Genomic DNA, 134,718 nt, shown 5'->3' with positions numbered 1-134,718 from the left:
GTAGAAATTTTTGCAAATGTAATAACGTGCTGCAGAGATGGTTTTCCTTCTGGAAGGTTCACCCATCTCCACAGAGGAACTCTGGAGCGATAGAGTGACCATCGGGTTCTTGGTCACCTCGCTGACCAAGGCCCTTCTCCCCCGATTTCTCAATTTGGCCGGGCGGCCAGCTCTAGGAAGAGTCTTGGAGGTTCCAAAATTATTCCATTTAAGAATGATGGAGGCCACAGTGTTTTGGGGGACCTTCAATGCTGCAGAAATGTTTTGGAACCTCGACATAATCCTGTCTCAGAGCTCTGAGGACAATTCCTTCGACCTCGTGGCTTGGTTTTTGCTCTGACGTGCAATGTCAACTGTGAAACCTTATATAGACAGGTGTGTGCCTTTCCAAATCATATCCAATCAATTGAATTTACCACAGGTGGACTCCAATCAAGTTGTGGAAACATCTCAAGGATGATCAATGAAAACGGGATGCACCTGAGCTCAATTTCGATTTGCAAGGCAAAGTCTCTGAATACTTATGTAAGGTATTTCAGTAAAACAAATAGTTTATCAATTTTAGAATAAGTCTAACAAAATGTGGAAAAAGCAAGGGGTCTGAACACTTTCAGAATGCACTGTATGTATACTGTATCTAAGAAAGTAATGCTAAGTGTATGTTGTGTAGTAAGCTGTTAGTAGCCTATGTGCCTCACCCTAATAATTCGGTCCCTTTCCCCCTCATAACTTAGCCTACTGTTCTGACTGGTGGTGCACATGTAGCCTATAGCCTGTTTTAAAGAAATGTCATCATTGAATATTGTAAGAGCTTTCATTGTCTGCTTATTTGCCCCCTTTATTTATCCTACGTTTCTGACTTGGTGTACAGGGAGAATACTGTAAGAACGGCCCATGTTCTGAATTCTTTACGTGTACATTTCAAAAGTTCTGAACAAATAGTTATATTGACCATGTCCGTCTTAGCTCACTTATTGTCTTTAATTAGTGAGTTAAGTCAAAATGTCAAATTACGGATTGCCTCTTATGCGCTCATCATTCCCTTATGCCATAATTTGTACATCTCAATTGTCAGTAGAAACCACATTTGTTCAAGCAAGTCAGCCATATCAGCTATGTTTTTCTTAAAGGCAGTAAATGAGGCTGACTGAACTGTTTCTCTGCCAGACAAGACTACGCTGATAGCCAGGTGTAGCAGTGGTAAGGATTCATTCCATGGTGCTGAAAAGAAAGCTCTGCTGTTGGGACAGCTTTATGTAGGCCCTAATAGTTTGTGGACATCGTTTGTCAACGTTATAGTGCAATTAATGTATTGTTGTGTTGTGGCCTTGCTGGCATGCATAAAATTAAGCAAATTAAATCAGATGGCATCAACCGTGAATAACCGTTCATTGTTGAGTTTGATTTTCCCTTTCGTGATGGGAACTTTATGTTCAAAGTTCAAAACATTTTGATTGGAATGCCAATTTCAAGAATCAATCGGTGAACTTCAAAGACTACAACAGTTGATTCAATATGAATCATTCCAGCTGACTCATGATTGTGAATGCAAGGAAAGGCGCTCTCCATGATGCTGAAATGCACCACGAGCCTATCTGCATTGGTACTCCAATGTCCAATGCTCCACGCTGTCCTCTTGGCAATGTAGGGCTACTCGTCCACAAGATGGTGCTAGTGCCAATTATATTAACTTGGGGACAGGTCGAAAAGCATTAAACATTTATAGCAATTTAGCTAGCTAGCTTTCTGTTGCTAGCTCATTTCTACACTGACAATTAATCCACATATAAAACGGTAAACCAAATTAGTTTCTTGTCATCTCTCCTCCCTTCAGGCTTATTTTTCTTCTTTGGACTTTATATGGTGGTTGGCAACCAACTTTACGGTGCATCACTACAACCAACTGGAGTGTGGACGTCAGTTCATCTTTCAATCACCCATGTGGGTATATGCTCCCAAAAAAACTATGAGGATATGGCACGTGTATATGCTCCTAAAAACCAATGAGCAGATTTGAGAGGCAGGACATTCAGTGCGTTGAGCGACACAAATAGAACTAAGTTCTATTTTGCCGTCTGGCCACGCAGACGCTCGTGAGCGCAATGATTGAATAACATGTATGTGTACATTTATTTTGCAACGCTCACGCACTCGACGTGTCCGGTCTGGTCAGCATGTTATTCTAAAATTGATTACATTCGGTTTTTTCTCTCTCCATGCTACACACAACACCCCATAGTGACAAAGTGAAAACAGGGTTGTAGAAATTTTTGCAAATGTAATAACGTGCTGCAGAGATGGTTTTCCTTCTGGAAGGTTCACCCATCTCCACAGAGGAACTCTGGAGCGATAGAGTGACCATCGGGTTCTTGGTCACCTCGCTGACCAAGGCCCTTCTCCCCCGATTTCTCAATTTGGCCGGGCGGCCAGCTCTAGGAAGAGTCTTGGAGGTTCCAAAATTATTCCATTTAAGAATGATGGAGGCCACAGTGTTTTGGGGGACCTTCAATGCTGCAGAAATGTTTTGGAACCTCGACATAATCCTGTCTCAGAGCTCTGAGGACAATTCCTTCGACCTCGTGGCTTGGTTTTTGCTCTGACGTGCAATGTCAACTGTGAAACCTTATATAGACAGGTGTGTGCCTTTCCAAATCATATCCAATCAATTGAATTTACCACAGGTGGACTCCAATCAAGTTGTGGAAACATCTCAAGGATGATCAATGAAAACGGGATGCACCTGAGCTCAATTTCGATTTGCAAGGCAAAGTCTCTGAATACTTATGTAAGGTATTTCAGTAAAACAAATAGTTTATCAATTTTAGAATAAGTCTAACAAAATGTGGAAAAAGCAAGGGGTCTGAACACTTTCAGAATGCACTGTATGTATAGTGACACAAATGTTTAACTTGCGACTTTAATAAAACAATGAATTAATGTTTTTTGTCAAACAAGCATATTGTAATAAATCATATTTTAATAACACACAAAATAATTGGTTTGTCACAAGTCAGTCCTTCACACAGAATGCATTTAAACATGACTGACACAAGCAGGAATGGGCCTTTACAGATCTAGAACCTGCCGCAACAAACAACCAGGTAAGCAGTAGGCTATTAGGCAGCACACATACGGATAATGGTGAGAATTCAAGTGAATTCAAGTGAATCTGCGGAAGTTAGTTTTTTCTATAGACCAAAATCGTCATATGAACTAGGCTCCTCATCTGAACGAACGACGTAAAAAGCCACCCTATCTCTCTGATTGTCCCACTTCCAAGTTCTTCAACTCTGTCAGATTTCTTCCCATGAAACCTCCATATCGCTTTTGTAACTCCTCTCGACTACCTTGCTCACGTCTCATCGTCTTTGGACCAAATGTGCATAAAAACCCTCTGTAATGTTTGACCTTGTTTATTGCTTAGTCATCATTGTACACCCCCATCTTGCTTTCAGAATCAACATCTCCGCGCTCATCTTCCTCCAAAAACGCATAGGTCTTTCTCCATATCCTCGTATTTCTTAGGGAACGCCTTACGCTCCTTTATAAACACAATTTTCGAGCCACGGCGAGGTTAACCATTTGTTTTTGTCAATTTGTTTTAAATGAATCCACTGTAACGCTTGACCACGTTCACTGCACACGACTGTAGAGTCTTCCTGCATTTATTTAACTCAGCGGTGGTCAGTAGAGTTCCCTTACATTCCAAGGCACAAGTCTGGAAGGGAGATGCAAATATGAGTGAGGAAAAATCAGCCAGTTAACTAACCACATTATGAGAAGCCAAGAAAAGAGAAGGGAGAAAAAAAGTTGCATATATTTACACACACTCAGTTGTATAGTTTTGTTTATTACAGAACATATTTAATTTCAGTTTAAATTATATTAATTTGTTTCCCAGGCTTCTGTCGAGCACATAGGGAAATTGGCAAGTTTATCTTTAGACTAGTCCCACTGGGCACACACTGGTTGAATTAATGTTGTTTGAACGTAATTTGTCAATGCATTGTGATGTGGAATCAACTTGGAAAATACTGGAAATGGATATGAAAAATGTAATCAACCAGAATGTAATTCATCTAATATCCACCAGTGTTGAAAACATTGAAATTAGGGTAAAACTTACATTTTTCTTACCAAAGCCCCATATACTACCCACCACGGCGACCTGTATGCTCTCATTGGTTGGCCCTCACTACATAATCGTCGCCAAACCCACTGGCTCCAGGTCATCTATAGGTCTTTGCTAGGTAAAGCCCCGTCTTATCTCAGGTCACTAGTCACCACACCCACCCGCAACACCCACCCGTTGCAAGTGCTCCAGCGGATATATTTCACTGGTCATTCCCAAAGCCAACACTTCCTTTGGCCGCCTTTCCTTCCAGTTCTCTGCTGCAAATGACTGGAATGAATTGCAAAAATCACTGAAGCTGGAGTCTTATATCTCCCTCTCTAACTTTAAGCATCAGCTGTCAGAACAGCTTACTGATCACTGTACCTGGACACCGCCAATCTGTAAATAGCACACCTCATCTCCATATTATTACTTACCCTCTTGCTCTTTTTCACCTCAGTATCTCTACTTGCACATCATCATCTGCACATCTATCACTCCAGTGTTAATGCTAAATTGTAATTATTTTGATTCTATGGAATATTTATTGCCTACTTCCCTACTCTTCTACATTTGCACACACTGTACATAGATTTTTTCAATTATGTTATTGACTGTACGTTTGTTTATGTGTAACACTGTGTTGTTTTTGTCGCACTGCTTTGCTTCATCTTGGCCAGGTCGCAGTTGTAAATGAGAACTTGTTCTCAACTGGCCTACCTGGTTAAATAAAGGTGAAATAAAAATAAATAAATACATTGACTTAACCTGACTAATAGGTTGTTACATCAATTTAAACATAATCATCAGAACTACATTGGGTATAGGTTCAACTGCATTGAAAATTCCACATAGAAAAGTAAAACATGTTTTCATCCTATATTCAATTGGTTGGTTGAAATTGTTGAATTGTAGATTTTATAAAAGTTGATAGTAAAATGTTATTTTTGAATCAACATCATGCTATCAGAAGCACTGCAACACAGTACAGAGGTGCCACTACAGCCTGGGGTTCGATCAAATTGGCCCAACACTGTGCGGGGTAGGGCAGGGTTTGGCCGGTAGTGCTTTCCTTGGCTTATTGTGCTCTAGCAACTCCTTGTGACATAGCCAGGCGCCTGCAAGCTGACGCCGGTCGTCAGTCGAACAGTGTTTCCTCCGACACATTGGTGCGGCTGACATCCGTGTTAAGCAAGCAGTGTGATAAGAAGTAAGCGGCCAAGTGGGTCACGTTTCAGAGGACACATGACTCAACCATTGCCTCTCCCGAGCCCATTAAGGTGTTACAAAGATGAGCCAAGGAACCAAATTTAGGGAGAAAACAGGGTAAAAAAAAATATATTTGTGGCCATACCACCCTGAACACGCCTGTTCAGCGTCCTGAAGTCGCCTCTTCACTGTTGACGTTGAGACTGGTGTTTTGCGTGTACTATTTAATGAAGCTGCCAGTTGAGGACTTGTGAGGCATCTGTTTCTCAAATTAGACACTCTAATGTACTTGTCCTCTTGCTCAGTTGTGCACCAGGGCCTCCCACTCCTCTTTCTATTCTGGTTAGGGCCAGTTTGTGCTGTTCTGTGAAGGGAGTAGTACACAGCGTTGTACGAGACCTTCAGTTTCTTGCAATTTCTTGCATGGAATAGCCTTCATTTTTTCAGAACAAGAATAGACTGACGAGTTTCAGAAGAAATTGCTTTGTTTCTGGCCATTTTGAGTCTGTAATCAAACCCACAAATGCTGATGCTCCAGATACTTAACTAGTCTAAAGAAGGACAGTTTTATTGCTTCTTTAATCAGCACTACAGTTTTCAGCTGTGCTAACATAATTACAAAAGGGTCCTCTAATGATCAATTAGTCTTTTAAAATCATAAACTTGGATTAGCTAACACAATGTGCCATTGGAACACAGGAGTGATGGTTGCTGATAATGGGCCTCTGTATACCTATGTAGATATTCCATTAAAAATCAACTGTTTCCAACTACAGTAGTCATTTACAACATTTACAATGTCTACACTGTATTTCTGATCAATTTAATGTTCTTTTAAATGGACAAAAAAAAATTGCTTTTCTTTCAAAAACAAGGACATTTCTAAGTGACCCCAAACTTTTCAACGGTAGTGTACACCAAGTTAATTTTTCATCATGCCTCATCTGAGCAAGATCAGATGGTGACAAGGGTCTCAGCAGGGTCAGGCAACCAGGGAAGACCAGTCTGTGACAACGACGAGGTGAACCTTTGCAGATACAACACTTTATTATCTCTGTGCAGCAAACACTGGATGAACCAGAAGCATCAAAGATTGAAACTGTTTTAAGGCAGTCTGACAAACCTAAAGTTGATTTCCAAACGGTATCAAGGGATGATAGAGGCTTTTCCCGATGACACAAAACATGTCAAACTAAAATGTGAGGAAGACCTGAGAAATGCTATTGATGATGATGAATGAGTACAGATATGTTTGAATGCCTAGTCATGTTCATATCATCTCAGACATAAATGACTGCAGTTTGAGACCATCCATAGAACATACTATATGCCAGTGAAACTGAATATCCTGCACTCAGAAATTGTATTATTCTACTGGAGGTGTAAAACACAAAAGGGGACATATTTACATATGTTATGGTCTTGTGAAGCCTGGCTGAATTCTGGCAAAGAGTATGTTCTTTTATCTCAGCGTGTCTACAGATTCTCCCTTCTCCCTGTTTTTGTTTGCTTGGAAATGTTGATACTGGAGACTGTTATCAGAAGAAACTGTGTAACCTAGGATTTATAGTGGCTAATAAATGCATTGCAATTAATTGGAAGGTTGGTTATCCTCCCACAATGTCACATTGGATGGCAGAAATGTCACGTTATGCATAACTAGATTTGATTTATTACAAGATTAAGGTCAACTGTGCAACTTTCATAAGGTCTGGATGCCTTATATAGAATACAGTACGACAAAAGGAGTCTGTATTGAAAAAATTCCCACGTCAGGAGAGATACCTATTTAGGCTATCTCTAGCTGCTGGGCTGTTCAGTACTGGCTCTGAGGATCTGCCGTACTGTTGGTTGTCACTCCGGTCTTGGACACACCTGAAACCAATAATGAATGTTTCACTAAGATCCTAAAGCTGACTGAAGTGTGTTGAGTTGGGGCACTGCAGGGCAGTGGACCCCTAGGGGCAGGATGGGACGATCCAGCTATATTGTGTGCAAGTAAAAGAGCTCTACAGTACTATTAGGCCTATTATATGAATTACAGTGCCCTCCGTAATTATTGGGACAGTATTATTTTGTCTCTATACTCCAACAGTTTGGGTTTGAAATCAAACAATGACTATGAATTTCAAGTGCAGACTCTCAACTTTAATTTGAGGGTATTTTCATCCATGTCGGCTGTGAAGTTTAGAAATTACAGCACTTTGTGTGTGTGTGTTTGTGAATGCATGTGTCTGTGCCAATGTTTGTGTTGCTTCACAGTCCCCGCTGTTCCATAAGGTGTTTTTTAAATCTAATTTTACTGCTTGCATCAGTTACTTGATGTGGAATAGAGTTCCATGTAGTCAAGGCTCTATGTAGCACTGTGTGCCTCCCATAGTCTATTCTAAACTTGGGGACTGTGAAGAGACCTCTTGTGGCATGTCTTGTGGAGTATGCATGGGTGTCGGAGCTGCCAGTAGTTTAGATGGACAGCTCGGTGCATTCAACATGTCAAAACCTCTCATAAATAAAAGTAGTGGTGATATCAATCTCTCCTCCACTTTCAGCCAGGAGAAATTGACATGCATATTATTAATATAAGCTCTCATGTACATCCAAGGGCCAGCCGAGCTGCCCTGTTCTGAGCCAATTGCAATTGGTCCTTTTTTGTGGCACCTGACCACACGATTGAACAGTAGTCAAGGTGTGACAAAACTAGGGCCTGTAGGACCTGCCTTGTTGATAGTGTTGTTAAGAAGACTGAGCATCGCTTTATTATAGACATACTTCTCCCCATTTTAGCTACAGTTGAAGTCGGAAGTTTACATACACTTAGGTTGGAGTCATTAAAACTCGTTTTCAACCACTCCACAAATTTCTTGTTGACAAACTATAGTTATGGCAAGTCGGTTAGGACATCTACTTTGTGCATGAAACAAATCGATTTTACAATAATTGTTTGCAGACAGATTATTTCACTTATAATTCAATGTATCCAGTGGGTCAGAAGTTTACAGTGGGTCAGAAGTTTACATACACTAAGTTGACTGTGCCTTTAAACAGCTTGAAAAATTCCAGGAAATGATGTCATGGCTTTAGAAGCTTCTGATAGGCTAATTGACATCATTTGAGTCAATTGGATGTTTCCCTGTGGCTGTATTTCAAGGCCTACCTTCACACGCAGTGACTCTTTGCTTGACATCATGGGAAAATCTAACGAAATCAGCCGAAACCTCAGAAAAAAATTGTAGACCTCCACAAGTCTGGTTCATCCTTGGGAGCAATTTCCAAATGCCTGAAGGTACCACGTTCATCTGTATAAACAATAGTACGCAAGTATAAACACCATGGGACCATGCAGCCATCAGGAAGGAGACACGTTCTGTCTCCTAGAGATGAACGTACTTTGGTGCGAAAAGTGCAAATCAATCCCAGAACAACAGCAAAGGACCTTGTGAAGATGCTGGAAGAAACAGGTACAAAAGTATCTATATCCACAGTAAAACGAGTGCTATATGAACATAACCTAAAAGGCCGCTCAGCAAGAAAGAAGCCACTGCTCCAAAACCACCCTAAAAAAGCCAGACTACGGTTTGCAACTGCACATGGGGACAAAGATGGTACTTTTTGGAGAAATGTCCTCTGGTCTGATGAAACAAATATAGAACTGTTTGGCCATAATGACCATTGATGTGTTTGGACATAAAAAGGGGGAGGCTTGCAAGCCGAAGAACACCATCCCAACCGTGAAGCACAGGGGTGGCAGCATCATGTTGTGGGGGGTGCTTTGCTGCAGGAGGGACTGGTGCACTTCACAAAATAGATGGCATCATGAGGACGGAAAATTAGGTGGATATATTGAAGCAACATCTCAAAACATCAGTCAGGAAGTTAAAGCTTAGTCGCAAATGGGTCTTCCAAATGGACAATGACCCCAAACATACTTCCAAAGTTGTGTCAAAATGACTTAAGGACAACAAAGTCAAGGTTTTGGAGTGGCCGTCACAAAGCCCTGACCTCAATCCCATAGACAATGTGTGGGCAGAACTGAAAAAGTGTGTGCGAGCAAAGAGGCCTACAAACCTGACGCGGTTACATCAGCTCTGTCAGGAGGAATGGGCCAAAATTAACCAAAATTATTGTGGGAAGCTTGTGGAAGGCTACCCGAAACGTTTGACCCAAGTTAAACAATTTAAAGGCAATGCTACCAAATACTAATTGAGTGTATGCAAACTTCTGACCCACTGGGAATGTGATGAAATAAATGATTCCCTCTACTATTATTTTGACATTTCACATTCTTAAAATAAATTGGTGATCCTAACTGACCTATGACAGGGAAATTTTACTAGGATTAAATGTCAGGAATTTTGAAAAACTGAGTTGAAATGTATTTGGCTAAGGTGTATGTAAACTTCCGACTTGAACTGTACTACTGCATCAATATGTTTTGACCATGACAGTTTACAATCTAGGATTACTCCAAGCAGTTTAGGCATCTCAACTTGCTCAATTTCCACGTTATGTATTACAAAATTTACAGTGGGGAGAACAAGTATTTGATACACTGACGATTTTGCAGGTTTTCCTACTTACAAAGCATGTAGAGGTCTGTAATTTTTATCATAGGTACACTTCAACTGTGAGAGACGGAATCTGAAACAAAAATCCAGAAAATCTCATTGTATGATTTTTTAGTAATTAATTTGCATTTTATTGCAAGACATAAGTATTTGATACATCAGAAAAGCATAGAAAAAGCAAAACTTAATATTTGGTACAGAGACCTTTGTTTGCAATTACAGAGATCATACTTTACCTGTAGTTCTTGACCAGGTTTGCACACACTGCAGCAGGGATTTTGGCCCGCTCCTCCATACAGACCTTCTCCAGATCCTTCAGGTTTTGGTTGCTGGGCAATACGGACTTTCAGCTCCCTCCAAAGATTTTCTATTGGGTTCAGGTCTGGAGACTGGCTAGGCCACTCCAGGACCTTGAGATGCTTCTTACGGAGCATTTGCTCCACATTTGACAGGTGTGCCTTGTTAAAAGTTTATTTCTGGAATTACTTTCCTTCTTAATGAGTTTGAGCCAATCACTTGGTGTTGTGACAAGGTAGGGGTGGTATACAGAAGAATGCCCTATTTGGTCTCATGAAACAAAAATATAACTGTTTGGCCCTAATGACCATTGTTATGTTTGGAGGAAAAATAAGTGTCGAGCGGCCTAGTGATGTAACTGCCTACCTCAACTCCTTCTACTCATGAGACCAAGCCCATGCATATACAGTTATAAAAACTTCAATGTGAAAACAATAGTCCAGTGTTTTCTAAGGGCTCAGCAGTAATTTTACATTTCTGTGTGGCTTACAGTGTGTCTGACTTGTCCCTTATCTATTTACTCCCCTGCAGGGGTCTGTGTCTATGTATCTCTTTTAGCCTTGAGGCGCTTTCTCACAGACACCCTGTTTTGACTGCAATAGCTCACACATCTCTCAGACTGTTTCTTATAAGAGGCAGAGGCTAGAAAATAACTGTGGAACAGTATTAAACCTTATAATGCATATATTGCTAATCTGTGGTCCAGGACCCTAGAAATGTAGTGGGGGGGGGGGGGGGGGGGGGGGGGTCTTATAGCCCTTCCCCTTCTATTAATACAACATAAGCATTATCAATTATTATAATACATCAAACCTTTGGTGCAGCCCCTATCATAACCCCAAGGTGACCCCCATCACAACACTGAACCATGCATAAGAGCATCAGCTGTTCCGGACAAGTGTGTGTGATCATGCTTTCTATAGCCGATGTGAATAAGACCTTTAAACAGGTTAAAACATTTCAGAAGACCACAGCGCATGCGCTGACCAGCTTTCAAGTGTATTCACTGATATTTTCAACCTCTCCCTAACCCAGTCTGTAATACCTACCTGTTTCAAGCAGACCACCATAATCCTGGTGCCCAAGAACGCCAAGGTAACCTGCCTAAATGACTACCGCCCTGTAGCGCTCACATCTGTAGCCATGAAATGCTTTGAAAGGCTGGTCATGGCTCACATCAACACCATCATCCAAGAAACCCTGGACCCACTCCAAATTGCATACCGCCCCAACAGATCCACAGATGATGCAATCTCTATTGCAGTCCACTCTGCCCTTTCCCACTTAGACAAACGGAACACCTACGTACGTGAGAATGCTGTTGATTGACTATTTCTCAGTGTTCAACACCATAGTGCCCTCCAAGCTCATCACTAAGCTAAGGACCATGGGACTGGACACCTTTCTCTGAAACTGGATCCTAGACTTCCTGATGGGCCACCCCCAGGTGGTAAGGGTAGGCAACAACACATCCGCCACACTGACCCTTAACACGGGGGCCCATCAGGGGTGCGTGCTAAGTCCCCTCCTGTACTCCCTATTCACACACACGACTGCATGGCCATGCACGACTACAACACCAAGTTTGCAGACGATACAATGGTGGTAGGCCTGATCACTGATGACGATGAGACAGCCTATAGGGAGGTCAGAGACCTGGAAGTGTGGTGCCAGGACAACAACCTCTCCCTCAACGTGAGCAAGACAAAGGAGCTGATCGTGGACTACAGGAAAAGGAGGGCTGAGCAAGCCCTCATTTACATCAACGGGCTGTAGTGGAGCGGGTAGAGGGCTTTAAGTTCCTTGGTGTCGTGATAACTATGGACCTACCATGGTCCAAACACACCAACACAATTGTGAAAAGGGCACGACAACACCTATTCCCCCTTAGGAGGCTGAAAAGATTTGCATGGGACCTCAGATCCTCAAAAAGTTCTACAGCTGTACAATCGAGAGCATCCTAACTGGTTGCATCACTGCTTTGTCCGACTACAAAGGGTAGTGCAGACGGCCCAGTGTATCCCTGGGGCAGAGCTTCCTGCCATCCAGTATCTCTATACGAGGTGGTGTCAGAGGAAGGCCCTGGAAGGCCTGGAAGACTCCAGCCACCCAAGTTATACACCGTTCTCTCTGCTACTGCACGGCATGCGGTACCGAAGCGCCAATTCTGGGATCAAAAGGCTCCATAACTGTTTGATACCCCCAAGCCATAAGACATCTGAACAGTTAATCGGACTATTTGCATTGACCCCCTTATTTTAATGTTATTTGTTATTATATTTTGCACTGACTCTCTTGCACAGGTTCGATGTACACTCACTGGACTCAAATGGTACATTTCAAACAGAAGCAGGGCCTATGCTTGACAACACTTCGCTTCAAAATATTGGCCGCTTTGTGGGCATAGGCGTGAACCTATTCAAGTAAGTAAATAGATTTGGAAAATGTAAAAAAAAAAGAAGTGTTAATAGCTAGCTAGCTACAGCAGGTCACTGTGTGTAGGCTAATGAGCTGCTTGTTAGCTAGCTAGCTAGCCAACTTTACATACTATAGATAAGTGAAATATCATCAGCTACTTCAAAGCAGCTTGTTATCTTGATGTAGGCCTATTTATCATTGTAAATTAAAAACTCATGCTCCAAATGCATTTGTAGATAACAGCATTGTAAAAGGTTGAAAGGATGTTCTGCTCCAACTGTCAGAAAGGGGAGTAGGTGTACTAGCTAGATAGGGTTGTGGGATGACATTATGAAAATATTCTCCAGTTTGAGACCCTAGAGAGGAAAACTATGAAGAAAAAAAACTATGGATGTTTAAAGCTTGGGAGATCTTTTTGTATACAAATCCGGCTTTAAACTTCTTCACAACAGTATCTCGGACCTGCCTGGTGTGTTCCTTGTTCTTCATGATGCTCTCTGCGCTTTTAACGGACCTCTGAGACTATCACAGTGCAGGTGCATTTATATGGAGACTTGATTACACACAGGTGGATTGTATTTATCATCATTAGTCATTTAGGTCAACATTGTATCATTCAGAGATCCTCACTGAACTTCTGGAAAGAGTTTTCTGCACTGAAAGTAAAGGGGCTGAATAATTTTGCACGCCCAATTTTTCAGTTTTTGATTTGTTAAAAAAGTTTTAAATATCCAATAAATGTCGTTCCATTTCATGATTGTGTCCCACTTGTTGTTGATTCTTCACAAAAAAATACAGTTTTATATCTTTATGTTTGAAGCCTGAAATGTGGCAAAAGGTCGCAAAGTTCAAGGGGGCCGAATACTTTCGCAAGGCCCTGTATATGAGGCTGACCATAAGTAAAATTTTCGACATTACCTTTCTGACATTAAATTGTTTAGGGCAAATCCAACCCTTGCATTCTAGGTACAGTACTGTACATGAAAATAAGGAGCTGGCAATTTGTAGGCTAATTAAAAATGTCAGAAAGGGAAAATAACATCACTACCCTGTTTATTTGCTGAGAATGATTTTAGAATAAAGAGAAAAAATCAAAAGGAAAGTGGCATGGAGGAGAATTGTAGAGATGTTGGTGTTGATGGTGGGTAAAGAGAGATTTGCACTTAAAATGTTTGCAAGTCAAAGCCACAATTCATGTCCATGTAGGCCTATGTATTTTACAGGAAGTGAGCTATAGTCATCAATGTCATCACACAAGCATAATGAAAGAGCCATAAGCTATAATATGTGAATCATAATGTTAAGTCATTTTGCCGCAACTTTGGAAGTATGCTTGGGGTCATTGTCCATTTGGAACACCCATTTGCAACCAAGATTTAACTTCCTGACTGATGTCTTGAGATGTTGCCTCAATATATCCACATAACTTTCCTTCCTCACGAAGGCATCTATTTTGTGACGTGTACCAGTCCCTCCTGCAGTAAAGCACCCCCACAACATGATACTGCCACCCCAGTGCTTCACGGTTGGGATGGTGTTCTTCGGCTTGCAAGCCTCCCTCTTTTTCCTCCAAACATGACAATGGTCATTATATCCAAACTGTTTTATTTTTGTTTCATCAGACCAGAGGACATTTCTCCAAAAAGTACCATCTTTGTCCCCATGTGCAGTTGCAAACCGTAGTCTGGCTTTTTCATGGCGTTTTGGAGCAGTGGCTCCTTCCTTGCTGAGCGGCCTTTCAGGTGATGTCGATATAGGACTCGTTTTACTGTGGATATCGATACTTTTGTACCTGTTTCCTCTAGCATCTTCACAAGGTATTTTGCTGTTGTTCTGGGATTGAGTTGCACTCTTCGTACGTTAATCTCTAGGATACAGAACGCGTCTCCTTCCTGAGCGGTATGATGGCTGCATGGTCCCATGGTGTTTATACTTGCGTACTATTGTTTGTATAGATGAACGGGGTACCTTCGGGTGTTTGGAAATTGCTCCCAAGGATGAACCAGACTTGTGGAGGTCTACAATTTTTTCTCTGAGGTCTTGGCTGATTTATTTACATTTTCCCATGATGTCAAGCAAAGAGGCACTGAGTTTGAAGGTAGGCCTTGAAATACATCCACAGGTACACCTCCAATTGACTCAAATGATGTCAATTAGCCTATCAGAAGCTGCTAAAGCCATGACATGAATTTCCCAAGCTGTTTAAAGGCACAGGCAACTTAGTGTATGTAAACTTCTGACCCACTGAAATAGTGATACCGTGAATTTTAAGTGAAATAATCTGTTTGTAAACAATTGTTGGAAAAATGACTTGTGCCATGCACAAAGTAGATATCCTAACCGACTTGCTGAAACTATAGTTTGTCAACAAGAAATTTGTGGAGTGTTTGAAAAACAAGTTTTAATGACTTCAACATAAGTGTATGTAAACTTCCGACTTCAACTGTACATTCCTCAAAGGGACATAACTAAACATAACATAATATAGGTAAAGGCCTTTTTCCTTCAATTGACTGAGCCAATATCATCTAATCTCAATCATTTACGGTGATGGTTCATCCATTGAGCTATAGGGGTCATCAGATGTAATGTAGACCTTTACTGCCACCTGTAACTGCTGTCTGGGAACTTGAATGACAATGAATATTGAAAGGAGAGAGCAATGAAATATTCCAATATTGCCCAAAGCTAAAAAATACATTTGAAACTTTTAGGCATCTTGTGTGTCAGGTGTGCCAACTTGACTTCAGTCATATTCTATTTTTAGATTTTAGTTTATATTTTACCTTAATTTACCACTCTCTGCTGGTCACCCTCTTCAGATTTCTACACACCATATCTCTTTCAACTATGCTGTGATGTTTAACATAGATTTAAATTCTATCTAATCTAATTTACTGATTGTGAGTTGTAGAAAAATAGTTTTGCTAAAAGTATTAATATATTATAGATTGACTGACAAGGTCTCTCGAAATCTCCCAACAATGCTATTTTATGGGTTCATTTTAAATTAATGTTATGCTTTTTTCAGCCATTCCTGAAGACCAGAAAGAAGCAGCCTACCTGAGGGCAATACCAAAACAAATGGTCTATTGATTCTGTATCCTCACAACAAAATCTGCAGAGCTGCGATGGCTGTATGCCCCAACTATTCAATATTCTGTTGGTGGCAATAATTCTGTCCAATAATTTGAGCTGAAAAGCACGAAGTGTTGAATATATCAGCTCACCCTATGCCATGGAATCGGTACATCAAAAACCTATTCCAGCTAGTTTGCAATCTGTATGGCACAGCTGTCAACATCCTGGTCCTAAAATTAAACTGGTATACTTTCCTATTTATACAACTCCGACAGATTTGATCCTTTATATTGGGCAGACAGACCAGTCCCCTGCCTCCTCCCACTTCCACTTGCCTCCTCCATTTTCGGGGCAGTGCTATAATCAATTGGTTGTAATCTTGGATTGAGCAGACCTCATACATTTCCGATAGCTCCATGTAAGACATAACTCCATTCAAATGTACAATATATTTTTTTTGTAATAACCTTCTCAAACATATTTCCCATAAAAACAGGTATTTTATCAACCACTACATTCGAATTCGACCAGAATATTGTAATATTTGTTCTGTCTTTTCTGGGGGATGACATTTCAATTATAACCAGCTCTGTATTGCCTGTTTGAGAAAGAGAGATACTTTGAACAAGGTTTAATTTCAATTGAACTAAAAATGAGAAGTTGCAATCTGCATAAAGGCAACAACAGATGGGCTTTTCTTAGTAATCTCCTTGAGAACAATTTTCCATTTAATTAACACTTTCGCAGAAGTGAAGCTTTTTGTGAGAGGCTTAGTGCTTTAATATTTAGTAATCTCAGCTCACCCAGTTCATATTCATTATATAGATAGGCACACTTTTTCTGGTCTGGCTTAGTGTCCCAGATAAAGTGAAATATTTTTTGCTCATATGATTTGAAAAACTAGTCATCAGGGGTAGGCAGCGCCATAAGTAAGTGAGTAAACTCAGATATTACTATTAGTTATCAGTGTTATCAGTTATCAGTGTATTTTTTTCCATAAATAGACAGGTATTTACCTCTCCATGGTTGCAGGATCTGGTATTTTTTGAATGTTCTATTGAAATTCATTTTGGAGAGCTCATTTATATATTTTGCGATATGAATACCAATACCATATGAATGTATGTCTACTTCACCATCAGCCCATTGTATAGGTAAACTGCAGGATAATGTACAAGTTCTGTCTTTTAAAGATCCAATACGTAATATTGTACACTAATTGGGTTTTAGTCCAGAGAGACCAGAAAAGTGATTTAGATCTTCAATGAGACATAATTGGTTGTCCAATTATATTCCTGCTGACCACAGTGGCCTCTCCTAAGCCCCACTGAATACCCCTTTTGATTGCAGTTGCAGAAAACCCTGCACTGACCAATAGGCGATGACAATGGCCCAGCTGCCAGACAACATGCCCAGTAAGCTCTTTGTTTATGTGCTTGGTATGCACTCTATGGCATGCCAGGAGGGTACAACGACACAGACTGAACACATTCTCCTGCCAGATCCATCAGTTTATCAGGCAAACCTGATAAAAAAACGTGTCTAGAATGTGGTTAAGTCACACTTTCAATGTCCATTTTAATGTTGTTAAAAGTTTAGAAGCTATTACTTGGTTACAGTTGATACTACAATAACAACATCAACAAAACATGACCACGATATTTTAACAATAATAGCAATAGTAATAATTATATGACTTGTGGATAGCTGAATTTAATTATTATTATTGTTAATTATTACCAACTAGATGATAACTTTACAAAGTAAAGTTGTGGGTCTTGCTAAAGCTCTTTAAAATAATTTTTGTGGTAGTGGAAAAAGTTTGGCTTTAATTATATTATTTGAATAGTTAAATCATTTAAAATGCCCATCCCTAGTTTGTAGTTTTGTTCAGTAGTAGTGGTCAGTAGTTGTGTGGTTGTGGTCAGTAGGTTAGGTCAGTAGTTGTGTGGTTGGTGGTTGTGGTTAGGAGTTATGTCGTTGTGGTCAGTAGTTGTGGTCAGTATTTGTGTGGTTGTAGTCATGAGTTGCGTGGTTCAGTAGTTGTGTGGTCAGTAGTTGTGGGTAGTAGTTGTGTGGTTGTGGTCAGTAGTTGTCAGAAGTTTTGTGGTCAGTTGTTGTGGTCAGTAGTTGTCTGGTTGTGGTCAGGAGTTGTGTTCAGTAGTTGGTCAATAGTTGTGTTTGTGGTCAGTGGTTGTGTTCAGTAGTTTTTTGGTCAGTAGTTGTGTGGTTGTAGTCAGGAGTTGTGTTCAGTAGTTGTGTTCAGTTGTGGTCAGTAGATATGGGGTCAGTAGTTGTGTGGTTGTGGTCAGTAGTTGTTTGGTTCAGTAGTTGTGTTGTTTTGGTCAGTAGGTGTGTGCACACTTAGAAAAAAAGTTTATATGCTTGCTTCATATATGGCACCCCTTAAGGTGAAATTGGTTCCACATAGAACTTGAGGTTCTGATCAAAGAACCATACAAAAGGCTTCTATATAGAACCTTTAGGGGTGCCATATATGAAGCAAGAAATATAACCCTTTTTGGTTCTATCCAGATTTGTGGTTGTGGTTAGAGTCTAAACTACAGTTGTTGTGTGTGAAAACTGAACGAAGTTCGATGAGAAGTTATCAGGTGAAATATGAAGCGAATGGATGGAGAACGTCAACTTCGCTCTATCCAATCAGGGCAGAAGGATCACGAACAGCCTGCCCTTCTCTTTACAGACAGTCAAACTAAGCAATGGAGTTAAATAATCTTCTCTGCATCATTCCAGGTCATCTAGACAGGGGAAACATTCAAAATTTTAGCGCTATCTGTTCGGTTCGAAACAGATTCACAAATCATTGGAATTAGTCGAGCTATAAAGATGTTGTCTTCCTCCGAAGCACTTGTTGCTAGGCAACAGTTGCTTTGGTAACCCTGCTCCCTCCATGGCTAAAGCCAATGTGAGAAACATGCTAACAAACAGTTGTGCTTTGAAACTAAATAAATACTGCACTCTAACCCAAAAAACTTATTTGCAAGATTCATGATGGTGTTGTTAGACAAAGAAAGGAAAGTGAACTTCAAAACGTGATGTAGTTTTATTGGAATTTGCAGCTGTTGTTGTTAAGTAATGAATCGGCTAGCTTCTGACAAGACTTAGTGCATCTATAAATAGGCTGGACAATAGAACAAGTCAAAATTCACCCAAGGCTGAAAAATGGCAAAAGAATGTAGGCTAAGCTGGAACCCTAGCGTGAGCCCATTGCAAATTAATGGAATCGAACGTTCGCAGAGCCTGTTTTGACTGGAGTGATGCTTAAAATTCCTAAATGGCACCAAAAATGGATCCCTTTTTATTTTACCACTATAAACTGTTCTTAGGACGAAACTGAAAAATAACAACTTGTGTAAAAAGTAAACATCCGCACCTCAATTGTGCCAAGTGTGCTTAGGTCTGCATAATGAGGAAGTAAGGAAGTTGGTGCCACGATGCTCAATAGAACTAAGAGGAGCTGGCAGGGTGAAAAATGCCCTACAATAAGGCCTGTTTTTTCGTGATTACTTCAAAACTATCGCAAGCAGCTGGGACATATGGTAATATTAGGAAACTGGGCTCCACGGCAGATGCAATGAACTAGTTTTTATCCGAAAAGGCTATGTTAAAAATGTAATGTGTCCAGGCTACTTGTTTCGGGTAAACAGTCAGTAGTTTATAAAAAGTTACGGAAAATGTTGTTGATGCAGTTACTAAAACAGCTGTAACTTTTTAGCAAAACAGTGCCTTCGGAAAGTATTCAGACCCATTGACTATTTCCAAATTTTGTTAGGTTACGGCCTAATTCTAAAATGGATTAAATCATTTTTTCCCTCATCAATCTACACACAATATCCCATAATGATAAAGCAAAAACAGGTTTTTAGAAATGTTTGCGAATGTATTAAAAATAGTTTTGGGGGAGTTTCTCATTCTTCTCTGCATATCCTCTGAAGCTCCGTCAGGTTGTATGGGGAGAGTCACTGCACAGCTATTTTCAGGTCTCTCCAGAGATGTTCGATCGGGTTCAAGTTCGGGCTCTGGCTGGGCCACTCAAGAACATTCAGAGACTTGTCCCGAAGCCACTCCTGTGTTGTCTTGGCTGTGTGCTCAGGGTCATTGTCCTGTTGGAAGGTGAACCTTCGCCCCAGTCTGAGGTCCTGAGCGCTCTGGAGCAGGTTTTTTTTTAATCAAGGTTCTCTGTACTTTGCGCTGTTCATCTTTCCCTCATACCTTGTCTCCCAGTCTTGTCTCCCAGTCCCTGTAAAACATACCCCCAGCATGATGCTGCCACCACCATGCATCACCGTAGGGATGGTGCCAGGTTTCCTCCAGACGTGACGCTTGGCATTCAGGCCAAAGTGTTCAATCTTGGTTTCATCAGACCAGTGAATCTTGTTTCTCATGGTCAGAGTTCTTTAGGTGCCTTTTGGCAAACTCGAAGCGGGCTGTCATGTGCCTTTTGCTGAGTAGTGGCTTTCGTCTGGTCACTCTACCATGAAGGCCTAATTGATGTGCTGCAGAGACGGTTGTCCTTCTGGTAGGTTCTCCAAAGAGGAACTCTGGGGCTCTGTCATGGTGACCATTGGGTTCTTGGTCTCTTCCCTGACCAAGGCCCTTCTCCCCCGATTGCTCAGTTTGGCCGAGTGGCCAGCTCTAGGAAGAGTCTTGGTGGTTTCCACTTCCATTTAAGAATGATGGAGGCCACTGTGTTCTTGGGGACCTTCAATGCTGCAGACATTTTTTGGTACCCTTCCCCAGATCTGAGCTTCGACACAATCCTGTCTCTGACATCTACGGACAATTCCTTCGACCTCATGGCTTGTTTTTTAGTTTTTTTTACATACACTGTCAATTGTGGGACCTTATATAAACAGGTGTGTGCCTTTCCAAATCATGTCTAATCAATTGAATTTACCACAGGTGGACTTCAATCAAGTCGTAGAAACATCTCAAGGATGATCAATGGAAACAGGATGCACCTGAGCTCAATGTTGAGTCTCATATTAAAGGGTCTGAATACTTGTAAATAAGGTATTTCTCTTTTTTATTTTTAATACATTTGCTAACATTTCTAAAAAAACTGTTTTTGATTTGTCATTATGGGGTATTGTGTGTAGATTGATGAGGAAAAAGTTTTATTTAATTCATTTTAGAATAAGGCGAAGCGGGCTGTCATGGACGTAACAAAATGTGGAAAAAGTCAAGGGGTCTGAATACTTTCTGAATGCACTGTACTGTATTTTTGTTCAGCAGTCAAATTTGAAAAGCAGAGAAGTAGAGGAAGATTTCGTACGCTCTAACTTTGTCTAAGTTGTTAACAATGTGGTCAAAGTATCTTATTTGTGTCAAAAGTAGAATTTTTGCGTTTACAATGATGATGGGGCCTTTAAGAATCTTGAGGAAATGTCATGAAAGTGAATGAACATGGACAAAAAGAAGCCCAAAAAGTTGAATAGTTTAAGAAGTATAAAATATATAAAAACGTTGAATACAAGCAACTCAATCCAGACCAGTCTACACGTTTTAAAGTTTGAATGGCATTTTTACCTTAAACGGTGTAATAGGAGTTGAGTGCTAAATAATAATAATAATAATAAGTACTTGGAAGATGTAGGTGGGGGCTCTTGCTTCACAAGCCCCACAATAAAAATAAGTAAATGAATCTATCCACATGCATTGTATTACGTCAGATAGCGCGTTGATTCCACCTGTACTGATCGGTCTCTTTTTGTTGGTGAGGAACCTTAGTCGCCCCATTTTATATGCACCTATAGCAAAGGATTATTGTGCTTCAATGAGCAGTCTTTCTGTAGATTGATTTTGGGCACAAAAGCTAACATACATTTGTCCAAGCTGAGCCTGTCACTGAAATCATCTTTGGATTAAAGGAAAGGTTCACATATTTTGAATGTTATATTGTTTTTGTGCATCTCTGAGTGATGTTCTATTGATTCCCTGGGTAATTCAATGTTTTCATGTGTTATTGGCGTTCAAGCAGGCAGAAATCTGGTCGGGTTGATTTAGTACCGTGAAAAGTCACTCTCTGTAAATTAATAGGATTACAACATTTAGATCCAGAAAACTTGTCAGATTTCACTACTGGACGATGTCATACCTCGGGATAATGTCTTCACTTGAATGAGTATATACTGTATATATTTTTTCATATTTCTACCTCGTGAAATGTATAATTTAACAGAGGGTCTAACACATTTTCCTATTTGTCTAACTCTTTAGTCCAGGGTGCATTGCATTGTGCCGTTGCCAGAGATATTATAGAAAGGAGATAGGTATCCAATGAATGAAGGAATTTAAAACGCTCCACCCAGCAAACTTTTGTATTTTATTTTAATTCAATCTTTAACTAGGCAAGTCAGTTAATAAGAACACATTCGTATTGACAATGGTGGCCTAGGAACAATGGGTAAACTGCCTTGTTGAAGGGCAGAATGACAGATTTTTACCTTGTCAGCTCAGGGATCCGATCCGATCCAGCAACCTATTTTCCTCGAAAGTGTGTAATGTCACGATTCCAAAGCTAAAAAATATATATAGATGTCTATATATACACAATACTACAGAGAGCAAGTTAATTATCTCACATCTCAGAAATGATTTGAATTGTTGTACATCTTGTTGACGAAATTCGTGCTCATGTTGGTGTATCATTCCCTCCTTGAAGGAGAGCACTCCTTGTCCCGAACAGCCCAGAATACACCGCGCGGCCCATTCAGTAGCATGGACAATGTTTCCCATCTCCTCAAAAGTATATCTGCCGTTACGAATGTAGATTATTATTTTGCAGGTTGAACATGGTGAGATTGTAGACTTCTAAATTGATAGTGCAGTTTGTTTAGGTGATTTTACAGCTAACTAGCTATGTTACAGGCTGATATTGTCTTTGGTATTACTGTGTGTAGCTACGTTTGCTAGCTAGCTACCTAGCCAGCCAGCCCATAGAGAGGGCATGGTATTGTGGATTTTGTAGTCTCCTTGAACTGCAACATTTCCAGAACGATTTTCCATGTTGCTTCCAACCTTATTATAATGCCAAAATTAAATATTTGTTCACAAAAAACATTGTTCTCAAATATTAGTCATTACTATTCAACACTGTAAATTACCGGAATGAGTGGTTTTGGGTAGATTTTCCCTTTAAACGATGCTGCTAACCAACAAGCTAGCTACTTAGTGCTGCACACACAATGTTGAATCTTCCAACAGAAGCAAGCTAATAGTGCTAATGTTTACATTATTATGAGTTTTCATGAAGCAGCTGTTCTGTGGTAGCCTCCCGAGTCAGCTGCTGTGCACAGCTGACCCAATGATACGGTTGCAGAGAAACAATCTGATCGACGGATTGATATGAGATAAATCAGTTCCTCTTAATTGTGGGGCTGCATGTCTACAACTTCAGGTTAATTTAAACAGAATAAGCTATATTTTTATGTCAGTGAAAGAAGATATATAGCCATCTGGCTATGTCAGTAAACTAGTTCGCTACACAGTTGATCAAATCACTGCACAGGCGACCAACGTCCTTGCACATCATTTGTGCAGGAGCTAGCCACCGGGTTGTGTTTATTTTCACACAATTGCAAACTATTATATAATTGTCACAACATTTGTAATAATTTAGCCTTCTAGTTATTCTGTCTCTTTCAAGAAAAATAATACGAGAGCGCAGTGATAACAAATGAGGAATTATGTTTTTAAATTTTTTGTTGAGGATGCTCAAAACAGACAGATCTGTTGAGGGAGAAGAGTCGCGGAGGAGTAACGCAATCTGACATGAAACATGATCCACATGTTTAAATAACAGCCTATAAATGTGTTATAAGTGTTATAATATATCAGGCATATATTAAGATGCTTATTCAATGGTTTAACTCTGAAATTGATTAATGAACTTGTTTTTATTATTTAATTATTGATTAGGTGCCACGCCCCTCCCAGTCCAATCACATGCTTTGTACAGATGCACTCAGTACCAGGCTTGAGCACACTTGAAAGTACATGCTCTACTGGATAAACCATGTTTACAATGAGCACAATTTGTATTTATTTACTTAACCTTTATTTAACTAGGCAAGTCAGTTAAGAACAAATTCTCATTTACAATGAGGCCTACCAAAAGGCAAAAGACCTCCTGCGGGGAGGGGGGCTGGGCACACATCACGACAAGAGAGACCTAAAGACAACAACATAGCAAGGCAATGGGATGGCGAGAAAGAATACACAAGATAAATGCAATTAGCACTATGATTTTATGACAACGTATTTTTAAACTTACAATTTGAATATAAAATCAGTTTTATTGTCGGAATATACGGACGTCCTCTAAAGTTCCTCCCTCATTTGCATATCAATGGGACCGCGCTAACTTCAATGTGTATTACTAATGTTATTGTATGTGTATGTTATTATTACATGACACATTTGACTTTAAAAGTTATTCTTAAAGTGTGATATAATGGCGAAATGATCATTGTTTACGTTAAATGTTGAGTAACAGCGGAGAATTGTAATTTAGTCGGGGTCATTTTACCTGCTTAATCTGTCAGATGGACCAATCGGAGCAAGCCACTCCCTCCCATCTCCTTTTACATTGGAGGCTATACAGACAGGTGTTAATGAATCACATTTCTTTTAGAGCGGCATCATGGCGTCATTAGCCAGCTAAACAGATTTACAGTATTTGAAGAAAGGGAGGGTTATCTGACGTTCATCTATAACAATTAAGCGTCATAAGTTTGATTGTCATTAGTTTAACTCAAGTAATGAAAAATACACATATTTTCGACAAAAAATAAGTTATGGATATATGCAACGGGAGGAGGCGAAAAATAAGAACCCCAAGAAGTCTGAGGGCTTACAAAAGGCTGGTTGAAGCACAGAACGCTACCGCCAACATGACGAAGCGGGAGATGAAACGAGAGGTGTGCAAAGTCCTGAGGTCGCTAGCGGTAGAGAACAACAACGTGGACATCGATGTCCCCATGGAGGAGCACTGTTTCTCTATGAACTTTAGTAAGAACGAGAACCTCGAGGAGCATGCCATGGTTATGGCACCACGTTACAGTCTGTTGCGAGAGGTCGGAAGGGGCAGCTATGGGGTAGTGTTCGAGGCAATTGCACGGAGGACAGGGGCAAGGGTAGCGGTTAAAAAACTCCAGTGTAACGCTCCTGAAAATGTGGAACTCGCTCTGTCAGAATTCTGGGCTTTGGCAAGCCTGGAGAAGAAGCACGAGAATGTGGTGCAGCTCGAGGAATGTGTGCTACAAAGGAATGGAATGGCCCAGAAAATGAGTCATGGAAATAAAAGGTCAAAACAATACCTGCGGTTGGTGGAGACTTCACTAAAAGGTACCTTTTAGCAAATTTTTACCTCGATGAAATCCACTGCCTGATTGGTTCTTGTTGTCACTCTTTAGTAGCTACTATAACTACCAAGATTGAAACGGTAAAATGGCTTGCTAAATTAGCTCGCTGTTATCAGTACAGAGCAGGCCAATCAAAACAAAATTTTTCCTTATTAACTTTGCTACTAACTCAGTGTTTGACCCATTGTTTGTAAAAAGGAGGCACATTTTTCCAAGTTGCTGATCAGCACATACAAACGAGGTAGATACGCGAAATAAACCTACACTTAAAAAAATAATTTTTGACCGAATGTAGCATTGTGTAACATGTTATGTTACCTATTGTTTCTATTTGGTAACTGTGAATGGCAAAAAAAATATATGGGCAGTTATTAGAATAGTTTTAATAGTCCCGTGTACAGGGTTGCAGACGTAATGATAGGGTACAGTGAAATTCTTGCACTATGACCTCTGTTATTGTTTTTTCACACATTGCCAATGGAAATAATATATACACATGAACAGCTGTGGCAATGATAAATGTTAATTGGGGGTGGGGGCAGTGTAAATGTCTGGGAGGAGGCACAATGTACAGTCATAATGCTTTGTTGCTCAGTCTCATACATTTGTTTTTAGGAACAAGATTTCAAAATGCCCATGTGCCACTTATAGGTTAACTGCCATAATGCGCTATAGGCACAGTGTGCTATTCCCAGCTTGAGGGAACAGCCCTACTGGGATTTGAGAACAGTGTTCTAGTTGGCCATCAGTAAACCCTTTCCTGGTTGGCTGCAAATTTGCAAACATGACTGAATCAAACAATCAATATTCTTTACAATTGATGGTATTAACCCAAGCTATTGCCTATTATTTATTATATTTTCTATTAGTATGAAATGTACGTCACTTGACATTTTTTCCCTTGTCAAGCTTATTTGAGCTAAGTGTGAAATATGCCAATATTAATTAGGATTAGATTGTTGTTTTGTTTTGAGACCCACAGATACTGCTGAATCTTGCTTTTAATCTCTAGGCTCGCTGTTCAGAGCCTAGCCTCAGTACTGCCTTTGCTGGCTGTCTTTTTATAGTAAGTTATGTAAGTGTCATTTCAGTCCATTTCTTTTGTCAACAAATTAAATATTAATCTTGACTTCATTTTAGCCAATATGCATCATTTAAAAAAACCAAAAGGAGCTTCTCTAGTCTATATAGTCAACATTTTGATTAACATTTAATCATAATATTTGTCACTTTCTGCACAGCTTTGAAAGCATGGTGTTTTGAAGCCTAGAATGAATATACTGTATGGTGATCATCCTAAACTCAGCAAAAAAGAAACGTCCTCTCACTGTCAACAGCGTTTATTTTCAGCAAACTTAACAAATGGAAATATTAGTATGAACATAATAAGATTCAACAACTGAGACATAAACTGAACAAGATCCACAGAAATGGAATAATGTGTCCCTGAACAAATGGGGGATCAAAATCAAAAGTAACAGTCAGTATCTGGTGTGGCCACCAGCTGCATTACATACTGTAGTGCATGTCCTCCTCATGGGCTGCACCAGATTTGCCAGTTCTTGCTGTGAGATATTATCCCACTCTTCCACCAAGGCACCTGCGAGTTCCCGGACATTTCTGTGGGGAATGGCCCTAGCCCTCACCCTCCAATCCAACAGGTCTGAGACGTGCTCAATGGGATTGAGATCTGGGCTTTTCGCTGGCCATGGCAGAACACTGACATTCCTGTCTTGCAGGATATCACGCACAGAACGAGCAGTATGGCTGGTGGCATTGTCATTCTGGAGGGTCATGTCAGGATGAACCTGCAGGAAGGGTACCACATGGGGGAGGAGGGTGTCTTCCCTGCAATGCACAGCGTTGAGATTGCCTGCAATGACAACGAGCTCAGTCCGATGATGCTGTGACACACCACCCCAGACCATGACGGACCTTCCACCTCCAAATCGATCCTGCTCCAGAGTACAGGCCTCGGCGTAACGCTCATTCCTTCGACAATAAACGTGAATCCGACCATCTCCCCTGGTGAGACAAAACCACGACTCTTCAGTGAAGATCACTTTTTGCCAGTCCCGTCTGGTCCAGCGACAGTGGGTTTGTGCCCATAGGCGACGTTGTTGGCGGTAATGTCTGGTGAGGACCTGCCTTACAACAGGCCTACAAGCAGTCAGTCCAGCCTCTCTCAGCCTATTGCGAACAGTCTGAGCACTGATGGAGGGATTGTGCGTTCCTGGTGTAACTCGGGCTGATGTTGTTGCCGTCCTGTACCTGTCCCACAGGTGTGATGTTAAGATGTACCGATCCTGTGCAGGTGTTACATGTGGTCTGCCACTGCAAGTACGATCAGCTCTCTGTCCTGTGTCCCTGTAGCTCTGTCTTAGGCGTCTCACAGTACAGACTTTGCAATTTATTGCTCTGGCCACATCTGCAGTCCTCATGCCTCCGTGCAGCATGCCTAAGGCACGTTCACGCAGATGAGAAGTGACCCAGGGTATATTTATTTTGGTGTTTTTAGAGTCAGTAGAAAAAAGCCTCTTCAGTTTTCAAAACTGTGACCTTAATTGCCTACCGTCTGTAAGCAGTTAGTGTCTTAATGGCCGTTCCACAGGTCCATGTTCATTATTTTTTATGGTTCATTGAACAAGCATGGGAAACAGTGTTTAAACCCTTTACAATGAAGATCTGAAGTTAATCTGTAAAAATCCAAATATCGTTGAAAGACAGGGTCCTGAAAAAGGGATGTTTCTTTTTTTTTATCTGTGAAAGTTTGTTGGACAATAATGCTCAGCTAACACTTCAGCACTGTCTTAAATTCTACAGATTTTATCATGGTGTGCAAAGAATATTTATCGTTTTTTTTAATGCACATTTTATTGCAATTCTATACATTTTGCAATGCCATTGTATTCATGTGATATTTGAGTGAGAGAGAAAATAACATCTAGTTTATAAATAGCTCTAAGATATGTAATGACTAACATGACAAGAGGAACTGATGATTCACTACCCAATTTCTTAATTGCACCTTGTGCATTCTACTATTACAACTTTCAAGAGTAATTAAAAAAAAATACTGGGTGGGCACGACCCCCTGCCGACACCTAATTTGGGAACCACTTGCCTAGACAAGTTAACCCCTCTAGGGTATGTGGGAAGCTAGCATCCCATCTGGCCAACATCCAGTGAGATTGCAGAGCGCCAAATTCAAATACAGAAATTCTCATTATAAAAATTCAGAAAACAAAACATATTTTACATAGGTTTAAAGATGAACTTCTTGTTAATCCAACCACGGTGTCAGATTTCTAAAATGCTTTTCGGCGAAAGCATACCTAGCCCAGAACATACCTAGCCCAGAACATAGCCCGTTGACAAATTATTACAAACAGTAACCAGCCAAGCAGAAGCGTTACAAAACTCAGAAATAGAGATCAAATTAATCCCTTACATTTGATGATCTTCATATGGTCAGGTTATTTGTATTTTTGGCAACTTTTACATCACAATAGTCCTAAAGAAAATAATGTACTTTTTACTCCATACATTTTCCCTGATACCCAAAAGTAATCGTTACATTTTGACAGGAAAATGGTCCAATTCACACACTTATCAAGAGGTCATCCCTACTGCCTCTGATTGGGCAGACTCACTAAACACACATGCTTAGTTCGTAAGTTATGTCTGAGTGTTACTGTGCCCCTGGCTATCTGTCAAAAAAATGTTTATAATGTGCTGTCTGGTTTGCTTAATAAGGAAGTTGAAATGATTTGCACTTTTACCTTTAATACTTAAATACATTTTAGAAATTCCATTTACTTTTGACAGTTAAGTATATTTTTAAATGAAATGCTTTTAGACTTTTACTCAAGTAGTATTTTACTGGATGGCTTTTACTTGAGTCATTTTCTATTAAGGTATCTTTACTTTTTCTGAAGTATGACAATTAAGTACTTTTTCCACCACTGGAAAAAAAAGATATTTAATACATTACAGCCTTATTCTAAAATGTAACAGAAAGGGGTCTGAATACTACTGAACTTGTCTTCTGCATTAAGACCTGCCAATAAAAATGAAGACACACAAATTACTAAAGAAGGAGCCGAGAGATCAATATAGCCTAACCAGAAGAAGATAACCTGCCCCCCCCCCCCCGCTCTGTTTCGATTGCTCTCTGCTGCTGGAGTTGCAGGTAATAGGCTACACCAGCAACGTTTTAATTTAGTGCCAAGTTATCCTACCATTTCTACTGATCTGCGTGCCAGTTATGATTTTCATATGCATATTTTTGTGGAACAGCTTAATTTCACTTACATTAGTCTTCATATCTCAAAATCAATGTCATGTGGTTAATCAACATTTGAAATTAAAATTATACAAATCTAGAAGTTACTTCTATTGCTAATATGTAAAAATAGCCTACATAAAGCCAACAAACATTGCAGCCTGCAGGTAGAGAATATCCTGAGGAAAATAAATATCCTATAAATCACATTGGCTATGCATGGCCTGTCTGCAAGGAACTTGAAACATTGTATCAACTATTGCATTAACTTGGTCTGACCCGGCGCTCGTGCTAGCAAAACTTACAAGTTTGTATAAAATATTCTGCGGCGCTAGTTTCCCCTGCGATTTCTGATTGTCTTATCAGATCCCCAAATGGACACACTTATAGACCTACATTTGCCCGAAGGCCTGGTAGACTAGGCCTACTTCTAGATGCGTAACCAGGTGTGTTCTTCCTCAAGATTGACAGGAGCGCTCCAAAAAAAAGATAATTAAATAATTGACAACTAGTAAATGGAATGAAATAAACCAACTTTTTTTCTCACAAGTGTCAATTTGTGTGCTCTGCAAACGTGTTCAACTACTATGATGACAACGGTTTATTTGAGAAACAAGTCCTGCTTGTTTTCATAGCCATCACTGCACATGTGGAAAGGGGGGCAGTGTTTCCCATATATTCTTTTAGCAGCGGCAGGCCGCCGGTGCTAAGTCATTGCCGACTGTCCAAAATATGTACTTAAATTTTATGGAGCCTCCATTGATTTTATAATGTTTGAGGCACTCGGATGACAAGTCATGGCAAAATGTGTAGAATTGCAGGAAATTGTCTTTAAAACATCCAGATTTAGTCTGCAGCCAAGATGACAGCCTTTAAGATTGGCGAGGTTCCATTGGTTTTGCCACTCTTAAATGTTGTTTTGTCTGTCTCTTTCCCTAGGTGAGCGAATTCTGGGCTACCCGGAGGAGCCGTGCTACCTATGGTTCATCATGGAGTTCTGCGAAGGCGGGGACCTGAACCAGTACATCCTTTCGCGACGGCCCGATCCGCTCACCAACAAGAGCTTCATGCGCCAGCTGACCAGTGCCGTGGCCTTCCTGCACCAGAACAACATTGTGCACCGCGACCTCAAGCCCGACAACATCCTCATCTCCCAGAAGTCAGGGTTGCCTGTCCTCAAAGTGGCTGACTTCGGCCTCAGCAAGGTCTGCGCAGGCTTGGGCAAAGACGGCAATGAGCACCCCAAAGCTGGTGGCGACAAAAACAACGTGAACAAGTTCTGGTTGTCGTCAACATGTGGCTCAGACTTTTTCATGGCGCCCGAGGTGTGGGAGGGCCACTACACGGCCAAGGCTGACATCTTTGCCCTGGGAATCATCATCTGGGCCATGCTGGAGCGGATCACCTTCATCGACGCCGAGTCCAAGCGCGAGCTGTTGGGCACCTACGTGCGTCGGGGCACTGAGATTGTGCCAGTGGGTGAGGCGCTCCTGGGGAACCCCAAGATGGTGCTCCACATTCCGCAGAAGACACGCAGCACCATGTCTGAGGGGGTGAAGAAGCTTCTGCAGGACATGCTTGCGGTCAACCCCCTGGACCGGCCCGACGCCTTCCAACTGGAGGTGCTGGTGAACCTAGTCACGTGTGCTGCGTGACACCGCTCCCCTCCCATTCCCCTTTCCAAACCATGGCCAGTCTGCTTTTTTACCAGGTAGGTTTTCCTCACATGGTGAGGACACCACATGTGGGTTGTTCCATAAGATTTCAATCACTTTCTGACTGGACCCCTTTTGATTTGAACAAGACCTTTCATACATGTTTGCTAGGGCTGTGACGATCACAATTTTTTTCCCATGGCAAATATGAAACCACGACGGAGACCCAAGTCTTTGGACCTTTTAAAAACTGCTGTATGTAAAACGTGTGCTATAGCCTGGAAAATGAATGCCCAAATCTAATCAAATTGTATTGGTCACATACACAGATGAACGTGGTACCTTCAGGCGTTTGGACATTTCTCCCAAGGATGAACCAGGCTTGTGGAGGTCTACAATTTTTTTTCTGAGGTCTTGGCTGATTTTGATTTTCCCATGATGTCAAGTAAAGCTGCACTAAGTTTGACGGTAGGCCTTGAAGTACATCCACAGGTACACCTCCAATAGGCTAATTTACATAATTTGAGTCAATCAGAAGCTTCAAAAGCCATGACATAATTTCCCACACTGTTTAAAGGCACAATCAACTTAGTGTATTTAAGCTTCTGACCCACTGGAATTGTGATAGTGAAATAATCTGTCTGTAAACAATTGTTGGAAAAATCACTTGTCATGCACAAAGTAGATGTCCTAACCGACTTGCTGAAACTATAGTTTGTTAACAAGACATTTGTGGAGTGGTTGTAAAACAAGTTTTAATGACTCCAATCCCTGTACGTATGAGATGAGTAATGTAAGATATGTGAACATTATTAAAGTGGTTAAAGTGGTTCAAAGTGACGAGTGAGTCTATGTAGGCAGTAGCTTGTCTGAGTTAGTGATTGCTGTTTAGCAGTCTGATGGCCTTGAGATAGAAGCTGTTTTCCAGTCTCTCGGTCCCTGCTTTGATGCACATGTACTGACCTTGCCTTCTGGATGATAGCGAGGTGAACAGGCAGTGGCTCGGGTGGTTGTTATCCTTGATCTTTTTGGCCTTCCTGTGACATCAGGTGGTGTAGGTGTCCTGGAGGGAAGGTAGTTTGTCCCAGGTGATGCGTTGTGTAGACCGCACCACCCTCCGCAGCACCCTACTAGATGATTGAGTTGGAGGCGTGCTTGGCCACACAGTCATGGGTGAACAGGGAGTACAAGAGGGGGCTGAGCACTCACCCTTGTGGGGCCCCAGTTTTGAGGTATTGTTTCCTACCTTCACCACCTAGGGTCGTCACTTCAGAAAGTCCAGGACTCAATTGCACAGGGTGGGTTTGAGACCCAGGGCCTCCAGCTTTTAATGATGAGCTTAGATGGTACTATGGTGTTAAATTCTGAGCTGTAGTCAATGAACAGCATTCTTACATTAGGTATTCCTCTTGTCCCGATGGGACAGGGCAGTGTGATGGCGATTGCATCGTCTGTGGACCTGTTGGGGTGGTATGCAAATTGAAGTGGGTCTAGGGTAGCAGGTAAGGTGGAGGTGATATGATCCTTGACTAGTCTCTCAAAGCACTTTATGATGACAGAAGTCAGTGCTACGGGGCATTAGTTATTTAGGTCAGTTACCTTTGTCTTCTTGGGTACAGGAACAATGGTGGCCATCTTGAAGCATGTGGGGACAGCAGACTGGGATAGGGAGTGATTTGAATATGTCTGAAAACACACCAGTCAGCTGGTCTGCGAGTGCTCTGAGGACGCGGCTAGGGATGCCGTTTTGGCCGGCAGCCTTGCGAAGGTTAGCTCGTTTAACTGTCATGCATATACGTCGGCCACGGAGAAGGAGAGGGGGGTCCCCGTGGTCCTTGTTAGCGGGCCGTGTCGGTTGCACTGTTATCCTCAAAGCGGGCAAATGTGTTTAATTTGTCTGGAAGCAATACGTCAGTGTCCGTGACATGGCTGGTTTTCTTTTTGTAATCTGTGATTTCCTGTAGACCCTGCCACATATGTTTCTTGTCTGTGCTGTTGAATTGCAACTCCACTTTGTCCCTATACCAACATTTCGCTTGATTGCCTTGCGGAGGGAAAAACTACACTGTTTATATTTGGCCATATTCCCAATCCTCTTTCCATGGTTAAATGCGGTGGTTCGCACTTTCATTTTTGTGCAAATGCCGCCATCTGTGGTTTTTGGTCTGGGTAGGTTTTATTAGTCACAGTGGGTACAACATCTCCAATGCACTTCCTTATAAACTCACTCATTGAGTCAGCATACATCAATTCTCTGAAGCTGCCTGGAACATTTCCCAGTCCGTGTGATCAAAAAAATCTTGAAGCGAGGATTCCGATTGGTCAGACCAGCGTTGAATGGTTATAGTCATGGGTACATCCTGTTTGAGTTCTGCCTATAGGACGGTAGGAGCGAGATGGAGTAGTGGTCGGATTTGCCGATGGGAGGGCGAGGGAAGGCTGTGTATCCCTCGTGGAAGTTAGAGTAGCAGTGGTCCAGTGTATTGCCCGTGCTGCAATCAATATGCTGATAGTATTTAGGTAGCCTTGTTCTCAAATTTGCTTTGTTAAAATCTCCAGCTACAATAAATGCTGCCTCAGGATATATGGTTTCCAGTTTACAAAGAGTCCAGTGAAGTTCCTTGAGGGCCGTCGTGGTATCTGCTTGAGGAGGTATATACACAGTGACGATAACTGAAGATAATTCTTGGGAGATAATATGGTCCGTATTTGATTAAGTAATTCTAGGTCAGGTGAACAGAAGGACTTGAGAGCCTGTATGTTATGGTTACACCATGAGTCATTAATCATGAAGCACACTCCTGATTAAAGGCGACTCTGGATGACAACATACTGATGTTTATTTACAACATTAGGGCTGTTTTCCTGAAGAAGTTAAATTCACTCTGTTTTGTTTCCTTGCCATGATACTAACGAGTATTGCAATACTGGTCTCATCCAGGTCCTAATGTTTGCCCAAGTAACTTTTTGGACCTGAATGCCAAAACATAGAGGTGCTCGAAGTTGACCCATTTTCCATACCACACGCTACCATGACATATCCATGTCTTCATCACTGAAATGGATAAACGTAGAATTTTATATACTTTGAAAGCTTAAAAACAGGGTTGTCAAACTATTCTATGATTTCTTGAAATAAATTAAGTTTAACGTCATTGATCTTAAAACGAGTAAAGTCATATGTCTCATTTTCACAAATGTTGTAGTTTAGACCCCATTTTACATAATCTGAAGTGTTTGTTGTGCTCGTCATTGGTTGAGACACTCTATACTCTTGAATTCAGGGTGGGTGTCATTCTGATCATAGAAATGGAATTTATAGGATGGACCTATCCCTTCAGACCCTTGCAATTTAGCAGATACGCATCAGATTATTGTTCTTCAATTAAACAGTTTGACAACCCTGTTTTAAGATTTCAAATTTATATCAAACTCAACCGTTTATCTATTTCAATGATGAAGACATGGATGTCTCATGGTAGGGTATGCAAAATGGGTTAAGTTTGAGAACCTCAATCTTCTGAATGTTTTTGCGTTCAAGTCTAAAAAGTCACTTTCTGAGAACTTCTACCATGGGCAAACATGATGTATTCTCCTCACTGCCAGATTGACTTTAATCTGAGGTACTGTTTTTGACTCCGTAGAGGCTTTGGCCTCCCTTCTCTGTTCAGCCAGCCAATCAACAGTAGTAGAGGGACAACTAGGCTGGTAATGCCTTGACGCTCTGTCTGCCGTTTTCAAGTCCAGAGAGGTAACTCTGCATGCTGGAGGCTCAGTCTCTTACCACTCGTTGTTTGTCTCCTTATTCAGCCAATCCCTCACCCTCTTTCTCTCTTTTGCTCTCTGGCTTTAATCAAAACCATGCTACTTGCCCAGGGACCAACATGTACCCTGTATAGTTGCCAGTACCAGTCCAAACTCCACCCCTCCCACTTCTCTCTCTGGCCCACTTTTCATTCTTTCATAACACTGTCCTACTCTGACAGATCATTGCCTCAGGGGTCTTTTCGTTTAGCACTTTGTATGCCTGTAGATGAGCAGATCAGCTGGGCTCGTCACCTTTCCCAAGGCAAACCCAGCCCAGCCAAACCCTTCCTCCTCCTCTGTGTGAGAGATGGTATCAGTTATCTGTAAACAAGCCCTATTATTCCTGGGTTGAGTGACAGACTCCCTTTGCCTTACCTGTCAGGTACGCTCACATCACACCCCAACCATGTTCACTTTTTCAACACCACGGGTTGGCCTGAACTCATTTCCCTGCAGACTATACCTTGTTCCTTCCTTAATCCTGTTTTGTTTATCATGACATATGGGAATTCCCTGGTAGGCTGATTAATTCCCTGTAGGGCATTGTGCCATGTCAGTCTTTGGGCTGGGATTGTCCTCACCTTGTTTTTCTAAGAGACTATTAAGACTTGTTATCTCTCAGTGGATGACTCCCAGTGCCTTTGGTTGGGCGTAAGGCACGAGTGTTCAAATAGTAGCCTTTTTGTTTTCTTTAAAATACTTGATCTGCGCCCACTCAAACTGACTTATACTCCTGATGTGCTGATGCACCCTCTATAACCACTTGTTGCACCCTCTAGAACCACCTGTTGCACCCTCTATAACCACTGCTTATTATTTGACCCTGCTGGTCATCTATGAGGATCTATGTACTCGAATCTCCATCAGGCACAGCCAGAAGAGGACTGGCCACCCCTCAGAGCCTCGCTCTTCTCTAGATTTCTTCCTAGGTTCCTGCCTTTTTGCAAAGAGTTTTTCCTAGCCACCGTGCTTTTACATCTGCACTGTCCAATCTGTCGCTCTGAACCAGAGTGGGTGAATATGGGGAGTTAATGGAGGGTTACGGGGGGGGGGTTAATCCTGTGTTAAATGCTAATCCTTTCACTGCTCAAGTTAGTGCAAGAGGATTATGCAGAATTTAAGGTGAGATCATCATCTCAGTCCAGTACCAACTCCACCAACCACTGCTGTGGGCATCTTCCACACACACTACACTTGCGCACTCTGAGAGCAGTCCATGGTTAGTGTTAACCTATGGTCCATGGTTAGTGTTAGCCTATGGTCCATGGTTAGTGTTAGCCTATGGTCCATGGTTAGTGTTAGCCTATGGTCCATGGTTAGTGTTAGCCTATGGTCCATGGTTAGTGTTAGCCTATGGTCCATGGTTAGTGTTAGCCTATGGTCCATGGTTAGCGCCTCCCACCTCTGGATAGCAGCACAGACTTCAGCTGCCAGTCCGATGCAGGATTCAGGAGCCCTCCACTTTTCCACTCTCCATTCTCCCTCTCTCCCTCCCTCGCTCCTCCACCCCTTTCCCACTGGTAGACAATGAGGCTGCTGCTCCTTCTCGGTGAGGGCTTACTGAGGCTCACTTTTGGAACATTTTATCTTCTGTGTCTCTGCCAGCCTGTGTCTGTCTGCCTCCGTACCCAGATAAACCAGACCAATGTGCATTTAGCTTTTGAAATAATGTTTTGACGATGTGAATACTGTAGTAGGATTTTGTATGAACTGGGGGATTTAGAGTGCACTGCACATGGTGCAAAGTAACATGTCACGTAAAAGGCTTGTCTAATGAATGTGTTTAACTAAGTCTGTGACATCAACAAGGAGCACTGACTAGTACTTTACATAAGTATTTTTATGTACGGTGTATGGGTCCCATACAGAGTCTAGTTCAAAACTGGCCCAGGGCACACGAGCAGAATAACGTGTTGAAACTCACTCACACTCTCTTTACTATGGTCTCTATGGAAATGGTGTTTACGCATTGGTTTGGCTGTATGGTACAGTATGTACTATATGTGTTCTGTGGGAACTGGTCGGGGAGTGGGAGGGTGGGGATGACAAGTCAGCAAAAGCTAAACACAATATTAGAGTTGACTGAGAAATGCCAGCAGGAGGGCACTTTTTCTTTATATTGGATTTTGGGGGAGAAAAGGGTAGGTGTTGAAGGAGAGCATTTTGGATTACTTATGTAACGGGGTGTGTTTAACTGAGTAATAGGGGTTGTAAAAAATGATAAAAGACCCTTGTAATGAAAGGGCTTTCAAAGAAGCCTGCCTGAAACTTGGGTTAACAACCCAAATATACATTTGTTGTGAGCTTCACAAGTCGTATGGAAAGTCAGGTTTCCATGAAAGCAATATCTGGTTGTGCAAGTAATACTAGGAAGTATGTTTGTTTTTTGTTTTTTTATATATAAATTTTTTGTGCACATCCACACCTCGGCATTGTTCTTTGGCTATACACCCCCACCCCCCACCCCTTCTGCTGGGTCCCTGTCATAACTGGAGGGCCTTCGCCTTTCTGCTCCTCTGCCCCCAGTCAAACAGCACGGTTGGCTGGTGATGTAATTGAATCTAATGGATCTGCATTTGTACGCACCCCTCAGGGTCTCGTCTCACCCTGCCTTAGACTCTGTCTATATCACTGTCTGGTCGCCAGTGCTATGGCAGTGCTAGGGTTCTGTCTGGTCGCCAGTGCTATGGCAGTGCTAGGGTTCTGTCTGGTCGCCAGTGCTATGGCAGTGCTAGGGTTCTGTCTGGTCGCCAGTGCTATGGCAGTGCTAGGGTTCTGTCTGGTCGCCAGTGCTATGGCAGTGCTAGGGTTCTGTCTGGTCGCCAGTGCTATGGCAGTGCTAGGGTTCTCTCTGGTCGCCAGTGCTATGGCAGTGCTAGGGTTCTGTCTGGTCGCCAGTGCTATGGCAGTGCTAGGGTTCTGTCTGGTCGCCAGTGCTATGGCAGTGCTAGGGTTCTGTCTGGTCGCCAGTGCTATGGCAGTGCTAGGGTTCTGTCTGGTCGCCAGTGCTAGGGTTCTGTCTGGTCGCCAGTGCTAGGGTTGTGTCTGGTCGCCAGTGCTATGGCAGTGCTAGGGTTCTGTCTGGTCGCCAGTGCTATGGCAGTGCTAGGGTTGTGTCTGGTCGCCAGTGCTATGGCAGTGCTAGGGTCCTGCGTAGGCATAGAGTAGTGAGTCTCAACCGTGTCAGTGCTCTTTGGTGCCATGTTTGGTTTAAATCACTTTATTTTGTCAAACACTTATTTCTGATGCTCTGTCTTTCAGCATTGTTCTTCTGATTGTGGTTGGAGCCTTTTAAACTCTAATTGATGGATGAGAGCTGCATGATCAGTTGTTGTCGCGAAAAGCAGTTGAGCTTGCTCTCAAGGATGTTTTCCACTATGAACGTTTTAGATAAGCGTCACTGCGGTAGCTTTACTGAGAGTCTCAAAGATCCACACACTTTGCCAACCCCAACCAAAGCCATAAACCACCACTACTTTCCCACAAATCCTTAACTCACACTAATATTTAATCACTTAAGATGGGTGAATTACTTGAGGTGAATTCCTCCCAAACCTGAAATCAAACACACAGGCACAGCTAACCTCAGTGTCAGTTTGGGCATTGCATAAGTTTGTCAGTTTCTCTGTTGTGCTTTCCGTTCCTTAAGCTCTATTTAATGTTTTTCTATGGTGCGGTTGTGGTTTGTACAGAGCTAGTTATAACCGGTTTTGGTGAGGACCAGACTCCTCTGCTGGTTTTAATTGCTATGCTGAACGAGGCCTGCCTGCCTTTCTCTCTCCATCCCCCTCTCCCTTTCTCTGGAGAGGGTAAAGGCATCTGCATCCCAGTTGAAACGGTTCGAAAGAGTTTGTGCATATATTGACATTTTGCGACGATTTTGTTTGTTTTGGACTTCAGTAAGGGTTTTTTCGGTTGTTTGGGGCACATTTTTTCTTGATGCTAACCGAAGTCTACGCCCCTTCGTCAGTGGTTGGTTAACAGTAGGGATTCTTCCGTAAAGTCTTGGTCATTCAACGGGAGACGACTCGTTTTCATGCACATTTCTTTTTTCATCTAGAAATACTGCACCAAACATCTTAGTTGTGTAATTTTACATCCAACTACAGTGCCTTGCGAAAGTATTCGGCCCCCTTGAACTTTGCGACCTTTTGCCACATTTCAGGCTTCAAACATAAAGATATAAAACTGTAATTTTTTTTGTGAAGAATCAACAACAAGTGGGACACAATCATGAAGTGGAACGACATTTATTGGATATTTCAAACTTTTTTAACAAATCAAAAACTGAAAAATTGGGCGTGCAAAATTATTCAGCCCCCTTAAGTTAATACTTTGTAGCGCCACCTTTTGCTGCAATTACAGCTGTAAGTCGCTTGGGGTATGTCTCTATCAGTTTTGCACATCGAGAGACTGACATTTTTTCCCATTCCTCCTAGCAAAACAGCTTGAGCTCAGTGAGGTTGGATGGAGAGCATTTGTGAACAGCAGTTTTCAGTTCTTTCCACAGATTCTCGATTGGATTCAGGTCTGGACTTTGACTTGGCCATTCTAACACCTGGATATGTTTATTTTTGAACCATTCCATTGTAGATGTTGCTTTATGTTTTGGATCATTGTCTTGTTGGAAGACAAATCTCCGTCCCAGTCTCAGGTCTTTTGCAGACTCCATCAGGTTTTCTTCCAGAATGGTCCTGTATTTGGCTCCATCCGTCTTCCCATCAATTTTAACCATCTTCCCTGTCCCTGCTGAAGAAAAGCAGGCCCAAACCATGATGCTGCCACCACCATGTTTGACAGTGGGGATAGTGTGTTCAGGGTGATGAGCTTGTGTTGCTTTTACGCCAAACACAACGTTTTGCATTGTTGCCAAAAAGTTCAATTTTGGTTTCATCTGACCAGAGCACCTTCTTCCACATGTTTGGTGTGTCTCCCAGGTGGCTTGTGGCAAACTTTAAACAACACTTTTTATGGATATCTTTAAGAAATGGCTTTCTTCTTGCCACTCTTCCATAAAGGCCAGATTTGTGCAATAGACGACTGATTGTTGTCCTATGGACAGAGTCTCCCATCTCAGCTGTAGATCTCTGCAGTTCATCCAGAGTGATCATGGGCCTCTTGGCTGCATCTCTGATCAGTCTTCTCCTTGTATAAGCTGAAAGTATAGAGGGACAGCCAGGTCTTGGTAGATTTGCAGTGGTCTGATACTCCTTCCATTTCAATATTATCGCTTGCACAGTGCTCCTTGGGATGTTTAAAGCTTGGGAAATCTTTTTGTATCCAAATCCGGCTTTAAACTTCTTCACAACAGTATCTCGGACCTGCCTGGTGTGTTCCTTGTTCTTCATGATAGTCTCAGAGGTCCGTTAAAAGCGCAGAGAGCATCACAGTGCAGGTGCATTTATACGGAGACTTGATTACACACAGGTGGATTGTATTTATCATCATTAGTCATTTAGGTCAACATTGGATCATTCAGAGATCCTCACTGAACTTCTGGAGAGAGTTTGCTGCACTGAAAGTAAAGGGGCTGAATAATTTTGCACGCCCAACTTTTCAGTTTTTGATTTGTTAAAAAAGTTTGAAATATCCAATAAATGTTGTTCCACTTCATGATTGTATCCCACTTGTTGTTGATTCTTCACAAAAAAAATACAGTTTTATATCTTTATGTTTGAAGCCTGAAATGTGGCAAAAGGTCGCAAAGTTCAAGGGGGCCGAATACTTTCGCAAGGCACTGTAAGATCTCCTTGGCAAAAACATCAAAATGAATGACAGATTTCTTGAATTATTTCTTTAAGAATGTGTACACTTGCTGCGGCATCTCAGAATGGACAGACAGTACTATTTCTGCTTTCTTCTCGTTTTTCAAGAGAATGTCCTTTTAAGTGAGTATGCGACCACACTCATTCGGGTAGCCGCCAGCCGAACTGAAGCATACTGACACCATAAGGGTGAAATGTTCTCTGTCACGCCTTGTCATATAATTACTGAACTTGTCTGGCAGTGGTGGGTGGACTGAGGCTTTTCAGCCTTTTCAAATGCAGGAGCATGAAAAATTCCAGTTAGTTGAGTATCTAAAGAGAAGCTTAAATGAGACGGGAACTTACTGGTTTATTAGAAAGTGATTCTATGGTGTAAAATCTAGCGGTCGACCTGTTGCTTGCAGCCCTGTTATTCGGCAGTGTAATCGAGGAATCAATATCCACATAAACGTTGGCATCTGCATTCTTAGGCCTACTTGCATAAATCATCATCATCATCAATCTTTAATAGAGTACAAGTTAAGTGCTTTCTGTGTAAAAGCTACACATTGTTCAGTGCTACCAAACCAGTGGAATGGTTGAAGAATTACAATGTGGCTCAGTTTCACCCTGCAGCACCTCTTGTTCATGTGATGTTTGCCTTGCTTCCTGCTGCAGGCACGGGCACTAGCAAACTGTGCACCCCTTTTTCCAGACCAACAACAATCAAACCAACAATAGGTTAGCCAATTTAAAACATTAGACTTTGGATTTGTTTGATTCAATTTGACACTTAGTGTAAAAAAAAAGGGGGGGGGTTCAATTGGCTGCCTAAAATGGCAAAAGGTCGCAAGAGTCTTCGTAGTTATGCAATCTTGCATGTTTGAGTCGCGGTATGGGAAGCATGCTAGTGGCATGGGGGAGGTTGTTTCAGCAGTCTTTAAATGGCCCTGTGCTCAGAGTAGGTGTCTCCCACACAGAGTCTGGACAGGACCTTTTAGCTGGCTCGTGTTCATTAGGCACTAAACGGAAGAAGACTCACTGGAACTGGTTGAACTTGTTCAATGAGAAACACGTTTTTTGTTGAAAAACATTTGAAAGCATTTTCTGTTGCTTGCCCTAAGGACCGTGACCCTGGTTCATGGCAGCGTGCATCCTCCTCAACAAGCCTGCACATGACTTAGAATGGGAGGTGAAGTCGGCCAGCGCCGCCCGAGCTTAAGAGCAATCAATAATGGCTGGCATTTAGCCTGTCCTTGTCAGCTGCTGAGCGCAGGGTTAACGAAGGGGCCCTTTTGCTTGAGGAACCTCAGGTGCTGCAGTGGTTGCTGCATAAGAGGGGTGATTTAATGGGGTTGTCGACTGCCCCAGTGGAGACCACCGTAAAGAATTTGTTGTAGTGAACCTGCGGGTATTTATACCATGAAACATAATGAATCCCACCAATCATGCACATCTGAATGGTCTTGCATATTAGCGCAATTATATAGGCTTCATTTTGTATGCACAGATATTGCTTGCTGGTTCAGTAAAATGCACTGGAGTTCCACAGTACACTAATAGCACTGCCTAAAGAAAAATGATACTCATAACCTGTAAGCCTCTGTTTCATATTGGCTGACATTCACCCATCTTATTTTCTCCCCTCTCTCCAGATGTTTACTAACTCAATGTGGGATCCCAAGTCTGTACAGAGATGGAAAAAGGGACTCTGATCATCTCTGAACTTTAAAACCTCTGTGATTGAGGTCAGCACTTCAAAAATCAGGACACCATCTTAGGAAAATCTATGCAATCAAATCGTATGGAAAGTCAGGTTCTCTCCCCGCTTCTTCTATTTTAAATTTGGAACGTTGTCACCAAAAGCCGAAAGACGATCACCAATGTGTGATGGTCAGCTATGCCAGAACACACCTTGCACACCTGGTTTGAAATGGCCTGAAGGAGTAATCATGATTAAGTTATGTTTATATTTGATATGCTGGTCTTCAAAATAAATTTTTCTCAATGTTTTTGTTTTTTCCTTTTGTCCAGTTATGGATGGGTTCTTCCTTCTCCTCCAATGTTGACATGTGTTGTTGGATGGGGCCACAGGCTAGTATGAATGGATAATCTGTCATGTTTGGACTGAGAGGCTAACATGTTGCACTGTGGAGCCTCTATGCCAGATGTTTAAAAAGTATTCCTAAAATGACCGATGATAATGATGTAGAAGAAGGGACTCAATTTCTATCATAGAATTTGTTCTAGGATGGACATGAATGTTCTTATGATGTAAATGTCAGACATTTTGGTCAGGGAGTTGGTCAACCATGGTTTGACAGGACTATGATAAGATATTATGAAAATAGAATTTAACTGCACTGCTGACAAACACAGTGCAGATACAATAACGTATCTGCACTGTGTCAGCCAGATTTAGACCACTTTTTAAGCATTTATGGAATAATTTAACTGCCAATAATTACCCCCCCCAGTGTAAAGGAGCAATTTATTTTTTATTTTTTCCTATGACCGAAAAGCTGCTGTGTTGTACATTGAACATGTAACCAAATCTGAAATCCCAACCTACGGTTGGTAATGCTCCCACGTAGGGAAATAGAGCCCTGAGGCTTCAGGCTATTCGGCGTGGGAAATGTGGGGACCCAGTGTCCAGGTAGGCTACACGTATCTGTGTGTGGAAAACATTTCATCACAGGTAAGACATGCAACTTGTTCAGTGTAGTCTGTTTGTAACACCACTCACTACTTGTAGCTGTATAGTCCCTTTGTTTGTGTTGTTGGTCTTGGCTAGCTTAATGTTCTGGTTGATAGCACTCTATTTATGTAACCTTTATTTCTTCAGGGAGTCATACTGAGACAAAGGGCTCTTTACAGATGAGCCCTGAATTACATCAATTACAGAAAATACACATCAAAATGCGAGCAGAAAGACATTCAAAAACAAACTCAATCATCAGTGATGAGGTCTTCATGCAAGATAATTGTTATGTAATGACATAAGGTCATGTGGCTGCTAGCATCGTCATGGAAAGGGGCTTGAGGGAAGCCCTACAATATTAAGTAGTGAGAACACTCAGGAGTAGGCAATGTTGAAAATTCATCTTTAGATGTGTACTTTGCTTAAATTTAATTTTGTAATTGACTAAAACAAGCAGACAAAAATAAAATTGTTTTTGAAAAAGGCCAACTATTTGCTGTGAGCCAATGGTAACCTAGGTAACCACAGGTTGTTTTCCCCTCAGGCGGGCTTGGTTGTGAAGTTCTATTCTAATAACAAATGGGTCTATTTAAGCAATAAGGCACCTCGGGGGTTTGTGGTATATGGCCAATATACCACGGCTAAGGGCTGCTCTTAGTTGTAACGTGGAGTGCCTGAACACAGCCCTTAGCCGTGGTATACTGGCCATATACCACAAACCCCTGAGGTGCCTTATTGCTATTATAAACTGTTTATCAACGTAATTAAAGCAGTAAAAATAAAAGTTTTGTTGTGCCTGTGGTTTACGGTCTGATATACCACGGCTGTCAGCCAATCGGCATTCAGGGCTCGAACTACCCAGTTTATAAATGCCAACATTCCATTCATACAATGCAGTCAATCCACAGCCATACACTGGCTGAAATTGATGATAGGACTCAGACAAGTTGTAAATGCAACAGGTATTGACTGATATCGTATCATATAATGGCACTCCCAGCTCTCCAAGAAAACTGGTATGGTCTGTTTTTTAAAGGCTATTTATACAGAAAATTGCTATTAAAAATACATAAATGCATTTAAAATTCTGACTATTTTACGTTGACAAGTCTTATTACACAATTTCTGATATGCAGAAAGATCAAAGGCATTTAAGTAAAATCAGGATTATTCCTCCACTGCCTTTCATTCCAATTAGACTGGTTTGGCCAATATGGTTGCTATTTTCACCCCATTCTGGAACTTTGAGGGTCTATGACGTAGCCCCTCGAGTAATTTAACAGCATCTCTATGACTTGTATACTGTGAATGGGAATTAAATTCAAAACAACTTTAATCAGACAATTAAGAACGGTGGGTTAGGCCCTTTTTGTTGGGTAGTTGAGTAAGCAGTTCCTCAATGTGGACTCACGGACCTAGTATCAACCAAGCTGCATCAACACCCCTGTTTTCCTCCCTCTACACCCTTGTGCCTTATTTTACCTTCATCAAATGGAGGGCTAACTCATTTGATTCACAATTTATTTATTTTTTTTATTAAAAAATGTTTTGATGCAGTATATAATTTGTCCCTGGTAGCAGGCCTATCTATATCAGTTGACAATATGTTGTGCATTTGAAGACAACTGTTTGTCTCTATATGAGATTATAAAATGGTTTTAGGGGCATTGCTTTAACCAAATTGTCCAAGAGTTTTGGACACTGGTGTGTCAATGTAGTATTGGGCTAAATCTAAAATTATTATATCATGTCTCCAAAAAAGGAGGCATAATATGGAATGATGTTAATTTAAGAACAAAAAATGATATTAACTCAACTTTTGACTGAGTAGGTAGTAATTACTATGAAAGTCTTAGACATGTATATTGTATGTCACTTACCATTATGTTGATGAACTTGACATAGTCATATTTTCTACAGGAATTTATTAAAAAACTGAGCATTTTATGGTTTCAATGTGAGATGGTCATGAAGATTCAGGACCCTAACCAAATGAATTGTATTCTAGCTACTCACTCACTTTGCAGTCTAATGCCATGTAAGGGAAAAGTGGGAACCTTTTTTTGAGTGCTTCAAAAAAAATATATATATATATATATTTTTGACTCATTTACTTATTTGACTTTGGATAGTGTTACAATAAAATTTGCCGTTAACATTGTGTAAATAATGCTATGAAAGGGGATCGAAAGGACCGTTTGAATCAATATAATTTGAGCTTTGAGTAGTTCTTGAATATCTGTTGAGGTACTTCCGTTTAGGAAGTCTGATTGGGAATAGTTCCCCAATTAACACCAAGACAAGGTTAGAAACACCTTTCCAAAATGGGTCCACTTTAGTCCACAACAACTGCCTAGCTGAAGCCTCTTCTCTTCATGAAAGCGTTTCCAAACTGGCAGAACGTCATGTTCAGTACACAGTAAAGCTTTGTATAACATGTTGAGCCATCAGTTGGTTTCCCGTCTGTTCTGTAACTTTAGTGAATACTGCATGGTGCCATGTTCCTTGCTAACCTTTGAGTCCGTTTTAGTCGTTTCACTTCACATGGTAAACGAGTGGTGTGTGTGGAAATCGCAGTTGAATGGACAGGTATTATACACCCCAGACGTACACCCCCCAGATAGATAGTTGTTGTCAACGTCTTTCAAACACTACCACTTTGAAGAGGCTACCTTCTGGATTATGAAGTCTCTTTTTTTTATTTATTTTTTTTTATTATGATTTTATATTGTAGTACTTTGGCTCATGAGAATTTGTCACGCAAAGTCCAAGTTACAATACCCGCTCAGGTAATGGTTGCCGGTCTAAAACCAGGGCTGGATCATTCCAAAAGCTCATTCTTGATTGCAGAGTGTGGACTATTTAACGAACAGTGTATTGGGCATATTGTCCACTGTCTTAACTAGCTTTTGTTTTGTTTGAAGTGAGCACGGTAGTGGATGGTTGACTCGTAAACGTGCTTCCAGGATTCAGTTGAGACAGCAGCTTGTGCTGCCCCATCACGGTCGAGGCAATCAATCCTCCGTATTTGTTAGCCCAGTGCAGCATCCTGTTTTCACATTTTGACCTTTTTTAGTTTACAGCTATTGACAAACTCAATCTGTATTTGCTAGTCCGATCCTACCTGTCTTCTACTTCTCTGGCAGTTCTTTCACTAGATCGTTTCCATAGATTAATTCAAAACTGATATCAGTCCAGACCTGTGTTGCATTTGTTTTTTTGACGGGCAATTTCTTTAAGTGTGATCGCTTTAAACCTGAGACTGTTTGTTTCTCTTTAACGTCAACAAACCTCAGGTCAAACTCCTCAAAGGCTTCTCGATGTGGTTTTTCGTTTAGCTACTTTTATTGCCGCTTGACATTTTGAATACTTTACCTTTAAAGCTTAGCTGCAGAAAATATTTTGGCTCTTTCTGCCATCTACTTGTTCATTCATGACATCGTATCGAGTAGTGAAGATGTTAGCGTGTAGGTTAAATTACCGTATTCATTCCTCTTCAAATCCAACACTCCTCTATGCAACGTTCTCACTACACATTGTGTAAGGAACCACATCATTTCTGTTCTGCTTTGTTCTCCTGAACTACTGCTTTCTTTCATCACGTCAGTGTTCATACATTACGTGTCTTTACAATGTAATGTAAAATATGACATTTCTGTTGTTCAAAAGCTGACTGGAGCCATTAGGTGTTTTAGCAAAGCATTGTTTTTGCTGTAAATGTTTGACAACTTCTGTTTTTCTTGAAATAAATGATCCAAAACACAAGTCTTTGTTTGGTTTTAATATCATCAATTCATTAATTAGACATGATAAAAGTAGCATTTTGTAATCCACTCCAACAAATACTTCTGTTCTTGTACAGTGGGCTCAAACCAACCTCTGATCGTAGTCTTTAAATCAAATTTTATTTGTCACATGCGCTGAATACAACAGGTGTAATACACCTTACAGTGAAATGCTTACTTACAAGCCCTTAACCAACAATGCAGTTTTAAGACCATACCTAAAAAGGAAGAATGAGAAATATTTTAGAGCAGCAGTAAATAACAATTGCGGGTCAAGATACAGGGGGTACGGGTACATTGTCAATGTGGGGCTAGATACAGGGGATACCGGTACATTGTTAATGTGGGGCTAGATACAGGGGATACAGGTACATTATCAATGTGGGGCTAGATACAGGTACAATGTCTGTGGGGCTAGATACAGGTACATTGTTCATGTGGGGCTAGATACAGGGGATACAGGTACATTGTCAATGTGGGGCTAGATACAGGGGATACAGGTACATTGTCAATGTGGGGCTAGATACAGGGGATACAGGTACATTGTCAATGTGGGGCTAGATACAGGGGATACAAGTACATTGTCAATGTGGGGCTAGATACAGGGGATACAGGTACATTATCAATGTGGGGCTAGATACAGGTACATTGTCAATGTGGGGCTAGATACAGGTACATTGTCAATGTGGGGCTAGATACAGGGGAAACAGGTCTATTGTCAATGTGGGGCTAGATACAGGGGATACAGGTACATTATCAATGTGGGGCTAGATACAGGTACATTGTCAATGTGGGGCTAGATACAGGTACATTGTCAATGTGGGGCTAGATGCAGGGGATACAGGTACATTGTCAATGTGGGGCTAGATACAGGTATATTGTCAATGTGGGGCTAGATACAGGAGATACCGGTACATTGTCCATGTGGGGCTAGATACAGGTACATTGTCAATGTGCGGGGCCACTGGTATTGAGATAATATGTAGGTAGAGTTATTAAATAGATAATAACAGAGTAGCGGGGGGGGGGGGGGCAATGCAAATAGTCTGCAAATATTCTGGGTAGCCATTTGATTAGCTGTTCAGAAGTCTTATGGCTTGGAGGTAGAAGCTGTCTAGAAGCTTCTTGGATCTAGACTTGGCGCGCCGGTACCGCTTGCTGTGCGGTAGCAGAGAGAACAGTCTGTGACTAGGGTGGCTAGAGTCTTTGACAATTGTTAGGGCCTTCCTCTGACACCGCCTGGTGTAGAGGTTCTGAATGGCTGGAAGCTTGGCCCTGGTGATGTACTACCCTCTGTATTGCCTTGCAGTCAGAGGCTGAGCAGTTGCCATACCAGGCAGTGATGATCCTTAATGAACTGGTTGAACCCCACTTATGTAACCACCAAGTTCATGGCACAACAGTAGTGAGTAGTGGTCCTCTGTAGCTCTATTGGTAGATAATGGCGCTAGCAACGCTACAATAGTGGGTTCAATTCCTGGGATCCAAAGTCAATTCCTGCACGCATGACTAAGTCACTTCGGATCAAAGCATCTGCTAAATGTCTTACATTATTATATATTAGATGACGTGATAATAATTTTTTGATACTCCCAGTTTGAGAACTATTCTGACCAATTTGGTCCTAGTCTTTAAAAATGTAATAAATGATTGTAGTTGTCAGCATCTCTGAGAGTGCCAGCTATTATGTCTGCTGTCTGTCAACCAGCTTAATCGAGCCGCCAACTGTCTCTGTTAGTCTGGTGCTTATCTGAGCGCAACTGATCTGCATCAGACTGTGATGCCTATATGTTGGTTTTACTGCTGCTGCCGTCCCCTGTCACTGTATATTTAGTAGAGGCCCAAATGGACAAACTTGTTTCCCACAGCCGTCAATAATCCTTTCGATCAGAGCGGCTGTTTTCCCTTAAGGATTATCCCTCACTACCCTAACACCATTGTATTCCTCCAAAATAATGTATTTAACTGATCCAATCATTACAAACTGTGCTGCAGCCATCTGATGAATGAAAAAAACACCTCTGTTACAAAACACCAAAAAGTTTAATGACATTTGGAGATGATTGCCAAACCAAGCCTTTGATACTGGGTGAGCCTAGAAGGTATGGACTAGGGCTGTTCCTGTCTTGGTCGACCAAGAGTTTTCTTTCGACCAATACATTTTTTAAATGCATTTCTCCATAGGCTTAAAAACAGCGTATGTGTTTTAATAAAATCAACTACAGTATATGCACTGAGCTTGTCTGATATTTTAAGTACAGTGTTGATAAAAAAAATGAAGACCCAAATCACTTGAGGGAGCCTGACTGCCATTGATTTGGGCCAGGCTCGTACTTGCCAGACTGTGTTTTAAAAAAAATGTGCAGAGGCCCTGTGTGACTGCCGCACGCTCTCTCCCTCTCCTCCCTGCTGCAGGGACCAGGGACCATAGCATAGCAACAGTGTTTTTGCGCTGTCCGTGGTGCTGAAGCTGCAACAATTCATTTCGAGTTTCTTGTTTTTTCTCTCACTGAAAAGTTAAGTTACTGAAATCCCTCATTTGTTTAAGAAAACATTGCCTAAACCCTTGCTCTTTTTACGTGGCACATGTATTGCATGTGGGCCTGACCTACTGCATAGCATATCATAATCACATCAATACATTTGTTATAACAAACTCCTACACCGTAGCACACGTGATAGCATAACGGATGCAGAGGACGTGTAAAATAAACTTAATGTTTAGTGGTTGCTCAGGAAGGAAAGGGGAAGTCCGATGTATGGAAGACATTTGACTTAGTTGTAGAAGCATACAATATTTTAAAAATCAGACCATTTGGAACAGTGTAAAGAACACTAAACACATAATTGTACCAAAGAGTCTTGTAACTGCTTTTTAAAAAGCCTTTATTACTGCAAACACTAAAGACAGATGCATCAGCCCCAGCGCCAAAACAAATCAGTTGGAGGGGCGTTCCATTTCCATGGACCGGACCATTTTTCATGGAGGTGCCAACAGCCTTTATTATTGAGATGTAAAAATGCAACTTATACAATGGGTGGGCTTAGAATTAGAGTTCCCATTGTTCTAGAGCAATTCACACCTGTATTAAATGCACAGCATAGATCTACATGCCCATGGTCATGTTCCATGTGTTGACATGGCCTGTTGGCAATCACAGGCTTCTCATTAACGGTACATTGATCTCTTAACTTCAGCATCATAGACAGCTCTATATATTTGCATCATGCATGGCCTACTACATGAAATAGTGAAATACAGTAGGATTTCAATTAAATCCGAATACTTTTACTAACAACTGTAGCTGTTCACATTGATATCACCTTTATAATAGGCTAACATGGTGACCACACCCCTCGCATTGCAAAATAAATGTACACATACGCGTTATTCAATCATTACGAGCATCTGCAGAGCCAGGCGCTAAAATAGAACTTGGTTCTATTTCTGACGCTTGATGCGCTGAAAGTTCCGCCTCTCCCATCTCCTCATTGGTTTTAGGAGCATATACCCACGTGGGTGATTGAAAGGCACCTAATACCATGCCCCATTCAAAGGCACTTAAATATTTTATCTTCCCCATTTACCCTCTGAATGTCACACATACACAATCCATGTTTAATTTATTTATTTAACCTTTTATTTAACCAGGTAGGCAAGTTGAGAACAAGTTCTCATTTACACCTGTGACCTGGCCAAGATAAAGCAAAGCAGTTCGACACATAAAACAACAGAGTTACACATGGAGTAAAACAAACATACAGTCAATAATACAGTAGAAAAATAAGTCTATATACAATGTGAGCAAGTGAGGTGAGATGGGAGGTGAAGGCAACAAAAAAAAGCCATGGTGGCGAAGTAAATACAATATAGCAAGTAAAACACTGGAATGGTAGATTTGCAGTGGAAGAATGTGCAAAGTAGAGAGAGAAAATGGGGTGCAAAGGAGCAAAATAAATAAATACAATAGGGGAAGTGGTAGTTATTTGGGTTAAATTATAGATGGGCTATGAACAGGTGCAGTAATCTGTGAGCTGCTCTGACAGCTGGTGCTTAAAGATAGTGAGGGAGATGTGTTTCCTGTTTCGTTCCAGTCATTGGCAGCAGAGAACCGGAAGGAGAGGCGGCCAAAGGAAGAATTGGTTTTGGGGGTGACCAGAGAAATATACCTGCTGGAGCGCGTGCTACAGGTGGGTGCTGCTATGGTGACCAGCGAGCTGAAATAAGGGAGGACTTTACCCAGGAGGGTCTTGTAGATGACCTGGAGCCAGTGGGTTTGGCGACGAGTATGAAGCGAGGACCAGCCAACGAGAGCGTACAGGTCGCAGTGGTGGGTAGTATATGGGGCTTTGGTGACAAAACGGATGGCACTGTGATAGACTGCATCTAATTTATTGAGTATGGTATTTGGAGGCTATTTTGTAAATGACATTGCCGGATCGGTAGGATGGTCAGTTTTGCAAGGGTATGTTTGGCAGCATGAGTGAAGGATGCTTTGTTTAACTTTGGATTGGAGATGTTTGATGTGAGTCTGGAAGGAGAGTTTATAGTCTAACCAGACACCATCATTAGTCATTTAGGTCAACATTGGATCATTCAGAGATCCTCACTGAACTTCTGGAGAGAGTTTGCTGCACTGAAAGTAAAGGGGCTGCATAATTTTGCACGCCAAATTTTTCAGTTTTTGATTTGTTCAAAAAGTTTTAAATATCCAATAAATGTCCTTCCACTTCATGATTGTGTCCCACTTGTTGTTGATTCTTCACAAAAAAATACAGTTTTATATCTTTATGTTTGAAGCCTGAAATGTGGCAAAAGGTCGCAAAGTTCAAGGGGGCCAAATACTTTCGCAAGGCACTTGTATTTGTAGTTGTCCACATATTCTAAGTCAGAAGCGTCCAGAGTAGTGATGTTGGATGGGCGGGCAGGTGCAGGCAGCGATCGGTTGGAGACCATGCATTTAGTTTTACTTGTATTTAAGAGCAATTGGAGGCCACGGAAGGAGAGTTGTATGGCATTAAAGCTTGTCTAGAGGGTTGTTAACACAGTGTCCAAAGAAGGGCCAGAAGTATACAGAATGGTGTCGTCTGCGTAGAGGTGGATCAGAGAGTCGGTCCAAGAATTGAACCCTGAGGCACCCCCATAGAGACTGCCAGAGTCCCGGACAACAGGCCCTCCGATTTGACACACTGATAGAGAAGTAGTTGGTGAACCAGGCGAGACAATAATTTGAGAAACCAAGGCTATCGAGTCTGCCGATGAGGATGTGGTGATTGACAGAGTCGGAAGTCTTGGCCAGTTCGATGAATACGGGTACACAGTATTGTTTCTTATCGATGGCGGTTAAGATATCGTTTAGGACCTTGAGCGTGGCTGAGGTGCACCCATGACCAGCTTTGAAACCAGATTGCATAGCGGAGAAGGTATGGTGGGATTCGAAATGGTCGGTAATCTGTGTGTTAACTTGGCTTTCGAAGACCTTAGAAAGGTAGGATAGATATACAGTATATCACAAAAGTGAGTACACCCCTCACATTTTTGTAAATATTTGAGTATCTTTTCATGTGACAACACTGAAGAAATGACACTTTGCTACAATGTAAAGTAGTGAGTGTGCAACTTGTATAACAGTGTAAATTTGCTGTCCCCTCAAAATAACTCAGCACACAGCCATTAATGTCTAAACCGCTGGCAACAAAAGTGAGTACACCCCTGAGTGAAAATGTCCAAATTGGGCCCAAAGTGTCAATATTTTGTGTGGCCACCATCATTTTCCAGCATTGCCTTAAACCTCTTGGGCATGGAGTTCACCAGAGCTTCACAGGTTGCCACTGGAGTCCTCTTCCACGCCTCCATGACGACATCACAGAGCTGGTGGATGTTAGAGACCTTGCACTCCTCCACCTTCCGTTTGAGGATGCCCCACAGATGCTCAATAGGGTTTAGGTATGGAGACATGCTTGGCCAGTCCATCACCTTTACCCTCAGCTTCTTTAGCAAGGCAGTGGTCGTCTTGGAGGTGTGTTTGGGGCCGTTATCATGTTGGAATACTGCCCTACGGCCCAGTCTCCGAAGGGAGGGGATCATGCTCTGCTTCAGTATGTCACAGTACATGTTGGCATTCATGGTTCCCTCAATGAACTGTAGCTCCCCAGTGCCGGCAGCACTCATGCAGCCCCAGACCATGACACTCCCACCACCATGCTTGACTGTAGGCAAGACACACTTGTCTTTGTACTCCTCACCTGGTTGCTACCACACACGCTTGACACCATCAGAACCAAATAAGTTTATCTTGGTCTCATCAGACCACAGGACATGGTTCCAGTAATCCATGTCCTTAGTCTGCCTGTCTTCAGCAAACTGTTTGCGGGCTTTCTTGTGCATCAATACTGGCAGCACTCATACGTCTATTTCCCAAAGACAACCTCTGGATATGACGCTGAGCACGTGCACTCAACTTCTTTGGTTGACCATGGCGAGGCCTGTTCTGAGTGGAACCTGTCCAGTTAAACCGCTGTATGGTCTTGGCCACCGTGCTGCAGCTCAGTTTCAGTTTCTTGGCAATCTTCTTATAGCCCAGGCCATCTTTATGTAGAGCAACAATTCTTTTTTTCAGATCCTCAGAGAGTTCTTTGCCATGAGGTGCCATGTTGAACTTCCAGTGACCAGTCAGTATAAGGGAGTGTGAGAGCGATGACACCAAATTTAACACACCTGCTCCCCATTCACACCTGAGACCTTGTAACACTAACGAGTCACATGACACCGGGGAGGGAAAATGGCTAATTGGGCCCAATTTGGACTTTTTCACTTAAGGGTGTACTCACTTTTGTTGCCAGTGGTTTAGACATTAATGGCTGTGTGTTGAATTATTTTGAGGGGACAGCACATTTACACTGTTATACAAGCTGTACACTCACTTTACATTGTAGCAAAGTGTCATTTCTTCAGTGTTGTCACATGAAAAGATATACTCAAATATTTACAAAAATGTGAGGGGTGTACTCACTTTTGTGATATACTGTAAGTCTGTAGCAGTTGGGGTCAAGAGTGTGTCCCCCTTTGAAGAGGGGGATGATCGCAGCTGCTTTCCAATCTTTGGGAATCTCAGACGACACGAAAGAGAGGTTGAACAGGCTAGTAATAGGGGTTGCAACAATTTCGGCAGATCATTTTAAAAAGAAAGGGTCCAGATTGTCTAGCCCAGCTGATTTGTAGGGGTCCAGATTTTGCAGCTCTTTCAGAAGACTCACATCTCCCTCACTAGCTTTAAGCACCAGCTGTCAGAGCAGCTTACAGATCACTGCACCTGTACATAGCCCATCTGTAAACAGCCCATCTATCTACCTACCTCATCCCCATACTGGTATTTATTTATTTATTTTGCTCCTTTGCACCCCAGGATCTCTACCTGCACATTCATCTTCTGCCGATCTACCATTCCAGTGTTTATTTGCTAGATTGTAATTACTTCACCACCATGGCCTATTTATTTCCTTAACTTACCTCATTTGCACTCACTGTATATAGACTTTTTGTTTTCTTTTGTTCTACCGTATTATTGACGGTATGTTTTGTTTATTCCATGTGTAACTCTGTGTTGTTGTATGTGTCGAATTGCTACGCTTTATCTTGGCCAGGTCGCAGTTGCAAATGAGAACTTGTTCTCGACTAGCCTACCTGGTTAAATAAAGGTGAAATAAAAAATAAAAAAACATCAGCTGACTGGATTTGGGAGAAGGAGAAATGGGGAAGGCTTTGGCGAGTTGTTGTGGGGGGTGCAGTGCTGTTGACCGGGGTAGGGGTAGCCAGGTGGAAAGCATGGCCAGCCGTAGAAAAATGCTTATTGAATTTCTCAATTATAGTGGATTTATCGGTGGTGACAGTGTTTCCTATCCTCAGTGCAGTGGGCAGCTGGGAGGTGTTCTTATTCTCCATGGACTTCACAGTGTCCCAGAACCTTTTTGAGTTTGTGTTGCAGGAAGCAAATTTCTGCTTGAAAAAGCTAGCCTTGGCTTTTCTAACTGCCTGTGTATATTGGTTTCTAGCTTCCCTGAAAAGTTGCATATCACGGGGGCTGTTCGATGCTAATGCGGAACGCCATAGGTTGTTTTTGTGTTGGTTAAGGGAAGTCAGGTCCGGAGAGAACCAAGGGCTATATCTGTTCCTGGTTCTACATTTCTTGAATGATGGTGAGGAAGGCTTTTTTTTTTAAATAACCAGGCATCCTCTACTGATGGAATGAGGATGCCTCAATAAATCCTTCTTTAACCTGTCTCCTCCCCTTCATCTACACTGATTGAAGTGGTTTTAACAAGTGACATCAATAAGGGATCATAGCTTTCACCTGGTCAGTCTAAGTCATGGAAAAGGCAGGTGTTCTTAAAGTTTTTTTTATAGTCATGTTAGTTGTAAACATGGTTCATCCCTGTGAAGTTTTGACTGAAACATCTCCAATAGAAATAGATTATCTGACGTCTTGAGCTGTTGACTGTACTGTATAGCTCAATATTCACAGCCGCGCCATTTAGCTACATTTACGTCTAGGAACAGCCAGGGGCCATATGTCCGTTCACCACTTTCCTTGAACCAGAGAGAATTCACATTGACAGGGGTAACATCTTCATCCACCGGCATCCATCCGGCTTGTTCCAGAGGTGGTGGGGACACCCTGGTGAGAATGAGAGTAAAGTAATTAGTCACAATGAGAACTAACCCTATCTCAGATCATAGGTCACTTCCACCCCCCAGTTAGGGTAAAAAAAAACTAAACCCAATGAAAGCCTACCAGGCTACCTTTGACCCCTCTCTCCTCAGCCCTATTGTCTGTCTGACCTGTATTTAGATAGAAGAGGAGCTGGGGTAGTGGGGAACCCTGCCGAACTCCCCTAATTGGCCCTATAGGTAGAGCACTATTATCACACTATTAAACTGGAACATGCTAACCGCCTCACATTGTCTCTGAGAACGTATATGAGACTCACTTGGCAGACTGTGTCACTGTCTCATGTTCCCATGTTCAGCTGGGTACACAATGTATTGAGAGTACTGTATATGGAGCGGGGATGATGAGGGGGAGATTTGAGAGGTGCAGCAGGGTGGCGGGGGCTGTGAAATTGAGCTAAAGGGGATTGAGGGAGGGAGACATTCAACAGGGAGGGAAGGGAGGGCTGGGGTAGTTAATGTTTAGACAACAGCTCTGACATGGTAATGACTCGATAGGAAGACTGGCGAGAAAGCGTCATGTCCAAAAGCCCCGAATACACTTGTCAGGGATATTACAGACTAATGCATCATGTTATGGGGAAGCTGTTGATATTATTTATTTATTTTAAGTTATTTGGAATTTTACAATTTATGTGGTGGTGCAATGTAATGACATGATTAGAAGAGTTATGGTATTCCATTGTCAAATTGTGGTTTTCTTTGACAAATATCTTTACAATGGAGATTACATTTCAACGGGTTAAAGGTGCAATATGCAGAAATCGTTCAGCCATTTCCTGGTTGCTAAAATTCTAAGAGTTGGCTTGTTTTGTCACAAACTGAAATTAGGCAATCTATAGTGTAGTGAATCATTGTACCATCTAAGCCGCTGTGAAATATATTTTCAATATCAAAAAATATTGTATTTTCAGCTTTTTGAAGCTTGTGTACAAAACCGAAATTAAGACGCAAAAACAAAACGGGAAGCATATGAATAGAGAACATACGACTTCTTAGACTTACTTTCAATGAGAATGACAGATCTATAACACATAATTCTATGTGAATTTGGTCGGGTCACCCAAAAAGTGACATATTGCAGCTTTTAAAAAGGGATTTGGGGAGGATTCTTAATTTATGTTCAATATAGGATGGAGTTTTAAGATCATGTAGACAGCTGCTGCTGTACATTTTGTCCTGTTTAAGTTCAGTTCTACCTAAAGCACTTTGCTAGGAGTACAACATTAAATAAATATTGTGGTCACAAAGAAACTGCGGTTTGGACAACAGTACAGAAGCCACAGAAGTTGTAGGGCGAGAAACTGTCATCTGGAGTTGTGTGTCACAGGTTTGCATGTTTTCACCAGGTGCAATAGTTTCTTTCCCTCTGTGTCACCTATATACAGTGTAGGCTATAGAGATGCATGACACAACAGCGTATGACATACATACAGTATATGCATTGCAACTACATTCACATTGTCTGATCAATCAGTTAAGTAATCACAATTAGCTTGGGAAAGCATTTATCTTCGTAAGCAATATTTGTATTTTTTCATTCTAATTCAAATTACAATTTTTTTCATCAGACAAACTGTCACAAACCATAGGAGTCAATGATTTCCCAACATTTTATTAACTATTCTATCTTCCGCGCTCTCATTTTTGTTATTTAAATTTTTGTATAGAAAATTGTTGAGAAAGTTAATGACTCAGCAGCACTCAGAAGGGTGATCAACATAGAGGTGGGGAAAAGAGAGGAAGAGAGAGAGCTTTGACTGTGTACAGCTGAGAGATTAAACAGGAAACGAGCGTCGCCTATAAAACAGAGGGCCAGTCTTCAACAGGGGTACGTGCCGGTGTACAGCGTGAAATTGAACATGGGCATAGGAAAGGACGGGAGGGGGAGAGAGCGAGCGCTAGAGATACGTAACCGTATTTGAAAAGGAGTGAGGGGAGGGGTGAGAGTGGATCTTGTTATCCCCATGGAGCTGCAGAGAGAAAGTGAGTGAGCAAGGGTCAAAAAGCAGGTATGGGACAGCTGAGTAGATCGTGTGGGTCGCAGTGATGTCAGTGACACGTAGTTGAATACCCTCCCCTCCTCGTAGTAGGAATGCAAACACTCACAAACGCATGTGCAGACATGTCAATGTCTAGACATACTGACATATACACATCTTCACATGTACACATACTCATGGAAACAATGAGACTTACAGGCTTGCATAACACACACTAACGGACCACAACCACACACATCCACCTCTGCCCACATTGGTTACAGTTGGTTACACGCTGTATGTTTTTGTATGGGCTGCATACAGGCCATACATACAGTAAATACTTTACCTGAAGGCGAGTAAATGTAATGTAAGTAGAGTAGGGAGTTTCAGGTTCCCACTCTTACTTGTGCTGTAGCCAAACATGTTCTCACATATGAAATACCCTGCAGGAGAAGCATGTTAGATCAGGTAATGCACAGTAAAGCCACCCAATATAGAGGCTACACTGCACTGTTATGAAAGTGACAAAACACCTGTCACTTACAGCAGGTCATAACAGTTGTATAACGTGTGTCTGATATAACACTACTGTGGCACACTGAAGCTTCCATGTAAACTTGCACTGTAAAAAAGTATTCACACCCCTTTTCCACATTTAAAATTGATTAAAGTGAGATTGTGTGTCACTGGCACACACACAAATGTTTACAAATGATTTCAAATGGAAAAGCTTAAATGTCTGGAGTCAATAAGTAATCAGGTCCCTTTGTTATTGCAAGCCTAAATATGTTCAGGAGTATAAATTTGCTTAATGCAACAATATTTAACGTTTTTGGCGACCTGACAAAATTCTCATAGAAATGTGTTATAGATCTGTAGTTCTCATTTAAAGCAAGTGTAAGAAGTGGTAGATCTGTTCTATGAGCGCTATTTCTATGCTTCACATTCTCAAGTTTTGTTTTTGCGTCGTTTACTTTTGTTTTTGTACACCAGCTGAAAATACAATATTTATGGTTATAGAAAAGATATTCCACAGCGGTTTTACAATGATTCTCTACACTACTTGCTTATTTTTTCACATAAACTGAAATAATGTGAACTATTAGAATTTTAGCAACCAGGAAATGGCCGGAGTGATTTCTGCATAGTGCATCTTTAACAGGTCACATAATTAGTTGCATGGACCCACTCTGTGTACAATAATAGTGTTTAACATGATTTCTGAATCACTACCTCATCTCTGTACCCCACACATACAATTATCTGTAAGGTCCCTCAGTCGAGCAGTGAACTTCAAACACAAAGACCAGTTAGATTTTCCAACGCCTTGCAAAAAAGGGCATCTATTGGTAGATGGGTAAGTAAAAAGAAAAACAGACATTAAATATCCCTTTGAGCATGGTGAAGTTATTAATTGCACTTTGGATGGTGTATCAATATACTCAGTCACTACAAAGATACAGGTGCCCTTCCTAACTCAATTGCCAGAGAGGAAGGAAACTGCTCAGGGATTTCACCATGAGGACAGGTACAGAGTTTAATGGCTGTGATAGGAAAGAACTGAGGATGGATGAACAAAAGTTTAGTTACTCCACAATACTAACCTAATTGACAGAGTAAAAAGGAAGTATTCTTAAAAATATTCCAAAACATGCATCCTGTTTGCAACAAGGCAATAAAATAATACTGAAAAAATGTGGCTAAGCAATTAACTTTTTGTCCTGAATGCAAAGTGTTATGTTTGGGGCAAATCCAATACTTTAATGAGTACCACTCTCCATATTTTCAAGCATAGTGGTGGCTGCATCATGTTATGGGTATGCTTGTCATCGATAAGGACCGGGATAGGATCAAAATAAATGCAATGGTGCTTTGCACAGGCAAAGTTCTAGAGGAAAATCTTTTTCCGTCTGCTTTCCACCAGACACTGGGAGACGAATTCACCTTTCAGCAGGACAATAACCTAAAACACAAATATTCACTGGAGTTGCTTGCTAAGACGACATCGAATGTTCCTGAGGGACCTAGTTAAAGTTTTGACTTAAATCTTCTTGAAAATCTATGGCAAGACTTGAAAATGGCTGTCTGGCCATGACCAACAACCAACTTGACAGAGCTTGAAGAATTTTAAAAGAACAATGTGCAAATATTGTACAATCCAGATGTGAAAAGCTCTTATAAACTTATGCAGAAAGACTGGCAAAGGTGATTCTAACACAACAAAATGTGAAATAAATCAAGGGGTATGAATACTTTTTGAAGGCACTGTATATGCTTTACATTAATTTGTTGAAGTAATGTGTGAGTAATACCATTCATATGTTCACCAATATGCCCATATCCTCCGTTTTGACCAATCACTATTGGGCCAAGAGCTGATCCATGATGACTTTATAGAGAGGGGAGTTTTGCATGTCAGTAAAGGCTAAAGGGGCCAATCCCAACTTTCACTTAAGTCAAATTTGTACTTACTCTCCCTTTGACAACAATGCATAACTAAGAGAAAATTTGACTTGAGTGGCACTTAGGATTCACCCCTTTACCTGCCTCTTGATTGGTATCTTCCACTGCAGAACCGTTTGTATAGTATTCCAATGTGGTCTCAGGGCAATTCGTATTATTCTGTGACATTCCATTTAGTATGATATATTACATTATGTTTGGTGACATTATGATAGGAATAACAATCATACAATGACATAAAAATGATATGACGTATAGTATCATACATCTTGGAGGACAAATACTATTACACGTCTTTCTCTAAGACCAGGTTGCTTGTTGCACAAAAAAAATAGATTTATGGAGAAAATGTACCTTGGTGGTTAGGGGAACTAACAACAGAGGTTCGGATAATATACGCAAAAGGTTAGGAGAACTAAAACGACAAAGGTTAGGTGTATTTAAGTAGCAGTTTAGGTGAATTGGGTGACGTTTGAAATAAGGGTTAAGGGAAAGGTTAGCTAAAATGCTACAGTTGTCCCCGATGCGACTCGAAAACGCAGCCTTTGGATTGCCAGACAGTCGCGGATTACGCCAACCCATCCTCCCCGACCAACCTCCCTACTTTTGTTTCTGTCTAAAGTAACTTCACATTTAGAAAAAAAATATGCTATCTAGAACCTAAAAAGGTTCCCTTTCCACAAAGGGTTCTACATTTGTAAAAAATACAATGATTTGTCATTTAGCAGACACTCTTATCCAGAACGATTTACAGGAGCAATTAGAGATAAGTGCCTTGCTCAAGGGCACATCAACAGTTTATTAACCGTTATGGGGACAGCCGAGTAACCCTTTTGTAGACCAGTAGTACAGTAGGTATATACGTCAGGCGGAGTATTCGAGTGAGAGGGGCTGTTGTGCGATATGGCCTTGGCCCTTGTACCAATAGAGGATCAGTAACATGTTGATACCACCTGCATTGTTCTACAGCCTCCTGTGGCTCGAATGGGTGGAAATTGAAAAAATAAACCGGTTTTGTAAGAGACAGAAAGGGGAAGAGGGGACTTCTGTGGTCTGGACATGGCACGCGCCATGAAAGCCTTTGACAGGAAATCATGGTTAGGACAGAGAGTACTGTAGACTGGCACACACGCACAGGTACACAATCATGTGTGCGTGTACGCACACACAAACATGCAGGCCCATAGATAGACAGGCAGACACTTGGACAGACAGACAGACGTGCGCACACACACCACCAACAACACTATTGTGGGGTTTGAAACTCCTGTGGCTTTTTAATGCTTCAACATATAACTTCCTCAAACATCTCTCCAAAATGTGTGCGTCTGTGACGCATTCGTCTATGTGACATATCACATTTGCTGCTATAACAGCCTCCACTCTTCTGGAAAGGCTTTCCACTAGATGTTGGAACATTGCTACGGGGACTTGTTTCCATTCAGCACAAAAGCATTAGTGATGTCGGGCACTGATGTTGGGTAATTAGGCCTGGCTCGCAGTCGGTGTTCCAATTCATCCCAAAGGTGTTCGATGGGGTTGAGGTCAGGGCTCTGTGCAGGCCATTCAAGTTCTTCCACACCGATCTCGATAAAACATTTCTGTATGGACCTCGCTTTGTACACGAGGACATTGTCATGGTGGAACAGGAAAGGGACTTCCCCAAACTGTTGCCACAAGGTTGGAAGCTGAGAATAGTCTAGAATGTCATTGTATGCTGTAGCATTAAGATTTCCCTTCACTGGAACTAAGGGACCTAGCACGAACCATGAAAAACAACCTCAGATCATTATTCCTCCTTTCCACTGCTCCAGAGTCCAATGGCGGTGAGCTTTGCGCCACTCTAGCCGACGCTTGGCATTGCGCATGGTGATTTTAGGCTCGTGTGTGGCTGTTCGGCCATGGAAACCCGTTTCATGAAGATACGGACGATAGCGCTACCATTCTGTGAGCTTGTGTGGCCTACCACTTTGCGGCTGAGCCGTTGTTGCTCCTGGACGTTTCAACTTCACAATAACAGCACTTACAGTTGACCGAGGCAGCTCTAGCAGGGCAGACAGTTTACAAACTGAGCTCTTCAGTCAGGCCATTCTGCTGCCAATATCCTCCATAGATAGACAGGCAGACACTTGGACAGACAGACAGACGTGCGCACACACACCACCACCAACAACACTATTGTGGGGTTTGAAACTCCTGTGGCTTTTTAATGCTTCAACATATAACTTCCTCAAACATCTCTCGGTCAACTGTAAGTGCTGTTATTGTGAAGTTGAAACGTCCAGGAGCAACAACGGCTCAGCCGCGAAGTGGTAGGCCACACAAGCTCACAGAATGGTAGCGCTATCGTCCGTATCTTCATGAAACGGATTTCCATGGCCGAACAGCCACACACGAGCCTAAAATCACCATGCGCAATGCCAAGCGTCGGCTAGAGTGGCCACGCACGTGGCCACGCACGCCTCCAACTCAATCATCAAGTTTGCGGACGACACAACAGTGGTAGGCTTGATTACCAACAACGACGAGACGGCCTACAGGGAGGAGGTGAGGGCCCTCGGAGTGTGGTGTCAGGAAAATAACCTCACACTCAACGTCAACAAAACTAAGGAGATGATTGTGGACTTAAGGAGGGAACACCCCCCTATCCACATCGATGGAACAGTAGTGGAGAGGGTAGCAAGTTTTAAGTTCCTCGGCATACACATCACAGACAAACTGAATTGGTCCACTCACACAGACAGCATTGTGAAGAAGGCGCAGCAGCGCCTCTTCAACCTCAGGAGGCTGAAGAAATTCGGCTTGTCACCAAAAGCACTCACAAACTTCTACAGATGCACAATCGAGAGCATCCTGACGGGCTGTATCACCGCCTGGTACGGCAATTGCTCCGCCCACAACCGTAAGGCTCTCCAGAGGGTAGTGAGGTCTGCACAACGCATCACCGGGGGCAAACTACCTGCCCTCCAGGACACCTACACCACCCGATGTTACAGGAAGGCCATAAAGATCATCAAGGACATCAACCACCCGAGCCACTGCCTGTTCACCCCGCTATCATCCAGAAGGCGAGGTCAGTACAGGTGCATCAAAGCTGGGACCGAGAGACTGAAAAACAGCTTCTATCTCAAGGCCATCAGACTGTTAAACAGCCACCACTAACATTGAGTGGCTGCTGCCAACACACTGACACTGACTCAACTCCAGCCACTTTAATAATGGGAATTGATGGGAAATGATGTAAATATATCACTAGCCACTTTAAACAATGCTACCTTATATAATGTTACTTACCCTACATTATTCATCTCATATGCATACATATATACTGTACTCTATATCATCGACTGTATCCTTATGTAATACATGTATCACTAGCCACTTTAACTATGCCACTTTGTTTACATACTCATCTCATATGTATATACTGTACTCGATACCATCTACTGTATCTTGCCTATGCTGCTCTGTACCATCACTCATTCACATATCCTTATGTACATATTCTTTATCCCCTTACACTGTGTATAAGACAGTAGTTTTGGAATTGTTAGTTAGATTACTTGTTGGTTATTACTGCATTGTCGGAACTGGAAGCACAAGCATTTCGCTACACTCACATTAACATCTGCTAACCATGTGTATGTGACAAATAAAATTTGATTTGATTTATAAATGAGTCCAGAATGTTGAATATGGTTTGAGGACGTTATAAAGGAAGTTATAAAATCGCTATTCAATACAATCGAATAGGACTGACAGGCAAGTGGCTAGATGGCTTATGTCAAATATTATGGTAAAGTGGATGAAGACTAGGTCCTTCTGGGATGTTCCACACCACTCATTTACCCTCTCTACAACAGGGTTCAACAGGGTTTGATTTTCAGCTAAATCAGCAGACAATCATTCCCCTCCCTGTGACAACTGGGCTCCTGAGGGGTGCAGCGGTCTAAGGCACTTCAAGAGGTGGCATTACAGTCCTTGGTTCGAATCCAGACTGAATCACATCCGGCTGTGATTGGGAGTCCCATAGGATGGCACACAATTGGCCCAGCGTCGCCTGGGTTTGGCCGGTGTAGTCCGTCATTGTAAATAAGAATTTATTCTTAACTAACCTAGGTAAATAAAGGTGAAATGTAAAAAAGTCTGGAACTCTTTTATTACAGCGTTGCAGTAACACACACCTAAAACCCAGTCCAACCTGAAAACCCTGACAGGTTGATTATTTGAATCAGGTGTGTTAGTGATGGACTGAAACAAAAAGATCCAGTAGCCCTCCAGGAGCAGATTTGAAAACCCCATCTGGACAAGAGCCTCACATAAACGTCAGACTTCTGGCTAAATCTAAAGCAAGGATTTTTAAGGGGGTGAGAGAGATTTAGGACATGCCTTTAGGGCCCAGACAACACAGAACAGAACAGGACAGGACAGTACAGGATGTCCAGAATAAAGAGCTCTGCACAGCTGTGTTTAGCCGCCTACAGCAGAATCTCTCCATCTCCCCACTGGACTAAGCTGACCCACTTGTTAAATTTAGTTGCTGCGTTTCGTCCCAGCACGTGTCCCAGACGGACAGACTGGGTGACAGCATCTCCAGGGCCGTGGGCAGACAGAACTGTTTACATAGTCCACATTAAACTACAGGCCCTGTTGGAATAGTCTTGAAGAGCATCCTTCTTTCTTCCCTTCCTTGATGTAATCACTGATCTGATATATGATTGGTGACATAAGGTGGAAGCTTTACTAAAGTCACTACATTATAGATCAGTAATTACTACAAGGAAGATAGGAAAGAGGCATGTATTGTAAGAGTATTCAAACAGGGACAGTGTTCCTCTTGACTGTTAATTTGACAACAATTTTGATTGATACTGCTGTTTATTTTGAGCAGGGAATTTAGCACACATTCTCAGTGAGACTTCTTGAATAGCACTGTCTTTAGCTATTGACTGTGCTTTATGTACAGAGCATTCAAAAGAATTCAGACCAATTTGACTTTTTCCACATTTTATTACGTTACAGCTGTAACGGTTGTCGTCGGGAGAAAGAGAGGACCAAGGCGCAGTGTGGGAAGTATTCATTGTAATTTAATAAAGGATGAATACTGAAACAAAAACAATACACGACAAACGAACAGTCCTGAACGGTGCAACAAAACACAGAACAGAAAATAAACACCCACAACTCAAAAGTGAAACCAGGCTACCTAAGTATGATTCTCAATCAGGGACAACGATTGACAGCTGCCTCTGATTGAGAACCATATCAGGCCGAACACAGAAAATCCCAAATTATAGAAAAAAAGAACATAGACAACCCACCCAACTCACGCCCTGACCATACTGAAACAAAGACATAATAAAGAACTAAGGTCAGAACGTGACAACAGCCTTATTCTAAAATGGATTCAATTATTTGTTTGCCTCATCAATCTACACACAATACCCCATAATGACAAAGCAAAAACAGGTTTTTAGACATTTTTGCAAAAAAAAACACAAAAAAACAGAAATACCTTAAGTAAGTATTCTGACCCTTTGCTATGAGCATCAAAATTGAGCTCAGGTGCATCCGGTTTCCATTGATCATCCTTGAGATGTTTCTACAACTTCTTAGGATTCCATCTGTGGTAAATTCAACTGATTGGACATGATTTAAAAAGGCACACAACTGACTGTATAAGGTCCCACAGTTGAAAGGTCCCACCCGTGGAAATCTGTCCTTTGGTCTGATGAGTCCAAATTTTAGATTTTTGGTTCCAACCGCTGTGTTTTTGTGAGATGCAGAGTAGGTGAACAGATGATCTCTGCATGTGTGGTTCCCACTGTGAAGCATGGAGGTGGAGGGTTGATGGTGTGGGGGTGCTTTGCTGGTGACACTGTCAGGCACACATAACCAGCATAGCTACCATATAATTCTGCAGCGATAAGCCATCCCATCTGCTTTGCGCTTAGGACTATAATTTGTTTTTCAACAGGACAATGACCAAACTCTAGGCTGTGTAAGGGCTATTTGACCAAGAAGGAGAGTGATGGAGTGCTGAATCAGATGATCTGGCCTCCACAATCAACCAACCTGTTACGGTTTTCTTGCGGTGAAGGAGAGTCGGACCAAAATGCAGCGTGGTATTCTTGACACATGTTTAATGACGATGAAAAACGAACAATACAAAAACAACAAACGTACCGTGAAAACCTATACAGCCTATCTTTTTTTTTTAATAAAAATAATTTATTATCATCAATACCATTCATTCTTTACAACTCATAATTTCCATACAAACTCAAATAGTGGTATTTTAATTTAAACAAAACAAAAACCCCAAACAAAACCTCAGGGGAGCATCTTCCCTCCCCGTCATCCTACAAACTACCTTTCCCTATCTCCCCGTCCCTAATCTATCCCCTTACAAATCTAAATGACACCCAGCCCTAAACCCCCCTTCCACCTCTCCCGGGCAGCATGCTGCCCCCACTTCCTCTCCTCCCTCTTCATCCTCCCCCTCAAATCTCCTTCCACCCTCCTCACTATCCCTTCCACCCCCCAATCTCTCCCTGTCTTCACCATGTTCTGCCTGGCTTCACACAGCCCCCGTTTAAAGAGACTCATGAGAAGCCAGAGCAGAAACCTGTCCCTATCCGTCCCTCTCGCTCTCCCTACACCTCTCTCTAACCTGGCCCACGTCAATACAAAATCCCCCCTTACCAAACCTAACAACACCCGTGCCCTAGCCCATACTACTCCGGCAAAGGCACAGTCCCAAAAGACATGGCGCACAGTCTCCTCCCTGCCACAAGAAGATCTTGGACAGGTGGGGGATTGCACCAAACTATACCGGTACATGATGGAACGTACCGGCAAGCACTTATGGAGGCTCAACCAATTCAGGTCCTTGAGCCTGTTGTCCAGACCCCGCGCCTGCACTCCCTCCCAGACCACTTCCGAGATGCCCACTACAGGCGCCGGACTCCCTGCCTTTCTGACCTCCTCGTACAGGTGCCTGTGATCTAAACCTACTCGGGCAACTTCAACCTCAGGGTGCTCACGCAGCCACTTGGCCGCATGACCAAAGTGCCACGGCAGCTGTTCCGCCCGAGGACCCGTGTTAGACCACACCATTACGCTTCTCGCCTGATACGAGAAGAACACCCGCAGGAGGTAACCGGACGGGTGTATCACTGGATGAGCAAGCTCCGTTAACAAGAAAGAAACAAAAATTGCGTCCAGCTTGAGGGGGAAATGTGGTACCCCCCTACCTCCCTCCCCGATGGGACAAAGCATGCGTGCCCTGGCGACCCACTCGCACCTGCCACTCCACATGAACTGAAACACAAGCCTCACTAGAGGCCTCCTCAGACTAGCCGGCAATGGGTAGATGTACGCCAAATACAAAAGAGACGGCAACACATCCACCTTTAGAACCAGGACTTTGCCCATAAAAGACAAATACCTAGCCTTCCACATTGCTAGCTTCCTCTGTACCACTGCGATACGCATGTTCCAGTTTAGCGTCGCTGAGCCGGAGGTCTCAAAATGGACCCCGAGAATCCTCAGGGCCCCCTCACAGAGAGATAACCCCCCGGGCACATCCGTTCTACCGCGCCATCTTCCGAAAAACTTGACGGAAGACTTTGCATGGTTCAGAACTGCTCCCGACGCTCGGGTGAAATCCCCAAAGATGGCAAGGGACCTTGTCAGGCACGAGTCCTTGCACAGCAGCAAGGAAGTGTCGTCGGCGTACTGTGTCATCTTAACACGCAGCCCACCACTTCCAGGGATCAACAAGCCTTCCACCCCTGTGTCTGCCCTAATGGCAGCCCCCAGAGGCTCCATGTACAGAACGAAGAGGAGAGCCGAGAGTGGGCACCCCTGCCTGACCCCAGACGAGAGGTCAAAAACGTCACCCAAGTGACTATTTACACTAACTCGGCACCCCGCTCCGACATATAATGTACGAATCCATCCTATGAACTTCTCCCCAAATCCTAATCGACCTAACACTCTGAATAAAAATGATCTATTCACGCGATCAAAGGCTTTCGCCTGATCTAGCGCTGCTACCATTAAAGGCAGTCCTCTATCTTCAACCCAAGCGATGGAGTCCCTGATTAACTGTAGGTTCCATCTAATAGAGCGGCCCTCTACCCCGCACGTCTGATCCTCATGGACGACGTAGGGAAGGGCTGTGCGCAACCGGTCTGCTAAAACCTTTGCAAGTAGCTTGTAATCTACACACAGCATGGTCAACGGCCGCCAGTTGCCAAGGTCTGTTACTTCCCCCTTCTTATATAAAAGTGACAGCACACCAACAGCCATTGATCCCCCCGGGACCCCCGTCTCAAGGATGGCCTTCAAGACTTCGAGGACCACTGGTCCAAGTATACCCCAAAACTTGAGATAAAACTCAGCCGGCAGCCCATCTATCCCAGGCACCTTCCCTTTTCCCATCCTCCTAAGAGCGCTCTCAACCTCTTCTAGTGAGATCTGGGCCTCCATCACTTCTCTAATGTCCTCCGGCAACCGCCTGGACAAGTGTTCTAAAAACACATTTCCCTGCTCTACATCTATTTCCCTTTCCTTAAATAAACCTTGGAAATGATCAGTTGTCACCCTGACCATATCCTCTGGTTCTCTAACTATACTACCATTTTCTTCCCTAACGCCATGCATTACCTTCCTACTCTGTCTGGCCCTAACCGACTTAAAGAACATAGCAGAACAAGTCTCATTATGTTCTAGAAAGCCACTATGCGCACGCTCCAGGAAAGCTCGAGCCTTCCGCTCCTGCAACTCCCTGAGCTGCGCCTTTAGGGTTGCGGATCTCTCCCAGTCAAACGACCCGCCGAGGTTGCCTGCCTCGTACTCGAGTTCAATTAACCTTTGGATACGATCCACCTCCCTCCTCTCCTCCCTTTTTTTCCTCTTGCAATATCCTATTATAAAAGCCCTAATCCTCACCTTAACTAAATCCCACCACTCTACCACCCCCTCGCACATGGACCGGAGACCCTCAAGCCTCCAAAAGAAACCATAAAACCCGTCAACAAAAGCCTGCTCCTCCAGCACATCCCGATCTAGCTTCCAGTACCCCCTACCAAAGAGGCAGACTGGCGACCCCACCTGCAGGAGCACCCCGTCGTGATCCGAAAAGAAAACAGGCAACAGCCGCCCAGACAACTTACCCAAAGACCTGGGTACAAAAATATAGTCGAGCCTCCGCTCAACCCCCCTGGAGTTGCGCCATGTAGGACCGTCCATTTTCGGAGTAGTGTGCAGACCACCATCTACCAGACCATGGCGCCTGCACTGCTATCCCCCCCTCTTCCTAAATCTGTATTAAAATCCCCCCCTATCACTAATTTCCAATTTGTGACACACAGGGGCGTCAGACAGTCCACCATCTCCCTCCTGTCTGCCACCACCTGTGGTCCATACACCACCACTAATCTAAAATTACAATCCCTTATCGTGACATCCACCCCTATAACCCTCCCCTGCATTACCACAAAAGAATCCTCCACTTTAACCTCCCTGTGCCCACACAAAATCCCTACCCCCGATGAGTGCACCCCCCCAACACCCCAAACCGACTCCCCCTTGTCCCACTCCCTCTTAAACCTATTAACATCCCCTCCATCCCTCAGGTGAACCTCCTGTAAAAAACAAAAATCAAACCCCACACCCTCCAAATAACTAAAAACCGCCCTCCTCTTAACACAATCCCTTAAACCCCTTACATTTAAACTAACAAAAGTAAAATCAGACCCCATGAAAGAATAAAATAAAAACATGTAATACACTCAAATTCTAAACCCAGACAGAAAAAAACAAAAACAGGAGACTCACCCGATGCTCCCCTGCTCCATATCTACCGGTGATGACACCATCTGTACTCCCAACATCCCCCCCTCTTCCTCCATCTCACCAACCCAGGATGCAGGAATAGTGTTTGGCTCCGGGGTGCCCTGCACCCTGGGTCTACCCCCACAATCCCCCCCCTCCCCAGTGCTGCAGCTGGATTGGAAAAAATTCTGAGTCCCCAAACAAAAAAACTCCCCACCTCCTCCTGTACCCAGTCCTGAGTCCTGTTAGTTGTGTCCCCACCCAACAGATATTGAGAGCCTGTGGAAACCAGCAGCAACCCAGAGGTTTCTCCCACCCCCATCACTCTCTTGGCCATCCCCTCCCTCTCACTGTCGGCCAATCGCTCCCTCCTCTTCATTCTCTTCTTTGGTGATGACGGCAGTGGAGAGATACCACCCCCCCCCCCCCCTCCCCCCCCGCCAGCTCCTCCACCATACCCCTCATCTCTTCCACCAGGGCACATTCCCCCCAGTCCACTTGCTCTTCCACCGTCTCCTTCTCCACCACTCCTCCATCGCTTTCTTCTCTCTCATGCTCCTCCACTCGGTTGCCGTCTTCCGCCGCTTTTCCTGGTTCTCCTACTCCCGTACCTTCAGTTTCCTTCTCTCTTCCTTCCGCCGCTTCTTGCTCCTCCTCCTTCCTTGTGGCCTTCCCCTCTGGACCTGTACTCTGATCATGAGGCGTGCTTCCTTCCCCTCCTCTTCTTCCCCCATCCCCCGCCCCTGCTCCCCCCCCAGCCGCAGACGCATATGACCGCTGACGGGCCGGGCACCCCCGCCACAGGTGTGCTGACGAGCCACACCCATGGCACGTCTTAGGCTTGTCACAATCCCTCGCCTCATGATCCTCAGATGCACAAAATCTGCATTTTCTTGTACTGCATGAGGCGAATATGTGACCGTAGGCCATACAGCGTCTGCAAAATGGGGGCTGACGTGCATAAAACAACGTCCCCCTGTCAGCCCCTAGGGAGAACATAGCAGGAGGATGGAGGTAGCCACCATGTCCCTTTGGGTCCTCTCTGAGGAGGGCCTGGAAACCTCTCCTCCCATTCCAAAACCCAAGGGAGTCTTTGAGGTGCCTTGCTGAGGAGACGTTATCCATATATCTCCCCAGAAAAGCCCTCACCTCTTCGTCCTTAACGTAAGGGTTGTACATGTTGACAGTTACAACCCTAAAATTATTCTTCGCCAGGCTTGTTATTTCGTAGTGGCACATCGTTACTACGTTATTTCGTAGTGGCACAGCCCAATCCCAGGGACCGACCGTGTTGATGTATTTAGCACCATCTCCGCAAGGAGAATGGCGCTCGTTCTCTTCTCTTCCAAAACAAGTGAAAAGAAAAAAACAAATGACTGAGCCTATCTGGTGCAAGCAAACACAGAGACAGGAACAATCACCCACAAAACACTCAGAGAATATGGCTGCCTAAATATGGTTCCCAATCAGAGACAACGATAAACACCTGCCTCTGATTGAGAACCACTCCAGACAGCCATAGACTATGCTAGATACCCCCACTAAGCCACAAACCCAATACCTAACAAAACCTCAAGACAAAACACACCACATAAAAAACCCATGTCACACCCTGGCCTGGCCAAAATAATAAGGAAAACACAAAATACTAAGACCAGGGCGTGACACAATCTCAACCCAATTGAGATGGTTTGGGATGAGTTGGACAGCAGAGTAAGGAAAAGTAGCCAACAAGTGTTCAGAATGTGTGGGAACTCCCTCAAAACGGTTGAAAAGCATTCCAGGTGAAGCTGGTTGCCGAGAGTGTGCAAAGCTGTCATCAAGGCAAAGGAAGTTAAAGCTTGGTTCCAAATGGGACTTCCAAATGGACAATGACCCCAAGCATACTTCCAAAGTTGTGGCAAAATAGCTTAAGTACAACAAAGTCAAGCTATTGGAGTGGCCAAAGCCCTGACCTCAATCCTATAGATAATGTGTGGGCAGAACTGAAAAAGTGTGTGCGAGCAAGGAGGCCTACAACCCTGACACCAGCTCTGTCAGGAGGAATGGGCCAAAACTCACCAAACTTATTGTGGGAAGCTTGTGGAAGGCTACCTGAAACGTTTGATCCAAGTTAAACAATTTAAAGGCAATGTTACCAAATACTAATTGAGTGTAAAAATAAATAAAAGTTTAAATAAATCATTCTCTCTACTATGATTCTGACATTTCACATTCTTAAAATAAAGTGGTGATCCAAACTGACCTAAGACAAGGAGGGCATTAATCAGAGAGGCAACAAAGAGACCAAAGATAACCCTGAAGGAGCTGCAAAGCTCCACAGCGGAGATTGGAGTATCTGTCCATAGGACCACTTTAAGCCATACACTCCACAGAGCTGGGCTTTATTTCTTAAAGAAAAAAATAAGCAAACACGTTTGGTGTTCGCCAACAGGCATGTGGGAGACTCCCCAAACATATGGAAGAAGGTACTCTGGTTAGATGAGACTAAAATGGACCTTTTTGGCCATCAAGGAAAACGCTATGTCTGGCACATACCTAACATCTCTCATCACCTCGAGAACAGCATCCCCACAGTGAAGCATGGTGGTGGCAGCATCATAATGTGGTATGTTTTTCATCGGCAGGGACTGGGAAACTGGTCAGAATTGAAGGAATGATGGATGGCTCTAAATACAGGGAACTTCTTGAGGGAAACCTGTTTCAGTCTTCAAGAGATTTGGGACTGGGACAGAGGTTCACCTTCCAGCAGGACAATGACCCTAAGCATACTGCTATGGCAACACTCGAGTGGTTTAAGGGGAAACATTTAAATGTATTGGAATGGCCTAGTCAAAGCCCAGACCTCAATCCAATTGAGAATCTGCGGTATGACTTAAAGATTGCTGTACATCAGCAGAACCCATCCAACTTGAAGGAGTTGGAGCAGTTTTGCCTTGAACAATGGGCAAAAATCCCAGTGACTAGATGTGCCAAACTTATAGAGACATACCCCAAGAGACTTGCAGCTGTAATTGCGGCAACAGGTGGCTCTACAAAGTATTGCCTTTGTATGCACGCTCAAGTTTTCTGTATTTTTTTGTCTCATTTCTTGTTTGTTTCACAATAAAAAAAATTGCATATTCATATTGACCTGTGTGATAAACAGACTATGTGAACTGCAGTTACAGTATTTATCATCCTTGTGTTTCATAACCACCTATTCTAACCCGGAATTTATTGAGTGTATGTCAAAATGTATGTTGTGTAAATCAGATGATACAAACCCCCCAACATTTTATTTTAATTCCAGGTTGTAAGTTACTAAAATAGGAAAACTGCCAAGGGGGGTGAATACTTTCACAAGCCACTGTATGAGTCTGTTTCTCAAGCCACTCTAGGCAGAAGCATAGCTCTGTCACATGTCATTGTGCATCCACCTCACTGTCCAAAGTTGGATCTGCACCACTGTGAATGGACAGATAAACCGTTATCAGCCTCTAGCTCCTCTTGAAGTTTGATATACATACACTGGGCTGCCTGCCATGTGTACTGCCACCTGTAGGGCTTTGTTGATACATGAAAAACAAATGCTTATTATTGCTTATGTGATAAATTGTGTTATTTTCTTTCCCCAAATCTAAACTCCAAACAGAGATACCTAGGTTGTGTTTTACAATGTTGTGCTACATTGTGGCCCTAAGGAACACAACCCTGTTTTGGACTTCAGTGCTGTATTGTTGCTCTCTGGGTTTTGGGACAGGGCGCTGATTTATGTGTTAGCCTCCCCCACACACACACACGTCACTTCCTGTCCTGGTTCTCATTAACACGAGGACTGGTTATGTCTGGACACAGGTAGATTACTAATCCTAATCCAATCTACGTAGCTGTAATCTGAGGAGAGGACAGGTCTTGCTGAACACACTGTGCCCTGGGAGAGGTGACGCAGCAGTAGCAAACATGACAGTACATGTTTACTGTACACGTATGCGCACACACACACACACACACACACACACACACACACACACACACACACACACACACACACACACACACACACACACACACACACATAAAGGAACAGCCGGTGACAGATTCCAATGAAGTGGCATCGTGGTTATGTCTGAACTCAGTTCAGATTATCACGTGAGTATATTGTATGTCAAATCCTTTTGCTGCATTTGATTTGATTGCCCGGAACAAGGGAACCAATGGAATAGTCCCAGAAGTGCAAACTCCAGTAAATACATGTTTAACCTCATTTTCATTATTGCCAGACCCATATTTAAGCAATTAGGTACGAAGGGGTGTGGTACTTGGCCAATATACCACTGCTGAGGGCTTTTCTTATGCACGACGCAATGCGGAGTGCCTGGATACAGCCCTTAGCCGTGGTATATTGGCCATATAGCACAAACCCCAGAGGTGCCTTATTGCTATTATAAACTGGTTATCAACGTAATTAGAGCAGTACAACTACATGTTTTGTCATACCCGTTGTATGCGGTCTGATATACAGTACCACAGCTGTCAGCCAATCATCATTCAGAGCTCGAATCAACCAGTTTATAATAGTGTTTATATTATGTGAAAATGTGGATTTTCTGCATTCTGAAGAACAGGTCTGAAGAAAAATATGATGGGCTGTCAGTGGCTAATAAGGGTATCCTCAGGCAGATTGTGAACCTGGGGACCAAGCTCTGCGGGCTGCAGTGCAGGGGGCTTCATATCAGGGACTCTATGATAAATGAGCAAAGAACAAGGCCAAGCGCGTCACAGATGACTCCACACACAATCTTGCCCAATGTTATGAGCTGCTGCCTTCCAGAAGGAGATTAATGATCCCACAAATAGGAGCAGCCATCAGGCTGCTGAACAGTGTGACATACGATAAAACAGATGCAGGCCCAATACACATCGGACAGATGGCCGCAGACTTTGAATATGTGAAAATGTAAATGTCTGACTTGTGTACTAACTTTCCAGTTTTCCATGCTGCGTGTAGTATATTGTGTTGTGTATTTGAATGAATTTCCATGTAAATAGACAATAAAGTATATCGTATTGTATGCCAATCAGTGATTTTTTTAAAACTACACACTACAATACACAGACAAAGAAGCACATGTTCATTAGTGCAATATGTTCACTAGTAATTAGAAAAATATGTGCTGGAAGCTGGGCTGGAGCCAGTGGTTAGAGTGATATAAGAAATACGCTACAGAGCACTTAACCCACACACGATGCTGAACTGACAGATGAATTACTGCCCTCTATGAGCCATCACAGGCATTGTATCTGTTCTGTTGTTATGAGCTGATGTTGATATGACATTTGAAGTTGTAAACACAGACACACCCACACAAATTGGAATAATTACCCAATCCTAACCCCAGAAGCTATAAACATCTGGTCTAGATGGCCATTGGCTCAAACAAGCAGGAGAGGAGACAACACTATGAATGGATAAGCCAAACAGATAGGACTGACGCAGTGAAAAGAGTCCATTGACTAAGCAGTGCTGGGATAAAATCAGCACTCTTTAATCTTAGATTGGGAATTGTTAGGGTAATTTAATTGTTTTCCCCTGTGCAGCAAACTGACTGAAACATAGCATGTAATTGCATTGTTGCGTAACCCCCCTGAAAAAGAGCAATGTGTAGTAATTTAGACTAAATATGGAACATCCCATCTGTGCTTGCGTGAACACACACAGGATTAAAATCCGAAAAAGATTACTGAGAGTGAAGAGGAATAGTGATTTTGCAATGAAATAGTAGACAGTGTATCATCACACCACACAATAAGCACGCCCTCTTTGATCTCTGACATTGTGTGAACAGGACCTATGACACCTATTAGATGTGTCATGGCACCTCTGTCACTAATGCTCTCTAGTGTGTTTACTTAGCTAAAGTTAATCTACTATGTGCATCATTTACGAGACTGTTGCATCCTTTGACGTGTCCATTCAGACGTTATTTGATGGTGAGCCAAAAAAGCCTAGTGTGACATCCATCTGTCACCAAAAAGGTCCTGCGTTGAGAGAAGAAAGGGGGCTAGGTTGTTTGTAAGAAGGAGTAGCGACCTTTAATGAACTGGTTTATGTTATGAATACCCTCCAGGACAAATTTCTACTAATCCTTTGCCCACAGGACGCTAATCACCTGGTTGCTGTAGGCCAGAAGAGGTAGACCAGTCAGAGCCTTAGCCCAGATAAGGTACAATAGGATATGGTCTATCCAATGCACTGGGCTCTCACCATTGGAAGGAATGAGAACACTGAAAGGGGTCAGGGATGTAGAAAGGGGGCCAAGGGAAGGATACCATATTTACATTTACATTTTAGTCATTTAGCAGAGTGACATCCAGTTGGGGGAGTGATAAGGGAATTTATATATTTAAGGTAATGACTAAAGAGTTCCACCCTGAAACGTAATTATAACGTAATTATTAGATTATGTAACATGTATAATGAATAATTAAAGTGATAAACTTAAGTTCAATAAGGTTCAGTAGAGACAAGTAAGGGAGAGAAAAGTGTGTGTAAAAGTGTCTAGGAAAATACAGAGAACAATTAAACTATGTATGACTACAACCTGGTTAGAACTCTGAGAAACTTACGACAGGAAGGGGAGTTCTGTCAAGGTTCCTCTAATCTCGGGAGGATGGAATTGTCAGCTTGGTAGTGATAAACGAGTGGTGAGAACTATGGGGAAAGATACATCCCACCTACTGTTTGTGTGTAGGTAAGTGCGTATAGTAGGTAGGGAGGGGGTGAGTTATAAAATGGCATGTCTTTGTATTATGGACTTTAGAACGTTTTCATGAATACACTTTACGGAGCTTTTGCATAAGCTGAGTCTTTGCCTAATTATTATTAAACCCAGGGTCTTACAAACCTCGGAGATTGGTCAAAGCTTAAATAATTGTTAGTTATTATCATTGGGATTGAAAATTCTCGTGACAGGAAGGGGGGATTATTTAAAATACTCTTTGAAGATGTAGGGTTTCAGGTCCTTTCGGGAAGATGGGCAGGTCCTCTCCTGTTCTAGTTTCAGGGGAAGCTGGTTCCACCATTGGGCTGCCAGGACCGAGAAGAGCTTGGACTGTGTTGAGCAGGAGCTGCCCTACAATAGGGGTGGGAGGGCCAAGAGACCAGAGGTTGCAGAACGGAGTGCTTGGGTTTGTCATGCACGTGATTGAGGACCCAAAAGCGGTTTAACAAAAACAGAGTTCTTTAATGTCGAAACACAGGTAAGACATAGATCCTCTTCAAATGGATATGAAGGCAAAATAAACAACCCGCAGAGAGGGCGACAAATGAAACATAAAGTCCTTCTGAATATCACAGAAGAGTTCCCCTTCTAGCACCAGAGGAGAATAGCTGGGTTAGAGTCCTCTTCTAGCAGCAGAGGGGATTATCTGGGTTGTAGAGGACAGAGGTACCTGATCACACGTAGCCTCAGATGAACAGGCAGATTCCGACAGGACAGGACAAGGTTGAAGCAAACAAGACGATAGTTTGGTTCTGGCATGAGAAACTCAAACGAGAATCTGACAAAGACAGAAGCAGGAACAGAGAGAGAAATAGAGACCCAATCAGAGGGAAAAAGGGAACAGGTGGGAAAAGGGTGAACCCTCGTTCGTTAGTTAGTTAGAGAAGACAAGGAACAGCTGGGGGAAGGAGGGGAAGAGAAGGCAACCCAATACGACCAGCAGAGGGAGACAGGGTGAAGAGAAAGAACAGGAACAAGACACAACATGACAATACATGACAGGGTTGGGGTATAGCTTGAAGGTAGGGAAGGGAAGTTCCTATTGCTGCTCCGTAGGCAAGTACCATGGTCTTGTAGTGGATGTGAGCTTCCACTGGAAGCCAGTGGAGTGTGCGAAGGAGCTGGGTGACATGGGAGAACTTGGGAAGGTTGAACACCTGGCAGGCTGCAACGTTCTGGATAAGTTGAAGGGATTTGAAAGCACTAGTGGGGAGCCCAGGCAACAGCCAGTTGCATTAGAACAGACGGGAGATGACAAGTGCCTGGATTAGGATCTGTGCCACTTCTTGTGTGAAGTAGGGTAGTACTCTAGGGATGTTGTAGAGCATGAACCTGCAGGAGCGAGTCACTGCTTTGATGTTTTTCAGAGAACGACAGGGTGTTATCTAGGATCACGCCAAGGTGCTTTCCACTCTGGGAGAAGGAAACCGTAGATTTTTCAACCATGATGGAGAGGTCTTTGAACGTGCGGGCCTTCCCCGAGAGGAATAGCAGCTCCGTCTTGTCAAGGATGAGCCTGAGGTGGTGGGCCGACATCCAAGCTGAGATATCTGCCAGGCACGTAGAGATGCGTTACACCACCTGAGTGTCAGAAGGGGGGAAGGAGAACATTTGTTGAGTGTCATCTGCATAGCAATAATAGGAGAGACCATGTGAGGATATGACAGAGCTATAGGTATAGAGAGAAGAGGAGAGGGCCTAAAACAGCGCCCTGAAGGACACCAGTAGTGAGAGTACGTGGTGCAGACACAGATTCTCTCCACATCAACTGGTAGGAGCAGCCTGCCTGGTAGGATGCAATCCAAGAGTGTGCAGAGCCTGAGACGCTCAGCCCTGAGAGGGTGGAGAGGAGGACCTGATGGTTCACAGTGTCGAAGGCAGCGGATAGATCTAGGAGGATGAGGAGGGAGAGTCAGCGTTGGCAGTCAGTACGGAGAGCCTCTGTGACACAGAGAAGAGTAGTCTCGGTTGAGTGACACGTCTCGAAGCCTGACTGGTTAGGATCAGGCGGCTGGACCTCTGTAGTCACAGGATTTCATCTGGAGAGAGAGGAGAACAAGAGGTCAAGGCGTATGGTAGTTCTGAGTGGGACCAGTCGACTCAATAGTCTGAGTGAATGAGGAGCGGATGTCATCAACCTTCTTTTCAAACAATGGCGGTCAATGCCGTTTAAGATCAGGGAGGAAGATTTATTTATTTATTAACATGGCCTTATTTCTATTACAGCATATTGGATGGCTGTCATTCATATTCCATTCACCCAGCTCAAAGTAACATTGATAGCTTCAGGCTACTGCATATGAAAGTTTTCCCTGTACTCATCACAAGGTTACTACAACCAGCCTATGAGGCTACAAGGTGCACCTTGCAGACTCTTACCAGCATCTAGCTGATCTAGGTCCAACAGTTGAAAACGAGAATTTATTTTTGGTTTGCTTCCGTTTAAGAAACGTTTTAACAGAATCGGCGCAATGAATACATACCTGATCACACGAAAAACACAGTTCACTTTCATACCAGACACATACAAACAGCTCATTGTACAGTGGCTTGCGAAAGTATTCGCCCCGCTTGGCATTTTTCCTAATTTGTTGCCTTACAACCTGGAATTAAAATAGATTTTTCGGGGGTTTGTACAATTTGATTTACACAACATGCCTACCACTTTGAAGATGCAAAATATTTTTTATTGTGAAACAAACAAGACAAAAAAACAGAAAACTTGAGCATGCATAACTATTCACCCCCCCCAAATCAAATCAAATCAAATGTATTTATATAGCCCTTCGTACATCAGCTGATATCTCAAAGTGCTATACAGAAACCCAGCCTAAAACCCCAAACAGCAAGCAATGCAGGTGTAGAAGCACGGTGGCTAGGAAAAACTCCCTAGAAAGGCCAAAACCTAGAAAGAAACCTAGAGAGGAACCAGGCTATGTGGGGTGGCCAGTCCTCTTCTGGCTGTGCCGGGAGGAGATTATAACAGAACATGGCCAAGATGTTCAAATGTTCATAAATGACCAGCATGGTCGAATAATAATAAGGCAGAACAGTTGAAACTGGAGCAGCAGCACGGCCAGGTGGACTGGGGACAGCAAGGAGTCATCATGTCAGGTAGTCCTGGGGCATGGTCCTAGGGCTCAGGTCCTCCGAGAGAGAGAAAGAAAGAGAGAAGGAGAGAATTAGAGAACGCACACTTAGATTCACACAGGACACCGAATAGGACAGGAGAAGTACTCCAGATATAACAAACTGACCCTAGCCCCCCGACACATAAACTACTGCAGCATAAATACTGGAGGCTGAGACAGGATGGGTCAGGAGACACTGTGGCCCCATCCGAGGACACCCCCGGACAGGGCCAAACAGGAAGGATATAACCCCACCCACTTTGCCAAAGCACAGCCCCCACACCACTAGAGGGATATCTTCAACCACCAACTTACCATCCTGAGACAAGGCTGAGTATAGCCCACAAAGACCTCCGCCACGGCACAACCCAGACAGGATGACCACACCAGTGAATCAACCCACTCAGGTGACGCACCCCCTCCAGGGACGGCATGAGAGAGCCCCAGTAAGCCAGTGACTCAGCCCCTTTAATAGGGTTAGAGGCAGAGAATCCCAGTGGAAAGAGGGGAACCGGCCAGGCAGAGACAGCAAGGGCGGTTCGTTGCTCCAGAGCCTTTCCGTTCGCCTTCCCACTCCTGGGCCAGACTACACTCAATCATATGACCCACTGAAGAGATGAGTCTTCAGTAGAGACTTGAAGGTTGAGACCGAGTTTGCGTCTCTGACATGGGTAGGCAGACCGTTCCATAAAAATTGAGCTCTATAGGAGAAAGCCCTGCCTCCAGCTGTTTGCTTAGAAATTCTAGGGACAATTAGGAGGCCTGCGTCTTGTGACCGTAGCGTACGTGTAGGTATGTACGGCAGGACCAAAGTCAATACTTTGTAGAGCCACATTTTGCAGCAATTACAGCTGCAAGTCTTTTGGGGTATGTCTCTATAAGCTTGGCACATCTAGCCACTGGGATGTTGCCCATTGTTCAAGGCAAAACTGCTCCAGCTCCTTCAAGTTGCATGGGTTCCGCTGGTGTACAGCAATCTTTAAGTCATACCGCAGATTCTCAATTGGATTGAGGTCTGGGCTTTGGCTAGGCCATTCCAATACATTTAACATTTTCCCCTTAATCCACTCGAGTGTTGCCATAGCAGTATGCTTAGTGTCATTGTCCTGCTGGAAGGTGAACCTTTGTCCCAGTCTCAAATCTCTTGAAGACTGAAACAGGTTTCCCTCAAGAATTTCCCCGTATTTAGCACCATCCATCATTCCTTCAATTCTGACCAGTTTCCCAGTCCCTGCCGATGAAAAACATACCCACAGCATGATGCTGCCACCATCATGCTTCACTGTGGGGATGCTGTTCTCGGGGAGATGAGAGGTGTTGGGTTTGTGCCAGACGTAGCGTTTTCCTTGATGGCCAAAAAGGTCAATTTTAGTCTCATCTAACCAGAATACCTTCTTCCATATGTTTGTGGAGTCTCCCACATGCCTTTTGGCAAACACCAAATGGGTTTGCTTATTTTTTATCTTTAAGCAATAAAGCCCAGCTCTGTGGAGTGTATGGCTTAAAGTGGTCCTATGGACAGATACTCCAATCTCTGTTGCGGAGCTTTGCAATTCCTTCAGGGTTATCTTTGGTCTCTTTGTAGCCTCTCTGATTAATGCCTTCCTTGCTTGGTCCGTGAGCTTTGGTGGGCAGCCCTCTCTTGGCAGGTTTGTTGTGGTGCCGTATTCTTTCCATTTTTCTTCATAGCAAAGGGGGTGAATACATATGCACGCACCACTTTTACGTTTTTTTTTTTCATTTCACTTCACCAATTTGGACAATTTTGTGTATGTCCATTACATGAAATCCAAATTTAAATGAATTTAAATTACAGGTTGTAATGCAACAAAATAGGAAAAATGCCAAGGGGGTGAATACTTTTGCAAGGCACTCTATATATAATTCCTTCTCGGATCCATATACACCGTCTCCTCCTCTCACCTTTTGTCCTTCGATTGTGGACTTCAGTGCACAACACATCAGCTGTCTGTGACCAGGGGAAAAAACCTTTGCCAGACAATCCTTCATGTCATGACCGCTAACCGCGACACACAGCCTACATCGTTGTCACAATACTCAACATAGCTACTAGAACTAACGTGCTACTAAACCCGCTACAATCATGCAGTATAGTGAAGTCAGCAGCAATCAGTTTAGCAGTTACACCGGCGTGCTCCGGTGGCAATACATTTATAAAACCCAAACTATCTTTCTCTCTCCTTCTCAACTACTCTCCACATTTTATGCACTGCAGTACTACAGTAGCTAGCTGTAGTTTATGCTTCAGTACGAGATTCATTCTCTGATCCTTTGATTGGGTGGACAACATGTCAATTCAGGCTACAAGAGCTCTGATAGGTTGGAGGATGTCCTCTGAAAGTTGTCATAATTACTGTCTAAGTATATGGAAGGGGGTGAGAACCATGAGCCTCCAAGATTTTGTATTGAAGTCAATTTACCCAGAGGTGGACAGAAGCTGGTTGTCCTCCGGCTACACCATGGTACTACCCTACAGAGTGCTGTTGAGGCTACTGTAGACCATTGCAAAGTGTGTTTTAATCAATTATTTGGTGACGTGAATATATTTAGTATAGTTTTATCTAAAAAGGATAACTTTAATGTTCGCAATGAGTTCTCAATGAGTCACTCAGAAACAGAGCAGGAGGGGAGGGCCGAGGCGGCCGGGAAGAAAGAGGACTGTGCGAGTCATAGGATGCGGAAAGGAAATAAGGGAGAGATGATAGTATAGAAGAGGAGAGAGAGAGAGATCGAAGATTGCAACAGCACATGACCATCTGGGTGGAGGCTGAGTAGCGAGGGTTGGAGGAAAGGGAGAGAAAAGGAAGCAAAGTAGTGATCAGAGACCTGGAGGGGGGTTGCAGTGAGATTAGTAGAGGAACAGCCTGTCTTGCCTTGCTTATTTATTTATTTTTATTTTTTTAACCTTTATTTAACTAGGCAAGTCAGTTAAGAACAAATTCTTATTTTCAATCACGGCCTAGGAACAGTGGGTTGACGGCCTAGGAACAGTGGGTTAACTGCCTGTTCAGGGGCAGAACGACATATTTGTACCTTGTCAGCTCGGGGGTTGCAACCTTCCGGTTACTAGTCCAACACTCTAACCACTAGGCTACCCTGACGCCCCGCTTATCAAGGTATCAAGCTCATTGAGGAACTCTAAGGGCACCTGGTAGGTGATATATGACAACAATGTTAAGCGTGAGTTGACAAGTGACAGTGACAGCATGGAATTCAAATGAGGAGACGGACAGGTGAGAGAGGAGATGGACAGGTGAGAGAGGGAGAAAAGAGAAAATCTCCACTTAGGAGAAATAAGTAGCCCTGTGCCACCACCGGGACGACCAGATGCTCTAAAACTATGAGAAAAAGCATAATCAGATTAAGAGACAGCCGCTTAACCTCTAGCGTCGAGCAATCCCGTATCCGGGAGCGTAATCATAGCCTCAAGCTCATCACCATAACGCAACGTTTCCTATTCATGAAAATCGCAAATGAAATGAAATAAATATATTGAAACACAAGCTTAGCCTTTTGTTAACAACACTGTCATCTCAGATTTTCAAAATATGCTTTAACCAAAGCTACACAAGCATTTGTGTAAGAGTATTGATAGCCTAGCATAGCATTAAGCCTAGCATTCAGCAGGCAACATTTTCACAAAAACAAAAAAAGCATTCAAATAAAATCATTTACCTTTGAAGAACTTCGGATGTCTTCAATGACGAGACTCTCAGTTAGATAGCAAATGTTCATTTTTTCCAAAAATATTATTTGTGTAAGAGAAATAGCTCCGTTTTGTTCATCACGTTTGGCTAAGAAAAAAAACGAAAATGCAGTCAACACAACGCCAAACTTTTTTCCAAATTAGCTCCATAATATCGACAGAAACATGGCAAACGTTGTTTAGAATCAATCCTCAAGGTGTTTTTCACAATTCTATTCAATGAAAAATTATTCCTGGCAGTCGGTTTCTCATCAAAGGCAAACGGAAAAATACTGCAGCTGGAGATTACGCAATAATTGCGACGGAGGACACCAAGCGACCACCTGGTAGATGTAGTCTCTTATGGTCAATCTTCCAATGATATGCCTACAAATACGTCACAATGCTGCAGACACCTTGGGGAAAACGTGGAAAACGTAAGCTGACTCCTAGCTCCTCCACAGCCATATAAGGAGTCATTGGAATGAGGCTGTTTAAAAAAATGCGGCACTTCCTGATTGTATTTTTATCTGGGTTTCGCCTGTAACATCAGTTCTGTGGCACTCACAGACAATATCTTTTTTTTTATATATATTTTATTTTTGCATTTTCCATTTAAGGACATTCAAAACAAAAGTGAAAAGATATTAGACAACGATAGGACAAAGTGACAGTAACAGACGAGAGTAACAAAAATAAATAATAATAATAATTATATAAACAAACATACAATAAGAAAAAAAATAATAACGAGACATTGGATCAACTGCCGTAGGCTACATATTTTACATTACGTGTGAAACATTACAGTGCCTTGCGAAAGTATTCGGCCCCCTTGAACTTTGCGACCTTTTGCCACATTTCAGGCTTCAAATATAAAGATATAAAACTGTATTTTTTTGTGAAGAATCAACAACAAGTGGGACACAATCATGAAGTGGAACGACATTTATTGGATATTTCAAACTTTTTTAACAAATCAAAAACTGAAAAATTGGGCGTGCGAAATTATTCACCCCCCTTAAGTTAATACTTTGTAGCGCCACCTTTTGCTGCGATTACAGCTGTAAGTCGCTTGGGGTATGTCTCTATCAGTTTTGCACATCGAGAGACTGACATTTTTTCTCATTCCTCCTTGCAAAACAGCTCGAGCTCAGTAAGGTTGGATGGAGAGCATTTGTGAACAGCAGTTTTCAGTTCTTTCCACAGATTCTCGATTGGATTCAGGTCTGGACTTTGACTTGGCCATTCTAACACCTGGATATGTTTATTTTTGAACCATTCCATTGTAGATTTTGCTTTATGTTTTGGATCATTGTCTTGTTTAGAAGACAAATCTCCGTCCCAGTCTCAGGTCTTTTGCAGACTCCATCAGGTTTTCTTCCAGAATGGTCCTGTATTTGGCTCCATCCATCTTCCCATCAATTTTAACCATCTCCCCTGTCCCTGCTGAAGAAAAGCAGGGCCAAACCATGATGCTGCCACCACCATGTTTGACAGTGGGGATGGTGTGTTCAGCTGTGTTGCTTTTACGCCAAACATAACGTTTTGCATTGTTGCCAAAAAGTTCAATTTTGGTTTCATCTGACCAGAGCACCTTCTTCCACGTTTGGTGTGTCTCCCAGGTGGCTTGTGGCAAACTTTAAACAACACTTTTTATGAATATCTTTAAGAAATGGCTTTCTTCTTGCCACTCTTCCATAAAGGCCAGATTTGTGCAATATACGACTGATTGTTGTCCTATGGACAGAGTCTCCCACCTCAGCTGTAGATCTCTGCAGTTCATCCAGAGTGATCATGGGCCTCTTGGCTGCATCTCTGATCAGTCTTCTCCTTGTATGAGCTGAAAGTTTAGAGGGACGGCCAGGTCTTGGTAGATTTGCAGTGGTCTGATACTCCTTCCATTTCAATATTATCGCTTGCACAGTGCTCCTTGGGATGTTTAAAGCTTGGGAAATCTTTTTGTATCCAAATCCGGCTTTAAACTTCTTCACAACAGTATCTCGGACCTGCCTGGTGTGTTCCTTGTTCTTCATGATGCTCTCTGCGCTTTTAACGGACCTCTGAGACTATCACAGTGCAGGTGCATTTATACGGAGACTTGATTACACACAGGTGGATTGTATTTATCATCATTAGTCATTTAGGTCAACATTGGATCATTCAGAGATCCTCACTGAACTTCTGGAGAGAGTTTGCTGCACTGAAAATAAAGTGGCTGAATAATTTTGCACGCCCAATTTTTCAGTTTTTGATTTGTTCAAAAAGTTTGAAATATCCAATAAATGTCGTTCCACTTCATGATTGTGTCCCACTTGTTGTTGATTCTTCACAAAAAAATACAGTTTTATATCTTTATGTTTGAAGCCTGAAATGTGGCAAAAGGTCGCAAAGTTCAAGGGGGCCGAATACTTTCGCAAGGCACTGTATATATAAGCTGTTTTCGGTCATAAGAGACGGTGCCAGAAACATTATGTACACAATACATTTCAAATAATGTGACAAAACACACAGAATAGCACAATTGGTTAGGAGACCTTAATAAAACGGCAGCAATCTCCTCCGACAGTTAAGGTTTACAGTGGCAAGAAAAAGTATGTGAACCCTTTGGAAGTACCTGGATTTCTGCATGAATTGGTCATCATCTGATCTTCATCTATAGACAAACATAGTGTGCTTAAACTAATAAACACACACACAGTATTTCTTTTCTTGTCTATATTGAATACGTAATTTAAACATTCACAGTGTAGGTTGGAAAAAGTATGTTAACCCCTAGACTAATGACTTCTCAAAAAGCTAATTGGAGTCAGGAGTTTACTAATCACTGGCTCTGACTACCATCATTACGCAACCCTGGCACCTTTGTTACGCGCACCTGCGCCTCCTTGGACACACTTATCGCAATGGCCATCCATTTGGATAACCTACTTCGGGAGCATTGGTTCCCACATCGCTTCTCTCCCTCCTTCAGTGAACACTCTGTATCAGAGCCTGGCCCTATGGAGGTAGGGGTCACACGTGTCCCCGCGGTGGAGTGAAGCAGACGGAGACTGCTGGGGCATATTGTCTTTATTGTGGTCAAGGGGGGCACCAGCTTCAACAGTGTCCGGTAAGTCCCAACTCCGGATCCACGAGAACAGAGGGATGGTCATGTGATCTTCCACCTCCTGGGGCAGGTGTGAGTGTCTCATCTTCATAATTTTCTGCCAAACCGTTTTTAGTGTCGATCATACTAGCTGGCTGTCCCTCGTGCTGTTTCTACAGTGCTGGTGGATTCCGTTGCCACTGGGAACTTTATTGACCAGACCCTTAGCTTCTCTCTGAACATCCCCTCATACCCGCTCTCTTTTCCGTTTCCGGGTTCAAGCTTTTGATAATCGGCCACTAGGATCCGGAACCATCACACACATCACCACACCACTCACCCTCACATGGAGTCCATTCATCAGGAAACAATTCCCTTATTCATCATTAGTGCACCAGCTCACAAGATCATCCTCTGCCTCCCATGGATCCAACGGCATAACCCCACCATCTCATGGTCGAGGATGAGAATCACGGACTGGTCACCCGAATGCCGGTGGACATGTTTTCCTGTTCCCTCTCGAGCACTGTGGTCTGGGACGTAGATGCAGATATTCTCCAGGCTCTGGAGAGGGAACGCGCACCCACCACCTGAGCACATATCAGTTAGTCAGTTTCCACTTCACTTTTTAGTAGCTAGTAGATAGACAACTTTTCCAAGTCATTCAGCGCTGTATGTTCCTGCCTAACAAAAATGCATACAGTTACAAATGTTTTTTGATGTTGTGGCTATTGTAATCGGATCTAAAGCAAGTGGGCTCAGACACTGTCCACATAAAAATACTACAATTTACTGTAGAATTCTGCAATCAACTTTAGTAAACTGTAGAATCCTATACTCCCAGTCAGTATTAAATAAAATGTTGTGGGCCCCGCCCACCTGTGGGGAAAACAACCCATGGTTACATCATTGGCTCACAGCAAAACTTGACCTTTTTCAAACACAGTTTTCTTGTCTGCTTGTTTTGGTCAATTACAAAACTACATTTAGGAAAGTACAACATCTCTAAAGATTTCATTTTTACTACTTATAAAAACACAATATTGTCTCTTTTCATGATGGCAAGTAAGTGCTATCTAGCTTTCAACCAGAACATTGAGCTAGCCAAGACCAAAAACACAAACAAATGGAATATAAAGCTTCAAGTAGTGAGTGGAGTTACACACTAACGTTATACTAAAGTTAAATGTCTTAACTGTGATGAAATGTTTTTCACACACATAGCTACGTATATCCTTCTTGGACACCGGGTCTCCAAAATGTCCTACTATTCCACACCAAATAGACTGAAGTCACAGCAAAGGGCTCTTCTCGCAGGCTCTATTTCCCTATGTGGAAGCATTGCGAACCATAGATTAGGAGTTTTTACCTGGTTACATGGACATTCAACAACACAGCAGATTTTCAGCATGTTTTGTTATTTCTGTATAACAAAATATTTACAACGAAGTTGGCTCCTTTACAATGGGGGTCAATGGGAAAGAGTGTTTGTTTTCCCTAATTTGTGGATGTGGTCGAGGGGAATTCCTTATGACATGAATATACTCCACACCATAGTATGCCTTGATTGTGTAGTGCTTAATATAGACTTGTAGTATACTGTAGTATCCCTCGATCATGTAGTAATAATAATAATATATTTGTAAAGTACTTTTCATTATACAAGAATGAGTTCAAAGTGCATCGGATGCATCCGGATCGTCGCCGGAGGCTCCGGACTGCGGACCGTCTCAGGAGGTTCCGGAATGCGGACCGTCTCAGGAGGTTCCGGACTGCGGACCGTCTCAGGAGGTTCCGGACTGCGGACCGTCTCAGGAGGTTCCGGGCTGGGGACTGTCGCCGGAAGCTCCGGACTGGGGACTGTCGCCGGAAGCTCTGGACTGGTGTCATGCTCCTCAGCTTGGCTGCTCTGCAGCGCTCTCAACGCCAGCACCTCTCTCCGGAATCTTGCATCGAGCTCCTCACTCGACTCCCTGACTGGCTCTGGTTCCCCCCTCAGCTCCGCCGACCACTCCGTATGCCCCCCCTCAAAAGAATTTGGGACTGCCTCTTGGGCCTCCGTCGTGGTTGCGACTCCAGGAGTCGTCGTTGATTCTCCTTCGCTGCCTCCTCCTGCTTCCATGGCAGGGTCTTGTCCCTCACCATGATCTCCTTCCATGTCCATGATGTCCTCCACTCACTTTTCTCCCGAGCCCAGGATCCCTGCTCCTCCTGGCCACGCTGCTTGGTCCTTTGGTGGTGGGATGTTCTGTTACGTCCGTCGTCGGAATGAGACCAAAGCGCAGTGTCGAAAGTGTTCATCATACTTTATTAGAATGAACACCAAAAAAACAACAAAGGGAAATAAAGTAAGAGCAGATGTTGTGTCAGGCTTTGTTTTAATGGACACCTGTGTCATCTGCGTAGCAGTGGATTTGGACACTGTACTGTATGAAGAGGAATAGATCCTAACACCAGCCTTGTGGGACAATGCAGATTATGGTGGAATCCCCTGATCTTGCCTCACCAAAGGTGATGTACTGCTTAGGGTTACAAAGGAAGGACGTGAACCAGTTAAGGGCAGTCACACAGATGGCAGTGTGCTCTCTGAGGCGCTGCAGTAGAATGGTGTGATCTACTGTGTCAAAATCAGCACTGAGGTCCAGAAGAATCAGGATGGTGTGGTATCCTGTATCTGCAGCCATGAGCATATAATTTACAACCTTCACCAGGGCTGTTTCAGTACTGTGCATGGTCCATAAAGCTAGACGGGAGAGCCTCATGAAGCTGGCTAGTACTGAGGTGTGTGTGAAGCTAAGTTGCCACTACCTTCTCCAGGACTTAAGACAAAAATGGGAGATTGGAAATAGGCCTATAGTTTGAGAGAAGGTCTTGTCAAGGGATAGTTTCTTGAGCAAGGGGGTGATGACATCGATTTTTAACACTGATGGCACCTGCCCAGTGTGGAGGGACTTGTTGAACAGGTTGGTTACAAACCGGATGAGAGCAGATGAGCAAGTTTTGAACAGTGATGTTGGAATAGGGTCGAGTGGGCGACTGGTAGTTTTCAGTTTTTAGATTTCTAATACGGCAGCAGGTGAGACTAGAGCAAAGTCACTTAGAGGGGGGCAGATATGGTTGGGGGAGTTGATTTTAGCCTTGAAGAACTAAAATCGGTTGCATTGTTCGGTAATTGCTGTTGGAAGGCCACTGATGGGGAAAACAAGGTCCTGGAATTTCCTCGTCGTTGTCTATCATGGCAGAGTAGAATGTGGAGCGGGCTGCTTTTAGTACCTTGAAAAAGCAAGCATGGTGGTCTTTATACGCCAACACATGAAGAGTTAGGCCAGTACTTCTCTGCAGATGCTCTAGCACCTCTGTGAACCACGGGGATGACCATTGGTAGGATACTTAACGTGTTTTTTTAGGGACAAGGCTGTTTGTGTTGCCTAAAGTGCAGGTAAATACAGGTCGAACATCTCGTCAGAGTTGGAAGTCCAGGAGTACTCACAGATTTTGTCACAGACCTATGATCAGATACAGCTAGCTCATGTACATCCAGGTCTGAGGCAGGGACTTCTCCAGTGATGATGAGGTCTAGTGTATTTCCACAATTGTGTGGGGACGTTGACATGCTGTACCAGGTTGAGACAGTCAAGCACGTTCAGGAGGTCAGTAGCAGAGGAACATTTTCTTGAATCAATGTGAATATCACCTAAGATAACAACATTGGAGATGGTAGGACACAAAGAAGCGATCAACTCAGAAAACTCTGTATTACGTCAGTGCCTTGTTGCAAACAGGATGCATGTTTTTGAATATTTGTTATTCTGTACAGGCTTCCTTTTTTTACTCTGTCAATTAGGTTAATATTGTGGAGTAACTACAATGCTATTGATCCATCCTCAATTTTATCGTATCACTGGCATTAACCTCTCTGCGCACCGAACCCGTTAGTGGGATTAAATTCGACAACATACGGTGATCGCTACATAAATAGTCATATTAAACATTCATGAAAATAGGAGTGTCTCACATGGGTCGAAAGCCTAGAATCTTGCTAATCCAACTGCGTTGTCAGATTTAAAAAAGGATTTACTGCGAAAGAATACGATGTGATTATCTGAGAACAAAGCACCATAAAAAATAACTATTTCAACCAGCACAGGCGTAACAACATCACAAATTGCAATAAAATAAATAGTTTACCTTTGACGATCTTGCTCTGTTTGCAATCCCAATGCTCATTGTTACACAATGAATGGTCTTTTGTTTGATAAAATCCATTTTTATAGCCTAACACGAAACATTTTGTGAACCGTTTGTGTCTTGAATTCCGTCTCATTCCATTTTCGACGACACATTCGATGTAAATATAAAAACACAGAACTTGACTTTTCCAGTCATGTTTGGTTTCATTGCAATCAACTGGTTTGTTTGTAACACAACCAAACCTGATGGGTCATTTCGCGGGACGTATTGACTGAAAGAAACCGATTTGAAGACAACAAGTAATGACATCATTGTGCACCAATGAAATGACCGCTGTTTCGTTGATTGACTGTATTTTAACCCAATGACCACTGATCGTCTTGAAATCTAGCTGGGTAGATAGCCAATGAGCTGAGGTAAACGGCAATATGTAATGTTTATGTGTTGGAAGACCAACCCATGTAGTAAACTCCGGCGTAAAGAGGTTCATTTGCCATTGAAGATTCATACCGGAAGGAGCCACGCATGTTACGCACAGCATTGTTTTGGTAAAGCGCATCTTCAGCTGTTTATATATCAATCAGTATGGCGACTAAGTCAGGGGAAGCTAAATCTAAGTCTAGATATACAGATGTACACACCATTTTAGAAGAAATTGATCAGGAAAGTGAGACAGAGATTGTTGGAGGACGATTCCCAAATGAGCGATTCCAGAGCGATTCCCAAATGGAGGAATATTTTTTAACAGAGAGGACATCGTTTTGGACTGGTAAGTTCTTCTCATGCTAATGCCGTTGTTTGAAATTAATAATATAAAATATTATTTGTGAAATGAAATAGCCAAATTTGAGGCTGTTGAGGGGAGAGCAGGCCCACAACAATGGCCAAAGTGAAATGGAGACAGGTAGATACAGCTGGTCTGTTGTAATATAATAAAGACAGTAGATCTAGCTGGTCTGTCATGATATAACAGAGACAGTAGATCTAGCTGAAATGTCATAATATAAAATTGACAGTAGATATACAGTGGGGCAAAAAACTATTTAGTCAGCCACCAATTGTGCAAGTTCTCCCACTTAAAAAGATGAGGGAGGCCTGTAATGTTCATCATAGGTACACTTCAACTATGACAGACAAAATGAGAAAAGAAATCCAGAAAATCACATTGTAGGATTTTAAATTAATTTATTTGCAAATTATGGTGGAAAATAAGTATTTTAATATGTTTGTATGACAATGTTGTGTTATGAAAGACACTGCCACACCCTCCTGACCTTAGAGATCCTTTTTATGTCTCTATTTGGTTTGGTCAGGGTTTGGGGTGGGTATTCTATGTTCTATTATTTATATTTATATGTTTTGGCCGGGTAGGGTTCTCAATCAGGGACAGCTGTCTATCGTTGTCTCTGATTGAGAACCACATTAAAGTAGCTCCTTTCCCACCTGTCTTTGTGGCAAGTTGACTTTTGTTTATGGCTCATAGCCTTTAGCTTCACGATTTGTTTTTTTTGTAGTTATTGTTTTGTTCTGTGTCTTTTTTCCAAATAAAAAGAGAAATGTACGCTCACCAAGCTTCACCTTGGTCTTCTTCCTTTAACGGCCGTGACAGACACATTTAGTCAATAGGTGTAACGGCTGTTGTGGGAAGAAGAGGAGGACCAAGGTGCAGCGTGGTAAGTGTTCATATTTGAAATATTTTAATGATAATATTTTAACAATAACCAACCAACGAACAGTCCTGTAAGGTACAACACTAAACAGAAAATAACCACCCACAAAACACAATGGAAAACAGGCTACCTAAATATGGTTCTCAATCAGGGACAACGATTGACAGCTGCCTCTGATTGAGAACCATACCAGGCCAAACACAGAAATAGAAAATCATAGACAAACTAACATAGACAACCTACCCAACTCACGCCCTGACCATACTAAAACAAAAGACAAAACAAAGGAACCAAGGTCAGAAGGTGACAATAGGCTTCATCTTTTGGTCTTAATCTTTGACCAATTCCCCCTCATTTTATTGTTCATATTGAATTAAATCTGAAATTATTTGTAATAAAAAATATTACTAATAAATTGTTCAAATGTATTTCAAGTAATCTTATGTTTGTCATTGCTTTCACATTGTGTCACTGGTGTTACCTTGCGTCACTGGTATTACTTTATGGCATATTGGTGTTCTGCCATCAGAGTTGCCCAATTTAATTTAACATGGTTTTTGTATCTACCTAACTGTTGCTACATTCATTAGTAAACATTTTAAGGATATGATCATTCAACTTTGACGACTCAACCTCAATTATTTCTAACGTTACAAAAACCAATAGTATAAATGGAAAAGTGTCAGACAATAGAACGTTACACATGCATGTTTAAAGTAAATTATTACTAATCCAAACAATTTCTTAGTTTTATCATGAACCTTTTCTGTCTTTGATTATATATGCAAATTAAGACTGAAATTACATTCTAGAAAGCCTGAATTCTCATCTAAAATATAGGTAACACCAGTGACAAAAAGGCAGCACAATCATTTTTTTATGTAATATAGTAAAAATAAAAAATATGTTAAGCTGTCAATTATGTTGATTTATAATGTTAAGTGGTTAACTAATATCTGACTAAGTTTTGATTTAAAAAAGTAATTACAATTTCTCAAAGTTGGCTGTTCAAAAAGCCAACATTTTCATAGAATGACCCACATATGTCTTCACATTTTCCATTTCACAATTACATCAGAGTTTACACGGCATATGAATATGGGTTCATCTTCGGCAGTAGAACTAGGCTCTTGTACTGAGCTGTAGTGAACTGTCAAAAGAAGATTAAGTAAACAGTCCCATCTGCTGGATAGAAAGGAGCATGCAGCTCCTTCAGCAGGGAGGTAAAGTAGTCCAGCCTCTTGTTATGATCCTCGACGGAATCACGTGACATGTTCTTGTTTTGCGCATCCAGTTCCCCGCACAGCCCGTGGACTGAACGACTCCTCTCAATATCGCCGTGAAAATGGGGACACCTGAGAACCTGTCTGGCGGTACAGGTGGGCGAAGGGAGCCCCTCAGATTTGACCAGGATGCGTCCGCGACGGCCGTGGACATGGACACGGCAATTGTGCTTCTCGGAGCCGGCGTGACAGCTATCACACACCCGCTGCTGTACGTCAAACTGCTCATTCAGGTAGCTAGCTAGTTACTCAATTTAGCTAAATCTACATTGGTTTGAGTTATTCATTATTTTGCCAGCAAGCACGAGGGCTATCACTTTGAGGTCCCACTTTCAGGATTATGATTGGGGTGTTTGAGTTTGCTTACCGGCTAGCTAGGGAGTTTGCGGTCAACATCTAACGTTCGCTTATTTATAAATGTTTTGGTATTTCACCCCCCTTTTCTACCATATTTCGAACATGCTAGCTTGCTAACTAAATAACTAACGTCAGAGATGGCATCATCTCTAGTCCTGGCTTGGCCCAACCCCAGTCAAACCTCAAGCTTTGAGCATAGCCAATATTATCTCTCATAAGTATGTGTGTCTGGGGAGAACAGATAAAGCGAAATTGACATTATTTGCATTTAATCCTAGCTACATTTGGTCAAATTCTCTACGTGCCAGCCTGCCCTTTTCAGTACCTAACTATCCAAGATGCCACTTCTCTGTCAACTGCAAGTGCCAAGATCCTACCACTACAACTAGGGCCTAGCTACCTACGACAGCTATGAAAAATATATAAAAATGATTCCCCTTCAGTATGCCAGCTTGCCTCCAGTGAGTTGTGTGTGCTTTCAGATTGGACATGAGCCCCTCACCCCAACTGTCGGAACCACCATGTTTGGGAGGAAAGTGTTGTACCTACCTGGATTCTTCTCCTATGGTGTGTGAGTCTTGCTCATGGGTTATCATCCTTTGTCACCCTGTATATGGGGAATACGAGTTGACAGGACTGTGATGGCTATCTGTCGGTCCACAGCACAGCACATCGTAAGGGTTGATGGAAAGATGGGACTCTTCCGAGGTCTATCCCCTCGTATAATGTCCAGTGCCATCTCCACCATGGTCCGGAGTAAAGTCAAACAGGTAAGGGAATCCTAAACCCAGAGGAGTGGTAGTTCATAATCACTCATAACTGCAGCTGCTCTCAATAGGTTTTTGAAACTCGCCACTCTGGCCACAAAAGCCTATAATCCAACCAATCATCGGAGCTTGCCAATGTGTAGTCAGTGTCCTTATCAAATGAGAGAGACACGTGTAATTGTATAATGCATTTGTGACAGTATGTGGGAAGAACCCCGTATATCAAGTTATTTAAGCCCTTCTTTTTCCTCTCCAGGCCGTCCCAGCAGAGCAGGCGGAGCATGTATCGAACAGAGACGACTTGAAGACCTCCCTCAGGAAAGTGATGAAAGAGGTGAGAGGTCGAAGTGTGATAGGGAGCATAATATGAAAGTATAAAATGTCAAGTGTGTCCATGTGAAGCCAGTTGAGTTTATGACATTCTGGTCTGGAAGTATTATGATTACGATATCCATATAATGTGTATGTACGCACGCACAAAACTTCTATTTCCGTGACATGGACTATCCAGGTGAAAGCCATGATCCCTTATTGATGCCACTTGTTAAATCCACTTCAATCAGTGTAGATGAAGGGGAGGAGACCGGTTAAAGAAGGATTCTTAAGCTTTGAGACAATTGAGACGTGTGTGCCATTCATAGGGTGAATGGTCAAGACAAAAGATTTAAGTGCCTTTGAACGGGGTATGGTAGTAGGTGCCAGGCGCACTGGTTTGTGTCAACTGCCACGCTGTTGATTTTTCACGCTCAACAGTTTTCTGTGTGCATCAAGAATGGTCCAACACTCAAAGGACATCCAACCAACTTGACACAACTGTGGGAAGCATTGGAGTCAACATGGGCCAGCATCCCTGTGAAACATTTTGGACACCTTGTAGAGTCCATGCCCAGATTAATTGAGGCTGGTCCGAGGGCGAAAGGGGAGGGGTGCAACTCAATATTAGGAAGGTGTTCCTACTGTTTGGTATACTCAGTGTATTATTTAAATAAACACATCAATACAGTAACTTTTGAATGAAAGCATGGACTTCTAATATATGTATAATACCTGTAATAAGATATTCATAAATACACTCTTATGTTGTGGTTAATGATATATAACATTGTTGTGCAGTTCTATATTTGCTGGTCTTATTTTTAGTGTTCGCAATAGATTCCAGTGTTTCCTACTTGGTCATTTCTGAACGGTTTAGATGTAGCAGTTTTGCATAGCCATGCCCACTGATACTTGGCACAGTTTGATTTCCTCTTTCTCTCACTCAAGACCTCACATGAGATGGTCATCCAGTGCCTGTCCAGAATAGCCACTCATCCCTTCCATGGTAAATCCTGCCGATTGTCTGTCTGTTTATTTTCTTTATTGGAGTTTATAGCTTTGTTTTTTTAATTCAGACTAGCTAGGTTTCCATCCAATATGCCACAGATTTTCATGCAAATATTCAAAAATCCACATAGAAAAAATATGAGAATTTTGAGTTTCCATCAAACTGGCATGTTGTGGATAAAAAGCTGTGCTTGATGACGTAGTGCACATAAAAAGCACTTTTGAGCTTAAGTTTCCAACTACTGAATAAAAATCAGAAGTTCAATGTGTTTACATCGCATTTTCAACTCTACTGATGGCTTTGTCACAGAAACTGTTGCGATAAATAGCCATCTTGCCCAATCTGTTTTCGGCATATGCTCTCTAGTCTAGACAGTGGCCGCCAAGAAATTTGACAGGGTAGGTTATATGATGAGAAATGGATAAGATAAATATTATTTTTATTTGATAATGGAAGCCCAGCAACGATCATCATGTCACCAGCTTTCAAATAATACCCTCGATATTTATTGGAAATTTGAATCTCATCACTGTGCACTTTTAACTACAAATGAAAAAGTTAATCATAGCTTATTTAATCTGCCTATACATTTTTCATGCTTTTTCCACATTGTGGTGGGCTATAGGGTACAGCGTAACATATCATCACATGAATCCAAGTTTACTTCAACATTATGGTTGTTATATATTTGTGTATATATATATATATATATATATAAGTTGTAAACTGTCTTGTTCAAAACATATTGATACAACAGTAGCTAAGATGTGGAGAATTCTGTCCGTAATAAAGCGCTGCTCTACCTTCTTAATAGCACTATCAACAAGGCAGGTCCTACAGGCCCTAGTTTTGTCACACCTGGACTGCTGATCAAGTGCCACAAAAAGGGACTTAAGAAAATTGCAATTAGCTCTAAACAGGGCAGCACAGCTGGCCCTTGGATGTGCACGGAGAGCTAATATTAAGAATATGCATGTCAATCTCTCCTGGCTCAAAGTGGAGAAGAAATGTACTTCATTACTACTTGTATTTATGAGAGGTTGAAAGCACCAAGCTGTCTGTTTGAACTACTGGCACACATCTCAGACACCCATGCATACCCCACAAGACATGCCACAAGAGGTCTCTTCACAGTCCCCAAGTCCAGAACAGACTTTGGGAGGTGCACAGTACTACATAGAGCCACGACTACACGGAACTCTATTCCACATCAAGTAACTGATGCAGCAGTAAAATTTGATTTAAAAAAACAAACAGATAAAAATAAACCTTATGGAACAGCGGGGACTGTGAGGCAACACAAACAGGCACAGTAACATGCATACACATACATGATAACATACGCAGTACACGCACACATGGACTTTGTACTTTAGATATGTGGTAGTGGTGGGGTAGGGGCCTGAGGGCACACAGTGTGTTGTGAATGTATTGTAATGTTTTTAAAATTGTATAAGCTGCCTTCATTTTGCTGGACCCCAGGAAGAGTAGATCCTGCCTTGGCAGTAGATAATGGGGATCCATAATAAATACAAATCACACATCGTTGCTATTTGCATAGTTAGCCTCAGGCAAATCTTGCAATTCTTTAGCCATTCCTGAACTTGCTACCAAAAACTAGCTACATATGCACCAAAACAAAGGATCTAATGATTGTCTCTTTGCAGCAAAATCTGAACTGGGATGGTTGTATCCCCCATATACAGAATATAACATTCTATTGGTCGCAAGATATAATTATTTAAATAAAAAAACTTTTGAATCCGGTGCCGTTTTGTGTATCAGTTCATAAACCATGTGCATAGAATCGGTACATCGAATCTCTTCCCAACTATATGGCATAGCTGTCATTTTTCTGGTCCTTAAGTGAAACTGGTATAGTTTTTTATTCATATCAATTTTCTTTAATCAATTTTGGTCGTTAATGAGGATCGGACCCTTTTTTTCAGTCTCTGCCTAAAATGACATACCCAATTCTAACTGCCTGTAGCTCAGGACCTGAAACAAGGATACACATATTCTTGATACCATTTGAAAGGAAACACTGAAGTTTGTGGAAATGTGAAATGAACTCAGTTCCTATATTTGAATATACAAATTCATTTTATCAAACAAAACTATGCTACATTTTTATCTCTGGGACCCCAGGATGACAAATTAGAGCAAGATTACTGATTGTAACTACATTATTTACCTCCAGAGGTATTGTTTTATTGTTGTGCACTTTCCTCAAACAATAGCATAGTATTTTTTCACTGTAATAGCTACTGTAAATTGGACAGCATAGTTAGATTAATGCAGGGCCGACAGACAAGGTCTTAACATTTTCCTCTTCCATTTTTGCGGCAATGCTGCAATTAGTTGGCAGTGGTGTAAAAATACTTTCAAGTACCCCAAAAAAAATACTTCGGTAGTATCTGTACTTTACTTTACTATTTATTTTTACTTCACTTCGTTCCTAAAGATAATAATGTACTTTTTACTCCATACATTTTCCCTGAAACTCAAAAGTACTCATTACGTTTTGAATGGCTACCATAACAGGAAAATGGTCCAGTTCACACACTTATCAAGAGAACATCTCTGCTCGTCCCTATTGCCTCTGATCTGGCAGACTCACTAAACACAAATGCTTTGTTTGTGTTTAGTCCCTGTGCCCAAGGAAGCGAAGGTAACCAGCCTAAATGATTACCACCCCGTAGCACTCTCGTCGGTAGCCATGAAGTGCTATGAAAGGCTGGTCATGGCTCACATCAACAGCATCCTCCTGGATAACCTACACCCACTCCAATTTGCATACCGCCCCAACAGATCCACAGATGACGCATTCTCAATCGCACTTCATGCTTCCCTTTCCCACCTGGACAAAATGAACACCTATGTGAGAATGCTGTTCATTGACTACAGCTGAGCATTCAACACCATAGTGCCCACAAAGCTAATCACTAAGCTATGGACCCTGGGACTAAACACCTCCCTCTGCAACTGGATCCTGGACTTCTTGATGGGCTGCCCCCAGGTGGTAAGGGTAGGCAACAACACGTCTGGCACGCTGATCCTCAACACTGGAGCCCATCAGGGGTGTGTACTTAGTCCCCTCCTGTACTCCCTGCTCACCCACGACTGCGTGGCCAAACACGACTCCAACACCATCATAAAGTTTGCTGACGACACAACAGTGGTATGTATGCCTGATCACCGACAACTTTGAGTCAGCCTATAGGGAGGAGGTCAGAGAACTGGCAGTGTGGAGCCAGGCCAACAACCTTTCCCTCAATGTGAGGCAAGACAAAGTAGCTGATTGTGGACTACAGGAAAAGGAGGACCGAACAAGCCCCCATTAACATCGACGGAGCTGTAGTGGAGCGGGTCGAGAGTTGCAAGTTCCTTGGTGTCCACATTACCAACAAACTATCATGGTCCAAACACACCAAGACAGTTGTGAAGAGTACACAACAACACCTTTTCCCCCTCAGGAGACTGAAAAGATTTGGCATGGGTCCCCAGATCCTCAAAGTTATTCTGCTGCTCAATTGAGAGCATCCTGACTGGTTGCATCACTGCCTGGTATGGCAACTGCTCGGCCTCCAACTGCAAGGCACTACAGAGGGCAGTGCGAACGGCCCAGGGGCCAAGCTTCCTGCCATCCAGGACCTCTATACCAGGCGGTGTTAGAGGAAAGCCCTAAAAATGTTCAAAGACTCCAGCCACCCGAGTCATAGACTGTTTTCTCTGCTACTGTACGGCAAGCGGTACTTGGGGGTATGTTGATTTTAGAGGCTTCATTTAAACTTTGTCTGGTTTCTACATATAACCACATTTTTGTCAGTTCAAAACAGAGCTACTCACTCCCCATCTGTCCTATCGGTACACGCATGCTCCTCCTTTTATGGTTATTATATCAGTAGTTGAGCATAACAGCGTTTCCACTGCAATTGTCACATAATTAATTGGGATATTTTGCTGACAAATTTGCCGTTTCCATCAGGCCTGCCGTGAGTTTTTTTCTAATTCATCCGCATGAGTTGGTTGGATGGAAACCTGGTTAGTGTAGTTTTCTAGTAGCAGTTATCTTAAGATTTGCTGGTCTCGTTCATTTGTTAGCTCTCAGATTTGGTTTCTTTGTGATGTCCTGCAGATAACACCGTTTGCTCCCCTGACGTTGTTGTCCTGTCTTTCAGTGATCTCCGTGCGATGCATGGCTCAGTTTGTGGGGAGAGAAGTCAAGTACAGGTAAGGTGTGACACATGCAAGCATACCTCAGATACTGAATGCAAATTAACAAAGGGAGTTGTTGACTTGACTCTGTTACCTTACAGTTTCTCAGTGTGTCATGAGTGTCATGGTAGTTCATCTAACACTTGGCATGAATGTCATAATTGACAAGAAAGTGTCCATTTCATTACTGCAACTTCATGACTTCATTGACATGGTACAATACAGAATATTTATTCCAAAATTCTAAGCGATCTACATTAGTTGAAGTAATAGAATGGATAGCTTAGTTTAATTAGAGGCACTCAGAGGTTCTAAACATGTAGTTGTAAAAGATTAACACTTGGGTGATTTGTGTTTAATTTGAAGTTTTCATCTTGGTTTCCTCTGGGATTGACTTTGACAGGGGGCTGTTCAGCAGCATCACCAAAATCTTCAACGATGAGGGCATTGGGGGATTCTTTGTGTAAGTAATGCTTTTTTTATTCCACTTTGTAAAGTAATTTAATTTCTTACTAGTCAGACTTTGTAAGTAGGAGAAGTGAGACATTCTTTGTCATTAAGTGTAATTCTTACAGACATCACCCTAATGGTAGTGTGAATCTCCTAGTTTGTGTAGCACAGTGGTCACCAACATTTTCTGAGTCAAGATCACTTTCTGAGTCAAAATGCATGCCGAGATCTGCCACTCTGATTTTTTAATTAACATGACTTAAAAAATGTAAGCCTATGCAACATTAACCAATTAAAAACAGTTCTGTAGCAATTAGGTTTGTGCAGTAAGCTATAGGTCCAATACATTATCACCACATACCGGCTTTGCTTGAATTTACCTGCCAATGCATTGTTGTTCAGGACATTTTTTGAAATTATATTTCACATTTTGAGTTGGGCTATCTGATCACACCGGTAATAGAACCATTGTTGTATTACTTGTGAGGCACAGCTGAGTGAGCATACATTTAAGTAATTTGCTTTTTATTTTACTGGGCTGATGGTGCCTGCATCTGATGGTCAGTCTCAGCGGAGGGAGAGAGCAGCAGACTGAGGGTCCGTCTCTCAATATCCCTCCGCTCTCCCTTTCCTCCACTGACACTGACCAAAGGGGACACAGTCTTCCAGCTGATGGAAAAACTCGAGCCGCACTGCATTATTTCTGCCTTATGCACAAATTAATGTTGTTACTCCTATGAACAGAGAAATGAAATATATGATATTAAAAAAATATAATAACAACAACGCAAGCCTATAGCTACACTTTCCTACTCATACATTACTGCTGCAGTGCTTTGTTGTAGCGCTGAGTGGAAATAGGAAGAACATGCATTTTATGGGTTATAAAAGTGTTGAATACAAAGTTGACAGTGCTAAGTAAGAACTTGAAACATGAACTCACTCATAAAAACAGCAGCTCTTTGCTATATTCATTGACAGTCTCTCTCTAGTTAAGGTTTTAAACATTTTGAAATCTCACAGTATCAATTTTGCCGTAGCTTTCTTGTATGCCTGCTACGTTACTGCAGACTCGGTCATCTGAGCAATCTGATTGGCCAGCGGTGGCATAGTGCACTTGATTTACCTCTCCAGGCCCACCTGGAAGGCAGAGTTTGTACCTTCAGACACATGAAATGGCAACAGTTTGCCTACCCGGCGGGCAGGGCAGCTGAATTGGCTGCACCTACCAACAACAGCCCGAGACTAATACAAAAAAATAGGAATAAAAGGCTTTATCGTTGAGTTTTGTACAGGAATGCCTTGGAGATCGACAAGTCGATCGCGATCCACAAGTTGGTGACCACTGGTGTAGCACTATAGGTGAGGGACATTATTATCCTTTGTGTTAGGGCTGAGACCTCACGATACGATGTTATGACGATACTTAGGTGCCAATACGATATGTATTGCGATTCTATATGTATTGCTATTCGATACTGCGATTTTATTGCAATTTGATGTTCCAAACATATATTGCTCACTATGGGCCCAATCCCAACTTAGGAATTGATGCCTTCCCTATACTCGCCTTTCCTACACACTTCTCAGAATTTGGTATTCAGACTTACTTTTTTCAGTCGCGTAACGCGCTCTGCAGGTGTGGCTACCTTGCGCGCTCTCAATACATTTCATTCAACTGCTAGTTGAAGTTTTCATTCAATGGGGTTTTGAGTACATTTATCTTAAGCCATTGCTTTTAATACGATGTACCTTTTTTAATTTGAATTTTGTCAACAGACTCAGTAGAATACATTGAGAGAACGCGATCAGAATATTAGGGATCGATGAAAGAAAGCCATCTATGCGTATTCGTCTTCGTTTCAGTACGCACTGGCAGATTTAAAAATACTCTGATCTAGTAGATTATTTAGGCACATTTTAGGGTTAGTAAAGTATACAAAAAAAATACAGTGGTTTGATTCATCCTGAAAGTTGTCATATTCAAGTTCATAAAATATTGGAAGGTGGAAAAAAGTGTTTAATAGGGGTTGAACTATAGTCCTATAAATCCACCCTAATTCTCACTAATCATGGAACTGTATGACAACGGTCCAGTCGTTGTGAACCCTGCGCCAGGTTCTAGGTTTAACCTGCTACATGTGGTCTGAGTTCCATAATCATAGGCTACATGTCCCAAATGATTGCACAACGTTAGCCTAATATGACCCACTAATGCCAGGAACTTACAAGGATGTGACAGAGGAAAGAACGATAAACTGAATGGAATAGAGTGATGCATAAATAAATGTATGTGGGTATTACTGACGGTGGCTCCTGATTGTGGCTAATATTTAAGGTCAGAATACGACGTGTCTAGACACAGTGGCGGATTTAGGGAAAGGCGACATAGGCAGCCACCCAGGGCGGCATCTTGCCGGGGCGGCACGGGGCGCCCGCACAAAACTTTTTTGGAATGGAGACATTTGTCGGAGTGGGGGCTCTGATTCTAGTTTGTGAGCTAGGCAGGCTACTGCCTGGGAAGGTCTCACATTCAGAAGTACGAGATGGAAAGGGGGGTAAGTTGACCTCAGGTCTCCCCACTGGAAGCCTGAGGTAGGGGGAGCGAGGGAATCTATCAAATAGCGCACCTCCAACTTTCTACAGTACTAATGCAATTATACAAGCTAGAACCGCCACTGTCTAGACATACCACTGCCACACCTTTGTTTATTCAAGCTCCACCTCAATTGAATAGTGAGTGAATAGTAACATGCTATTCTCATGTTAAGTTCAAGGTCAGAGAATGCATAGAGAGAGTGCATAAAAAGGGAATTACATTACATTTACATGCCCTTTACTTTGGTCGGAATTGTGGCCTAGATATCTGCTGCAGAGAGACAAGAGAGCATGAAAATGTTTTGATCAGCCATGGAACTAAAAGTGCTGAAAACACGTTGGCTCACTATTTAAATAGAAGATGGGGAACAAGCTATAGGATGACAAATACCAGAGTTTTGCCGCAGGTGCAGTCGACTAGCGCTAGCTAATGCCAAAAATAATACACTGAACAAAAATATAAACGCTACATGTAAAGTGTTGGTCCCATGTTTCATGAGCTGAAATAAAAGATCCATAACATATTCCATATGCACAGCTTATTTCCCTCACGTTGTGTGCACACATGTATTTACATCCCTGTTAGTGAGCATTTCTCCTTTGTCAATATAATCCATCCACCTGACAGGTGTAGGTATATCAACAAGCAGATTAAACAGCATGATCATTACACAGGTGCACCCTGTTCTGGTGACAATAAAAGGCCACTTTAAAATGTGTAGTTTTGTCACAAAACACAATACCACAGATGTCTCAAGAGTGTGCAATTGGCATTTCTTAAATTATTTTAATTTTATTTCACCTTTATTTAACCAGGTAGGCTAGTTGAGAACAAGTTCTCATTTACAACTGCGACCTGGCCAAGATAAAGCATAGCAGTGTGAACAGACAACACAGAAAAAAAAGAGAGTCTATATACATTGTGTGCAAAAGGCATGAGGAGGTAGGCGAATAATTACAATTTTGCAGATTAACACTGGAGTGATAAATGATCAGATGGTCATTAGATGAGATGGAGATATTGGTGTGCAAAAGAGCAGAAAAGTAAATAAATATAAACAGTATGGGGATGAGGTAGGTAAATTGGGTGGGCTATTAACCGATAGACTATGTACAGCTGCAGCGATCGGTTAGCTGCTCAGATAGCAAATGTTTGAAGTTGGTGAGGGAGATAAGTCTCCAACTTCAGCGATTTTTGCAATTCGTTCCAGTCACAGGTAGCAGAACGAAAGGCAGCCAAATGAGGTGTTGGCTTTAGGGATGATCAGTGAGATACACCTGCTGGAGCGCGTGCTACGGGTGGGTGTTGCCATCGCGACCAGTGAACTGAGATAAGGCGGAGCTTTACCTAGCATGGACTTGTAGATGACCTGGAGCCAGTGGGTCTGGCGACGAATATGTAGCGAGGGCCAGCCGACTAGAGCATACAGGTCGCAGTGGTGGGTGGTATAAGGTGCTTTAGTAACAAAATGGATGGCACTGTGATAAACTGCATCCAGTTTGCTGAGTAGAGTATTGGAAGCTATTTTGTAGATGACATCGCCGAAGTCGAGGATCGGTAGGATAGTCAGTTTTACTAGGGTAAGTTTGGCGGCGTGAGTGAAGGAGGCTTTGTTGCGGAATAGAAAGCCGACTCTAGATTTGATTTTAGATTGGAGATGTTTGATATGAGTCTGGAAGGAGAGTTTAGAGTCTGCCCAGACACCTAGGTACTTATAGATGTCCACATATTCTAGGCCGGAACCATCCAGGGTGGTGATGCTAGTCGGGCGTGCGGGTGCAGGCAGCGAACGGATGAAAAGCATGCATTTGGTTTTACTAGCATTTAAGAGCAGTTGGAGGCCACGGAAGGAGTGTTGTATGGCGTTGAAGCTCGTTTGTAGGTTAGATAGCACAGTGTCCAAGGAAGGGCCGAAAGTATACAGAATGGTGTCGTCTGCGTAGAGGTGGATCATGGAATCGCCCGCAGCAAGAGCAGCAAGAGCAACATCATTGATATATACAGAGAAAAGGAATGTCCACCAGAGCTGTTGCCAGAGATTTGCATGTTAATTTCTCTACCATAAGCCGCCTCCAACATTGTTTTAGAGAATTTGTAATAAAGCCCTTTTGTGGGGAAAATATTATTCTGATTGGCTGGGCTCCCCAGTGGGTGGGCTTATGCCCTCCCAGGCCCACCCATGGCTGCACCCCTGCCCAGTCACGTAAAATCCATAGATTAGAGCCTAATTTATTTATTTTAATTGACTGATTTACTTTTATAAGAACTGTAACTCAGTAAAATCTTTGAAATTGTAGCTGTTATGTTTATATTTTTGTTCAGTATGTGCCTTCAGAAAGTATTCATACTTTCAGACTTTAATTTTGTATTACTTTAAAACAATTCTAAAAACATAATTCCATCGGGGTCTAGGGTACAGACATCCCAAGTATTCCGGATAGCACCGACCACCAAACAACAATCTCTTCCTGGTACACACTTGCATTAAAGGGTGACTACACCCATAATCAACATTTAAAAAAAAAAAAAATCCCAGACCTCAGAAATAGTCTCCTGATGTGATTTAAACATTGTTGTGGACTTAGAACTTCAAATGTTTTGTTTTTTAGCAAAAACCTGGAAACACTGAAATCTGTAAAAATGTAACAGTGAAAACGGAATTTGGGGAAAAAAATTACGTAATCAAACAAAAAATACAACTGATTTTATAGGGCCCTAGGTAAGAATCAATATTTCTGGTTCAAAACCATTGACATTGTTTTGTTTTGATCTGTACTGTATTTATGTCCTTTCCCCTTATTGGACGCTTTATGTTTGCAGGGGGGTTGTGCCCCATATCCTGGGTGAGGTCATCTTTCTGTGGTGTTGTAACCTCCTGGCCCACTTCATCAACACCTACGCCGTGGACGACAATGTAAGCACGGTACCTACACCTCTAAGCACTGATCTAAGATCAGTGGTCACTTTAATAACCTAAGTGAGACAACACATCTCAGTTGAAGTTGTAGATACTTTACGAAGCCATTTCTATTTGAATTTTTTTATTTAACCTTTATTTAACTAGGCAAGTTCTTATTTACAATGACGGCCTACCCCGGCCAAACCCGGACGACGCTGGGCCAATTGGCCGGTTGTGATACAGCCTAGAATCGAACCAGGGTCTGTAGTGACGCTTCTAGCACTGAGATGCAGTACACTCGCGAGCCCCATGGGGGCAGGAAGAATACAATAATCTACTTGCTTTGTTACCAACTCTTGAATAACAGAAAAATAAACCTGGAAACAAATTCCAGTTCATCCTTGGTTCAGCACTGGACATGAGTTTCATAGTTAAAGTCAGAAAAAAGTCAGCAATGTATTCTTTGTACTTTTTCTTTAATGATACCCATTACATAGGAATAGTACAAAAACTATATAAATATATATTAGGATCCCCATTAGGCGGATCTCCAGTGGCGACAACTAGTCTTACTGGGGTCCGACACATAACAAAAAAAACATTACAGACAAAAGACTGTAAAATGTACATACATTTTGTGTGCATCTATCAGTTACACATACATGTCAGTACATACACACAACAACTAGGTCACATGGTGGGAAATGCTTGTGCCGTGAAGGGAAATGCTTGTTTTGTTGAACCCAGGTTTGCTGTTCACTTGCGCTATATGAGATGGGAGCTCCATGCACTCATTTCTTATAAAAACAGGAAGTGATGCAGTTTTTCTCAACTCTTAGCCAAGAGAGACTGGCATGTATATTATTAATATTAGCCATGTCACTCTGTTCTGGGCTGCAGTTTAATTAGGTCTTCCCATGTGAATGGACAATAATGAAGATAAGATAAAACTAGAGATTACAGGACTTGCTTTGTCGAGTGTGGTGTCAAAAAGCAGAGCATCTCTTTATTAGGGACAAACCTCTTCCCCCATCTTTACAATCATTGAATCTACAGTGCCTTCGGAAAGTATTCAGACCCCTTGACCTTTTTCAAAATAAAAAACATAAATATTTACTTAATTATTAAGGTGCATCCTGTTTCCATTGATCATCCTTGAGTTGTTTCTACAACTTGATTGGAGTCCACCTGTGGTAAATTCAATTTATTGGACATGATTTGGAAAGGAACACACCTGCCTATATAAGGTCCCATATTTGACAGTGCATGTCAGAGCTAAATTCAACCCATGCGGTCGAAGGAATTGTCCGTAGACTTCCGAGACATGATTTTGTCGAGGCACATATCTGGGGAAGGGTACCAAAAAAGGTCCCCAAGAACACATTGGCCTCCATCATTGTTAAATGGAAGAAGTTTGGAACCACCAAGCACTTTCCTAGAGCTGGCAGCACGTCCAAACTTAGCAATCGGGGGAGAAGGGTCAGGGATGTGACCAACAATCCGATGGTCTCTCTGACAGAGCTCCAGAGTTCCTCTGTGGAGATGAGAGACCCTTCCAGAAGGACAACCATCTCTGCAGCACTCTACCGATCAGGCCTTTATGGTAGAGCGGCCAGACGGAAGCCACTCTATAGCAAAAGGAACATGACAGCCCACTTGGAGTTTTCCAAAAGGCACGTAAAGGACTAGCAGACCATGAGAAACAAGATTCTCTGGTCTGATGAAACCAAGATTGAACTCTTTGGACTGAATGCCAACCGTCACGTCTGGAGGAAACCTGGCCCAGACTTTAACCTGATAAAACATCGCTGGAGAGACCTGAAAATAGCTGTGCAGCGATGCTCCCCATCCAGCCTGACAGAGCTTCTGATCTGCAGTGAATAATGGAAGAAACTCCCCAAATACAGGTGTGCCAAGCTTGTAGCGTCATACAGTCTTGAGTCTTCTTGGGTAATAGCTGCTAAAGGTGCTTTAACAAAGTACTGAGTAAAGGGTTTGAATGCTTATGTAAATGTCATATTTACATTTTATAAATTACACAAGTATATTAAAACCTGTTTTTGCTTTGTCATTATGGGGTATTGTGTGTAGATTAAGGTGGATGAACAATGTAATACATTTTTGAATAGGGCTGTAACGTAACAAAATTTGGGAAAAGTCAAGGGGTCTGAATACTTTCTGAATTCACTGTATTGTGAACACTGCATCCAATGGGTACGGATACAGCTTTAGAACAAAGTTCTGCAGTACTAGTAAAAATGTGATTGATACATGTGGATGATTTTGTTCCTGTAGTGTTTGTAAACACCCTGGTAGGTTGATTAATATCCTGAAGCAGATTACAGGCACTGGTTACAGCGAGAAGCGTTCTCTGAATATTCAGGTCCCCAAGAAAGTAGACCTCTCTGTTTACATCACCTACACTATCAAGTATTTCAAAAACATTATTTAGATACTGACTGTTAGCACTTGGTGGCCTATAGCAACACCCCAAAATAATAGGCTTTAGATGGGGCAGGTGAACCTGCAACCACAACACTTCAATTACACTTGACATGAGATCTTCTCTTAGTGTTACAGGGAAATGGCTCTGAATATATACATATATACAGCAACACCTCCCCCATAAGCATTCTTCTCTCTTCTATAGATGTTATATCCTTGTATTGCTAATTCTGTATCATCAAATGAGTAGTCTCAGAAATAGCTAATATATGAATGTTATCTGATATTAACAAGTTATTGATTTCATGAACCTTGTTTCTAAGGCTACATACAGTGCCTTGCGAAAGTATTCGGCCCCCTTGAACTTTGCGACCTTTTGCCACATTTCAGGCTTCAAACATAAAGATATAAAACTGTATTTTTTTGTGAAGAATCAACAACAAGTGGGACACAATCATGAAGTGGAACGTCATTTATTGGATATTTCAAACTTTTTTTTAACAAATCAAAGGTCGCAGGGAAGATGGAAACAGAAACAAACAGCATAGATCTAGACAGCCACAAGCCTGGGACAATCTGCTGTCCCAGCCACAGGGGCTAACTGCGTCGTTGGCTGTGCTCAAGCCCTCAAGAAAACCCAGCTAGCTTGATAGGAAGTTAGTAGCTAGGCTAGCTGCTACGAAAAGCAGCTCCTCAGACCCATGTTTGGCAGGATCCCAGGACAGATAGCAGCGGTCCCAGCAACTGATGCCAACCGCGTCATGGGATCCAAACTCAAAAGGTAGCTTGCTAGTTACCAAGCTTTTTCAATAGAACACTTTTTCAGAGACTTTCAAAACTTTCCAAAACAACAAACAGAGCTGGTCCGCGTTCAACAGGAAGTGGGTTTAGCTAGAGAGCACCCGAGATGAGGTAGGTAGTCATTCAAAAATCACGTTAAACACTTATGTTGGTTATCTACAGTGTTCCGTCATGAAAATACTGTTTTCCAGCACATGATCTCTAAGATTGTCATGCTATTCTGTTTAAAATTAATGTGCACATATGCACAATAAGTATGAGGTTGGTACTGGAGGGTGATGGTCCATGGTTCAAGGCCTCCCTTGGTTCCTTCTGAGGCAGGGTCTGGTAAACCCAATGACGATGGGGTACAGGGTAGGGGTTGATATTTGGCAGTTCAACACTGGGCTGGAGGATCTGGTAAATCCAGTGATGACTGGGTAGCCAGTTTGCATCTAGTCTCTCAACACCGGTTCAATATCTAACAGATCAGGGCAGATGCCCCAGAGCCAGTCATCAGAAGATATCATGTGTTGGAAAACAGTGTTTTGTGCAAGAAAATTATGTCTTAACACAATTTTTTTGTAAATGCTTCCCTCTCACACTTTTCTGCAGTTCAGCCAAGCCCCAGCAGTGAGAAGCTACACCAAGTTTGTGATGGGGGTAAGTTAAGCTGCACAACCTCTACATGTCTTTGTACAAATTTTTCTGAAACTGAAATGTGGTGAGGATATTTTGAATATGTGTTTCCCTAGGTTATCTCTAAAAGCCTCCTTTTACTTTGTTTATCTGATGGTGTTGCAACTACAGCACTTGTGTCCATCTTATTTTCCCGTGTTTGATCTCCCTACCCCTGTCTCCAGATTGCAGTGAGTGTGTTGACGTACCCATTTATGCTGGTGGCAGACCTAATGGCAGTTAACAACTGTGGGTAAGGCTGGGATCACACCCATGTTTTTTTTTTAAAAGTATAAATGTTTTCAACTCCAGACTACCGGAGCACTACAAAAACGTGCATGCTTTGGAGGAGCCGTGCGTTTAAGAGCGTTGGGCCAGTAACTGATAAGTCGCTGGTTCGAATTCTCGAGGCGATTAGATGAAAAATCTGTATATGCCCTTGAGCAAGGTACTTAAGCCTAATTGCTCCTAGCTTCAGGGGGAAGCTGGTTCCACCATTGGGGTGACAGGACAGAGAAGAGCTTGGCAAGGCTGAGCGGGAGGGGCCAATACACCAGAGGTGGCAGAACGGAGTGCTCGGGTTGGGGTGTAGAGTTTGAGCATAGCCTGAAGGTAGGGATGGCCAGTTCCTCTTGCTGCTCCATAGGTAAGAACCATGGTCTGGAAGCCAGTGGAGTGTGTGGAGGAGCGGGGTGACATGAAGGGTACTTGGGCAGGTTGAAAACCAGGTGGGCTGCAGCGTTCTGGATAAGTTGCAGGGGTTTGAGCATTTAGCAAAGTAGTGATCAGAGACCTGGAGGGGGGTTGTGGTGAGATTAGTAGGCAAACTGGCTCTGGTAAAGATGAGGTAAAGCATATTGCCTGCCTTGTGAGTTGGAAGGGTTTGGGGAAAGGATGGGGTCAAAATAGGCAAGGAGGGGAAAGAGAGAGTTGGAATTATATATATGAACTTTACCCATTTATAAGACGCAAGTTTTTCGCATCCTCTGAGAAATGTGCGTGAAAATTCAGCGGTTCATTTTTAAATAACTACTTGTTTTAGTAGTTTAGTAGCATAGCTGCTGAGCAGGTCAACACACGTGAGCCAAAAGCAGGCATGCATCATTCACGGTAGTGGCAACATGTTCATCGGTTTTGCATTTAGTCATTCACTCATTCATTTAAAAAATATATCTTTATGAAAGGTAAAGCGTTTAAGACCAATGTACCCTCTAAGCTGCGTGCGCACCTTCTCCAGGACTTCCGCGCAGAAGAAATGCCAGGCCGTAACTTTGCAAGATTGAGTCTGATTTTGTTGTAGGCATAGTCAGAGCGCAAAGGAGTAGAATTCTATTGGCGGACAAGCTGTCTTTCAATCATCCCAGAGTGATTGCGCTTTTTAGATCAGTTCAGATCAGAGCCTCGGGTATGCACATTTGTTGATATTCTTTGAAAAGCCAGTCAGGTAAAAAAAAGTTACTAGCCATTTAGTCATTGTTAGCCACTGCTAGTGGCCTTTACCCTCTGCTCAGGCACCAGATGTTTTTTTAGCCTGGATAATACCTGCCAGCCTCGGACTGTTTTTCTCCACTACAATGCCAGATTCCTGCCGACCATTGATCATCACAGCTAGCTATCTTCAACTGAGTGACCCAGCCCCAAAGCTAGCCCTTAGCCAAGCGCATCTCCCGGCTAGCTAACGAAATTCCCACATCTACAATACCTCTTTCGCCATCTGGACCGGTCCCTTCGTTGACACGGCGCCCCGCCGTACCACCACGACTGGTCCGCAGACCAGTAATTCCATCAGCTGTGCCTTCAACCGGCCTTTGCCGGACGACAGAGCAGACGCTTCTACTTACCCTGGACTGCTAACTTTAAACGCTGTGTCTCCCACGTGCTAGCATAGTAACGACTACCTAGCTGCTTCCCTGTTTCATCTATTGCTGTCCCCTGGACCCTATGATCACTTGGCTACATAGCTGATGCCTGCTGGACTGTTCGTTTATCACGGTACTCCACTTTGTTTACCTTTGTTTATCTGTCGACCCTAACCCCGAACTCAGGCCCTGTGTGTAGTTAACCGACCCTCTCTGCCCATTCATCGCCATTTTACCTGTTGTTGTTGACTTAGCTGTTGTTGTCTTACCCGTTGTTGACTTAGATAGCTCTCCCAATCAACACATGATTGCTTTGTGCCTCGTTTTATGTCTCTCTCAAATGTCAATATGCCTTGTATACTGTTGTTTAGGATAATTATCATTGTTTTAGTTTACTGCGGAGCCCCTAGTCCCACTGTACATGTCTTAGATATCTCCTTTGTCCCACCTCCCACACATGCGGTGACCTCACCCAGTATAACAAGCATGTCCAGAGATGCAACCTCTCTTTTCATCACTCAGTACCTGGGCTTACCTCCGCTGTACCCGCACCCTGCCATAGCCCTGTCTACACATTATGCCCTGACTCTATTCTACCACGCCCAGAAATCTGTTACTTTAATTCTCTGTCCCCAACGCACCAGATGACCAGTTTTGATAGCCTTTAGCCGTACCCTCATCCTACTCCTCCTCTGTTCCTCGAGTGATGTGGAGGCTAACACAGGCCCTGCGTGTCCCCAGGCACTCATTTGTTGACTTCTGTATTCGAAAAAGCCTTGGTTTCATGCATGTTAACATCAGAAGCCTCCTCCCTAAGTTTGTTTTACTCACTACGTTAGCACACTCTGCCAACCCCAATGTCTGTCCTTGCCATGTCTGAATCCTGGCTTAGGAAGGCCACCAAAACTTCTGAGATTTCCATACCCAACTACAACATTTTCCTTCAAGATAGAACTGCCAAAGGAGGAGGAGTTGCAATCTACTGCAGAGATAAGTCTCTCACTGTTGCCGCCTGTTATAGACCCCCCCTCAGCTCCCAGCTGTGCCCTGGACACCATATGTGAATTGATTGCCCCCCATCTATCTTCAGAGTTCATTCTGTTAGATGACCTAAACTGGTATATGCTTAACACCCCAGCAGTCCTACAATCTATGCTAGATGCCCTCAATCTCACACAAATTATCAAGGAAACCACCAGGTACAACCCTAAATCTGTAAACATGGGCACCCTCATAGATATCATTCTGGCCTTCTAAATACACCTCTCTGTTTTCAACCAGGATCTCAGTGATCACTGCCTCATTGCCTGCATCCGCTATGGGTCCGCGGTCAAACGACCACCCCTCATCACTGTCATACGCTCCCTAAAACACTTCTGCGAGCAGCCCTTTCTAATCGACCTGGCCCAGGTATCCTGAAAGGATATTGACCTCATCCCGTCAGTCGAGGATGCCTGGTCGTTCTTTAAAAGTAATTTCCTCACCATCTTATATAAGAAAGTCCCATTTAAAAAAATGTAAAACTAATAACAGATATAGCCCTTGGTTCACTCCAGACCTGACTGCCCTTGACCGGCACAAAAACATCCTGTGGCGGACTGCAATAGCATTGAATAGTCCCCGCGATATGCAACTGTTCAGGGAAGTCAGGAACCAATACACACAGTCAGTCAGGAAAGCAAAGGCTAGCTTTTTCAAACAGAAATGTGCATCCTGTAGCTCTAATTCCAAAAGGTTTTGGGACACTGTAAAGTCCATGGAGAACAAGAGCACCTCCTCCCAGCTGCCCACTGCACTGAGGCTAGGTGACACGGTCACCACCGAAAATAAATAATTTCAATAAGCATTTCTCTACGGCTGGCCAAGCTTTCCTCCTGGCTACCCCAACCCCGGCCAACAGCTCCACACCCCTCGCAGCTACTTGCCCGAGCCTCCCCAGCTTCTCCTTCACCCAAATCCAGATCGCAGATGTTCTGAAAGAGCTGCAAAACCTGGACCCGTACAAATCAGCTGGGCTAGACAATCTGGACCCTCTCTTTCTAAAATTATCCGCCGCCATTGTTGCAACCCCTATTACCAGTCTGTTCAACCTCTCTTTTATTTAGTCCGAGATCCCTAAAGATTGGAAAGCTGCGGCGGTCATCCCCCTCTTCAAAGGGGGTGACACTCTAGACCCAAACTGTTAGACCTATATCCATCCTTCCCTGCCTTTCTAAAGTCTTTGAAAGCCAAGTTAATAAACAGATCACTGACCATTTCGAATCCCACCATACCTTCTCCGCTGTGCAATCCGGTTTCCGAGCTGGTCACAGGTGCACCTCAGCCACGCTCAAGGTACTAAACAATATCATAACCGCCATCGATAAAAGACAGTACTGTGCAGCCATCTTCATCGACCTGGCCAAGGCTTTCGACTCTGTCAATCACCGTATTCTTATTGGCAGACTCAATAGCCTTGGTTTCTCATATGACTGCCTCGCCTGGTTCACCAACTACTTCGCAGACAGAGTTCAGTGTGTAAAATCGGAGGGCCTGTTGTCCGGACCTCTGGCAGTCTCTATGGGGGTACCACAGGGTTCAATTCTCGGGCCGACACTTTCTCTGAATATATCAACGATCCACCTCTACGCAGACGACACCATTCTGTATACATCTGGCCCTTCTTTGGACACTGTGTTAACTAACCTCCAGACGAGCTTCAATGCCATACAATACTCCTTCCGTGGCCTCCAACAGCTCTTAAACACTAGCAAAACCAAATACATGCTTTTCAACCGTTCGTTGCCCCCACTCGCCCGCCCGACTAGCATCACTACTCTGGACGGTTCTGACCTAGAATACGTGGACGACTATACCTAGGTGTCTGGCTAGACTGTAAACTCTCCTCCCAGACTCATATAAAACATCTTCAATCCAAAATCAAATCTAGAATCAGCTTTCTATTTCACAACAAAGCCTCCTTCACTCACGCTGCCAACTTACCCTAGTAAAACTCAGCTCACTGTGATGATAAATTGGAAGAAAAGTTCAACAGCAGGTTGAAACTGAGTGTAAAACATGGTCATTGTGGATGTTTCAAAGCCTAATACAACGAAATGGACAGCTTTCTAAGGTGACGGTTATTTCAAAACTACATATGCATATTAGAGTTTATGCATATACATACACACCCCAAGCCCAACAATACATAGCCTACCACATATTACGCTTGGCATAAACATATAACACAAAACGGATTTAAGATGTCTTTGGCACATAATTGGTCTAGCCTATACTACAAAATGTAAAAAATTTGAGTAATCCCCTTTGAATGTGGACTATATTATGCACACTGGATGGACTGGTTACCTGATGCTATGCTTCAACATTTCTCCCAGAGTCTGGGAGAGAACATATAGCCAGTTGGTTCATTGATTGTGCAGGGCAATTTTGAACAGCCTAGTAATTTTTTATATTTCCACAATTAATTGGGTGACAATTTACCTTTAGCTATACAGAATATCGCAGCACCATGCGTTTCCATCACCACCTCTCGCTCCTTTATTCCTTTCATTTGTGCGCAGAGGGGCTGTCAAAAGTTTAGTGAAATAAACTCAGCAAAAAAAGAAACATCCTCTAACTGTCAAGACATAAACTGAACAAGTTCCACAGACATGGAATAATGTGTCCCTGAACAAAGGGGGGTTCAAAATCAAAAGTAACATTCAGTATCTGGCGTGTACACCAGCTGCATTAAGTACTGCAGTGCATCTCCTCCTCGTGGACTGCACCAGATTTGCCAGTTCTTGCTGTGAGATGTTACCCCACTCTTCTGCCAAGGTACCTGCAAGTTCCAGGACATTTCTGGGGGGAATGGCCCTAGTCCTCACCCTCCGATCCAACAGGTCCCAGACGTGCTCAATGGGATTGAGATCCGGGCTCTTCGCTGGCCATGGCAGAACACTGACATTCCTGTCTTGCAGGAAATCACGCACAGAACGAGCAGTATGACTGGTGGCATTGTCATGCTGGAGGGTCATGTCAGGATGAGCCTGCAGGAAGGGTACCACATGAGGGAGGAGGATGTCTTCCCTGTAACGCACAGCATTGAGATTGCCTGCAATGACAACCAGCTCAGTCCAATGATGCTGTGACACACTGCCCCAGACCATGACGGACCCTCCACCTCCAAATCGATCCCGCTCCAGAGTACAGGCCTCGGTGTAACGCTCATTCCTTATAATAAATAAATGCGAATCCGACCATCATCCCTGGTGAGAGAAAACAGTGACTCGTCAGTGAAGAGCACTTTTTGCAAGTCCTGTCTGGTCCAGCGATGGTGGGTTTGTGCCTATAGGTGACGTTGTTGCCGGTGATGTCTGGTGAGGACCTGCCTTACTACAGGCCTACAAGCCCTCAGTCCAGCCTCTCTCAGCCTATAGAGGACAGTCTGAGCACTGATGGAGGGATTGTGCGTTCCTGGTGTTACTCGGCAGTTGTTGTTGCCATCCTGTACCTGTCCTGCATGTGTGATGTTCGGATGTACCGATCCTGTGCAGGTGTTGTTACACATGGTCTGCCACTGCGAGGCCGATTAGCTGTCCGTCCCGTCTCCCTGTTGTGCTGTTTTCGGCGTCTCACAGTACGGACATTGAAATGTATTGCCCTGGCCACATCTGCAGTCCTCATGCCTCCTTGCAGCATGCCTAAGGCACGTTCATGCAGATGAGCAAGGACCCTGGGCATCTTTCTTTTGGTGTTTTTCAGAGTCAGTAGAAAGGCCTCTTTAGTGTCCTAAGTTTTAATAACTGTGACCTTAATTGCCTACCGTCTGTACACTGTTAGTGTCTTAACGACCGTTCCACAGGTGCATGTTCATTAATTGTTTATGGTTCATTGAACAAGCATGGGAAACGGTGTTTAATTAAACCCTTTACAATGAAGATCTGTCTTTGAAAGACAGGGTCCTGAAAAAGTGACATTTATTTTTTTGCTGAGTTTATGTTTTGTTGTGAAAACATGTTACTATCTATGTTCCCAAACAGATTTCATTTGGTTTCCTAAATTAAGCACTGGGTAGCTGATGGAACAGGGTTGGACAGCCCATGGCATACAGAGTTTGGGTGGAAGCCTCCCCCTTTTTCCTCCAAACATAACAATGGTCATTATGGCCTAACAGTTCTATTTTTCTTTCATCAGACCAGAGGACATTTCTCCAAAAAGTACAATCTTTGTCCCCATGCACAGTTCCAAACCGTAGTCTGGATTTTTTATGGCGGTTTTGGAGCAGTGGCTTCTTCCTTGCTGAGCGGCCATTCAGGTAATGTCGATATAGGACTCGTTTTTACTGTGGATATAGATACTTTTGTACCTGTTTCCTCCAGCATCTTCACAAGGAGCTTTGCTTTTGTTCTGGGATTGATTCGCACTTTCCGCACCAAGCTGTTTGAAGGCACAGTCAAGTTAGTGTATGTAAACTTTGACCCACTGGAATTGTGAATTATAAGTGAAATAATCTGTCTGTAAACAATTGTTGGAAAAATGTCTTGTGTCATGCACAAAGTAGATGTCCTAACCGACTTTCCAAAGCTATAGTTTGTTAACAAGAAATTTGTGGAGTGATTGAAAAACTAGTTTTAATGACTCCAACCTCAGTGTATGTAAACTTCCGACTTCAACTGTATGTTCCGGCCATTCGCTCAAGACAAAAATTGGCCCGCGGCTTAGTCTAGTTGATAATCCCTGCCACAGCCCTTGGCACACACACAAGGAAATTTAGGAGCACCATGAGAAATATTTGAGATATTAAATACTAGAATCTTGTATTGTTCTAGGCACAATGGTGCTCCTAAATAAAAAATTGCAGGTCACACAGCAAAATATTTAGGTACAAAATGGTCGCTGGGAAAAGTGAAGCAACCATTAGCTAATGCTAGCTGTACCTGGCACTATCAATATATCTTGCTAGCTATACTGAACAAAAATATGAACACAACATGCAACAGTTTGAAAGATTTTACTGAGTTAGAGTGAAATAAGTGATGGATTTCTAATGACTGAGGAGGGGCACAAACATGGGTGGGCCTGGGAGGGCATTAACTACGTTGTAGAATAATAGTGAAGACGACAAACTATGAAAAAACACATATGTAAACATGTAGTAACCCATAAAGTTTTATTTTATATTTGAGATTCTTCAAAGTAGCCACCCTTATATAATCGTAGGCCATTTATATAATCGTAAAAAAATGATGCACTTACCCACTCATTTTTTGAATTCTCCAAGAAATGTGGCTGGAAATTCAGCGATTCATTTTCATATCAATACTCTTTTTTGTTTTGTTTCGTAGACTTGTGAACACACGTGACCCAAAGGCTGTTCAAAGTAGTAGCAACATGTTCATCAGTTTTGCAATTAGTCATTCATTATTTTTATGAAAAAGCGAAGAGGTTGAGAATACAATGATTGGCCCAAAACGAACAGAAGTTTCGTTTTGTAGAATTTTCTCTTTAGTTGGGGCTTACAGTGGGGCAAAAAAGTATTTAGTCAGCCACCATCATTGTTCTCCCACTTAAAAAGATGAGAGGCCTGTAATTTTCGTCATAGGTATACTTCAACTATCACAGACAAAATTAGAAAAAAATCCAGAAAATCACATCAGTCTTCCCAGCCTGGTGCAGGTCTACAATTTTGTTTCTGGTGTCCTTTGACAGCTCCTTGGTCTTGGCGATAGTGGAGTTTGGAGTGTGACTGTTTGAGGTTGTGGACAGGTGTCTTTTATACTGATAACAAGTTCAAACAGGTGCCATTAATACAGGTAACGAGTGGAGGACAGAGGAGCCTCTTAAAGAAGAAGTTACAGGTCTGTGAAAGCCATAAATCTTGCTTGTTTGTAGGTGACCAAATACTTATTTTTCACCACAATTTGCAAATAAATTCATAAAAAATCCTACAATGTGATTGTCTGGATTTTTTTTTCTCATTTTGTCTGTCATAGTTGAAGTGTACCTATGATGAAAATTACAGGCCTCTCTCATCTTTTTAAGTGGGAGAACTTGCACAATTGGTGGCTGACTAAATACTTTTTTGCCCCACTGTATTTTGTTTTTTATTTTATTATATTTTGCTTGATAAGTATGAATCTTTTCTCTTTCCTTCAAGATTGATGGACACATCGTGGAAGAATACGATCGTGACGAGATGGCAAACATGCTGCTCTTGTTGAAATGAAGGGGACATTTAGGTGTGAAGAAGGATAGCTGAGATCAAAATGAGGTTCCTGTTGACAAATTAGTCTCTGGAAATATTCCATAGGAGCAGACTATGTAAGCTTTCAAGTCAAAATACATCATAGGTTGACATGGCCATTCGTCTGTTGCATGTTGCATAATTCCAATATTGTTTTGGTCACTGGTTATGAAGAATAGCATATCAGTATTGCCGGGAGATTTTATTTGTCCTCGTTAGGTCTTCACACAGAACTGTCCTTTCCATCACAAAAATGGTTGAGATCACAAAACTGCTGCCTTTGACTTTGGTGTAAAATGTAATCCAAAAATGCACATACAAACAAGTTACTTTGTATTCATAAAGTCAAAACACTTATCTTACTTGAACCGATTTGAATATAGTACCTTAAAAGTATTCACACCCCTTGACTTTTCCCACATTTGTGACTGACCGTCTCAATTCAGTATTATGTACAAAAAAATTGAATTGGATTAAAGTAGAGAGCTAGAAAATGGTCAATCATACACTACAGTTGAAGAACAATGGGAAAGCATCTCTGCTTTGAAAGTTGATAAACTTGTAACCTCACTTTTGAATGTTTTGGTACCTACTGGAGAGCTCTTCTTTGTCTACACCCATTCAGCATCGTTCACACCCTCTTAAGCTTTAGCCACACCCATCTCTTTAAGAGTTGATCCAAGCATTCTGTCCTAACAGCAGTAGTCAAGCACCCAAGCTAACTGGCAAATGTTGGCTAGCATGCTAGCTACTTCCAGACACAAATGAGAGAACAGCTCACTGACTATTTTACTCACCCTAGCAGAGCTGGTTAGGTTGTTTTTATGTTATCCAGTGTTGGTGACTGCAACTGTGCTGCTGGCAACAATTTACGCTTTTTTGCCAACGTTTACTGACAGCGGCCATATTCAGATGTTGAGCGTTTGTAAATTTGTCAGTTATTCTGCTCTCTGGCACACACAGACGAGAGTGCTCTGAAATCGGAGTAGATAGCCAGAGCGAATTTACCAGCTACGTCTATCAACAGTTGTCACAGTGACATTCTATTGCAATGGTTACTTGCATAGTGGAGTATTTTTTGTTAAGAAATGTATGCTATGACGTTACTACCCTGCATGAATCTGCAGTTAGCTAAACAACCAGGTTCAATTGTAACTAGCTAACATTAGGCTATAACTAGCAAAGCAAATAGCTCTGAGATATACAAATAATATTACTACACAGATCATACACGTAACATTAGCTAGCGAGCCAGCCACTTTAAACTTGAAATGAAAATTACTTTCTGTCAAAATTAGAAACGTGTAATATTTGAAAATGTAGTTAGCTAGACTATCTTGCCCATATACACCATGGATAGATGCTTCTCCCTGTCAGGGATGCCTTCATTTCGCTGAACCCCATGAAGAGTGGGGATCCATAATAGCTAAAAATACAAATGGTTGCCCTTAGTTTGAAGATGTAATCCGGAGACAGGTGTTTTCTCCATCCCCTAAACTATCATACTCTTATTCCACTGATTTCAAAAGTGGAGAGCAACACTTATACGGTTCTGCTATGATATATATAGATACCTTTTTTTTTGCTGCGTTAGATACCTACTGACCAGCTCAAATAGACAGAAGCATGGCTCTCCTGTGAAGTAGTGACCTGCGACGTACGCCTAGTTTCCTGAAACAAATCACATTTTGTTATGTTACAGCCTGAATTAAAAATGGATTACATTAAAATGTTGTCTCTAATCTACACACAATATCCCTCAATATCAAAGTGGACTTTCACAAATGTATAAAAAATGAAAAGCTGAAATGTCTACAGTGAATAAGAATTCCACCCCTTTGTTTTGGGAAAGCATGAATAAGTTCAGGAGTAATAACTTTAACAAATCACATAATAAGTTGCATGAACTATGTGTGCAATAATAGTAGTTAACATGATTTTTGAATGACTACCCCATCTCTGTACCCCACACATACAATTATATGTAACAATTCGTTAAGGTGAACTTCAAGCACATTCAACCACCAAGAGCAGGGAGGTTTTCCAATGCCTCGTAAAGGGCAACTATTGTTCGATGGGATTTTATTTTTTAAAGCAGACATGGAATATCCCTTTGAGCATCGTGAAGTTTTAATTACACTTTGGATGGTGTATCAATACACCGAGTCACTACAAAGGTACAGGGTCCATCCTAACTCAGTTGCCGGAGAGAAAGGAATCTGCTCAGGGATTTCACCATAAGACCAATGGTGACTTTAAAACAGTTAGAGTTTAATGGCTGTGATAGGAGAAAACTGAGAATGGATCAACGACATTGTAGTTACTCCACAATACTAATCTAAATGACAGAGTGAAAAGAAGGAATTCTGTACAGAATAAAAATATTCCACAACATGCATCCTGTTTGCAATAAAAATGTACTTTATGTCCTAAATTCAAAGTGTTATGTTTGAGGCAAATCCAACACATCACTGAGTACTACTCTTAATATTTTCAAGCATGGTGGTGGCTGCATCATGTTATGGGTATGCTTTTCCTCGGCAAGGACTAGGGAGTTTAAGATAAAAATAAATAGAATAGAGCTAAGCACAGGCAATATCCTAGAAGAAAACCTTCTTCAGTCTGCTTATCAACAGACACTGGGAGACAAATTCACCTTTCTGCAGGACAATAACCTAAAACACAATTAAGTGAAAATGCCCGAGAAGCCGGTGTTTGGAGAATAGATTGACATGGGTGTTGTTAGACCCGAGACGAAGGCAGACATGCCTTCTGGAACATGCTGAGAGATGAGTTCGGATTGGCCTGCCATGTAGCATGCTTCTGTCTATAACATGAGCTGGTCAGTATGTGTAGGTAATTCTTTCTAAAGCGGCTTTTTTGAAATATATTACGTAGCAGAACGGCATAAGTTTGAAATCAGTGGAATTAGAGTATGATAGCTGAGGAGATGGAGAAAATTCTGCCGTTTGATTGCAAATATGCAGACAGAGTCGATAAAGAGAACACACAGAAGGCTGTTGTATAAAACACCTGTCTCCGGATTACATCTTCAAACTAAAGGCAACAATGGCATCCGTGACAGAGGGAGAAGCATCCATGTATAATTGTCTAGCTAGCTACATTTTCAGATATTACACGTTTCTAATTTTGTCAAAGTTGTTTTCATTTCAAGTTAGTGTACTGTTTGCTAGGTAACGTTTGCTGGCTGGCTAGCTAGCTAACGTTATGTGTATGATCTGTGTAGTTGTTATATTATTCTTATCTCAGAGCCATTTGCATTGCTAGTTATAGCCTAATGTTAGCTAGCTAACATTGAACCTGGTTGGCTTTAATGCCAGCTGATTCATGATTTTGACTGGCTGAGAAACGCTGCCTGCCTGTCTCTCGTCCCGACTACAGACATGTTCATTACTATGGGACAGCTGTAGGTCGAATTTGAATATTGAAACATGTTGCAAATGTCAAATGCTTTTTATAGTGGAGATGAAGTTTATAAATTACTTGGCTGGTCTGATGAGACAGTGGATTGCGCAGTCAGATCGAAAATAGTAAATAGACATTTTAACGTCAGTGTCTTCCACAAGTTACCACCGGCTAAATCTATGACGTTAAAATGCCTATTTACCAATCAGCATCAGACCCACCTGTTGTATAAGGCCAAATATACACTGGAGCTGCTTACCAAGACATTGCATGTTCCTGAGTGGCCTAGTTAAAGTTTTGACTTAAGATTACTCAACATCATGCATCATTTGTTATTACATTGCATATTTGAATAACTAGATTCAATTTATAAGGTTTCCAAGCATACCCAGGTCAGTGATCTCTCACTGAAGCACATTTGATTTAAGTCAAGAGTACAACAATAGAAAGTACCACATGGCCTTGTACTTAACTGTCCTATAGCTGGTGCCATTTGAGAATAATGGTGTATCTGTCACGACTTTCATATCAAAGTATAGACTTGATATATCACAACATAATAGGATACAGTTTAAATGTGTTTGTTTGAGATACAAATAACATGAAGTGTTAGCTTGTGGGTTCAGCTTATAATGGATCTCTGTCTTGTGTGTTCACAGGTTGGTGGCTGGTCTTCCCCCTAACTCTCCCATCTTTAAGTCCTGGGTCCACTGTTGGGCTCATCTGAGCCACGAGGTACAGTCACGCTCATTCATCTGGAGCAAATGGAACACACTCATCTGTGTGTGTGTGTGTGTGATTGTTTTCTCTGGTAGTGCATGTCTGAAACTGTCTTTTTATTTCTCAACCATTAGGGCCATCTCTTCCGAGGATCCAGCTTCTTTTATCGCCGTGTGCCTGTGACAGGGATGGCTTTGACTGAGGAGTGATAAAATCAACCGCCGCACAACCTGTGCCACTGTTCTCCTTCCTAACCGGTACCTCAGTGAGACCAATGTACAACCACCCCCTCACCTTAAACCTCCCATTGGATAAAGCCGGAGCAGCATGTTATCAATGGGCTAGGTGTTTTACTGAAGTAAAGTTACTTACAAGTTAAGAGTTTTGTTAATCTTGTTTTTAATCTAAATAATAATGTAGCCACTCAAAAGCAAGAGGTCGGAGGAGTGAGACTTAATGTGAACAAATCAAAATTATATCCAATATATTTTGTCTTGGTTGAATGCTGAGGGTATAATCTCCTTTTACTATACCAGCAAAGTTGCACTATTTTTTTATTTATTTGAATCTATGACTTAATTTTGCCATATTTATAGGCCACAGTTTAATTAAGTTCTATGTAGGCTTTAAAATTGGATAGTTGATTTCCATCTATTGAAAAAATGCCAAATGTTTATTTTTCAAAGGGTCTCACCTAGTAGTAGCATGATATATGGTTGCATTCGAAAGTGCTCATTTGCCTCCTATCAGAAGTGCTTTACCCAATAATTATACCTATTCACAAACACCATAAGCCCACAAAAACTGGAGTGCTCTCTAGTGATGCACCGATATTACTTTTTTGGCCGATACCGATATCCAATATTTTCCTTGCCAAAAAAACCGATACCGATATTTTAAGAAATTAGCGGCCTTTTAAGCACTCTAGTACAGGTAAATAGTTAACACACACACATGGACGCGGCGGTCTAAGGCACTGCATCTCAGTGAAAGAGGCGTCACTATGGTCCCTGATTCGAATCTAGGCTGTATCACATCTGGCCGTGATTGGGAGTCCCATAGGGCGGCGCACAATTGGCCCAGTGTCGCCCGGGCTGTCATTGTAAATAAGAATTTGTTCTTAATTGACTTGCCTAGTTAACTAAAGGTTACACACACCACACTGACCAAAAAGTTATTTTGTTGGCATTTACATGTCCCCATTACCAGTCAAACATAATCAAAACCTATTTCTTTCACTTACAGTTGAAGTCGTAAGTTTACATACCCCTTAGCAAAATACATTTAAACTTTTTCACAATTCCTGACATTTAATCCTAGTAAATATTCCCCGTCTTAGGTCAGTTAGGATCACCACTTCATTTTAAGAATGTGAAATGTCAGAGTAATAGTAGAGAGAATTATTTCTTTCAGCTTTTATTTCTTTCATCACATTCCCAGTGGGTCAGAAGTTTACATACACTCAATTAGTATTTGGTAGCATTGCCTTTAAATTGTTTAACTTGAGTCAAACATTTCGGGTAGCCTTCCACAAGCTTCCCACCATAAGTTGGGTGAATTTTGGCCCATTCCTCCTGACAGAGCTAGTGTAACTCAGTCAGGTTTGTAGGCCTCCTTGCTCGCACATGCTTTTTCAGTTCTGCCCACAAATGTTCTATAGGATTGAGGTCAGTGCTTTGTGATGGCCACTCCAATACCTTGACTTTGTTGTCCTTAAGCCATTTTGCATCAACTTCGGAAGTATGCTTAGGATCATTGTCCATTTGGAAGACCCATTTGCGACCAAGCTTTAACTTCCTGACACATGTCTTGAGATGTTGCTTCAATATATCCACATAATTTTGCCATCTATTTTGTGAAGTGCACCAGTCCTTCCGCTAGCAAACATGACAACAACATGATGCTGCCACCCCCGTGCTTCACAGTTGGGATGGTGTTCTTCAGCTTGCAATCCTCCCCTTTTTTCCTCCAAACATAACGATGGTCAAACAGTTCTATTTTTGTTTCATCAGACCAGAGGACATTTCTGCAAAAAGTATACAATTTGTCCCCATGTGCAGTTGCAAACTATAGTCTGGCTTTTTTATGGTGGTTTTTGAGCAGTGGCTTCTTCCTTGCTGAGCGGCCTTTCAGGTTATGTCAATATAGGACTTGTTTTACTGTGGATATAGATACTTTTGTACCTGTTTCCTCCAGCATCTTCACAAGGTCCTTTGCTGCTGTGCTGGGATTGATTTGCACTTTTTGCACCAAAATACGTTCATCTCTAGGAGACAGAATGCGTCTCCTTCCTGAGTGGTATGACGGCTGCGTGATCCCGTGGTGTTTATACTTGCGTACTATTGTTTGTACAGATGAATATGGTACCTTCATGCGTTTGGAAATGATTCCCAAGGATTAACCAGACTTGTGGAGTTCTTGGCTGATGTCTTAGGAATGTCTTGAAATACATCCACAGGTACACCTCCAATTGACTCAAATGATGTCAATTAGAGCCTGTCAGAAACTTCTAAAACCGTGACATAATTTTCTGGGATTTTCCAAGCTGTTTAAAGGCAGTCAACTTAGTGTATGTAAACTTCTGACCCACTGGAATTGTGATACAGTGAGTTATAAGTGAAATAATCTGTCTGTAAACAATTGTTGGAAAAATCATGTGTGTCATGCACAAAGTAGATGTCCTAACCGACTTTCCAAAGCTATAGTTTGTTAATTAACAAGACATTTGTGGAGTGGTTGAAAACAAGTTTTAATTGCTCTAACTTAATTAAGTGTATGTAAACTTCAGACTTCAACTGTACTTGCTGTGCTGTTTCGTTGTTCAGTCATTTCATTCTCAACCAGGATTTCTATGGAACGCCGTTTGGGTCTTTTCGTGTCAAATAACACCATTTTACCAATCAGGACCTGAATACGACTGCACGTCAAATAATAATTTAACTCGTTCATACATTTTTTATGTAGTTTTGACACATTGATTGCACTATCACTTGTATTTCATGTCACAATGATTCATCGATATGCTATGATGCTGGTAAAGTTGTCTCGCGCACCTACAGTGCTGGTCATAAAAACAATCTAGCTAGCTGATGGATGCAAACAATTTTCTTCCCCAAAACATAGCAAAATGACAATCTGTTTCAGTAGCTATATAGTTAGCTAGCTAACTATATAGCTAGATGTCATCTAAAATAAGCCTAATTGATAAAATAGTTATTGTTTGATTAATGGTGGTCGGACCCATCTATGTGGGATTAGCCACGATAGTGGACTTTGCGCTTTAGCCTTCAAAATAAAAGTATGGCATAATTCTACTATTTCTATTAATTTGCATCACTGTCAATGACATACTTTTATTTTGAAGTCAAACCGCAAATTCCACTATTGTGCTTAATCCTTATTGTGGCTAGCTTCACAACACATAACCCAGTCCAGTCGAGACTCACTAGCTGGCTGCTTATAACGTTAGCTTTGGGTAACAGGGTTAAGTAGCTGGCTAGCTATTTATTTTCATGAACCGAAGTTCAATTTTAATAGGCTAACAACAAGTAGCAACCTAGCTAATACATACTCACAAGGATCCCTAAATAGTTGTTAAGAATAATGAAAATTACTGCAGTTTCTACTGGTCATTGTTTTCAGGCTGGCTGTATTGGTGCTAGCTAGGTACCAAGCTATAGCTAACCACCCCAGAAGTTGCGGTCAAACAAATGATGCTTTATTACCAAGGCGGTATTGTTAACACATCGTTCGTGGCCGGTGTTTGCAGACTTTTTTGTACAGACCCAAACGGCGTTCCATAGTATGTATGTCGTGAAGCTAATAGCAGTGACGCTATCAATGTGTGACTTCGGTAGGGCAACATCTGAAAAATAGCACACTTAGTAGTGTGTACCAGTGCTCGACCAGTCGGCGAAAGCCATCATCACCCACGACAGAGCAGTTGATTGTCAAGGGCAATGAATTCCATTATCTTGGCTTTAATGGATTTCGCCTTTGAGTTGTCTCGCTGAAATGTTCTTACTCTTTCAAATGACTGCTTGACTCGTTGACTGCTCGATCCACACAGCAGACATTGTGGGCTAGGTTAGGAATGCTGTGTTGCACCTGTAGCACATTTTACGTGGCGTCATTACGTCCTGTATTACGTCCTATACATTATATAGGTATGAACGGTAACTTTGACATTAGTTTAACATCGCTGTTAAACTAGACATCGGGGCGATACCGATGTTGGCATTTTTAGCTAATTTCGTTCGATTCCGATATGTCCACCTATATATTGTGCATCCCTGGTGCTCTCCTTTAAAACTAATTTGACCACAGGTTCTTGCAACTTTGTACAAATTGCAGCTCCAGTGAGCTCTTGCCATGAGAGAAGTAAGAAACAAGGGAGGAATTCAGAGGGCAACCAGTAGTTTTCAGTGATGTTCAAAAACGTGGCCTACCATCCACAAAAGGTTGTCTGTGGCCATATATTAAGAACATTTGTCAATATCACAAATGTTGTGTTCTAATTTGTGTGAAGTGATGGGTATGTTTGTGTTACCAGTGACAAAGAAATGCTAAATTACAGTGCCTTCAGAAGGTATTCACACCCTTTTGACTTTTTCCACATTTTGTTGTGTTACAGCCTCAATTAAAAATGTATTCTGTCACTGACATACCTACATAAAATACCCCATAACGTCAATGTGGAATAATTTGTTTTGAAATGTTTACTCATTAATAAAAACTGAAAAACTGAAATGTCATGAGTCAATAAGTATTCAACCCCTTTGTTATGGCAAGCCTAAATAAGTTAAGGAGAAAACATTTGCTCAACAAGTCACATAAGTTCCATGGACACACATACACATACTGAATTGTAAGGTACCTCAGTCGAGCATTGAATTTCAAACACAAAGACCAGGGAGGTTTTCCAATGCCTCGCAAAGAAGGGCACCAATTGGTAGATGGGTAAAACAAAAAAAAAAGTATACATTGAATATCCCTTTGAGCATGGTGACATTACTAATTGCACTCAGTCACTACAAAGATAAGAGGCGTCCTTCCTAATTCAGTTGCCGGGGAAAGGAGACCTCTCAGGGATTTGACCAGAAGGCCAATGGTGACTAAAAAAATTGTTTAATGGCTGTGATAGGAAGAAACTGTGAGATAATGTCTAGATGTTTTTTATAGTGGAGATGAAGTTTATAAATTGCTTGGCTGGTCTGATGAGACAGTGGATTGCACAGTCAGACCGAAAATAGTAAATAGGCATTTTAATGTCATATTTAGCTAGTGTCCCTAACCCTAACCCTATTCCACAAGTTACCACCAGCTAAATCTATGATGTTAAAATGCCTATTTACCAATCAGAATTAGACCCACCTGTTGTATAAGGCCAAATATACACTGGAGCTGCTTACCAAGGCATTGATGGATCAACAACATTTTTAGTTACTCCACAATACTAACCTAATTGACAGAGTGAAAAGAAGAAAGCTTGTACAGCATATAAATATTCCAAAACATTGTTTGCAACAAGGCACTAAAATAATAATGCAAAAATGTGGCAAAGCAATTAACTTTTTGTCCTGAATACAAAGTGTTATGTTTGGGGCAAATATAAGACATTACGGAGTACCACTGGGAGATTAATTCACCTTTCAGCAGGTCAATAACCTATAACACAAGGCCAAATCAACACTGGAGTTGCTTACCAAGAAGACAGTGAATGTTCCTACGTGGCCGAGTTAGTTTCGACTTCAATCTGCTTGAAAATATTTGGCAAGAGTTGAAAATGGTTGTCTAGCAATGATCAACAATCAATTGCAATCAATTTTGAAAAGAATAAATAGGTAAATATTGTATATTCCAGGTGTCCAAAGCTCTTAGAGACTTACCCAGAAAGGCTCACAGCTGTAATCACTAACCAATAGGATTCTAACATGTATTGATTCAGGGGTGTGAATACTTATGTAAATGAGATCTTTTTGTATTTCATTTTCAATACATTTGAAAAAATGTCTAAAAACATGTTTTCACTGTGTCATTATGGGGTATTGTGTGTAAATGGGTGAGAAAAATAAATATTTAATCCATTTTGAATTCAGGCTGTAACAACAAAATGTGGAATAAGTCAAGGGGTATGAATACCTTATGAAGAATGGTGAAAGTGGTTGTGCATATTATGCCACTCTTTGCATTCGGGTTAAGGGTGTGTGCCTGAACTCTGAACCGGCCACATCTGTTGGATGAGTCTCTTTGAACATCCCAGTTAACCTGCCAATTTACAGTTGACCACTAGTAGCATATAAATATAAGGAATCCCCTTACCACCTTTTACATGATCATTATCTGCCCCTGTGATCAGTGTTGACCACAAAATAATCCTGACGGGGTTTGGTATGGGCTGTTTTGTGTCTTTATTCCTGTTTTTTTGTCAAGTTCCACTTTTTGTGATGGATTCCTCCAATCATGTCTACTCTAAATAATGTGTGGACATGGCATTCAGAGGAGACGCATGCTTCTCCAAGTTGGTTTATTATTTTTTAAGCAAACATTTTTTGATCTTGTATTAAGAATATGGTGTCCGGTGCTGTAATCTGTATTTATTCTCATAATGCCATGAGTATTCACTCTCGTGTGTTCTGAGTTCACAGTCAAACATTCCCTGTAAACTGTGATCTCTGAAAGAGGGAGAAGCAATGATGAGGCTGTTGCTTTGCAACGTTGCATTTCCAATGTCTCTTATTTTCATAAAAATGTCATGAAACCTGGAATGTTTGCCTATCCTATCTGTGTTTGAACCTAGCCTGTGATCTTGTTTTATTTATAAAAAGAAATGACATGAATGTGATGGTCTACAAGCAGTAATTTCTGGCGGACTTACCACCTGGACAGACACACACAGCTATACATTTATACTTTCGGTGCCAGGCAGAGGCTTGAATGAGAGGGTCGAAGAGTGGTAATTATCTGTATATTTATTAGTTGGGAGTCTTGGGACACACACTACCTTTTGTTCCCTGTACAGTTCATCATTCATCAGCTTTTCATTCAACCCATTTGTAATATAAAATATCTTAACTGACCAGTTAAGGTACATGCCAAGAGTTCAATGTGTCCACTCTTTTTGTTTCACCCAGTGGGACAGAGTTCTTAACCTTAATCAGTTCACAACCCCAAAATAGCAGGTTTTCCTGGTTGATGACGTAACATAACTTGAACAAGGCACTCGCCTAAAAAGGTTGCATGTTTATGGTCATAGCACTAACAAATGGTCAATTGATATTGCGCTGGACCTTACCACAATTTGTATTCATATTGCAGTAAATAATGTCATGGGATCCATTGGCGTGCATGTTGAGATAAAACAATTTTAGAGCCAAAACAACAAACCTCTTGCAAGTATTTATACTGAACAAAAATATAAACTCAACATCTAAAGTGTTGGTCCCATGTTTCATGAACTGAAATAAAAGAATCCCAGAAAATGTACATAAGCACAAAATGCTAATTTCTCTAATTTTGTGCACACATTTGTTTACATCCCTGTTAGTGAGCATTTCTCCTTTGCCAAGATAATCCATCCACCTGACAGGTGTGGCATATCAAGAAGCTGATTAAACAGCATGATCATTACACAGGTGCACCTTGTGCTGGGGACAATAAAAGGCCACTCTAAAATGTGCAGTTTTGTCACAGCACAATACCACATACAGTGGGGCAAAAAAGTATTTAGTCAGCCACCAATTGTGCAAGTTCTCCCACTTAAAAAGATGAGAGGTCTGTAATTTTCATCATAGGTACACTTCAACTATGACAGACTAAATTAGAAAAAAAATCCAGAAAATCACATTGTAGGAATTTTAATGAATTTATTTGCAAATTATGGTGGAAAATAAGTATTTGGTCAACTACAAACAAGCTAGATTTCTGGCTCTCACAGACCTGTAACTTCTTTAAGAGGCTCCTCTGTCCTCCACTCGTTACCTGTATTAAAAACTGGAACGGTGATCTATGGATTTCACAATTTTTTTCAATTTACTGATTTCCTTCTATGAAATTGTAACTAGGTAAATTCTTTGAAATTGTTGCATGTTGCATTTATAATTTTGTTCAGTATAATATATAATGTATATATTCAGTCACAAGTCACTTGGATTATTTTATGTTGCCTTTTTACATGTTTGCTAAGATGATGTATGTTTTGTAGTGTTACTTTGAACATGCTGAAACCGTCTCATTAGTTTTGGGCTAGTCTATGATCTGTAAATGTCTACTACCCTTTTTAAAAAGTTGTTGAGTGAAATTAGCACTCGTCAGCCTCGGATGTGTATTAAGTATGCATGTAAGGGGACTTGAGTTCTGAAAACCTAGAACATATACAAAATAATTTACCAGGCGAGTTAGTTGACAAACAAACTTGATCGGATGCCAAGAATGAACATAGACACACTTGTAAGGTATCGTGTGATATGCTTCTTGTTGATTATGTAATATAGTGAAACAATGTTTTATATATATATATATATATATATTTATGCTTCAAACTACAGATTTAAGGGCATTGACATGGTAAACATAATGGCATTAAAAAGAGAAAATACATTTACAATGGTTCTCTCTGTATTAATATTACCCACAGCAGAGAGGACTTTGAGCATGTGGCTTTGCAACACATAGGTGTCCACACTGGGATGATTTTAACAGTGCAACGCCACACAGGCCTCATGCCGCTCAGGTAGGAGGGTACCAGCAATAAATTAATAAAAACAAAACTAATGAAAGAGCCCTTCTCATAAAACTAATGTGTGCAATAAATTAAGCCAAAGCATATTAATGTACAGTAACAGACATGACCTACAGCATGGTTAAGCAAATTAAGTAGTCTGACATTTTCAGACCACTAAACAACTATTGATTTAGAACCACAGAGAGTTAACGCAAGTTGCAAAGAAAACAGGAGCTGCCTCCACTATTCCAGCACCATTTCAACATCGTCAAATCACCTCTGCTTAGTCTAATACAGTGACAACTAAGATACCAAAAACTATTTAGTCCAATCAACTAAAGCTAAATATTATGTGGCTGTCCATGGTACCGATTTGTGTGTGTGTGTGTGTCCGTGTGTGCAAGTAGACAAAACATGTTGACTCATCCTACTTGTATAAAACCGCCAAAGCCATCTTCCTCTCATGGCTCTGTCATACTATTCACGCTTTTAGTTTAGTCTAACATTATCCTACTACATCTAGCTACATATTGAACTTCCACCCTCTTAGGTTAGGGGCACAATGTATAGTTAGATCAGAATCACCATCATAATCATTGGACTGTACGGAGAATTAAGTATCCACCCAAATCCATATCTCCATCAGTGGAGATTTTAGCATGTACATTTTGATGGGGCAAACTAAAATAAAATTATGTTGATGATGTTGCATGCCAGCAAAGTCAATACAACACTAAACAATACATTAATTGGACTATAACGGTGACAAACGGTGCCCACAAAGTGTTAAGGCCTACAGGACATAAAGCTGTCCCAACACCTTACCACTGTTACAGCTGGCTATCAGCGAAGCCTTGTCTGGCAGCAAAACAGTTCATTCAGCCTCATTTACTGTCTTTTAAAAAACATAGCTGATATGGCTGACTTGCTTAAACAAATGTGGTTTCTACTGACAATTGAGGTGTAAAAACTATGGCATAAGGGGACAATGAGCGGATAAGAGGAAATCTGTAATTTTGATTAGGAAAGGGAAAGGGGGATACCTCGTCAGTTGTACAACTGAAAGCATTCAACTGAAATGTGTCTTCTGCATTTAACCTCTCTTAGACATTAATGAGCGAGCTAGGACGGATGTAGTCAATATAACTATTTGTTTAGCACTTCTGAAATGTACAACGACAGAATTCAGAACATGGACCGTTCTTACAGTATTCACCCTGTACACCAAGTCAGAACTGTAGGATAAATAAAGTAGATAATAATAGTTAGCAGATAATGAAAGCTCTTACAATATTTAATGATGACATTTCTCTAAAAACAGGTTATAGGCTACATGTGAACCACCAAGTCAGAACAGTAGGCTAAGTTATGAGGGGAAAAGGGACCAAATTATTAGGGTGAGGCACATGGGCTACTAACAGCTTACTACACAACATACACTTAGTATTACTTTGTTAGCTACAGTATACATATCTCCCTGTCATATTACATAATTTATGCAGCAGCATACAATACATTTTTGGAATCACCTTGTTGTGCTGTGCTCACTTGAACAGGATGGGCAAATTGTATCAACAAATTCTGTCATTCTCTGGTTTTATGGTGCTTTCAAGATAAATGGGAACTCAGGATAAAAACAAGGTTGAATTATGACGTTAGTGATGTTCAGGTCAGAGCTCTAGAAAGAGTCTCTAGTTCCCGACTTGGAATTCTGAGTTGGATGACAGTTCAAAACGTATTTTCCCAGTCAGAGCTACTTTTTTTCCGATTTCCCAGTTCTCTTGAACTCACTGAAGTCTGAGATTTCCAAGTTCCAGTTGTTTTGAAAGCGGCAGAAGTCATGCTGGATTGACAGCATGGCCAATGTTTATCCTTTTAAGCTTGGAAAAAAAGAGACCCTTAAAACACAGACTTGGACCACACATCCAATCCACTGAATAGCAGGCTAGTGATTGCTTTACAATGCTTGCAGTTAGCCACTGATTCCTTCCAAACCACTCATTGTTGAATTTGAGATTCCTAACTTGTGTAATGTTTGTCCAATGACCAATGAGCACCAATATGTTTTATCTATCATATATCTCCTCATTATTTCTCTTCATTTGACAAGGATTGAAAAGGATTTGCTTGTAGATTGTCAACTTGATTCACGATGACGGCTAGCTTGCTAGCTAAGATTTTGAAGGTATGATCTTGACATGATCAGCCCAATCAAAGCTACTGTAGAGATAACATGAGGGCTCCCGAGTGGCGCAGCGGTCTAAGACATTACATCTCAATACAAGAGGCGTCACTACAGTCGCTGGTTCAATTTCAGGCTGTATCACATCCGGCCGTGATTGGGAGT

At 42.1% G+C, this 134,718-nt stretch overlaps 2 protein-coding genes and 1 pseudogene across 3 annotated transcripts; 2 read left to right on the top strand and 1 right to left on the bottom strand.

Moving 5' to 3' along the window:
- Positions 1-24,317: 24,317 nt before the first annotated feature.
- LOC110491858 (serine/threonine-protein kinase 35) lies at positions 24,318-42,573 on the top strand. Of its 2 annotated transcripts, XM_090202594.1 has the most exons (4): positions 24,318-25,053; positions 30,295-31,066; positions 31,340-31,478; positions 42,217-42,573. In XM_090202594.1, the coding sequence occupies exons 1-2, from the start codon at positions 24,504-24,506 to the stop codon at positions 31,008-31,010; spliced, it is 1,266 nt and encodes a 421-aa protein (XP_090058720.1). In that variant the 5' UTR covers positions 24,318-24,503; the 3' UTR covers positions 31,011-31,066; positions 31,340-31,478; positions 42,217-42,573. The 2 variants fall into 2 exon arrangements, with proteins under 2 accessions (XP_090058720.1, XP_021421347.2); XM_021565672.3 differs by lacking the exon at positions 31,340-31,478.
- Positions 42,574-77,031: 34,458 nt separating this feature from the next.
- LOC110491044 (uncharacterized) lies at positions 77,032-89,439 on the bottom strand (annotated as a pseudogene).
- Positions 89,440-93,824: 4,385 nt separating this feature from the next.
- Positions 93,825-130,488, top strand: LOC110491859 (mitochondrial carrier homolog 1). Its single transcript, XM_021565673.3, has 12 exons — positions 93,825-94,132; positions 94,739-94,823; positions 94,920-95,026; positions 95,280-95,357; positions 96,287-96,344; positions 100,529-100,580; positions 100,969-101,028; positions 106,435-106,528; positions 110,354-110,401; positions 110,602-110,669; positions 123,589-123,664; positions 123,784-130,488. Exons 1-12 carry the CDS (start codon positions 93,962-93,964, stop codon positions 123,856-123,858), a joined length of 972 nt encoding a protein of 323 aa, XP_021421348.1. The 5' UTR covers positions 93,825-93,961; the 3' UTR covers positions 123,859-130,488.
- Positions 130,489-134,718: the final 4,230 nt, after the last annotated feature.

This window comes from Oncorhynchus mykiss, chromosome 16, assembly GCF_057628025.1.
Source record: "Oncorhynchus mykiss isolate SJ-2025 chromosome 16, ASM5762802v1, whole genome shotgun sequence".
NCBI lineage: Eukaryota > Metazoa > Chordata > Actinopteri > Salmoniformes > Salmonidae > Oncorhynchus > Oncorhynchus mykiss.
Note: the sequence above shows the minus strand (reverse complement) of the source record. Positions and strands in the feature narration are given on the sequence as shown.

Bases quoted from the DNA above. Each gene is read 5' to 3' on its own strand.
- LOC110491858 (XM_021565672.3), top strand. From the start codon at position 24,504: ATGGATATATGCAACGGGAGGAGGCGAAAAATAAGAACCCCAAGAAGT. The intron at 25,054-30,294 runs GTACCTTTTAGC...CTCTTTCCCTAG, and splicing joins GGTGGAGACTTCACTAAAAG to GTGAGCGAATTCTGGGCTAC.
- LOC110491859 (XM_021565673.3), top strand. From the start codon at position 93,962: ATGGGGACACCTGAGAACCTGTCTGGCGGTACAGGTGGGCGAAGGGAG. The intron at 94,824-94,919 runs GTGTGTGAGTCT...GTCGGTCCACAG, and splicing joins ACCTGGATTCTTCTCCTATG to CACAGCACATCGTAAGGGTT. The intron at 106,529-110,353 runs GTAAGCACGGTA...ACTTTTCTGCAG, and splicing joins CCTACGCCGTGGACGACAAT to TTCAGCCAAGCCCCAGCAGT.